The sequence below is a fragment of the Ovis aries genome, chromosome 7 (assembly GCF_016772045.2).
Source record: "Ovis aries strain OAR_USU_Benz2616 breed Rambouillet chromosome 7, ARS-UI_Ramb_v3.0, whole genome shotgun sequence".
In the NCBI taxonomy this organism is placed as follows: Eukaryota; Metazoa; Chordata; class Mammalia; order Artiodactyla; family Bovidae; genus Ovis; species Ovis aries.
The window spans coordinates 31,030,510-31,174,688 of record NC_056060.1 but is presented as its reverse complement, the minus strand read 5'-3'; the positions used below and the strand labels follow the sequence as shown (position 1 = coordinate 31,174,688).

General features: G+C 38.8%; 1 pseudogene; it reads left to right on the top strand.

Moving 5' to 3' along the window:
* The first annotated feature begins 120,474 nt into the window (after positions 1-120,474).
* On the top strand, positions 120,475-121,052 carry LOC105610621 (glycine cleavage system H protein, mitochondrial-like; annotated as a pseudogene).
* Positions 121,053-144,179: the final 23,127 nt, after the last annotated feature.

The following is a 144,179-nucleotide window of genomic DNA, read 5'->3' as shown; positions in this document are numbered from 1 at the left end:
GAAAATTTGAATAATGACTTCCTGCATTGTTGAAATTGTGAATTAAGGCAATGTTTCCCATTGTAAGAGTTGTATTGTCAAGAGTGGAGAAAATCTCTGAATCTGGAGCTGTTTGATTGACTTGGGAAGATTTCCTCTAACTCTTAACCATCACCACCAACCCGTCCTCACTTTGTCTTAACTTTACTCATACTCACTGGGTCCTGCCCTTCATTTATATAACAGAGGCTCAGTTTCATGGTTTCTGTCCCATTGTGCCCAAAATGTTTGTAATTATAGTTTTCAGAGTTTCAGTTATTGGGCACTCTTTCCCTCAAAATCTGCTTCCTACCTTACTTTTATTCCTTAGCTAAGTTCAACCTATTCACTTTGCATAGCAATTTAAATATATTATGGCTCAGCAGGTAAAGAATCCACATGCAATTCAGGAGACACAGGAGACTCAGATTCTATCCCTGGATTGGGGAGATCCCCTGGAGAAGGAAAATATCAACACACTCCAGTATCCTTGCATAAGAAACCCCATGGACAGAGAAGTTTGGCGGGCTACAATCCAAAGGGTCACAAAGAGTTGGACATGACTGAGTGATTAAGCACAAGCACGCACAACATATAAAGAAATAAAAAATGTTCATTAATGCTTATAAACTATGACCAATTTTTAGAGAGTGCACAATCATAAAACAGCCGTGAGGAAAGTGAAATACAAAGATTAAAGTACCCAAAGCAAAAGTGCACACACAGGCAAAGCCATGACACCCAGATCCAAAAATCTCCACCCACCAGAATTCCTCAGGCCTCTCCCAAATTTATTTTCCCATTAGGCCCTGGTTATTGGTAGATGCTCAGACAAGGTCTCAGTTCCTGAGTCTACTAGATACTTGCCACTGAAATGATTTCAACCACATCATTAATGGACTTGTTCCCTTTAGTCCAATTCCATTGCTTGGAATTCAAAATGGGATATTGCAATTAGGCCTCAATAAGATAGGTTCGTGTTCAATGGATTTAGTCTAAAGGATCTGGGGAGAGGGTCCATTATTCTGGGAACTGTGTTATTGGAAACGCTCAATAGATGTCTAAATCATAGAATATTAATAACTAATATGAAATATCAGGGGAATTCTGTGAAGCCAGCTGCACTTCTGGTAATTGATCATCCATCAGGACAACAACCCTAGAACCTCAGCCAGCTTTGGAAGTCCCAAAATTACAACCATCAAGTATTGTTTCTCAAAACGTTGTCTGGAAACTCTGAAAGACCCATGTATTATTTAAGGCTGTAGGAGCATGGGTTGGTCTCATAGCAATGATATTTATAGTATAATAATGCCTATAGTTATGGTACTATGAGAAGCAATCATTTCTATTATAAACTTATTTTTAAAGCCAACGTAGCCTTTTAAAATTAGAATTATTTTTCAGCAGTAGCAAATAGAGCGTATGAGTTAGGAGGTCCATATTCTGCAAGATTAATCTGTTTAAAAACTATTTCTCTGTCCTAAAGTAATGGAATCACAATTCAGATGTGCATTCAAATACAGAGAGAAAATGGGCTTCATCACTTCGTCTTTTTCAGAGATGATTAATTTTCCTCATGATTGCCCTCCTCCAACATAAGAAAAAAAAGTAGGCTTAGTAGAACACAGTATCTATGGACCTGTACAATAATTTAAACTATATTAAGGTAAAATACCCTGTGGTAGGCAGAATAATGATCCCTAAAGATGTTGATGCCCTAATTCCTGGAAACTGTGAATATTTTATATTACATGGCAAAAGGATCTTTCCATGGAATTAAGATTATAAACATTAAAATAGGGAGATTAAACTCTTTTATTCAGATGGGCCAAAGGTAATAACATGGGCCCTTAAAAGTAGGCTCACATAAGTAAGAAGAGGAAGACAGAAAATTTTGTCAGACAGATATGATGGAAGAAGAAGCAGGACAGATTTAAAATAGAAGATTTAACCTACAGTTGAAGCTTTGGGACTTCCCAGTGGCTCAGATGATAGAAGCATCTGCCTACAATGTGGGAGACCAGGGTTCGATTCCTGGGTCGGGAAGGTCCCCTAGAAGAGGAAATGGCAACCCACTCCAGTACTCCTGCCTGGAAAATCCCATGGAGAGAAGAGCCTGGTAGGCTGCAGTCCATGGGGTTGCAAAGAGTTGGACACGACTGAACGACTTCACTTTCTTTCTTGAAGCTTTGAAAGTGGAGAAATGGGGCCAAGGATTTCTGGCTGCACCTAGAAGTCCTGAATAACTTAGTTTTCAGACAGAAAGGGAATGGAGACGTCAGTCCTACAATTGCAAAGAACTGAATTCTGACTGCAACCTGAATGAGCAAGAAAGCAAATATTCCTCTAGAGCGTCCAGCAAGGAATACAGTGCTGCTGACGCTGATGTTAGCCTAGAGAGGCCCTGTCTGACATCTGGCCTCAGAACTGGATTAGATAATGTGTTACTTTAAGTTGCTAAACTTATGGTAATATGTTATGGAAGCAATAGAAAATGAATTCATACTCTGTCCTTTATTTTTTTCTCTTCCTCTCTCTTGTTTTTCAGTCTCTCAGTCATGTCTAACTCTTTTGTAACCCCGTGGATGGCAGCCCGCCAGCCTCCTCTGTCCATGGAATTCTCCAAGCAAGAATACAGGAGTGGGTTCCCATTTCCTTATCCAGGGGATCTTCCCAACCCAGGGATTGAACCCACATCCCATACATCTCCTGCATTCTCCTGCATTGACAGGCGGATTCTTTACCACTGAATCAGTTAGGAAACATCTTCCTCTCTCTAAAAGCCTCCAAAATGGTGGGGGCATATGGAAAGGAACATGGCTTTTCTGAACGCAAGGTGGTGCAGAGAAAAGCCTAGCAGCCTTCTGTCGGAGCTAAAGATGGGAGCTGGTGTAACTTATGACTTCATGGCCAGGCTGTCCTGTGCTCCTCATGCTCTTGACTTGTTGGACTTCAGAGGCTTCAGTAGGCCTGGGAGCCCCTCTGAACCTAGACTTCCACAGAGACCTCTGAGACAAGGAAGTGGAGACTAGGTTTATCTGCCTGTTGATGGAGAAAGCAGAAGAGCTTGCTCAGGGAGAAAAACAACATAAATGAGTATCTTTGTAAATCATCTTGCTACATAAGGCCTTCACTATACCAGTTCCCCAAATATCTAAACATAAGTAGTAAGTGTGGGGAGGAAGAAGACTCAATAGTGTAGGACCAAAATATGGGGTTCAAATCCAACCTCAGCCCCTTGGGAGGTATATAATCACAAACAAATAATATAATATCTCTGATTTGTTGGTAGCTTCCCAATCAGCAACATGTAGACTATAATACCTTGTAGATTAGTCTGTTGTGAAATGTAAATTAATAATGTAGGTTAAGCATTTTAAAAAAATCTAAGATCATGGCATCCTATCTCATCACTTCATGGCAAACAGAAGGAGGAAAAGTGGAAATTGAAGAGTTGATGCTTTCAAATTGTGGTGCTGGGGAAGACTCTCAAGAGTCCCTTGGACAGGAAGGAGACCAACCAGTCAATCCTAAAGGAAATCAATCCTGAATATTCATTGGAAGGACTGATGCTGAGGCTGAAGCTCCAATATTCTGGCTACCTGATGCGAAGAGCCAACTCATGGGAGAAGACCCTGTTGTCGGGAAAGATTGAAGGCAAAAGGAGAAAGGGGTGGCAGAGGATGAGATGGTCAGACAGCGTCACTGACTCAGTGGACATGAATTTGAGCAAACTTGGGGACATAGAGAAGGATAGAGGAGCCTGGTATGCTGCAGTCCATGGGGTTGCAAAGCGTGGAGCATGATTTAGAGATTGAACAACAACAAAAAAGCATTTAACGCTCTTGTTTGTTCCACTTAACAAAATCCTTTTAGGCCCAGATGTTCACATTTTTATCTGCCTCATTTCCTTCAGGCCTTCAGTAGAAAAAGAACTCTTCTCAGATACTTTCAAATTTGATTTCAGTTTATCTCTAAAATAATTTACTAATTCCCTACTCTACAGATTATGTTTATTTTATTGGACTACTGATTACTTGCTTGTATATATACCTCCTAGAATATTATTTATGAGGCTTCCCATACGGCTCAGTGGTAAAGAATACACCTGCAGTGCAGGAGATGAGAGTTCAATCTCTGGGTTGGAAAGATCCTCTGGAGAAGGAAATGGCAACCCATTCCAGTATTCTTGCCTGGGAAATCCCATGGACTGAGGAGCCTAGTGGGCTATAGCCCATGGGGTTGCAAAAGAGTTGGAGACAACTTAAACAACAGTAACAACTATATCGTTTATGAGAAAATAATTTAAATGTATTAGTCTAACATCTAAATTTACCTATGTAGTTATGTTAAATGAAAGAAAAGTGGATTCTGTGATAATTTTTTACTTTATTTTTTATTAGCTTTTTAATCATCGGAAATACCTGATCACTTTCTATTCTAAAAGAAAAATGAAGACACAACCTCCTTAGATTTATGTATTGAAAGCAAATTTTTAAATTACTGTGCAACAAACAGGTACATTCATAAGTCTTTTCAAAATGCACCTGCACAAATACAATGTCAATGATGTTTAGAAAAAAAATTAATGAAATTTTTTAAAGCTGTGAATGAGTTTTCACAAGAAATAGGAGGGAAAACCAACTATTACTCACCAGCAGACTTGTAAAATTAAGTAATCTTATGAAAATTGTCTATATAAAGTGAAAAACAATATACATAGGAAGATAGAGTTGGGTTCTCCTTTTTAATGTAATGTTTTTATAAGTATAAAATAATTCAATGACAAATAAATTTAACTGAAATATTATAAATCCTTTCAATTCAGTTCAGTTCAGTTGCTCAGTCGTGTCCAACTCTTTGCGACCCCATGAATCACAGCACGCCAGGCCTCCCTGTCCATCACCAACTCCCTGAGTTCACTCAGATTCACGTCCATCGAATCAGTGATGCCATCCAGCCATCTCATCCTTGGTCGTCCCCTTCTCCTCCTACCCCCAATCCCTCCCAGCATCAGAGTCTTTTCCAATGAGTCAACTCTTTTCATGAGGTGGCCAAAGTACTGGAGCTTCAGCTTTAGCATCATTCCTTCCAAAAGAAATCCTAGGGCTGATCTCCTTCAGAATGGACTGGTTGGATCTCCTTGCAGTCCAAGAGACTCTCAAGAGTCTTCTCCAACACCACAGTTCAAAAGCATCAATTCTTCGGTGCTCAGCCGTCTTCACAGTCCAACTCTCACATCCATACATGACTACTGGAAAAACCATATCCTTGACTAGATGGACCTTAGTTGGCAAAGTAATGTCTCTGCTTTTGAATATGCTATCTAGGTTGGTCATAACTTTTCTTCCAAGGAGTAAGCGTCTTTTAATTTCATGGCTGCAGTCACCATCTGCAGTGATTTTGGAGCCCCCAAAAATAAAGTCTGACACTGTTTCCCCTGTTTCCCCATCTATTTCCCATGAAGTGATGGGACCGGATGCCATGATATTCATGGTCACCCATAAATACACATAAATCATTTTTTTTATGATTCAAGGACAACACTGGCAGAAATTTTGATGAAAATTGAAGCAAGGTCCTCATGTCTTAGCCCTTGCTTTTGGAAATAGTCTTGATCCACTTTTCTCTGTGTTTCTTAGTTAATATAGAAGAAGTACTGTACTTATTTCTATCTGAGGTGATGCTATATTTTTTGGTCATGAGTCTTTAGTTTTCTTTCATAAAATTATTTGATAACAGAACTTCATAAACTATCAGGACTTGCCCAAGTAAAGCAGCACAAATAATTTATATCAGTATTTAAGTTATTCTCTTTTCTATTTTTTATTTTTGCTGAAATCTCTGTTGATGTCAAATTGCATGCTTGTTAGAATGAGAAAGAAATAAGTAGGTGAGGAGGAAGGGATAGCTTGGGTTAGTGCAAGTATGAGCAATGAAAGTTCAGTAGGCTGGCTACAGAGAAGTTCTGAAGTATAATCATTCTTGAAAGGTACTCCTAAAGCTGCTCTGGTCTAATCTCCAGCACTGCAACAAAATGGCAATTAATCAGCCCATGCTAATATCTTTCATAATCTGAGAAAGAGATTCTATTATACATTAAATAACTCATTCTGACATCTTGGATGTGTGCTCAGTCATTCAGTCATTTTGACTCTTTGTGACCCCATCACTGTAGCCTGCCAGGCTCCTCTGTCCATGGAGTTCTCCCAGCAAGAATACTGGAGTAGGTTGCCATTTCCTCCTCCAGGGGATCTTCCTGACCCATGGATCAAACCCACATCTCCCCCATCTCCTTGCACTGGCAGGTGGATTCTTTACTACTGAGCCACCTGAGAAACCCTCCAATAACTTAAGGTGCTGTTGAATCAAAAGTTTCCTCATCAGTCTCTTTTTGATGTGGTTGGTAGTTCTTCCCTGTTTTTCTTTTCTATTTTACCTGCATTTTAAAAATGCAGAATAACTACAGTCCACTCCTAAAATCATACTCCTTCAAATTTTTGAGAACAAAATTACAGCAACATTCTTGAAATTTGCATTGTTGCATAGAGAACTCTCTACTGCTTTGTAACTATCTCTTAGGAATCCATTGTGAAAGATAGTAAAAGGGCTGTATGATCAGTTTTAAAGAAAGTTTGATGTACATAGCCTTTGTTAGCATGAGTTAGATAAGTTTGATTATCTGATGGGCTCCTTTAAGAATAAGGTACATTTTGAGCCAGAGTTGAATTAAAGATACATGGGACATCCGTGTTAAGTTAGTCAGCAAAACAGCCAGTAACATGCTTATAGTTATTTTTTATGATCTATCAAATTGAATCACCAATCCATTAAATTTCAACTTCTAGCATGTAGCAAATCTGTAATTAAGCTAAACTAATTAACATTTTATCCTCATATGAAGAATGCATTTACTCTGTTTATATGGGATTATATTTATAAGATTTTTCTACAGACCATCTGCGTGGTATCTTCTAAAGCACCATCTATCTTGTAGCATATTCCCTTAGAAAAAAAAGTCTGTTGGTACAGGAAATTTATTCACCACTAAAAAAGCATTTTCCAATTTAGAAACAAAAAGAGGTACAGTATATTGTCAACTAACTCTGACTGCTTAGAGAAAGATTGATTGTGTTTGCAAACCATATGTTTGATATCTAAATCATGTTCAGAGTCTTTCATTCATGATTGCAGATTGATACAGTCCTCCTTGAAAAATGTATTTATCTTTTCCAGCACTCATCAAACACTAAATACCTACCTAGGTTGCAAGAAGAATCTTTAATTCCATCATTTTACTCTGGTAATTGCTTTTCCTTCCTTATGTTTAACCAGAGTAAATGAGCTATAATTTTAAATTTCTCTTGACACTTGCTATCAGATGCTGCATAAAACACGAGCAAGGTGAGGAATGATGAAAAAGGCAACAGAAATAAAAATCTTTGCTGCAGCAAAAAGGTGTTGCTTATGTGGGTCAGAATGATTACTAACAAAGACATTCAGATGACTTAAATCTTATTAATTCCAAATCAGGGTCCCCAACACCTGCAGGGATCATATGTAAACTGAAAGGCATGTACCCCCGCAGAAGGTGGAGCCCCCTCTGTGAGGCCACTGAGTTGTTGCCAGGTGGGGGTGCCAGCCTTGTGTGCCTCCTTTCTAATTTTTTCCAGAAAGACCAAAATTCTGATAACTTATATGAAAATCTCTTTACTTTAAAATGTTGGCCACCTCGCCTATTTGATGTCATTGTAATGCTGTCCAAGCCAAAAAAAAAAGTGTTCAGTTCAGTCGCTCAGTTGTGTCCAACTTTGTATGTGAGAAGAATTAGATCAACCTTGACCCCAGTTTACAATCTTGTCCTCAGATTTTGTTGCCAGGCAATAGCCTCAGCTGCAAACTAACATCACAGAATACTTTCTAACATTAAGGACTGAGATTTTTCTGCTGTCCATATATATGTATTTATGTGTATATAGATAGATAGATAGATAGATAGATATGATATATATATGTATTGATAGCATTGCCAAAATATTCAGTGAGGAACTAGGAAAACTTAGTTGCAGTTGCATTTCTGCCACTGTCTAGACTTTAGGCTTATAGTGATAGCAACAATCATAAGAACCCACATTTATTAAGTACTTGCCCTTCTGAGTTCACAGGCTGGCAGTCTCTACCTTGTAACATATTCACTTGCATTCTCTCATCTAATCCTCTTAAGAACCCTGTTAAGGGTTGTGATTATAATAATGGGCTTCCCTGGTGGCTCAGACAGTAAACAATCAGCCTGCAATGAGGAGACCCGGGTTCGATCCCTGTGTTGGAAAGATCCCCTGGAGAAGGGAATGGCTACCCACTCCAGGATTCTTACCTGGAGAATTCCATGGACAGTGGAGCCTGGTAAGCTACTAGTCCATGGAATCGCAAAGAGTCAGACACAACTGAGTGACTAACACACACACACACACACACACACACACACACAGATTTATAATAAAAAGCTTTCTTGAGCACCTAAAACATGATGGACAGCACATAATTCATTAATTATTATTAAACAGTGCATTAAGTATTAATATACTTCATATCTAGTCCCTGTAATCCTGGATTTATATATCCAGTGGATAAGATAGACAATAAACAACTGCACAAGGCAGATCATGATAAATGTCACGCGGGGTAGCTCCTCCTGGCCGCCACTGACCTCGGACGCAGGACGCAGGGTAGCTCCTCTCGGCCATTCCTGCGCCGTTGCAGCCTGGCACTCTAGGCCGCTGCCCCTGACCTCAGACCTGGGGTAGCTCTTCTCCGCCGCACTTAGTGCGCGGGCTTGCCGCCGCTGCCTGCGCTTAGTGGGGCAGGGATAGATCTGGTAAAAGATAAGGAAAAGAGAAAAATACTCTCACAGGGGACTGAAAACCCGCGTCGGAGGTCAGGGGTGGCGGCCAGGAGGAGACACCCCATGTCCGAGGTCAGGGGCGGCTGGGAGAAGCCACCTCCCACCCAAGGCCAAGGGTGGTGACCATGAGGAGCCACCCCAAGCCTGAGGCCAGGGGTGGCAGCTGGGAGGAGCCACCCACGCCCGAGGCCAGGGCCTGCAGCGGGGAGGAGCATCCCAAGGGTGGCTGCACAGGCGCAGGAGGGCCTAGAGGACCCACGTTGAAGGTCAGGAACAGCGGTGATAAGGAGATACCCCTCATCCAAGGTAAGGAGCAGTGGCTGTGCTTTGCTGGAGCAGCTGTGAAGAGATACCCCACGCCCAAGGTAAGAGAAACCCAAGTAAGATGGTAGGTGTTGCAAGAGGGCATCAGAGGGCAGACACACTGAAAGCATACTCACAGAAAACTAGTCAATCTAATCACGCTAGGACCACAGCCTTCTCTAACTCAATGAAACCAAGCCATGCCTGCGGGGCAACCCAAGATGGGTGGGTCATGGTGGAGAGGTCTGACAGAACATGGTCCACTGGAGAAGGGAATGGCAAACCACTTCAGTATTCTTGTCTTGAGAACCCCATGAACAGTATGAAAAGGCAAAATGATAGGATACCGAAAGAGGAACTCCCCAGGTCGGTAGGTGCCCAGTATACTACTGGAGATCAATGGAGAAATAACTCCAGAAAGAATGAAGGGATAGAGCCAAAGCAAAACCAACACCCAGTTGTGGATGTGACTGGTGATAGAAGCAAGATCCGATGCTGTAAAGAGCAATATTGCATAGGAACCTGGAATGTCAGGTCCATGAATTAAGGCAAATTGGAAGTGGTCAAACAAGAGATGGCAACGGTGAACGTCGACATTCTAGGAATCAGCGAACTAAAATGGACTGGAATGGGTGAATTTAACTCAGATGACCATTATATCTACTACTGCGGGCAGGAATCCCTCAGAAGAAATGGAGGGTCATGGTCAACAAAAGAGTCCGAAATGCAGTACTTGGATGCAATCTCAAAAATGACAGAATGATCTCTGTTCGTCTCCAAGGCAAACCATTCAGTATCACAGTTATCCAAGTCTATGCCCCAACCAGCAATGCTGAAGAATCTGAAGTTGAACAGTTTTATGAAGACCTACAAGACCTTTTAGAAGTAACACCCAAAAGAGATGTCCTTTTCATTACAGGGGACTGGAATGCAAAAGTAGGAAGTCAAGAAACACCTGGAGTAACAGGCAAATTTGGCCTTGGAATGTGGAATGAAGCAGGGCAAAGACTAATAGAGTTTTGCCAAGAAAATGCACTGGTCATAGCAAACACCCTCTTCCAACAACACAAGAGAAGACTCTACACATGGACATCACCAGATGGTCAACACCGAAATCAGATTGATTATATTCTTTGCAGCCAAAGATGGAGAAGCTCTATACAGTCAACAAAAACAAGACCAGGAGCTGACTGTGGCTCAGATCATGAACTCCTTATTACCAAATTCAGACTTAAATTGAAGATAGTAGGGAAAACCGCTAGACCATTCAGATATGACCTAAATCAAATCCCTTATGATTATACAGTGGAAGTGAGAAATAGATTTAAGGGCCTAGATCTGATAGATAGAGTGCCTGATGAACTATGGAATGAGGTTCGTGACATTGCACAGGAGGCAGGGATCAAGACCATCCCCATGGAAAAGAAATGCAAAAAAGCAAAATGGCTGTCTGGGGAGGCCCTACAAATAGCTGTGACAAGAAGAGAGGCGAAAAGCCAAGGAGAAAAGGAAAGATATAAGCATCTGAATGCAGAGTTCCAAAGAATAGCAAGAAGAGATAAGAAAGCCTTCTTCAGCGATCAATGCAAAGAAATCGAGGAAAACAACAGAATGGGAAAGACTAGAGATCTCTTCAAGAAAATTAGAGACACCAAGGGAACATTTCATGCAAAGATGGGCTCGATAAAGGATAGAAATGGTATGGACCTAACAGAAGCAGAAGATATTAAGAAGAGGTGGCAAGAATACACAGAAGAACTGTACAAAAAAGATCTTCACGACCCAGATAATCATGGCGGTGTCATCACTAGTCTAGAGCCAGACATCCTGGAATGTGAAGTCAAGTGGGCCTTGGAAAGCATCACTATGAACAAAGTTAGTGGAGGTGATGGAATTCCAGTTGAGCTGTTTCAAATCCTGAAAGATGATGCTGTGAAAGTGCTGCACTCAATATGCCAGCAAATTTGGGAAACTCAGCAGTGGCCACAGGACTGGAAAGGGTCAGTTTTCATTCCAATCCCAAAGAAAGGCAATGCCAAACAATGCTCAAACTACCACACAATTGCACTCATCTCACACACTAGCAAAGTCACACTCAAAATTCTCCAAGCCAGGCTTCAGCAATACGTGAACCGTGAACTCCCTGATGTTCAAGCTGGTTTCAGAAAAGGCAGAGGAACCAGAGATCAAATTGCCAACATCTGCTGGATCATGGAAAAAGCAAGAGAGTTCCAGAAAACATCTATTTCTGCTTTATTGACTATGCCAAAGCTTCTGACTGTGTGGATCACAATAAACTGTGGAAAATTCTGAAAGAGATGGGAATACAGACCACCTGACCTGCCTCTTGAGAAATCTGTATGCAGGTCAGGAAGCAACAGTTAGAACTGGACATGGAACAACAGACTGGTTCCAAATAGGAAAAGGAGTACATCAAGGCTGTATATTGTCACCCTGCTTATTTAACTTCTATGCAGAGTACATCATGAGAGACTCTGGACTGGAAGAAACACAAGCTGGAATCAAGATTGCCAGGAGAAATATCAATCACCTCAGATATGCAGATGACACCACCCTTCTGGCAGAAAGTGAAGAGGAGCTAAAAAACTTATTGATGAAAGTGAAAGAGGAGAGTGAAAAAGTTGGCCTAAAGCTCAACATTCAGAAAACGAAGATCATGGCATCTGGTCCCATCACTTCATGGGAAATAGATGGGGAAACAGTGGAAACAGTGTCAGACTTTATTTTGGGGGGGCTCCAAAATCACTGCAGATGGTGATTGCAGCCATGAAATTAAAAGATGCTTACTGCTTGGAAGAAAAGTTATGACCAACCTAGATAGCATATTCAAAAGCAGAGACATTACTTTGCCAACTAAGGTCCATCTAGTCAAGGCTATGGTTTTTCCCGTGGTCATGTATGGATGTGAGAGTTGGACTGTGAAGAAAGCTGAGCACCGAAGAATTGATGCTTTTGAAGTGTAGTGTTGGAGAAGACTCTTGAGAGGGCCTTGGACTGCAAGGAGGTCCAACCAGTCCATTCTGAAGGAGATCAACCCTGGGATTTCTTTGGAGGGAATGATGCTGAAGCTGAAACTCCAGTACTTTGGCCACCTCATGAAAAGAGTTGACTCATTGGAAAAGACTCTGATGCTGGGAGGGATTGGGGGCAGGAGGAGAAGGGGACGACCGAGGATGAGATGGCTGGATGGCATCACGGACTTGATGGACGTGAGTCTGAGTGAACTCCGGGAGATGGTGATGAACAGGGAGGCCTGGGGTGCTGTGATTCATGGGGTCGCAAAGAGTCAGACATGACTGAGTGACTGAACTCAACTGAACTGAACTGATAAATGTCACAGACCACTTGGAGTAAGTTGCCTAAGGGCACACAACTAATCATTTGTAGAACTAGAATTTAGAATAAGTAGACCTGTACATAAAGAAGGCTGAGAGCTGAAGAACCGATGTTTTTGAATTGTGGTATTGTAGAGGACTCTTGAGAGTCTCTTGGACTGCAAGAAGATCAAACCAATCAATCCTTAAGCAGATCAATCCTGAATATTCATTGGAAGGACTGATGCTGAAGCTGAAGCTCCAATACATTGGCCACTTGATGCAAAGAGCTGACTCATTGGAAAAGACCCTGATGCTGGGAAAGATTGAGGGCAAGAAGAGAAAGGGGTGGCAGGGGATGAGATGATTGGATGGCATCACCAACTCAATGGACATGAGTTTGAGCAAACTCCTGGAGATAATGAAGGACAGGGAAGCCTGCAGTCCATGGGATCACAAAGAGTCAACTATGACTTAGCAACTGAACACCAACAACATTCATTGCACACTTACTATATGCCAGGCACTGTGCTAAACAGATTACACACGTTAGCTCCTCTGAACCTCAGAACAGTTCTATGAGTTATGTGCTACTACTGTTCCCATTTTTCAGATGAGCCACCTGAGGCACAGAAAAGGTTAAGTAACATGTGGCAGATTATACAGATAGTAAGTGATAAAGCTGGAATTTGAATGCAGTTAGCCATTTGCCACAAATCATTGTCTTTGTTAAGCAAGTCACTTAGGCTTAGTCTCTGCAGGCTCACCTAGTTTACTGAAGTGTAAATTGTATTTGGATATATGGGTGGGGAAGCTCAATAGGAGAAAGGAAATATTGGACTCAATAATTTATGTTATCTTTCTGATCTATGATTTAAAATTTGAATATTTTGGTGAATTATGTTGACTAAGATTGTCTCTTTTGCATCGAGAAATTTTTTCAGTTGGTATTGGTATTCAAAACATTCTGGGAGTAAATTTACCAAGTAGACTTTTCTTGTAAAACCATTCTTAAACCAGATATGCCTCACATTAAATCGCAATAACATTTAGTTTTATATATTGTCAATGTCAAATCCAACTCACTGTTCTCAGATTACTAGCCAGAAGATCTCCTTATCAACAATTGTTGGTTATCTTTCAGGCTCTAGGTACCTAAGTAAGCCCTTATCTTTCCTTTCTCACAGTCTTCTGGAATACAAACTTATGATATCACTAAGCTCAAGCCCCTTAAGTCTTTAAAAAGTAGTTGTTTATATTTAGATTAAAAATATCACAAAGGATGCAAAATATACAAACATGGCCATTTCCCTATGCCCGAGCATCTGTACTCTTTCAGTGATAGAAATATCCAGAAGAGAGTATTATGAAAGTTTAGATACTGTGTGAGAAAGAGTTCTATAATGTGTATACTTTAAGAGTAGTATTAAAATATAGTTTTGAAATGAAATGATTCAGTCCTATGTAATATCAATTACATAGAATGGGCATTTGTCATTTGGCTACCGGGATTTTACTTTACCATAATCAACACTTTCCAAAATGCATTTTTTTGTGTCATAGCAAAATAGAATAATATCAAATATAGTCTTTGTCAACATCACTGTATCTTGTCCAGAATGAAAAACACTTCTAAATAAAATTATATATATTTAAGTTATATATATATAATTTATATTCAGTTCAGTTCAGTTACTCAGTCATATCCAACTCTTTGCAACCCCATGGACTACAGCATGCCAGGCCTCCCTGTCCATCACTAATTCCTGGAGGTTACTCAGATTCATGTCAATTGAATCGGTGATGCCATCCAACCATCTCAACCTCTGTCATTCCCTTCTCCTCCCACCTTCAATATTTCCCAGCATCAGGGTCTTTTCAAATGAGTCAGCTCTTTGAATCAGGCAGCCAAATTATTGGACTTTCAGCTGCAACATCAGTCCTTCCAATGAACATTCAGGACTGATTTCCTTTCGGATGAACTGGTTGGATCTCCTTGCAGTCCAAGGGACACTCAAGAGTCTTCTCCAACACCACAGTTCAGAAGCATCAATTCTTTGGTGCTCAGCTTTCTTTATAGTCCAACTCTCACATCCATACATGACTACTGGAAAAACCATACCCTTGACTAGATGGACCTTTGTTGACAAAGTAATGTCTCTGCTTTTGAATATGCTGTCTAACTTGGTCATAACTTTCCTTCAAAGGCGTTCAGTTCTGTTCAGTCTCTCAGTCATGTCTGACTCTTGGCAACCCCATGGACTGCAGCACGCCAGGCCTCCCTGTCCATCACCAACTCCCGGAGTTCACTCAAACTCATGTCCATTGAGACAGTGATGCCATCCAACCATCTCATCCTCTGTCATCCTCTTTTCCTCCTGCCTTCAATCTTTCCCAGCATCAGGGTCTTTTCAAATGACTCAGTTCTTCACATTAGGTGGCCAAAGTATTGGAGTTTCAGCTTCAACATCAGTCCTTCCAGTGAACACTCAGGACTGATCTCCTTTAGGATGAATTGGTTTGATCTCCTTGCAGTCCAAGGGACTCTCAATAGTCTCAAAAGCTTACTCCAAGGAGTAAATGACTTTTGATATCATGGCTGCAATCACCATCCACAGTGATTTTGGAGCCCCCTGCCAAAAAACAAATAAATTCTGCCACTGTTTCCACTCTTTCCCCATCTATTTGCCATGAAGTGATGGGACAGGATGCCATGATCTTAGTTTTCTGAATGTTGAGCTTTAAGCCAACTTTTTCACTCTCCTCTTTCACTTTCATCAAGAGGCTCTTTAGTTCTTCACTTTCTGCCATAAGGGTGGTGTCATCTGCATATCTGAGGTTATTGATATTTCTCCCGACAATCTTGATTCCAGCTTGTGCTTCTTCCAGCCCAGTGTTTCTCATGATATACTCTGCATAGAAGTTAAATAAGCAGGGTGACAATATACAGCCTTGACGTACTCCTTTTCCCATTTGGAACTAGTCTGTTGTTCCATGTCCAGTTCTAACTGTTGCTTCCTGACCTGCATACAGATTTCTCAAGAGGCAGGTCAGGTGGTCTGGTATTCCCATCTCTTTTATAATTTTCCATAGTTTATTGTGATCCACATAATCAAAGACTTTGGTGTAGTCAATAAAGCAGAAATAGATGTTTTTCTGGAACTCTTGCTTTCTCAATAATTCAGCAGATGCTGGCAATTTGACCTCTGGTTCCTCTGCCTTTTCTGAAACCAGCTTGAACATCTGAAAGTTCATGGTTCATGTATTGCTGAAGCCTGGCTTGGAGAATTTTGAGTGTGACTTTGCTAGTGTGAGATGAGTGCAATTGTGCGGTAGTTTGGGCATTCTTTGGCATTGCCTCTCTTTGGGATTGGAATGAAAACTGACCTTTTCCAGTCCTGTGGCCACTGCTGACTTTTCCAAATTTGCTGGCATATTGAGTGCAGCACTTTCACAGCATCATCTTTCAGGATTTGAAACAGCCCAACTGGAATTCCATTACCTCCACTAGCTTTGTTCTTAGTGATGCTTCTTCCTGAGCCCCACTTGACTTCACACTCCAGGATATCTGGCTCTAGGTGAGTGATCACATCATCATGATTATCTGGGTCATGAAGTTCTTTTTTGTACAGTTCTGTGTATTCTTGCCATCGCTTCTTAATATCTTCTGCTTCTGTTAGGACCATATAATTTCTGTCCTTTATCGAGCCCATTTTTGCATGAAATGCTCCCTTGGTATCTCTAATTTTCTTGAAGAGATCTCTAGTTTTTCCCATTCTATTGTTTTCTTCTATTTCTTTGCATTGATCACTGACGAAGGCTTTCTTATCTCTTCTTGCTATTCTTTGGCACTCTGCATTCAAATAGATATATTTTTCCTTTTTCTCCTTTGCTTTTCACTTCTTTTCTTTTCACAGTTATTTTTAAGGTCTCCTCGGATAGTCATTTTGCTTTTTTGCATTTCTTTTTCTTAGGAATGGCCTTGATCCCTGTCTCCTGTACAGTGTCTCGAAATTCTGTCCTTAGTTCATCAGGCACTCCGTCTATCAGATCTAGTCCCTTAAATCTATTTCTCACTTCCACTGTATAATCGTAAGGGATTTAATTTAGGTCATATCTGAATGGTCTAGTGGTTTTCCCTAATTTCATCAATTGAAATCTGAATTTGGCAATAAGGTGTTCATGATCTGAGCTACAGTTAGCTCCTGATCTTGTTTTTGCTGACTGTATAGAGCTTCTCCATCTTTGGCTGCAAAGAATATAATCAATCTGATTTCAGTGTTGACTATCTGGTGATGTCCATGTGTAGAGTTTTCTCTTATGTTGTTGGAAGAGAGTGTTTGCTATAACCAGTGAGTTCTCTTGGCAAAACTCTATTAGCCTTTGCCCTGCTTCATTCTGTACTCCATTCTGTAATTTATATTCAGTTCAGTTCAGTTCAGTTGTGTCCGACTCTTTGCGACCCCATGAATCGCAGCATGCCAGGCCTCCCTGTCCATCACCAACTCCCGGGGTTCACAAAAACTCATGTCCGTTGAGTCGATGATGCCATCCAGCCATCTCATCCTCTGTCGTCCCCTTCTCCTCCTGCCCCCAATCCCTCATTAATATAAATAATAAAAGTATTATTTTACATATGTGAATTGTCTTAGAATAAATTTCCTTATAAACAATAGCTACATAATTATCAAGGAATCAAATATGATATACCTTTATGGTGGAACAAGAGGTTTCCTAATTGTCATGTGACATTGCCATACATTTCCAAGTGACTTGTATTTGTCGTAGACTAGGGAGGAAATCCGAGGCATGACATTTTGTATTGATGGCTCTGTATCTTCCCCAGAGAATTTACAGTCAGGAGCACAGTCATACAGGATTCAAGTGCAAAAGCACAGGTGAAAAGGAGAACATCTGGTTCTTTACAGGGCCTCAGAGGAAGTGACCTGATATGATGGAAGTCATTATAATCACAAGGTCCTAATGCACTTTAGAAAAAAATTACATACTAACCTATGAACTACTGTAGCTAATTAAAATAGCCTCCAGAGAAAACTATTAAACTATCATAGATAAACATTCATTATTAACATTTGACGTTTTGTGTCTCCACAGCATAATCTGGTGAAATCTGTTATCCTTTAATCAAATCTCTTTTTAGGAAAATATGAATGTTTTAATACGCTGCAAACATTGGTCTCTGGATACCATAATTAAATTTTGGTGGAATGAAATTATTCACCTGTTAGTTATCTGCAGATTTTAAATAGCATCTTACATGTTATATCCCAGCCTGTTGTAGCTAGTAAACACCTAAGAATTCATTTAGCGTATTTTGAAAAAAATCCCACCCAACAACCTACTAATTCATTTCATAGCAGTCTCCATATTATTTTGATTATGGCAAGGAAGTATCTGTTTAATTCCAAATCTGTCATTCTGTGTTCTAACCCTCAGACCCCTCAGTGGGCCTGTGTCAATCTCTTCATTCCCTCCAAAGAGAATGTGGAACATTTGGAAGCTTTAAAGGATAGTGTCAACCACCATACATATTGAGGGTGACAGATAACATGTTAAAGGTTTATGAAACCTTCAGCAGAAAGTTAGGGGGAACACTGACTTATTTTCTATGTAATGATTTATACTCTGTTTTCAGTATTGTGGAGATTTCTTTTCCTGCTCTTTGATTGTGCTAAATGGAGGCCAAGGACCAGCCATCTACTAAAGATAGAAAAGCGTATGCAGGACTTAGAGCAACAAACACTGAACTTAGAACGTTAGATGACTCTCATGTTACATATAAGAACCAAATTTCTAATTAAGCCATTATTGTGAAACTAATCTAAAATCCTTATTTAGAGGATTTCACAAGATAAGATTGCTTCTTATCAGTCCCTGACATCATATAGGCCCTCAAAACATGGGCCCCTGCAGTCATGTTTAGAATCCTCACTTCCTGCCACTTGCCTGTGCATATTTCTCAATGTAGCTGTTAAATTTTTTGTGTCAGCTTGATAGGCCTAAGGGATGTTCAGATAACAGGTAAAATATCATTTCTGGGTGTATCTGTGAAGTTGTTTCTGGAAGAGATTGGCATTTGAATCAGTAGACTGAAGATCATCCCCCACCAATGCAAATAGGCATCATCCAATCCAGTGGGGGTTTGAATAGAAAAAAAAAAGGTGGAGAATGAGCAAACTTGATCTCTGCTTAAAGCTGGGAAATCCTTCTTTTGCTTTCAGACATCAAAATTCCTAGTTCTTGAGCCTTAGGACACAGATTTGTACCATTGATCCCCTGGTTCTCAGTCCTTCAGGTTTTGTGAGTCCTCACCTTGCAGATGTCAGATTGTAGGACTCTCTGCATCCATAATCATGTAAGTGGGTTCTTCCTAATGAATCTCCTTCTATATGTATATATATCTATAGATAAATACATTGGTAGATTGATAGATCCTGTTGGTCCTGTTTCCCTAGTGAACCCTAAGTAAAACCAGTAGCTCTGTAAATTTCCCAGCTCAGTTCAGTCACTCAGTCATGTCCAACTCTTTGCAACCCCATGGACTGCAGCTTGCCAGGCTTCCCTGTCCATCACCAAACTCCCAGAGCTTACTCAAACTCATGTCCATTGAGTCGGTGATGCCATCCAACCATCTCATCCTCAGTCATCCCCTTCTCCTGCCTTCAATCTTTCCCAGCATCAGGGTCTTTTCAAATGAGTCAGCTCTTCGCATCAGGTGGCCAAAGTATTGGAGTTTCAGCACCAGTATCAGTCCTTCCAATGAATAGTCAGGATTTATTTCCTTTTTGATGGACTGCCTTGATCTCCTTGCAGTCCAAGGGACTCTCAAGAGTCTTCTCCAACACCACAGTTCAAAAGCAGCAATTCTTCAGCACTCAGCTTTCTTTATAGTCCAGCTCTCACATCCATACATGACTACTGGAAAAGCCATAGCCTTGACAGAATGGACCTTTGTTGGCAAAGTAATGTCTCTGCTTTTTAATATGCTCTCTGGGTTTGTCATAGTCGTTTTTTCCAAGGAGCAAGCATTTTTTAATTTCATGCCTGCAGTCACTATCTGCAGTGATTTTGAAGCCTATAGAAAGTCTGCCATTGTTTTCATTGTTTCCCCATCTATTGGCCATGAAGTGATGGGACCAGATGCCATGATCTTAGTTTTCTGAATGTTGAGCTTTAAGCCAACTTTTTCGCTCTCCTCTTTCACTTTCATCAAGAGGCTCTTTAGTTCTTCACTTTCTGTCATAAGGGTGGTATCATCTGCATATCTGAGGTTATTGATATTTCTCCTGGCAATCTTGATTCCAGCTTATGCTTCATCCAGCCTAGAATTTCTCATGATGTACTCTGCATAGAAGTTAAATAAGCAGGGTGACAATATACAGCCTCGATGTACTCCTTTCCTGATTTGGAACCTGTCTGTTGTTCCATGTCCAGTTCTAACTGCTGCTTCTTGACCTGCATACAGATTTGTCAGGAGGCAGATCAGGTGGTCTGGTATTCCTATCTCTTGAAGAATTTCCCACAGTTTGTTGTGATCCACACAGTCAAAGGCTTTGGCATAGTCAATAAAGCAGAAATAGACGTTTTTCTTAACACTCTTGTATTTTGGTTCTCCAACAGATGTTAGTAATTTGATCTCTGGTTTCTCTGCCTTTTCTAAAAGCAGCTTGAATATCTGGAAGTTCACAGTTCATGTATTGTTGAAACCTGGCTTGGAGAATTTTGAGTATGACTTTGCTAGTGTCTGAGATGAGTGCAATTGTGTGGTAGTTTGAGCATTCTTTGGCATTGCCTTTCTTTGGGACTGAAATGAAAACTGACCTTTTCCAGTTCTGTGGCCACTGCTGAGTTTTCCAAATTTGCTGGCATATTGAGTGCAGCACTTTCACAGCATCATCTTTCAGGATTTGAAATAGCTCAACTGGAATTCCATCACCTCCACTAGCTTTGTTTATAGTGATGCTTCCTAAGGCCCACTTGACTTTGAATTCCAGGATGTCTGGCTCTAGATGAGTGATCATACCATCATGGTTATCTGGGTCATGAAGGATTTTTTTGGACAGCTCTTCTGTGTATTCTTGCCACCTCTTCTTAATATCTTCTGCTTCTGTTAGGTCCATATCATTTCTGTCCTTTATTGTGCCCATCTTTGCATGAAATTTCCCTTGGTATCTCTAAATTTCTTGAAGAGATGTCTAGTCTTTCCCATTCATTGTTTTCCTCTATTTCTTTGCATTGATCACTGAGGAAGACTTTCTTATCTCTCTAGCTATTATGCGAAATTTTTATGCCTCTGAGTTTTTCCGTAAACTTTAGCCTAGTTGCTCACTTTACCCATGAAAACTTCTGTTCATCTTTTAAGGTATAGACCAAATATGACCAACTTTCTTAGACTCTCTCTGACTCCAGATGGTTCCTTTTTCTTTTGTGCATAATTTCCTTACCTAATTGTATTCTATTAGAATCTAAGTAACATGTAATATGATATTATTATATAATATATTGACTTAAAATATAATAACTATTATAATAAATACAAAGCATGTCTTTTTTATGTATTTACTTCTTTGCCTTAATGTGATATATTTAAGAATAAAGTCCATTTTTTATTCTTTATCTTCAAAATCCTGACCATTAATGAAGTATTTAGCAGGTGGCAAGTGCTGAATAGCTATGGACTCTTTCATATGCCATTATTATTAGATGCTCATTAACAATTTGGGAATTGAATAATAAATGATCTAGAAAGATAATTTTGCATATTTGCATAAAACTGCATAAAGTTAATACTAAAATATTTTATTCACTTTTTATGATATTCAAATAACCCTATGTTACTACAAGCTGACAGTATATTCATTTTATAGATAGATCTATGAGAGGGAAATATAGATGTTAACTAGGTAATACTTAATATGTTACCAACTTGGAAAATCTATAAAGTGATAGCAGGGTTGATAAATATGGCAATTTATGTACTTATTTATCTCTATTTTCTCATGAAGTCATTAAAGTTATAATAAAATCATTTTAAAGTGAGTTTAAAATGAAGAAAAAGAGGAATTATGGTAGTAGAGAGAGGATATTGAAGACTGGATAGTAGTCCTGCTGGCTTGGAAAGAGAAATCTATAAGTCAGGGATTGGGATACAGAGGAGAACTAAAAAAAAAAAAATCAGTTCCCTCACTAAACCTTGGGAAATACTGGGGAATTTGAGCCTCAAGTACCTCTGAAAATTATGCATGGTGAGGCTGAAAACATGAAAATCTGAATGGAAGATTGTATAGAGAACATTCAGATTCCCCCAGATTGCCTTCCTGATCCTCTATGGACTCCAGCAGAAGACCAGAGATTCTAGAGCAAGAACTGAAATGGACTTGGTGATAGCAGGCTTGTCCAAGGCCTGAGTGGGGTACTGTTTTTAAAACAGGGAATTATAGGGAACTCCACATGCTGAAACTGGTCTCCTAAAAGAGAAGACTCTGGAAGTTAATTGAATAAGTAAACTGGAAGCAGAGAAAATGTAATCAGAGAAAACAACATACTTGAACTAATAATTTTAGAGTAAAAGGAGATATGGGTAATGCTAAGATCCAGGTGTGTCAATGGAAGTATTTTGCTAAGGTAGAGTGGAGATGAAGGTCCCTGGAGATCGTAGAGGTCAGGGGTCAGACAGTGTATTAGCTGCAGCTTCCATTTGGGCAAGAAGTCACCCAGAATAATCATGGGTCTAACATTTATGGCTCTTCAGCTGCAAGCAACAAGCTGGTAATTAACTGACTCAGTTGATGTGTGTGCTATGTCACTTCAGTCGTGTCTAATTTTTTTCAACCTCATGGACTGTAGCTCCTCTGTCCAAGGGTTTCTACAGGCAAGACTACTGGAATGGGTTGCCATCCCCTTCTCTAAGGGATCTTCCCAATCCAGGGATCAAACCTGTGTCTGTTACATCTCCTGCATTGGCAGGCGAGTTCTTTACCACTACTGCCACCTGGGGAGCCCCAACTGATACTGGCAACTTAAGTAAAAAGGAGGAATTTAATATAAGGATGTGTAGAATAGCTTATAGGTCCACAGCAAAAGCTGAAGATACTTTCTTCTGAAATAATAGAAACCAGAATGGCTCCAGAGTTCTAAGTAGCTGGAATTGAGAATCTTTTCTGAACACCAGTTTAGAAGGAACTCTGCCCCATTTTTCATCCTTTCTGAAAACTCAAAATCCTCAGAGAAGAGAGAATCAGTTTAGCTTACTTTCAGTCATGCACCTCTTGGCTAGTAAAGTGAGGAGACCTTGATTGACATTAAGAATGCACTCAGTGAGGAGGAAGGAGTTCCCCAAAGTAAATGAGGATACAACTACCAAAAAAAAAAAAAAGAGGAGATCATTGCTGGACAGACAGAATTAACAAATGTCTGCTATAGAATCCTGTTGTAGAGCATACATGATTTATTCTAACTTTGTATAGTAAATACTTAACTTTGTATATAGTTATCATATAGTAATGAGTAAACACCTTAACAGAAAGTTAATTTAAGTTATTCTTTAACTTCAGTTGATGAAAATAGTCTTAAATCTAGAATTATCATATTACAGTCTGAAAATGCAAGCCTTAGTCTTAAAAAGAAAATTTTGATTGTAAAAATAAGAATTCTATTTTATGAACTGCTTAGAATTAGAAGTCTAAAAATTCTCTGAAGATGCCCTTTCTGATAATTCACTTGATTTGTACTACATAATAAGGAAAGGAGGTGGGCTTTTCTGGTGGCTCAGATGGTAAACAATCTGACTCCAAGTTGAGAGACCTGGGTTTGAACTCTAGGTCAGGAAGATCCCCTGGAGAAGGAATTGGCACCCACTCTAGTATTCTTGACTGGAGAATTCCATGAAGAGAGGAGCTTGGCGGGCTACATGCCATGGGGTCGCAAAGAGTCAGACACAACTGAGCAACTAACATACACACATACAAGAAAAGGAGATATATTACCAAAAGTTAGTAGTAAAAAAATAAACCCAAACACCTTGATAACAAAATAGGTTTCAGAGTCCAGATTTCTTCATGAACTTTCAATTTATCCACACTATGCTGTCAAAAACAATAGACTTGGTTGTGCTTAAGTTTATGACTGGAGAATTCCGGTAAGATAGAACATGTGCCAAAACTTGAGACAGAATTAGAATAACACCTACCCATTTGTCTTGCTGGCCCATAGTGGCTAATTTAAATGATTGTTTGTATAAACTAAACTGGTAACAGGGACGAATCATTATGATTGGTTTATTTGTTGACACAAAAAACCTAAACCACCAGGAGGATGAGAGAGCTAAGAGTGAATTGATTGAAATGTCAACAGTCTCTTACGTTTTTGAATTTTCACTCAAGAATGAAGGTAATTTCTCAAATGGAACTGTGGATCCTTACTTTCCTTTTCTAACTATGGGTGCCTGCTAAGTCACGTCAGTCGTGTCTGGCTCTTTGTGAACCTGTGGACTGTAGCCCACCAGGCTCCTCTGTCCATGGGATTCTCCAGGCAAGAACACTAGCGTGGGTTGCATGTACCTTCCTCCAGGGGATCTTCCTGACCCAGGGATCGATTCCAGGTCTCCTGCATTGCAGGTGGATTCTTTACCATCTGAGCCACCAGGGAAGGTAAAGATGATCATCAGTTCAGTTCAGTTCAGATCAGTCGCTCAGTCGTGTCCGACTAATTGCGACCCCATGAATTGCAGCACGCCAGGCCTCCCTGTCCATCACCAACTCCCAGAGTTCATTCAGACTCACATCCATTGAGTCAGTGATGCCATTCAGCCATCCCATCCTCTATCGTTGCCTTCTCCTCCTGCCCCCAATTCCTCCCAGCATCAGAGTCTTTTCCAATGAGTCAACTCTTTGCATAAGGTGGCCAAAGTATTGGAGTTTCAGCTTTAGCATCATTCCTTCCAAAGAAATCCCAGGGTTGATCTCCTTCAGAATGGGCTGGTTGGATTTCCTTGCAGTCCAAGGGACTCTCAAGAGTCTTCTCCAACACCAAAGTTCAAAAGCATCAATTCTTCGGTGCTCAGCCTTCTTCACAGTCCAACTCTCACATCCATACATGACCACAGGAAAAACCATAGCCTTGACTAGACGGACCTTAGTCAGCAAAGTAATGTCTCTGCTTTAGAATATGCTATCTAGGTTGGTCATAACTTTTCTTCCAAGGTATGTGTCTTCTATTTCATGGCTGCAATCACCATCTGCAGTGATTTTGGAGCCCCCAAAAATAAAGTCTGACACTGTTTCTACTGTTTCTCCCTCTATTTCCCATGGAATGATGGGATCGGATGCCATGATCTTCGTTTTCTGAATGTTGAGCTTTAAGCCAACTTTTTCACTCTCCTCTTTTACTTTCATCAAGAGGCTTTTTAGTTCCTCTTCACTTTCTGCCATAAGAGTGGTGTCATCTGCATATCTGAGGTTATTGATATTTCTCCCACTATTCTTGATTCCAGCTTGTGTTTCTTCCAGTCCAGCATTTCTCATGATGTACTCTGCATATAAGTTAAATAAGCAGGGTGACAATATACAGCCTTGATGTACTCCTTTTCCTATTTGGAACCAGTCTGTTGTTCCATGGCCAGTTCTAACTGTTGTTTCCTGACCTGCATACAGATTTCTCAAGAGGCAGGTCAGGTGGTCTGGTATTCCCATCTCTTTCAGAATTTCCCACAGTTTATTGTGATCCACACAGTCAGAAGCTTTGGCATAGTCAATAAAGCAGAAATAGATGTTTTTCTGGAACTCTCTTGCTTTTTCCATGATCCAGCAGATGTTGGCAATTTGATCTCTGGTTCCTCTGCCTTTTCTCAAACCAGCTTGAACATCTGAAAGTTCATGGTTCACGTATTGCTGAAGCCTGGCTTGGAGAATTTTGAGCATTACTTTACTACCATGTGAGATGAGTGCAATTGTGCAGCAGTTTGAGCATTCTTTGGCATTGCCTTTCTTTGGGATTGGAATGAAAACTGACCTTTTCCAGTCCTGTGGCCACTGCTGCGTTTTCCAAATTTGCTGGCATATTGAGTGCAGCACTTTCACAGCATCATCTTTCAGGATTTGAAATAGCTCTACCAGAATTCCATCACGTCCACTAGCTTTGTTCATAGTGATGCTTTCTAAGGCCCACTTGACTTCACATTCCAGGATGTCTGGCTCTAGATGAGTGATCACACTATCGTGATTATCTGGGTCATGAAGATCTTTTCTGTACAGTTCTTCTGTGTATTCTTGCCACCTCTTCTTAATATCTTCTGCTTCTGTTAGGTCCAGACCATTTCTGTCCTTTATTGAGCCCATGTTTGCATGAAATGTTCCCTTGGTGTCTCTAAATTTCTTGAAGAGATCTCTAGTCTTTCCCATTCTATTGTTTTCCTCGATTTCTTTGCATTGATCACTGAAGAAGGCTTTCTTATCTCTTCTTGCTATTCTTTGGAACTCTGCATTCAGATGCTTATATCTTTCCTTTTCTCCTTTGCTTTTCACTTCTCTTCTTTTCACAGCTATTTGTAAGGCTTCCCCAGACAGCCATTTTGCTTTTTTGCATTTCTTTTCCATGGGCATGGCCTTGATCCCTGTCTCCTGTAGAATGTCATGAACCTCATTCCATAGCTCATCAGGCACTCTATCTATCAGATCTAGGCCCTTAAATCAATTTCTCACTTCCACTGCATAATCATAAGGGATTTGATTTAGGTCATACCTGAATGGCCTAGCGGTTTTCCCTACTTTCTTCAATTTAAGTCTGAATTTGGCAATAAGGAGTTCATGATCTGAGCCACAGTCAGCTCCTGGTTTTTGTTGACTGTATAGAGCTTCTCCATCTTTTGCTGCAGAGTATATAATCAATACCATCTATAAATAAAGATTTTTAGTTTATTTTTTCCTTCTCAGTCTGTAAGCATTTTATTTTCCTTTCCTTATACACTGGCTTGGAATTCCAGTAAACTGAATAAAATTGTGAGAGTAGACATCCTTTCTATGTTCCTTAATTTAGGGGAAAAGAACTTAGTAATTCACCATTAAAGATAGCAATATATTTTTCCAAGTTACCTTTAACTAGATTGAGAGTGTTCTCTCCTCTTCTAAATAGGCTTGAGAGTCTTTATTACAAATGGACTTTTAATCTTGTTGAATATTTATTCTGCATCTATGAAGATGCTCATATGAGTTCCTTTTTTCATCTATTAATACAGAGAATTACATTGACTCATTGTTGGACATTAAGCCAACTTTGCATTCCTGGGATAAACCCCACTTGGTCATTAAGGTGATTAATAATCACCTTTTAAAATATGTTTTATGCACTTGATTTGCTAACATTTTATCGAAGTGTCTTTCATCTATGTTCATGCAGAATTCTGATCTCTGGTTTTCTTATGTTTTTGTTTGGTAACAAGATAATACTAACCTTAGAAAAGGGTTTTTCTCCCTTTTGTTTTTTGGAGGAGTCTTTGTACAATTTCTTTTTAAAATGCTAGATAGACCCTGTCAGTAAAGCCATTTGGACCTAGGGTTTCCTTTGGGGGAAGATTTTTAACTTCAAATACAGTTTCTTTAAGAGATCTAGGATGGTTCAGGTAATTATGTTCTTGAATGAGCTTTGAAAGCTCTTATATTTTAAGACTTTGCCCATTGTACATAAGTTGTTCAATTTATTGACATGAAGTTGTTCATAATATATTTGTATTATACTTAGGCTTGAAGGATCCATAATAATGTCCCTTTTCCTCATTCCTGACATTGACAATTTGTATCTTTTCTCTTTTTTTCTGCTCAGTCCACTAGAAGTTTATCGATTTTATTGATGTTTTCAAAGAAACAGATTTTGTTTTCCTTGGCTTGTTTTTATTCTGTATTACTTTTCTGTTTTCTAGTTCATTGATTTTAGCTTCTATATTTATTTACTTAGTTAGTTAGTTGCTTAAAGTGAATGGTAAGTCATTAATTTAAGACCTCACTTCCTTCTTAATATGAACATTCAAGGCTTTAAATTTCCATAAACATTGATTTAGCTCCACCCCACAAATTTTGATATGCTATGATTTATTTTCATTAGGTTCAAAATATATTCTAATTTTCTTAATGATTTTGACTGAAATGGTGAGAAATTATAGGATAAATATATATATGTACATATATATTTTAAATAGAGATGAGTTGATAAGGAATGAGAAAATGAAAGCCAAGCTTGACCTTCTTCACAATTTTGTTAGGGGCAAGCAAGATGGGATTGTATTTCACATGATTTTGGCAGCATATATTGAGGTTGCTTTCAGTTTGAAGGGGTACATTATGGAGAATATGCATGGTCTAAGACCCCCAGAAAACATGCAAAAAATGTGCCTAGATATACTGAATAATGTATATAAACTACCATAACTAAGAATGAAAATATTCTGATAGCTTGATGGCTCTGACAAATGGTAATATACAGGGTTACCCTTTACAATATATGCTGTCACTGAACTGCTTGAACTAGCTTAAATCCCTTCTCAGCATTATTCCATCTGGTTTGATCAGAGCACTGAACTGTTTCATGGTATGTATAACTTGTCCCCAACTTACCTTTGCAGTATCTTCCCTATCATGTCCCCAGTGCAAAACTCCCACTGTGTTCCTTGCTATTCCCTGGTTACCCAGGTACTTTCCACATTTTCTCAATATTTCCCCTGCCTCCAAAGCTCTTTCCCTTTTACTCACAGACAAAATACTTTTTATTCTTTAAGAATTTTCTCAAAGGGCATTTGATCTGAGAAGCATTTCTAAATCCACCTTCTTCTGCTCATCTTCTCATCCCAGAGAGATTTTTTCACTCCCACTTCTCCATACAGGGAGCATCATGTGCTTGGTCACTTCTCCAGCACTATTGTCCCACTAAATGTGAGGCCTAGCATCCATGACATTGCTTGGCATATGGCATAAAATTCAGTCCTAATAGTAGTAGTCAACACTGAGTCTTTTACAATGCATCAGACACTATGCAATTCATTATGTAATTATTCCCTACAAGACCAGAGGTTCAGTTCAGTTCAGTTCAGCAGCTCAGTCATGTCCGACTCTTTGCGACCCCATGGACTGCAGCGTGCCAAGCTTTCCTGTCCATCACCAGCTCCTGGAGTTTCCTCAAACTCATGTCCATAGAGTCAGTGATGCCATCCAACCATCTCATCCTCTATTTTCATCCCCTTCTCCTCTTTCCTTCAGTCTTACCCAGCATTAGGGTCTTTTCCAATGAGTCAGTTCTTCACATCAGGTGGCCAAAGTATTGGAGTTTCAGCTTCAACATCAGTCCTTCCAATGAACAATCAGGACTGATCTCCTTTAGGGTAGACTGGTTGGATCTCCTTGCAGTCCAAGGGACTCTCAGAGTCTTCTCCAACATCACAGTTTGAAAGCATTAAATCATGGTTTTTCTTACATGAGAGAGCCATGGAGAAGTTGAGTGATTTTGCCACAGTTACAGCTGAAACAGGCAGATCTGAGATTCAGACCCAGGTTATGTGACTTTTCAATCAGCTCTCTAGTAAGTGCAGTGTCTCTCCCAAAGATTGCTAAGTTGAACTGGATAATGCTTTAGAATGTGTCAAGGCAATAATCAGGTCTCCAGAGATTTTTTTAAAAAATGGAATACTCTTTCACAATAAGGGCTGAAGCTTTCTACTTCATAACCTCACAAAAATACACAAGTATAACAAATTTTTTTTCTAGGGATTTACATGAAACATGTCAAAATTGACTATGGATCTCTGCATTTAATTTTTACACAGTGGCAACATATAACACAGCTCTTTCTAGAGGAATGCCTACCAATTTAGATTATAAGTAGATGCATATAAATACTTGAAATAAGTCTTAGAAATGTACGCATAGCATAGTGAGGAAGGTTACCAAGTTTTTCTGGTTAGTAACTTGGTGAAATAATCCCAGCAGAGGAATAAAGACACATTTAGGCATAAGAATAAGTTGGGTTGGTCCTCTTCCCTGTTTCTGGAAAATAAGTCTTCTGATGGAAGAGCACAGGTGGCCCCCATGTTGGATGCATAGCCGCAGTGTCTGTTATTGAGAGCTGCAGTCAGACCTCACTTGAAACTCAGAGATCCTAAACTGAGCCTGAATATTTTCAAGAAGAATACATTGGGTAGATAAGGAAGGTCTGTAAATTGTCAAAATGCAGATTTGTGGTCAAGCTTTAACTGCACTTCCAAGGCCAAGGTGAATAAGACCCTGGAAGAATAACGAACACTACAGAAATGTCTTGGAATTGGTAGATGGAAACAGGTATTTCACTGAAGCCATAAGAAAATATTTACAAAAAATATGGAAGAAAGAGCCAAGTCAAAATCTTCATCATATAGCTGTAGTAAAAGAAAAAATGACTAGTTGAAGAAAATGTTCTCAAATACAATTTGTTTTTCCATCTTCAGACTAAAAGCTCCCTTATGGGCAGCCTTCTCTCATCTTCCATGTTGTCTATTGCTGTACTTTCTCTGTATTTTCCCTGGGCAGCACTTATGATAATTTTATTTATATTGATGTGTTATTTGTATGATTGTTAACTGCGGCTCCCCAACTTGACTGTAGATTTCTCAGGAACAGACATCATGTCTCTTACTGCTGAGTCTCCTTTTTTCACACATGCACGAAGTGAGAGGTGTTTTCATAACACTAATATAGAAACAAGTACTAAAATCAAGAGAGAAAATTTCTAACTCTAGAAACTGTATTCACCTAGAACTATCAATATTGGATCTACTTCCAGTTTCTAATAAGATTTTTTTATTTATTTGAATCTGTGACAGCAACAGCGTAGAGGAAGTTCTAGTAAGAGTCTTCCAGTTTGGGGAGATGCAGATGCAGAGAGCAGTCTTGTGGACACAGCGGGCGTGGAAAGAGAGGGTGGGGCGAACTGAGAAAGTAGCATCGACATATATACACTATCATATGCAAAACAGATAACTGGTGAGAAGTTGCTAAGCAACACAGGAAGCCCAGCCTTGCACTCTGTGATGGCCTACTGGGGTGGGATGGAGAGAGGGGAGGGAGGCTCACAGGAGAGGGAATTTACATATAATATGGCTGATTCCCCACTCCAGTACTCTTGCCTGGAAAATGCCATGGATGGAGGAGCCTGGTGGGCTGTAGTCCATGGGGTCGCTGAGGGTCAGACACGACTGAGTGACTTCACTTTCACTTTTCACTTTCCTGCATTGGAGAAGGAAATGGCAACCCACTCCAGTGTTCTTGCCTGGAGAATCCCAGGGACGGCAGAGCCTGGTTGGCTGCCGTCTATGGGGTTGCACAGAGTCGGACACGACTGAAGCGACTTAGCAGCAGCCGCAGCAGCATGGCTGATTCATTGTGGTACCGCAGAAATCAACACAACATTATAAAGCAATTTTCCTCCAATTAAAAAAAAATTTTAAAAAGAAGACATCTAAAAAAATGAGGCTTCCAGTTTTGCTCAGAAATGTTACCAAGTTGAAGACATAAAAAAAAACACCCTTAGAATATTTAAAACATAATTTGAATTATTTAAACACAGAGTTCTCTTATTTTTTAAATTCCTGAATCCAGAATTGTTGTATCTTTATAAAAAATGAGTTAGGAAACTAAAGATATACCTAGGTATGCAAATAAGTTGCACTGTATATGTTGTTTGATAGGCTAAGCATGTTAAACATAAATGTTACAGCTAATAACACTCTGGGCATGCTATGAATTTATGGTGTCATATACACTGCAATTATTGATTTACATAAGTATTGTAATTTTTCTACCAGTATAACAGATTTCAGCTTGAAAGGACCATAAACTCAGAGACTCACTACAGTTTAAAGTTAGCAGCTGGTGAGGAGATGAATTCCAAGTCAGAAGAGGGAGTAGGCAGAAGGTTCCTGCTGTTTCCTGAGGAGAATGTCCCTGGGTGATACATCTGCTGCTGAAACATCAAAACACATTTCATTGTGGAATCCTCTGCACATACTTAATCCAGATTTCTTTAACTTTATATGGAAAATGAAATGAAAACATATACACACTTCCTAGTTTCAAAGGGGAAAATGCAAAACTGTTTTAATAAATATTTAACAAATTTATTTAATAAATGAATGATAAATCTATTTAATAAGTAGATACTTTAGTGGTGGGCAGAATATGCACTTTTCTAATTCCTAAAACGTGAATATGCTACCTTACATGGCAAAAGGGACTTTTCATATGTGAATGAGCTAAGGATCTTGAAATGGGACAATTATCCAGAATTATTTGGGTGAATCTAATGTAATCAAAGGGCTTCCCTGGTGGTTCTGTGGTAAAGAATATACCTGCCAGTGCTGGAGATGCAGGTTCAGTCTCTGGGTTGGGAAGATCCCCTGGAGAGGGAAATGGCAACCTACTCCAGTACTCTTACCTGGGAAACCCCATGAACAGAGGAGCCTGGTGGGCTACAGTCCATGGAGTTGCAAAAGAGTCAGACAGGACTTAGTGACTAGACAACAACAACTATATAATCAAAAGGGTCCTGATAAGAGGGAGAGGGGATGGTCAGAGTCAGAGAAGTACCTGTGACTATGGAAGCAGGGGTCAAGGAAATGCCGTTGCTGGAAAGAAGCCACCAGTCAAGCAGTTCAGGCAGCCTCTCCCAGCTGGAAAAGATGGAAGGTTTTCTCACAGAGACATAGAAGCCTGCTGCCACCTTGATTTTATTCCTGTAAGACCCATTTTCAGACTTCTGACCTACTATTCTGTAAAATAATTTGTCTTGCTTTGAAACACTGAGTATGTGATCATCTGTTACAGCAACTACAGGAAACTCTAACAATTTATATTTATGTTATTGACCCCTGTTATCTCTAGCAATGATTATTTTAAGTTTATTTTCTTTACTGTTCATTCTGTTCTAAATCTTAATTCAGGTGATTCATCTCATCCAGGTGATCAGTGGATCTGGTAAAGCAAGAGGTAGTAGTAAAGCCAGATGTGCTGGTCCACAGCTAAACTGCAAGTGGAGTACTAATTGAACATTTGCTATATTTATGTGCTACACTTGGAGAAGGCAACGGCACCCCACTCCAGTCCTCTTGCCTGGAAAATCCCATGGACGGAGGAGCCTGGTAGGCTGCAGTCCATGGGGTCGCTGGGAGTCAGACATGACTGAGCGACTTCACTTTCTCTTTTCACCTTCATGCACTGGAAAGGGAAATGGCACCCCACTCCAGTGTTCTTGCCTGGAGAATCCCAGGGACGGGGGAGCCTGGTGGGCTGCCATCTATGGGGTCACACAGAGTCGGACATGACTGAAGCGACTTAGCAGCATGTACTACACTACATAGTCAATGCTATTCTATTCTATATTCTATATATTATCCCTGATAGTTGCTATCAGGGAAGAGAAAATACGTCAAATTCTCTACTTCTCCAAAGCTTACAGTCTTGGAAGAACTGATAGATTCACATATGAAACAACTGATACAAGGACTAAACTTAGAGTCCTGTGTTTTTTGTAAAATATGACCAACGTGGTGCCAAGTAAAAGGAGCTATAGAATACTCACCCCAGAAAGGGAAGTGAGTACTCGCCTGGTTCATAAAACCATGGTAATTCTTTAACCATTTTCATCTCATTTTATAGATTACAAACAAAAGACGAAGCCATTGTGTCAGAAGACAATTATTTTGATTATAAGTACCCAAATCAAAAATGAAGTAATATATTTGGAATATGTATTAGTTAGGGTTCACCAAAGAAACAAAGCTATTAGGATATATATACACATATAGTAAGAAATGTATTAAAAGGCATTTATCCAAGTGATGATGGAGGTTGGCAGGTCCAAAATCTGCTGTGTGGGCTGACAGCCTAGAGACCCAGGAAAGCTGATGGTGCAGATCCAGTCTAAAGGCCAACAGCCCAGAAACTTGGACCCCTCCTGCTCCCTTCTTATTAGGACCTGTGTAATTACATTAGATTCATGTCATAATTCAGGCTAATGCTCCCATTTCAAGTTCCTTAGCTTTATCACTTCATGGCAAATAGATGGGGAAACAATGGAAACAGTGAAAGACTATTTTCTTGGGCTCCAAAATCACTGCAGATGGTGACTTGCAGCCATAAAATTAAAAGATACTTGCTCCTTGGAAGAAAAGCTATGACAAACCTAGAGAGCATATTAAAAAGCAGAGCTATTACTTTGCCAAAAAAGGTCTGTCTAGTCAAAGCTATGGCTTTTCCAGTAGTCATATATGGATGTGAGAGCTGGACCATAAAGAAGGTCGAACACCGAAGAACTGATGCTTTTAAACTGTGGTATTGGAGAAGACTCTTGAGAGTCCCTTGGACTGCAAGGAGATCAAAGCAGTCAATCCTAAAGGAAATCAACACTGAATATTCATTGGAAGGACTGATGCTGAAGCTGTAAGCTCCAATATTTTGGCCACCTGATGTGAAGAGCTGACTCATTGGAAGAAATGCTGATGCTGGGCAAGATTGGAGGCAGAAGGAGAAGGGGATGACAGAGGACAAGATAACCATTACTGACTCAATGGACATGAGTTTGATCAAGCTCTGGGAGATGGTGAAGGACAGGGGAGCCTGGCATGCGGCAGTCCATGGGTCATGAAGAGTTGGATGAGACTGAGTGACTGAATAACAACCTTAATCACATATGAAAAGTCTCTTTTGCTGTGTAAAGTAACTCATTCACCTCCCAATGGTATAGATGAAATCTGCAGGCAGTCTTCTGGAGAATTTCCTCCTGCTCAGAGAGGTCATTCTTTTTGCTCTATTCAGACCTTCAATTAATTGGATTAGGCCTGCCCATTTTATGGAGGGCAATCTGCTTCACTAGCAGTTCACCAATCTAAGTGTTAAACACATAACATTTAAACACCCTCTAAACCAACATACAATGTTAACCATCACAAGCCCACTCTTTATCAACTTGGCAACCATATAGATCTCCTTAAACCATACTTAATCTCCTAATAAAGAGAATAATAAGGTCTTATTTCTGCCTAATATAACACAACTATTCTGCACACAACTGAAAACATACTAACCTTTCCCCCAAAGAGGATACAAAGCATTTATTGATGTTTACTGTTCTTGATATACTGTAATTTAAGTTCTATGATGTAAGGTTAACAATACTTAAATACTATAATATAAAGTGAATACATCTTATGTTACACAATAAAGGGACAAGAGAGGAAAGAAAACAAAGATATTATACATACAAACATGAAAACAAATATATTCATAACAAAATAAGGGAGGAATATGACAATTACGCTCTTCATTTCCATCACTAGTCACATGGTCATAACTATCTTCTTCTAATACCCATTCATTCCATATTGCTTTTGCTTTAAACAAGAATGTCAACTTGTGGTTCTTTACCTACTAGGGTGAGTCAAATCTTCTTCCTGAAGGATCTCATTTGTACTCCTACTTGAATTGTGTTGTTACAGTTTTCCACTGACTGTCCATCACAGGGTATAGTAATACTAAGAGATGCCCTAAGTGGGATATCCTATTATATTGTAGACACATTCTTCCTTACCTCCACTGTGGATTTTCATTCCAATTTCCCATGAGTTTTCAGGATCCATCACCCCAGCCAATACCACAATTCCCTTCTTTGCCTATAGATTCAAAACCATGAGTCATCCAGAATAGCCAGACGGCTGTCTTAACATCCAATTCAGTGGAATCATTGTTGTGTCTTTCATGGAAGCATTTCTCCCTTTGGAACTAAGACCTCTAAACCAGCGGATTATAAGGTTGCAGGTATAGGAGGTAAAATTTCTGCTAGTGGATTACTAGGGATGAGAGTGAGTTATACTCTCATTTCATCCCCTTGATTCCTGGACCAGTGAATCCTGGCTATGAAAGAAATAGAACCATATGTTTGACACAGATTTAGAGCACATACATCCTTCTGAAGAACTTTGCCTCTGCCCTGCAAGGTATTGTCACCCAACTGGCACTCTAAGTCTTCAAATCATTCTTTCAATCCAGATACTTCAGGATGGTATGAAAACATGGTAAAATCAGTGAATTTCCTGAGCACGGGCTCATTGTCCCACCTCTTTTGCTGTGAAGTGAATTCCCTGATGTGAAGCAATGCTATATGGAACACCATGGTGGTAGATAAAGAATGATACCACAGATGGTAGTTTTGGCAAAAATACTGCCTGCTGGGAAGACAAATCTGCATCCAGAATAAGTATTTATTCCAGAAAGAACAAAATGCTGTCTCTTCTATGATGGAAGCAATCCAGTGTAATCAATCTCTCACCAGGTAGCTGACTGATCAGCCCCAGGGAATGGTGCCAAACTGGGATTCAGTGTTGGTCTCTGCTGCTGGCAGATTGAACGCTTGGCCATGGCTACAGCCAGGTTGGCCTTGGTGAGTGCAAGTCTATGTTACTGAGTCCCTGTGTGCCCTCATCCATGCCACTATAGCCACTTTGTTTGTATGTCTACTAAGTGATGATATCAGGGACTAGGAAGAGACGGACTAGTATCCACAAAATGGGTCAGTCTATCTACTTGATTATTCAGATGCTCACCCTTTGGTGAACATTCACCTAGGACACAAATATCTTCAGATTTTTTTTTTCCCAATTAAAGAAGTCTATACGTCTTTCCCAAGCTTCCTTGTCACCAATTTTCCAATCCTTCCAAGTCTCTGACCAGCCAGCCAGGCCACTGGCCACAGCTCATGTATTAGAATATAATTGCACATCTGGCCACTTTTTCTCCCAAGCAAATTGAAAAACCAGAGATGTTACCCAGAGTTCTGCCCTCTGGGAGGTTTGTCTTCACCATTGTTTTGCAGGGGTGGCCCAGAAAGTGGCTGTAATGCTGCAGCTGTCCACTTTCAGATGCTGCCTGGCTACCATACAGAACCATCTGGAAACCAAGGCCAAGTCTTCTCTTCCTTTGTCAGCCAATTGTAGGGAGCTCCACTTGAGGCCACAGGTGCAAATTGGGAGAAAGAACGTAGAATGGCTGGAGTGGGGACCATAGGTCTTTGGGCCATATTTTTAACTTCAGTTCAGTCGCTCAGTCGTGTCTGACTCTTTGCGACCCCATGAATCCCAGCATGCCAGGCCTCCCTGTCCATCACCAACTCCCGGAGTTCATTCAGACTCATGTCCATCGAGTCAGTGATGACATCCAGCCATCTCATCCTCGGTCATCGCCTTCTCCTCCTGCCCCCAATTCCTCCCAGCATCAGAGTCTTTTCCAGTGAGTCAACTCTTCGCATGAGGTGGCCAAAGTACTGGAGTTTCAGCTTCAGCATCATTCCTTCCAAAGAAATCCCAGGGCTGATCTTCAGAATGGACTGGTTGGATTTCCTTGCAGTCCAAGGCACTCTCAAGAGTCTTCTCCAACACCACAGTTCAAAAGCATCAATTCTTCGGTGCTCAGCCTTCTTCACAGTCCAACTCTCACATCCATACATGACCACAGGAAAAACCATAGCCTTGACTAGATGGACATTAGTTGGCAAAGTAATATCTCTGCTTTTGAATATGCTATCTAGTTTGGTCATAACTTTTCTTCCAAGGAGTAAGTGTCTTTTAATTTCATGGCTATAGTCCCCATTTGTAGTGATTTTGGAGCCCACAAAAATAAATTCTGACACTGTTTCCACTGTTTCCCCATCTATTTCCCATGAAGTGATGGGACCAGATGCCATTAGGTGTACCTTAAGTACCTGTTTGGGCCCAGTGTTGTCTCTACCACCTCCACTAATGCTGGAGTGCTGCTGTGTACACCCAGCCTTATGGCTTGGTGAATCAGATAACACCCAGTTCATTGCAGGCAACTCAAGTTGCCTCGTAAGTTGGTAGCCTGTGGCTAAACATTTTGTTTCTCAAGAGGAGAGTAGTGATTTGAAGAGGATTGCAGGGCTTTCAATATACTAAGGGCTTATACTATGATTCACCTCTAAGGGCCTGTCAAAGGCTCCAGACCGCATGCCTAACTGTCACTAACACAGCCAGCAACTCTGGATCTTCTGGATCTTAAGGCACAAGTAACACAGCAGCTTGCATAGTAGCATGGACCCATTGCAAAGCCTTCTTCTGCACTGGGCTCCACTCAGCACTAGGAGCTGCTTTTCATATCACCCAGTAAATGGGTCAGAGTTACACATCTAAATGAGGAATATGTTGCCTCCAAAATCAAAGAATTTCATTAGTCGTTGTGCCTCTTCTTCAGCTGAAGAAGCAAGACGCAATAATTCTCCTTCGTCTCATAAGAGATACCCAGCATGCTCGACACACTGAACCCTAGAAATATCACTCCAGAAATTCAGGTAGAACACCCCTAACTTTTTTTTTTGAGGCTTAATTGACAAATAAAATTTTAAGATTTTAAGTGTGCATTGTGGTAGTATCACTTACATTTAAATTTAGAAGCACCCTGAATTCTTGTCAGTTTATTTCTCACTCTTTGGCCCACAAATGTCTTAACAGTAAGTCTAGAGTAGTTGCTATTTCTTGTTCCTTAGGTCTTACCAGCATCATCTTATCAACATAATGGACTAGTGTGATATCTGGTGGAAAGGAAGAGTGATCAAAACCCCTAAAAGCTAAATTATGATATAGGGCTGGAGAGTTTCTATATCCTTGGAGTAGGACAGTGAAGCTGTATTCCTGGCCTTGCCAGCTGCAAGTTGGTAAGTGACCTTTACCAACAGGTATCAAGGAAAAATACACTTGCCAGATCCATAGATGCCTCCCAGGCACCATGGGATACATTATTTGCTCAAACAATGAAACTGCATTTCACGCAACAGCTGCAATTACTCCCAATGCATTTAGGATTCCCAGTTTAGTGGCCACAGTCCCCACTGTGGGACATGCCGAAGAAGAATGATCACAGAGCTCTTTAAGGATACTGGTCCTCCCCTCACAAATCTATTTCTCACAGTTGTAAAAGATGTGTCTTCTGGCTTCTCCCAGGGTGAGTAGTTAGTCTTAAATGATAGATCTGCTCTGCCATCCGAAGTCCCTAAGTCTTTGAATCCTTTCCTCTGTAAGAAACCAACTTAGGTCAGTATTTTCAAGTCACTCACTATGAACCACCTCATGGTCCATGTTTCAGCCAATCAACCAAGCAAACAGAACTCTTTCTAACTCCCAGAGCCACAACATTAAATACAGAATCTCTGCTGAGCAGGCCTATATCAGCACATTCAAGGAGGACCAGCATGTGCCATGTTTAGGAATGACTAGTGTTTTGGTGTAATCATAGCAATATTTGTTGTGAGTAAGAAGAAGGCAGAAGATAGAAGTTATAAAGTAGACTGATTCATATGTAAAGACTATGAAATCTTGGTACAAAATTTGTGAAGCTAATAAGGTAGCTATGCTAAAAATATCATCCACCAAGTTTCAAAAAGTCCTCAAGGTGACTTTGACTAAGTTTTTGGCCTTTAATCAGGACTTGTGAAATTGAATTAATGTATCCATTTCCTTTAGATGGTTTTTCATTAAGTCTTCCCTCACATCGGTTTGGTTCTTCTCCTTCCAATCTTTGTATTATCTCTCCTTATTTCTTTTGTCTTACCTTCTTTTTCATTTTTTGAAATAGCTATTTCTTAAAGAATTAAACATTTCTGTCTTTCTGATGCCTCACAGTTATAGATAATGCTTGTGAAATGCATTTTCATGAGGTGCTTTTGGGAGGGGGCAGTGGTTAAAAATCATTTGACTCAAAGCTCTTTCCCATTGTGTGCACTTCAATCCTGAGAATATAAATCCATTTTGTAATTACTCCAATATTCTCATTTTAGAAACTTTGCCTGACACACCATTCCATATGTTTATGATTCTCTGAATGAAAAAGTGTTCCCTGACAACCATTCAGATTTTTCCCTTTAATTTCCATTTATGCCTTATTGTCTTATAATGTTCAACTGAAAATATATGTTGCAATATTGTGTGACATTATCAGTATTACTTAAGATTTTATATACCCATATATCAGCCAAATATCAGATAAATCTCACTATTCTCCTTTCCGTACATCTTCCTTCCTGGAAGAGTACAGGTAATAGATTCAATTTCTCCTTCATGACAAGTTGACTTTAAGCATTTCTTACGAACTGAAGACAAGAATCAATTTGCATTTTGGTTTGAATTATTTTTAAAATGTGAACTGGAGATTGAATTTGGCTTAACGTTTGTGCAATTAAAGTGATAGTGCTAACTGCAATGCTTTTTAGAAGAAACTTATATCAGGGTTGATTTTAAGAATAGTGTAAAGCCAAGACACAAGACTAATTTGAAGGTCTTGCTAATAAATAACGTTGTTAGAGAAAAAGGGGGTATTCTGATGATTTGTAATCCTGCAATAATGGCTTCTAAATAGTTAAGATTAGTTTGAGAGATGAGCGCCTTTCCACCCTCTATGCCATATGCCAGCAGGGGACAAAAATCAATCTTGCGAGGGCTCTGATTACTTCTGCTCCAAGTTTCTTGTCAGCAGATTCAAAATGTGCAGGGCAATGAATCTTCCACAAGGTAGAGGCACTGCCCATCAGCTGGAAATCTTTTTTTCCCAACTTCTGGTAGAATATCTGCTTGTGATAAATTAGGAGGAGAGAGAAAAATAGAAGACTATTTGGTGCAACAATTTTAATCCTGTGTTATCAGTACAGAGAGAAAGTGACACCAGTTCCTGTAGCTTTGAAATGAAAAATGTACCCTTGGAGGGAAGAAGCCTGGAAGTTAAGGAACAAACAAAATAATGGTCTTTGTCATTGTAAAATACCATGCAGCTTAGCATATGATCAAGGGAGAACTGCACCAAACTTTGGTACCTGAATTAATAAATACTTAGTCTCAAGCAAGAAGTCTAGACTTGGATCCACATTAGAAGCCACAAGGAAATAGAAATTGAAGTTCGATTATAAATAGCACAAGAATATGAGCAATGAGAGGAAGATGGATAATGTGGTTGGCAGAACAATGGTTTCCAAAAATGTTGTCCACCTTCTATTCCTCACAAACTGGGGATGAGTTACCTTACCTGGCAAAAGGTACTTTGCAGATGTGATTGAGTTACACACCTTAAGCAGGAAAGAGTAGCCTAGGTTATCTGGGTGGGCCCAATGTAATCAAAATGATCCTTAAAATGGAAAAGGGAAACCATAGAGGTCAGAGTGATGCAGTGTAAGAAAAACTGAACTTGCCTTTGCAAGCTTTGAGGATGGAAAGGGCCATGAACCGAAGAATGCAGGTGGCCTCTAGAAGCTGGAAGAAGCTAGGAAACGGATCCTACTGAAAGCCTACAGAAAAGAACACCTCTGCTAGCACCTTGATTATAGACCAGGAAGACTCACATGAGACTTCTGACCTACAAAACTGTGAGATAATATCAATAAATATTTGCTGTTTAAAACCCTTCAAATTATTAATTATTTGATTAGTAATTAATAAATTAGTAATTATTTGATTAATAATTAATAAATTATTGATTATTTGATAAGTAATTAATTATTTGTAATTTGTTAGAGTAGCCATAAAAAGCTAATAGAAACAAGGTATGAAAAGATAAAGTAAGAAGTAAGTTTTAAAATTGGGTTTTACAGGGCTTCCCTAGTGGCCCAGTGGTTAGGACTGCAACTTTCACTGCAAGGGGCACGGTGCGAACCCTGGTGGGGGAACCAAGACTCTGCTTGCTGTGCAATGCAGCCAATTAAAAAAAAAAATTAGATGAGAGCTTGTTTAGATTGAACAAACACTCTTAACACGTTGAGTTGAAACCAGATTCAAAGTATTATATATGATGTGATTAAGAAAAATACACAAAAAAATATTTTTAGATATAAATTTTTGTTATAATAATCTATTCTTAAATGCTTAAAAAAAGCTATTTTTAGATGTAAATTTTTTGTGAAATTTTCTGTTTGTGTCACTTCTAACCGTCTGGTAGCAGAAATAGAAAATGTACAATTGTCTATATATTTAAGCTCTCCTCTATACAATATTGTAAAATCCAACTCATTCTGAAGATGGAAAGAATCCTGTCTCTACTAAAACCAAAACAATCCAAAGTGTATAGTGAATTGTGTGATTTTTTTTTTCCCTGGGCTCTGGTCACTCAAACTTGACATCAGTCATCAGGCAGTACCCTAAAAGGCCTGCAGATGAATGGAGCTATAAAATGATACAATCATTCCAGAAAACAATTTGGCAAAATATATCAAGAAATCTTTAAAAATTATGCCCTTTGAACCAGTAATGTCATTTCTCGGATTCCTAGGAATTTAAAGAAATAACAGGCAAAGATTATTACAAATAAGAATATTCACTGAAGGTTTATTCATGTCGAAGAAAACTAGGAAACAATCTTAACGACCAATAAGAGAGGAACTGGGCAGTAATTTAAAATACTGTTTTCAAAGAACATTTAATTACATGGGAAAATGTGTTCAGTATGTTCCTAAATGAATAAAAGCAGGCTGCAAAAATTGAATACACAATATGATTCCAATTTAGAAAATAAAAAGAAAAAATTATGCCACATGTTAAGAGCAGTTATCTCTGAGTAGTAGAACTGAGTTTTAGATTTTTTAACCATGTGCATATTTGTGTGTGTTGGGGGTTCAATTTATTCTACCATGGGCATATATTACTATTCAAATTAAGAAGACAGTGTTTGCCATTCAGAGTATCAGTACTGTGTGGAAGCAGCCCAGAGGCAGTTAGGCTATCCCCTAGAATTAAATTGGAATTGGGGTGTTCCCTATCCTGTCTGCCCATCTCCCTTGCCAGTTACTGAAATCTTTTTTTTTTTTTTTTTTTTTTGCCATGCGGCATGTGGGATCTTAGTTCTCCACCAGTGTTGAGACCTCTGCCCCCTGCAGTGGAAGCATGGAGTCTTAACCACTGGACTGCCAGGGAAGTCCCTGAAATTCGATTCTCCCAAAGTCTGGAATTAGTCTATGTAGGAAAACTGGTGAAGAACCATGGCCTTGTTCTAGAAGTGTGTCTTTCCTTCCAGACCGAATCTGTCATGTGACCCTGGCACTAATAGCATAAGTGTACCCTAATGCTGGGGAAGATTGATGTGGCTCAGATGGTAAAGCATCCGCCTGCAATGTGGGAGACGTGGGTTTGATCCCTGGGTGGGGAAGATCCTCTGGAGAAGGGAAAGGCTCCAGTATTCTGGCCTGGAGAATTCCATGGACTATATAGTCCGTGGGATTGCAAAGAGTTGGACACGACTGAGCAACTTTCACTTTTCACTTTCACTCTGATGCTGGGGAAGATTGAAGGCAAAAGGAGAGGGGGGTGGCAGAGGATGAGATGTTTAGATAGCATCACTGACTCAGTGGAAATGAATTTGATCAAACTGCAGGAGCTAGTGAAGGACAAAGGAGCCTGGTGTGCTGCAGTCCATGGGGTCGCAAGGAATCAGACATGACTTAGCTACTGAACAATAGAGATCACAGTGAGCACACACTTCTCAACAATGCATAGGTTGGTGCTGAGCCTTGTACTTACTCCCAGGAATAGCTCCACAAAGCAAGAGAACATTGCTACAAGCATTCCATCAAGCAAATAGGTACTTTTTTATTGTTTTATTGTTCGAGGTCATAATCAGCTCATGACTAAAGAAGTCACAACTTAGTTAAAAGGGAGTTGAGCATATTTTCTATTTCTTTGCTACTTGTATGTGTGTGGGTTTGTGTGTGTGTGGGTTTTAATGAATTGCTTATTTATATTCTTACCCATTTTTATATTGTGAAATCCATGCTTAGTTTTGTTTTATTGATTGTTTGCAAATAAATTAGTCCTTTTAAAAATAAGTAAATTAAATTAATTTGCCCTAGGTTCTGTCTCTCTTCTGTGGCCCATATGTGCCACCGACTCTATTACAAGCAGTGGGTGTGTGTGTGTGTACATGCATGCTCCATCGTGCCCAACTCTTTGCGACCCCATGGACTGTAACTCCCCAGGCTCTTCTGTCCCTGGAATTCTCCAGGCAAGAATACTGGTATGTGTGCTGTGCTTAGCTGCTCAGCTGCATCTAAAGAATACTGGAGTGAGTTGCCATTTCCTTCTCCAAGGGATCTTCCTGACTCAGGGATAGAACCTGTTTCTCCAGCATCTCCTGCTTTGGTAAGCTGATTCTTTACCACATAGGATGCAAATTTATATGTTCAGTGTCAGCCATTTTGAAAGGAAGGTGAAATTAAAAGGCTTGAGAATATATTTTCTCCTCACTGGTGCCCCTAAAAGGCAGGACCTGCCTCATTTCCATATACTCCTCCCAGCATCTAGCATAAACCCATGCACATAGGCAGTACTCAGTAAGTATTTTTAATTAAAGGGTTGATAAATGATACTTTTTCAAAAATTCCTTTTGGAGTTCATAATGACCACTTCGTGTGAGCATGTGTGTGTCTGTAGAGGAACCATCATTTCCCTTTTATTCTAATGTTCATGCAAGATGGGAAAAAAAGTAATAATGTCTTCCTTTTCTGAGGTTTTACTGGGCCTCAGATAAAAGGGAAGAAATAATTCCATCTCATTCTAAGCAAACTGCAGAGTCTTTCAGTTCAAGAGATCAAAGCTGCATTAACTCTTCCAGTTACTGCCACTTGCCATTTACTATCATTTAGCACTCTGGAAAAGGTAATCTACTAAATAGTACCCAAGTGGCCTGGCAATTTATTAAGTGAGCAATTTATTCTTTTCTCACTACTAAGATCAAACCATCACCATTCAAATTCTTCACATTCCTCAGAGATAACAAGGTGGGAAAATACCCTTGTCTTAGACGTAGGGACACTAAGGTTTAGTATTGAATCTGCTGAGAAGGGGAAATAGAAAAAAAGGATTTTCCACTGCTTACCTTAAGTTTCTAGTGTGTATTGTCCCTCTCTGACATTTAGAATTGAGTTATTTAAGCTTTTCAGAGTCCCAGGAAGACGCTGGAGCTTTCTTTCTTATCAAATCTATATAAAAGAAGAGCTGCTTTTTGGGCTCCAATAAGAGTGCTAGTCTGTGGCACTCCGAGAAATAGAACATGGGTAGAGATGGATAAGAAAATGGACTAATTCAGTCATTAAAGGGACAAACAAGAAATAGTATGTTATTAAGTCTCATGAGGCAAGGGGTAGTTGAAAATAAAGATACTTATTCTTTGCCAGCAGTTCTCAAAAGTAAATATTTGAACTGAGATCTTGCTGACACTAAAACCAATCCATTCTTAGAGTTTATCCATCTCTCCTGTTGTTCACATTAGGAGTGATTCCCACCCCACACCGCACACCCCTTTTCTGGGCAGACTGAGGTCATGTGGCCTCATAAAGTAGGACACCACTAACTGTCAATTTGAAGAAGTAGCTGGCATCCTCAGAACTGTGCCAATAACAAGCTCTTGGACTTTTACCATTCTGTCAAGGTCTCCCAGCTGCTCTCCTGCTTCAGGAAAACACCAGTGGCAACAATAAACAATAAACAACAATAAAAGGGCAAGCTTCATAACATATATTATCTCACTGATTATCATGAAAAAATCTGACAAAGATTTTGTGGGATTTCTCCTATAAAAGTAGGCATTCTCATCACTACAGTGTACATGAATGAGACACAAGAATTAAATAATGTGCCCAAATCCACACAGTGAGGAAATGATGGAATCTGGTTTTAAACCTGGTCTATAAAAATTCCAAAACACAGCTTCTTTCTTCTACATGGGATAGGGCCTCTTAATTTTGCTACACTGTGTGGATTCTTCTAGCGAAAAGTTGAACAAATGCCCCAGGACTTAAAGTCCATTTCACTCTTCAGAAAAGTAGGAAAACATAGTTTAGCAATTTCATGGACTTTTGTTGCCCAATCATAGGCCAGAATCCTCCAAAACTAAACAAATCTATATATTCATTATGGTATTTCCAAGTACTGACTTAGGCTCACAGCACAGGCAGCAAACTTGATATTTGCTGAATGCCAAAATTAGAAAATACATTATTATTTAACCTGTGTAAATTCAGGGAACTATACTCATAATCCAAAGGATTATTAGTGCACAAGCATACCCAATGAATACCAGGTTGAGTATACAAATTTTTAAAGAAAATACATAAAGCACAAAAAAATTATGAAGATGTTTACAGCCTATGATTATACTCGTTAAATAACTCGATTGCTGATATTTATTAAAGAAAACTTAACTTGATCCAGAAATTGTCACTAATATGCCAAAATTGTTAACTAGAGTTGAGCACGTCAGGGTGACTTGTAACCCATATGATTCACCTCCCATCACCAGCAGAATAAAGCATATTAATTGTAGACCCAGGAAAATTGCGTCTATTAGCTAGACCATGAAATACCCAGGTAACTGTGCAAAATATACTTTCAGAGGAATGTAAGTGAAAATATTAATAGTATTTAACATCCTTGGATGTTTTCTATTGTGAGTCATAATTATTGATTTTTCATCTCTTTATTTCTAGATATTAACAACAAACTTATGAGACTTTAATAATAAAAATTTTAATGTATAGCCTTCAAGGAAAAAATATCATTACAATTATATGGAAACACTTCTAATTAGTATCAGCTAGGACTTATTGTGTATATCCTCTATGCCAGACCCTGATTGTGTTTCATATTCAGTAACTTATTTAATGAATAACTCAGTGAGGAAGATAGTATTGTCCACATTTTACAAATGAGAAAGCCAAAGCATAGAATGATAGAATAACTTATGCAAGAGCAATACCATAATTCAAGAAGCCAGCAATGAAAAGGTGGTCTCACTCCAGAGTTTTCACTCTTCACCATTGCATCATTTTACCGCATACCAGAGTTACAGTATGTAGCAACTAATATAATATTGAATACAATTAAAACTGTGAAAAAATTACCCAAAAGTCAATGAATTAAGAAAAAACACTCCAATGAGAAATGGGAAAAGACATCAAAATATTAGTGGTGACTAATGGTGATTGCAGCCATGAAATTAAAAGACACTTACTCCTTGGAAGGAAAGTTATAACCAACCTAGACAGCCTATTAAAAAGCAGAGACATTACTTTGTCGACTAAGGTCCGTCTAGTCAAGGCTACGGTTTTTCCAGTGGTCATGTCTGGATGTGAGAGTTGAATTATAAAGAAAGCTGAGCACTGAAGAATTGATGCTTTTGAAGTGTGGTGTTGGAGAAGACTCTTGAGAGTCCCTTGGACTGCAAGGAGATCCAACCAGTCCAGCCTAAAGGAGATCAGTCCTGGATGTTCATTGGAAGGACTGATGCTGAAGCTGAAACTCCAATGCTTTGGCCATCTGATGTGAAAAGCTGACTCATTGGAAAAGACTCTGATGCTGGGAAAGATTGAGGGCAGGAGAAGGGGATGACAGAGGATGAGATGGTTGGATGGTATCACCGATTCGATGAACATGGGTTTGGGTGGACTCTAAGAATTGGTGATGGACAGGGAGGCCTGGCGTGCTGCGGTTCTTGGGGTCACAAACAGTCGGACATGACTAAGTGACTGAACTGAACTGAACTGAATCTGTGATATAATCCATTTATTTCTAGTTGTTCGTATTTTCCAATATTTATTTAACAATAACATATCTTTCAAAGCTTTTTATTCTTAGAAAGAGGTAATGGAATCAATAATTAAGAGCTATAATATGGCCGGGCTTTAGATTACACTCTCAAGTAAACATGCAAATATTAGAGACAAATCTTGGGAAGCACTTTCAATTTAAATTCCAGAAGTCCAGCATGCCCTTCAGAAAGCAACCTAGACTATAAACCTCTTGAAGTTGGGATCAAATCTCTTACTAAGTTTTATTGGTCTATGTCTTAATGATTACTTGTTTTTTTGTTGTGTGAGTCTCTCAGTCATGTCTGACTCTTTGGGACCTCATGGACCAAACAGGTTTCTCTGTCCATGGGATTCTCCAGGCAAGAATACTAGAGTGGGTTGCCATTTCCTTCTCTAGGGGATCTTTCCGATCCAGGGACTGAACCTGGGTCTCCTACATTGCAGGCAGGTTCTTTACCATCCGAGCCACCAGGGAAGCCCTAATGCTAACTACAAAGCCATAAATCATATGGCCATCCTATTGTAAAAACTGAACTGATATTCTGTGTTTTTGTGGGTAAGAAAAGGGAAGAGGTAACCTAGCAAAGTCAAACAGGTGCCCAGAGAAGAAACAAGCTATTATAGGTCTCTGAGTTAACAACTAATTTTTCTGGAGTCTGAGATATTAAATGGTGGAGAATCATATTCTTACAGAAAACACAACTGTTTAAAAATTTTATATATGTCTTTTGACAATGGAACTAATTGCAGAATGGAATCTAAATACGGAAGGGGACCTTCTTTCCCAACCCCTTCCCTTTGCTAATGGAAAATAGGTTCATTCATGCTTTCAGCATGTATTAAGTGCCATTCTTTGGAGAGCACTATTCTGAGCACAGTGAAGGAAACAGAAAGGATTAAGACATGGTCCAGATGATAATCCACCATTCAAGGAAAAGTGAAGAGGGCGCTCTTAGTTCAGATTGGGGGTATGGGGGAAAAGGTTACCAAGTGGAAGAGATTTCCATAGGCAAGGGAGTCCTGGAGGAGGAACTGAACAGACCCATGCAAGTGCAAAGTATTTGGTCTATTGGAGAAAGCCAGTCATTCAAAGAATCAGAATTCTAGGGTACTCAGAGGGATAGAAAGAGCGCTGGACTGAACTGGAAAGGAGATTGCAACTTGTCTTGAATATCAAGTTTGCTGAGTCTGTGCAAACCCCTGTAAACCATATTACCATCCCCATTAAAATGGGGACGATAAAAATGAGTTAACAATTTTGTTGTTGTTGTTCAGTCGCTAAGTCATATCTGACTCTTTGTCACCCCATGGACTGCAGCATGACAGGCTTCCCTGCCCTTCACTATCGCCCAGAGGTGCTCAAACTCATGTTCATTGAGTCAGTGATGCCATCCATCTCATCTTCTGTCATCCCCTTCTCATCCTGCCCTCAGTCTTTCCCAACATCAGAGTCTTTTCCAAATGAGTCAGCTCTTCGCATCAGATGGCCAAAGTATTTCAGCTTCAGCATCAGTCCTTCCAATGAATATTCAGGATTGATTTCCTTTAGGATGGACTGGTTGGATCTCCTCACTAGTTTTCTCCAGCACCACAATTCAAAAGAATAAATTCTTTGGCGCTCAGCTTTGTCTATGGTCCAACTCTCATATCCATACCTGACTACTGCAAAAAAAACATATGTTTGACTATATGGACCTTAGTTGGCAAAGTAATGTCTCTGCTTTTTAATATACTGTCTAGGTTTGTCATAGCTTTTCTTCCAAGGAGCAAGCATCTTTTAATTTTATGGCTGCAGTCACCACCCACAGTGATTTTGGAGCCCAAGAAAATAAAACCTGTCACTTTCAATTTTCCTCTTGTATTTGTCATGAAGTGGTGGGCCCAGATGCCCTGATCTTAGGTTTCTGCATGTTGAGTTTTCGCTCTCTTCTTTCACCCTCATCAAGAGGCTCTTTAGTTCCTCTCCACTTTCTGCCATTAGAGTGATATCATCTGCATATCTGAGGTTGTTGATATTTCTCCTTGGAATCTTGATTCCAGCTTCTGATTCATCCAACCCAGCATTTCACATGATGTATACTGCATATAAGTTAAATAAGCTAGGTGACAATATACATCCTTGACTTATTCCTTTCCTAATTTTAAATACATGCTACTTTCACTAATCACTCCTCAATTGTCTTTGCTGACCTCCCTTGTTAGCCAAATTTCTCATGATAGAGTTTCAGAGTTCTAGCCTAGGTTCTCTCAGCCTTAACTAGAGTCTCTTAGATGATCCCATCCAATTTCAAATACTATCTATGTGCTCAATCATGTCTGACTCTGTGTGGCCCCATAGACTGTAGCCCTTGAGGCTCCTCTGCCCATGGAATTCTCCACGCAAGAATACTGGAGTGGGTTGTCATTCCCTTCTCCAAGGAATCTTCCCAACCCATAGATTGAACCCAGGTCTCCTGCATTGCAGGCAGATTCTTTACCATCTGAGCCACAAGGAAAGCCCATCTATGTGCTAATGGAACTCAAATGATGGCACACGTCAAGAACTCTCCTGAGCTCCAAAGTCCTAGATCCAACTGCTTACTTCACCACTCACTTGGCTTTCCAATTGGCATCTCAAAAATCACAGAGGGCAAAGAGAACTATTCTTTTATCCCATATGTATGCTTTCTACTCTCCCATGTCTTTTCTATTGCAGTAAGTGGCATTACCATCTATCCATCTCTTCAGGCTCAAAACTGGAAAGTCAGTCTCGAATTCTTTCTCACCATGACCAAGCTTATACCCAATCCATCAGTAAGCCCTACAGTCCTACTTCTAAATTGCATCTCAAATTTTACTGATTTTCAACATGTCCATGATTACAACTGGTCCCAACTACCTTGCCTAGACTGCTGAAATGATCTGTTACTTTGCGCCTCTGCCACCACTCTTAATTCTGTATGGTCCAGCCACCATAAAGCAGGGAGTGAACTATACAAAGCATAACTCATGTCATATTACTCAGCTCCCATCATATATATATATGATATATGACAGACTTTATATATCACTGCAGGTACTGCAGCCATGAAATGGATGTGAGATTGGACCATAAAGAAAGCAAATGCCAACTCTGTGTTATTGCTCAGTCATCCAACCTGTCAATGGAAATCAGTCTGAATATACCTGATGAGAAGAACTGACTCATTGGTAAAGACATGAGTTTGAGCAAGGTCTGAGAGTTACTGATGGACAGGAAAGCCTGGCATGCTACAGTCCATGATGTGGCAAAGAGTCAGACATGACTAAGTGACTGAACTGAACTAAACATATATGGATGTGAGATCCTAAAGGAAATCAGTTCAGCTCAGTCATTCAGTCATGTCTGACTCTTTGCAACACCATGAACCACAAAATGCCAGGCCTGCCTGTCTATTTCCTACTCCCGGAGACTACCCAAACCAATGTCCATTGAGTCAGTGATGCCATCCAGCCATCTCATCCTCTGTCGTCCCCTTCTCCTCCTGCCTTCAATCTTTCCCAACATCAGGGTCTTTTCAAATGAGTCAGCTCTTCACATCAGATAGCCAAAATATTAGAGCTTCAGCTTCAACATCAGTCCTTCCAATGAACACCCAGGACTGATCTCCTTTAGGATGGACTGGTTGGATCTCCTTGCTGGCCAAGGGACTCTCAAGAGTCTTCTCCAACACCATGGTTCAAAAGCATTAATTCTTCAGTGCTTAGCTTTCTTTATACTCCAACTCTCACATCCATACATGACCACTGGAAAATCATAGCCTTGACTAGATGGACCTTTCTTGGCAAAGTAATGTCTCTGCTTTTTTTATATGCTGTCTAGGTTGGTCATAACTTTCCTTCCAAGGAGTAAGTATCTTTTAATTTCATGGCTGCAATCACCATCTGCAGTGATTTTGGAGCCCGGAAGAATAAAGTCAGCCACTGTTTCCACTGTTTCCCCATCTATTTGCCAAGAAATGATGGGACGGGATGCCATGATCTTAGTTTTCTCAATGTTGAGCTTTAAACCAACTTTTTCACTCTCCTCTTCCACTTTCATCAAGAGGCTCTTTAGTTCTTCTTCACTTTCTGCCGTGATGGTGGTGTCATCTGCATATCTGAGGTTATTGATATTTCTCCAGGCAGTCTTGATGCCAGCTTGTTCTTCCTCCAGCCCAGTATTTCTCATGATGTACTCTGCATATAAGTTAAATAAGCAGGGTGACAATATACAGCCTTGATGTACTCCTTTTCCTGTTTGGAACCAGTCTGTTGTTCCATGTCCAATTCTACCTGTTGCTTCTGACCTGCACACAGATTTCTCAAGAGGCTGGTGAGGTGGTCTGGTAGTCCCATCTCTTTCAGAATTTTCCACAGTTTATTGTGATCTGCACAATCAAAGGCTTTGACATAGACAATAAAGCAGAAATAGATGTTTTCTGGAACTCTCTTGCTTTTTTGATAATCCAGTGAATGTTGGCAATTTGATCTCTGGTTCCTCTGCCTTTTCTAAAACCAGCTTGAACATCTGGAATTTCATGGTTCATGTATTGCTGAAGCCTGGCTTGGAGAATTTTGAACATTACTTTACTAGTGTGTGAGATGAGTGCAATTGTGCAGTAGTTTGAGCATTTTTTGGCATTGCCTTTCTTTGGGTTTGGAATGAAAACTGACCTTTTCCAGTCCTGTGGCCCCTGCTGAATTTTCCAAATTTGCTGGAATATTGAGTGCAGCATGCTCACAGCATCATCTTTTAGGATTTGAAATAGCTCAACTTGAATTCCATCACCTCCACTAGCTTTGTTTGTAGTGACACTTCCTAAGGCCCACTTGACTTCACATTACAGGATGTCTGGCTCTAGGTGAGTGATCACACCATGATTATCTGGGTCGTGATTATCTGGGTCATGAAGATCTTTTTTGTATAGTTCTGTGTATCCTTGCCACCTCTTCTTAATATCTTCTGCTTCTGTTAAGTCCATACCATTTCTGTCCTTTATTGAGCCCATCTTTGCATGAAATGTTCCCTTGGTATCTCTAATTTTCTTGAAGAGATCTCTAATCTTTCCTATTCTATTGTTTTCCTCTATTTCTTTGCATTGCATACTGAGGAAGGCTTTCTTATCATCTCCTTGCTATTCTTTGGATCTATGCACTCAAATGGGTATATCTTTCCTTTTCTCCTTTGGTTTTCACTTCTCTTCTTTTCACAGCTATTTGTAAGGCCTCCTCAGACAGCCATTTTGGTTTTTTGCATTTCTTTTTCTTGGGGATGGTCTTGATCCCTGTCTCCTGTACAGTGTCAGGAACCTCCATCCATAGTTCTCAGGCACTCTGTCTGTCAGATTTAGTCCCTTAAATTGACTTCTCATTTCCACTGTATAATCATAAGGGATTTGATCTAGGTAAAGCCTTTGACTGTGTGGATCACAAGAAACTGTGGAAAATTCTGAAAGAGATGGGAATACCAGACCACCTGACCTACCTCTTGAGAAACCTATATGCAGGTCAGGAAGCAGCAGTTAGAACTGGACATGGAACAACAGCCTGGTTCCAAACAGGAAAAGGAGTACATCAAGGCTGTATATTGTCACCCTGCTTATTTGCCTTATATGCAGAGTACATCATGAGAAACGCTGGATTGGAAGAAACACAAGCTGGAATCAAGATTGCAGGAGAAATATCAATAACCTCAGATATGCAGATGACACCACCCTTATGACAGAAAGTGAAGAGGAACTAAAAAGCCTCTTGATGAAAGTGAAAGTTGAGAGTGAAAAAGTTGGCCTAAAGCTCAACATTCAGAAAAGAAATATCATAGCATCCGGTCCCATTACTTCATGGGAAATAGATGGGGAAACAGTGGCAGACTTTATTTTGGGGGGCTCCAAAATCACTGCAGATGGTGATTGCAGCCATGAAATTAAAAGACACTTACCCCTTGGAAGAAAAGTTATGACCAACCTAGATAGTATATTCAAAAGCAGAGATGTTACTTTGCCAACTAAGGTCCGTCTAGTCAAGGCTATGGTTTTTCCTGTGGTCATGTATGGATGTGAGAGTTGGACTGTGAAGAAGGCTGCGCACCGAAGAATTGATGCTTTTGAACTGTGGTGTTGGAGAAGACTCTTGAGAGTCCCTTGGACTGCAAGGAGATCCAACCAGTCCATTCTGAAGGAAATCAGTCCGGTGTTCTTTGGAAGGAATGATGCTAAAGCTGAAGCTCTAGTACTTTGGCCACCTCATGCGAAGAGTTGACTCATTGGAAAAGACTGTGATGCTGGGAAGGTTAGGGGCAGGAGGAGAAGGGGATGACAGAGGATGAGATGGCTGGATGGCATCACTGACTTGATGGACGTGAGTCTGAGTGAACTCCCAGAGTTGGTGATGGACAGGGAGGCCTGGCGTGCTGCAAATCATGGGGTTGCAAAGAGTCGGATAGGACTGAGTGACTGAACTGAACTGAACTGAATACCTGAATGTCTAGTGGTTTTCCCCCACTTTCTTCACTTTAAGTCTGAATTTGGCAATAAGAAGTTCATGATCTGAGCAACAGTCGGTTCCCAGTCTTGTTTTTGCTGACTGTATAGAGCTTCTCCATCTTTGACTACAAAGAATATAATCAATCTGATTTTGGTGTTGACCATCTGGTAATATTGTAGAGTCTTCTCTTGTGTTGTTGGAAGAGGGTGTTTTCTATGACCAGTGTGTTCTCTTGGCAAAACTGTATTAGCCTTTACCCTGCCCTGTTCTGTACTTCAAGGCGAAACTTGCCTGTTACTCCAGGTATTTCTTGACTTTACTTTTGTATGCCAGTCCCCTATATTGAAAAGGACATCTTTTTTGGTGTTAGTTCTAAAACATCTTGCCGGTCTTCATAGAACCATTCAACTTCAGCTTCTTCAGGGTTACTGGTCGGGGCATAGACTTGGATTACCGTAATACTGAATGGTTTGCCTTGGAAACAAACAGAAATCATTCTGTCATTTTTGAGATTGCATCCAAGTACTGCATCTAGTCAAGGCTATGGTTTTTCCAGTGGTCATGTATGGATGTGAGAGTTGGACTGTGAAGAAGGCTGAGTGCCAAAGAATTGATGCTTTTGAAATGTGGTGTTGGAGAAGACTCTTGAGAGTCCCTTGGACTGCAAGGAGATCCAACCAATCCATTCTGAAGGAGATCAACCCTGGGATTTCTTTGGAGGGAATGATGCTGAAGCTGAAACTCCAGTACTTTGGCCACCTCATGCAAAGAGTTGACTCATTGGAATAGACTCTGATGCTGGGAAGGATTGGGGGCAGGAGGAGAAGGGGACGACAGAGGATGAGATGGCTGGATGGCATCACTGACTCAATGGATGTGAGTCTGAGTGAACTCCGGGAGTTGGTGATGGACAGGGAGGCCTGGCGTGCTGCAATTCATGGGGTCGCAAAGAGTTGGACACGACTGAGCGTTGAACTGAACTGAACTGCATTTCGGACTCTTTTGTTGACTATGATGGCTACTCCATTTCTTCTAAGGAATTCCTGCCCACAGTAGTAGATATAATGGTCATCTGAGTTAGATTCACCCATTCCAGTCCATCTTAGTTCACTGATTCCTAGAATGTCAATGTTCACTCTTGCCATCTCCTGTTTGACCACTTCCAATTTGCCTTGATTCATGGACCTAACATTCCGGGTTCCTATGCAATATTGCTCTTTACAGTTTGGACCTTGCTTCTGTAACCAGTCACATCCACAACTGCGTGTTGTTTTTGCTTTGGCTCCATCCCTTCATTCTTTCTGGAGTTATTTCTCCACTGATCTCCAGTAGCATATTGGTACCTACCGACCTGGAGAGTTCATCTTTCAGTGTCCTATGTTTTTGCCTTTTCATACTATTCATGGGGTTCTCAAGGCAAGAAAACTGAAGTGGTTTGCCATTCCCTTCTCCAATGGACCACATTCTGTCAGACCTGAATATTCATTGGAAGGACTGATCCTGAAGCTGAAACTCAATACTTTGGCCACCTGATGTGAAGAACTGACTCATTGAAAAAGATCCTGATACTGGGAAAGACTGACGGCAGGAGGAGAAAGGGATGGCAGAAGATGAGATGGTTGGATGGCATCACCAACTCGACGGACATGAGTTTGAGCAAACTCCAAGAGCTGGTGATGAACAGGGAAGCCTGGCATGGTATAGTCATGACTGAGCTACTGAACTGAACTGAATTGTCCCCATCACTACCTGCTTTCTTCTACTTAAATCCTTTCTTTGCTTTCCACTGGGGCTTCCTAGGTGGCTCAGTGGTAGAGTCCGCCTGCCATGCAAGAGACATTTTTTCAATCCCTGGATTGGGGAAATCCCCTGGAAAAGGAAATTGTAAACCACTCCCGTATTCTTGCCTGAGCATGCCTTCTCATTATACTTAAATAAAATCAAAACTACTCACTGGCTCATGGGACTATTCATGATCTGGTCCCTGTCTGCCTCAATGTTATTTCCTCCCAGTCTTCCCATAGGTTGGTGATAGCATGTATGCATGCTAAGTTGCTTCAAGCGTGTCCAACTCTTCACGATACCATGGACTGTAGCCTGCTGGTCTCCTCTCTCTATGGGATTTTCCAGGCAAGAATACTGAAGTGGGTTGCTATGCCCTTCTCCAAGGGAGCTTCTTGACCCAGGGACTGAACCTGCATCTGTTACATCTCCTGCATTGGCAGGCATGTTCCTTACCACTAGCACCACATCAGTTCAGTTCAGTTCAGTCGCTCAGTCGTGTCCAACTCTTTGCGACCCCATGAATCGCAGCACGCCAGGCCTCCCTGTCCATAGGAAGCCCCTTTAGTGCTAGAGTGCCACAAACTATAATCTTTATAGATGCTGACATCTAGCTCATCATCACCTATCTCAGTGTCCTTATCTTTGCTCTTTCCTTTTCCTAGGAAATTCCATCAAATCCTTACAAGGCTGCTTCCTTATTGTCATTAGGAGTTAACTTAGATGTCACTTCCTCAGAGGAGTTAAAGTTGTTCGTACACACACACATACTAATCTAGAGATAGGGCTTATTTTATCTTCCTTATAGTGCTTGTCAGGGTTTGAAATTATCTTCTTTGTTTATATTTACTGTCTTTCTCCCAGACTAGAATATAAGTTTCTTGGAATCAGGAATGTTTTCCTTAGGCGTTGCTGTGTCCCCAGGCCCTAGAAAAACTCCTAGCATCTAGATGTCACAAAATAACAATTTTTGACTGATAACAGAGGGGAAAAAAATGTATGTCTACTTCAAAAAAAATTAGTCTATTTCAATAAGGTTGTAAGATTAAAAACTATGATGATAGTGGATGGTTAACCAAGACAAATCTGGAACAGAGATGGTTAAAGAAAAAAGATGACAGATTATGATCATTGTAGATGATTAGTCTTGTTTGAATGTGGTTGTAAAGAGGAAATATACTTTAGAGATACAACGAACCAAATAAAACAACATGCCTTACTATTGAACTTAACATCTGACAGAAGACTAGTGACTAAAGAAACATGTGCGCTGGAACATGGAGCATTTGAGAAATTCTATAGGTTAAAAAAGATTATTAGTAAAAAACTTATTCCAGTGATGATTAGAAAAAATTATAAGCATACAAGTATCAGTCATTTTTAAATATAGTCATATGAAAGAAATTATAATTTTGAGACATTAATAGGAATGTTACTTAGCTTGAAGTCATTCTCCAGTTTACTATTCATATGTCTTAAATCTCCAACTCTCTCCCTTCCTAAAATATAAGCAATGTGGAAGTCCTATGGGAGTCCCTGAAAAGGAGAAAGTTGACTTTAATATTTGAACTGCAAAGCATGATCAATTAGCTTATTAATAATCAGATAATTGAGCAGGGGGTTCCTGAATAAAATGAAAAGTAGAAATAACCAGCAGGACAATTTTAAGAACCATCTCTCAGCTTTATAAACTAATCCTCCTCTAATGGCCCTTTTTAATGTAATTTATAGTTTCATCATTACCCTTTTTGTATTAGTAATTATTTCTAAAATACCAAAGAACCATCTTTTTTTCAAGGTCCTTCCCTCAGCCTGATTTACAACCCAGCTCAAGTTGGACTCTGTCTTTCTGAGGTTTGACATTTCAAAATATTTATTGCTCTTTTACGTTAATGCCTTTCTCATGAATCTGAAGGTGACCGTTATTTCTTTCATCGTGTTGTAATTAAATGGATCAACTATTGCTTTATTATTTCCACTATTAGTCTGCACAGCACATTAAAACTTTCAGATTAGAAAGTGATATCGAGCAGTGTGTGAACTATAACAAACAAATATTTCCGAAAATATAGAGTCCTCTTGATGCATCGCTAAAGAAGCTGTTCCAAGCGAAAGCACAAAATCTTTAATATTTTATTGATCAGATCTAAACCTTCTGCCCAAAGTGGCAATTAAATTTCAATTAAACTGACTGAAAGCATCATATTAAATTTCAGCACTTTACGAGCTATCAGATAATGCTGCAGGACAAATCTTTAGTATGATCACACTCTTTTCAAATTATATTATCCTGTTCATTCACAATAAAAGTGACAGTTTTAGGTATACTTTCAATATTTCTTGAATATAAACCCTCTAATGAACACATTTTATTGCCTTTAAATCAATTATTATTGGATATTTTAATAAAGTGAATTGAGCACTTTGTTTTACACACTGCTTAGAAGTTATTATATTTTGCAGTCTGCACAGCAAAGAACTGAATCAGAGAGAGAGAAATGGCCAAATATCTGACAGTATAGGAGAAATAGAATCAGCTACTTATAAGGAGGTGGGCTTCCTGTCTCAGTCTATAACATTTAATGATACATGCTAATTAGCATCTGATTAATGTTCTTTTTTTCTTTTTTGAAATTTAGGCCCAAGTTCTAGAAATATCACTTATCACAAAAGGGAGAGGTTGGAAATTACAAAACCATGCATGAATATAATCTTTTGTGTATTTTATTTGGGAAATTAGGACCTTAAGGGTTTTTTTTAAATTTTCTGTCCCCCTTGCCCTTTGAATCTGTGATTTATACCACTATATCTGAGTATTTCAGAACAAAGTTCATATTAAACATTGACCAAGACTGTGCCCATCTGAATAATAGAAATGGAATCCTGAGGCATTTTGTTCTTCACTTTGGCCACCCATGTGAATAAGGCAGACTCCAGACCCTAGCATGCAATTGAAATGGTCAATATTGATTGCCAAGATGGTGAAAATGACTGTTTTGACTGTGCTGTCCAGATCACTTATCACATACTTGAGATATCACACCATATTCACCTCATGCAAAGTTCAATGTATTGATCCCATTTCATGCACATATGTACATCATTAACACGCTAACTAGACAAACAGCATAGAATCACATTTGGAAAGACAATAGGCAAGAGAATTCCATCTACTTTGAAAAAACCAGCCACATATAAGGATTTTGTTCTGCTTTGTGAATAGAGAGATGCCTTTGTTGCTGAAGTTGAAAGGATGCTATAAAAACCTCAGTATAATTCATTGGAATAGATTAAATTAAAAATTAGATGAAAATCCTGATTTCTTATTGAAATGATTCAATTAGATTATGGCCCCTGAATTTGAGTCTCAAGGCAACAGGGGGATTTTAGCAAGTCATTAAAACTATCCTTCTGTACAGAGCTGGATAAGGGACCAACAGTAAGCCTGTTCATGGACCTGAAATCAAATCTATAAGGAATGAAAGAACATCATTTCAATCAATGGGGCAGTAAATTCTAACTTCCATATGCAGCCCATATAGGATGTAAACTACAAATTGGCCAACTCCTGCTGAAATAGAGAACCTCCAAAGTTACAGTTGTGAGACTGTTCCTTACTAGCACTGTTCTTTCTGCGGAGCATGGGTCCCATCAGCGGCAGTGAGGCAGACATAGTCAACTGTCCACTGTTTACTCAGAATCAGTGAAATAGGATCTGCTTCCCAACAACAACAGCAAAAATTTAAAAATAAAAAGGTAATGCGAGCAATTTGTACAGTAGGAAGTGTGTTACCTATTTCAGAATATCAGCTATGCTTCAGGAATCGAAGTGAAGTAAGATACCAGTCTTTGTACAATTTTTATGAAGACAAAAGCCAGTTTCTCCTTCACTCATTTTGGAAAGGACCAAAAATAATGCTGTCCAAAGCAAGGCCCTTCCCTGTATCACTCTTCACAGGCCACAAACATAAGAGTGGGGACTATTAAAAGCACATTCTAATCTTGAATAATCCTCACTACCAGCAAATCCCTGAATACATAATTGCAGTCTATTTATTTGGGTTCTGTTTTTAGTTGAGCAGAGGCAGTTAACAGCAGACAATCCTGAAAATGTTCACAATGCTACCTGCTATCTAATTGACTTGGTGTTTTACACATCTGCAAAGTAGTGGTATGTGTGTGTGGTGGAGGTAGGCAGGTGACCTCTTTGGAAATTTTTTAAAAAAATAGGCATAGCAGAAAATATACTTTTCAGTAAGGGTTAAACACTTCAAAGTTGAAAACCTGGGAGCCTGTCCATCTGGACTTCCTCAGGTAAAGCTGACCAAGTAGAGGGAAGCCAGGGTTACCTCCCTAACCACTCTGCTGTCCTCTGGGATTCACTTTCTTTCCCAAATGTCTTCAGAGTGTTCAGGGTGAGCCACTGATGTAAGGAACACACTAGAAATTCTACTTATGTTTATTTTTAGATAAAAATAAGAAGGAAATTAATCTTTATTAAAATTCAATATTCAGTTTAAGACTGACAGCCTCATTCAGACACATGTCATATATATAGCACAAGAGGGAGTCTGAACAAAGTGGCAATGTCACAAGGGCAGGGAGGGGCCTCCTGACTTGGCCTTGTTTCAGCCCATCCAGGGCATACAGGGCACAATTGCTTACTTTCACCCAGTTAGGCCTCCATGTTATCTTGTTTTAACTAAGCTAACCTTCCCAAGATGACCTTATGGCTCTAGAAGATTCCTACAGAAAACTTGCAGCAATGCACACACATATAATCCTTCTCTTAATCCCAATCATGTGTTTCATCATTCATGTTACAGGTTAAAAAAATAATACTGGCCTAAACTGATCTAGCAAAAAGCTCAGGCCCAAAAAAATTTTTATTATCAAAAAGACTATTTGAAATATATATTTACATCTACAACTGTAAAGTAATAACCATATACCATATCTGTGTAATATGTTTTATATGAATTGGGTATGTATGTGTGTGTGTCCAGATGTGTTTTCCCTTTGTAACACCAAAGGGTGTCCTTGCCTCACTAATGCCTAGAGGAGGACCATACTCTGAGATTCCACAAGATTCCACCTTATTTATGATCTTCTCATGAAGAAGATGCTTAAGAGAGTAAATGTGACTATAAGGGAAATAGACCTCCCTATTTAAGTCTGATCACATTCCCCCCTGTTAGAATGATGTAGTTCTGAACTCTTCCCAGTTGTACCCATTACCTAATTGCTCAGACCGGGGGGTAGCAAAATGAGATGACAAAATAAAAATGTTTAGTGCATATATACTTGGACTGACTCGTGTAGTAATCAGGCTACAGGCTACATTCTTTCCACAGAATACTCTTGGGGTTTTTTTGTCATTTGTTTTAAAAGTGCAACACCAACTTTTGATGACTAGTTAGAGGAAACCCCTCACTTTGACCAAGAAAAAAAATCAAATCAATGAATATAAATATAGAAAGACGTGCTGTTTGTTCACAAGGACACGCTTTTGGCATTTAAGCAGACAGTCCACAATCTGAGCTATGTGTTTTGTTGATAAAATGCATGATATTTGAAAGAGCATTTTTTCCCATGATTCAGTATGTTTGGTTTACTCTTAGCTATAAACACCTTTTTCATACAAATCTGCCTTTCCTTCTAAAACATACATATGTAAGCAATCTTGACAAACTGATCAAGCCAAGCTGCTAATAAATTTATTTGATAGCTATTCTTTGCATATCCTGCAACTCCTAAATATATAAATTCCAAAACATAGCAAAAGACTAATTTTTATTGCATTTTAATGGAGTGATTTGGCAATTTTTTATGCTGTATTTTATTTAACTACAGTGAAGGCCTCTTTTGAAAAGACTTCATATAAGATATATAAGTAGATAGGGAAAGGAAGGAGACAGAGAAGATGGGAGGAAGATGGGCTTGCTGTGCTCAGAAGGTGCTTTGCATTTCATGGAGTCCTTACAATTCATTCCCAAGTACAGTAGCTCTGTTGTGTGAGCAAATCTCCTTGCCTAGACCATAATAATTGAACTTTTACATATTTCTCAAGTGCATCGAAACTGCTGCTAAATCAGAAAGGGTGAACTGAAGCCTGCTCCTCTACACCACACTTACTCATCTCCAATGCTATGCTGAATTTATTTTTGACACTAAGAAAAGAACCATGAATTTTTGTCAACTGCAGCATGGGAATTTACATTTGTTCTATAAAATGCACTGAAAGGACCAGCCTGCTCTTTGAGAATGGGAAATGTAATCTATCCAACTCTCAATAAACTTGAGAATATATATCTGGTTAAACCCATCTAAAATGAGATGCAGTCCTGGCAATATGGTGGGCTCAGAAAGGCTGGCAATAAAAGTAGATATACAGTATCTGACATCAGATTGTTTCAAGCTTAATTTCAGTAAAGTAATAATGTCAGGAAAAGAAACGCTCTGTGATGCACAGATTGATACCATTAGATAGAAACTGTGCAATGCCTTATGAACACGACCATTTTTGACTTGATATTATGAGTAAAGAATAGAGCAGTATTCAGTGTGCCAGCTCCAAATCTGCAGTTAAAGTTGACCAGAAGAGTGGTCAGGAAAAGGGATAAAAGACTGCAAATATACACGTCTGTAAATAAAACCAAATAGGATTATATTACTCTAAAATATGTTCTGTATAAATGCCCTTCACAATTTGCCTTGGGTAGCAAGTAATTGCCCACATTCGATCAGAAGGAGCCTTCAAACACAGAATATTAAACAAAGAATGCAAACGCATGTTAGTCACACATAACAAATGCAGCTTGGTGGTACTTCCAGTCTCAACTGCAGAGACGCATGAAATAGCTGGTGAAAGGCAATGGACAGCATGAGAAACCCAAGCAATGAAAGTCCAGTTCCAGTTATTTTTCCCTTAAATTGCTTTTTCTAGTCAATAAATAATCACACAATCACATCCTACTTCCAGGAGAACATACATGGTTCCCATCCTTCACGGGTTTCATTTGTGGGCTCACACCTCTATTCAGGATTCCAAGTGTCGGGTCTGCCTTTGGTTTTCATCTTAACAAATGTCAAGTGCATTTTGTCTTCAAAAACAATGGTGTTTCTGGTTTCACTTGTCCTGTATAAAAGATCACTTCCTGCTCTCCCTTCTTTCATAGAAGATATTATATCAAGTTCAGGTACTGATCAAGTCTGTAAAAAGTTGAAGTGGTACACATCTGTAAAGGTTAAAAAAAAAAAGAGAGAGAGAGAGAAATTCACACTCCCCCCTCCCGTAAACATACACACACATTTTCTACCCCGAAATGGCTAGATGCCTTAACAAAGAGCTTACTTAGGCATACACTCTTAAAAATAAGGAGACAGGTAAATAATCCATACAGAATTATCATTTATAATTTTGGAAAATATTTTGGCAAGCTCAAATCAATTTGTGATGCCACAATTTTTAAAAAAGTATTTCTAAATCCATTTTGTTAGCATATTAAGTAGCTCCTGATCATGCTGTGAAATGAATAAAGAGAGAAATTAAAATTTTGCTTCCACTTCCAAAATCGTGAAAAGATTACTGACAAATCATTATTGTTGCTAAAATAGTTTCATCCTTAAGCTATTTTGGGGGAAACATTATGCTTTCCTCTATTTGTATACCATGAGTCTGTCCTCTGTCATTCCTTTTCTCTTTAATCTTGTTTGAGTGTACAGCTCACTCGTTCTTATTTTATTGACTCAATCACAGGCACACTGTCACTTTTTATAAAATGGTCACTGCAGAATCACATCAAGCAAATTTTTGATTCTGCAGTCAGTAATTTAGTGCCTTTATGGAATTGCAATTTCAGGGCTCACTGCTTGTTTTTCTAAAATGTACTTTAGGAATTAGTTACTCCAGCCACAAATCAGTTGAATTTATGCACAGTTGTAATACAGTTTATGGCCTCATGGTACATTGCTTCAAAAACAGCAGATGTGAAATTATGATAAATATAATGAGTGTTTTTTTGCCTGATCTAGTGGAGTAGAGAAGGATCTGGAGCGTGTTTACCTATCCCATACAGTACATTTAATGTCTTAGTCAGGAGCCCTGACAATGGCTGATTAATGTCCTCATCTCCTTTATTAAAGATAAGAGTAGCACTGCAGTCAGGAGATAGAAAGCACACCATAAATCTTCGTAAAATGAGCAGTCAAATAATCACTCATCAGAAATAAAATCTACATACATTAACACTAACACTCAGCCTTCCGCGCACACTCCCATAAAAAGCAAGAAGAGATGGCGGTCCCCAAGTTTTAATTTGAACTAGTTCTTTAAGTTGAATATTACCAACCCTGTAACCTGGATGCAAAAGCTGGCATTTAAAAGCACATGTGAAAGGAGCAGATGCCTCATCATTACATTAAGAGCATGAAGCAGGCAACAATTAAGCGATTCACTGGAAAGACATAATGCTGATCTATGCTAGCAATTAATCACAGAATACATTAGACAATGATGGGTGACCTACAAATTTTTGACAAAATAATTTTTCATCATGTTGGCGATTTCTTAGCCTAATATGCCTGCAAGGCACAGAGTCAAAACCTGTCATTTATTCCATCGCTCCTTGACAGGCGGCAACCTGTCTTCCAGACAAAATGAACATTATCTGTGCTCACTAGACATTTAGTGCAGGGCTTAGCTTATGACTAATGATAATCGGCAGACAGAAATGTTAGAGTCTGAAATAATGTTCTCTTTGTTAAAGAAATTTCTTGAGGTAGAATTTTTTTTCCAAAAGATGTATAAAGATAAAAACTGTTTTTTTTAATCTAGGTTTTAATGCAACTCCAAGAACCAATATTTCCCTTCTACCAAAATAAACAGAAGGATGGAGCAATTTTTTAAATTAACATCTCATTTGAATACTGACTCTTGCCTGAAAATTTCTTATGTGGTTAGAAAAACTGAGATACAAAGGAAAGCTCAGGAGATAGAGCCTTAAACAAGAAAATATGGGCAAGCTGTTTTGTGTTCCAGGTTTTATTTTGAATCTCATGGAAATAAGTTTGAAACATCATGACTGCGTGTGCTGCAGAATATAAATAAATGAAGACCGTGTTGAGAAATGTACTCCCACCACTCCTATTTCTCTTAGTTTCCATCCATCACTAGGTTCTTCAAAGCCTAAGACAACCTAAAGCATATTTGAGGAAAGCAATTTTGAGCAAGGGAAATGCCTAAAATTGCAAATTTATTAAATTGATTTAAAATTCCACAGAGAGTACTCTATATTGTACTTATAATTAATATAATTGTTTTATGTGCTTTGGATAAAAAGAAATGGATTTGGGGGGTTATTTTTCTTTGTGTGTTACATATGCATAAAGCCATCTTAGAGGCAGATTTTTCTTTGGGTTCAGGCACCAAATTCCTATTAGCCTTAATGGGACTTACACATGCACATTGATAGGAGAATATACCCCTTAGGCTCGAAATTTAAAAGAACAAATGGCAAGGACATCAAAATAGTAAAGTCTAATTTAGATGATCCATAAGCCTGCACAGTTACTTTCCTGAGAAGGCAAACAAATGTTATGCCTTATGATGTTTCAAATTGTTTTGATAGCCCTGTAAATACATCCTCCAGACTCATTACTTAAGGGGAAAGCCTGTTTTTATCAAGCAATGCAATTTTTGACCACTCATGTTTGGTTTGAATTATATATATTTTTATTTTGCGTAATGCATTAGTGCGAGTTAGATGTAGTTCATTGTTTCAATCACAACATCCTGCTTTGAACCTCTTTGTACCTAAGATACAACTTATATGTCATTCTTTTCCCAAAGGTAAAAGGGAAGGTGAAAAGCCAAAAACTTTTGACCCCAAATTTTGGAGGTTTCAGTAGATTTGCTAACCAGATTCCTTCCAGAAAGAATCTGGTTGGTGCATAGTCCAGAGAAGTCTGTGTTATCCTGGTGAGATGGTTACTGAAGTTCCATAAATCTCATGTTTGTTTTATCAGCATACAAGGCCAGCTAAATAGTCATCTACCTGGCAAAAGTGGGGCTCATTTTGTCACTGTTCAAAACAATTCAGTTTTGAAGGATGCTGAGAAAATTACCCTTTGCTTTCTAAACATAACCAGGGTTTCCAGTTCAAGGATCTGGGTATATTGAGTATGAAAGCTAATATTTAAATGTCTGTCTAATCTCAGGATAACAAACAACTTTAGCCTTCAGTGATCACAAATCCCTCATTTTCTGGACTTTCATTTTATCTCTTACAAAACAAATATGAAAAAATTATCGCCCTTTTTCCCCATCACTGGGCCTCATTCTCTGTCATGTACGTATTGATTCATCAGCACCAAGAGGCTTCTAAATGAGGGCGATGAAAGCTGGAGTATTGTTACAAGTCTCCTCCAGGAGGTTACAACTAATACCAGTTACCATCCATGTCTGAATTGCTGCTTCCTTGCTAGTGCCAAGCTAGGTCTGTGTCTGCTTTTCCCACCTCAGTATGGAAACCTCCGGAAAATCCTTTGCAAAACCCTTTGCATTATTCAAAGCTGTGAAATTTTGCCTCGATGAAAATATGAGTGAGAGATGTGGGCCTGAGCAGTCAAGTGGCCATTTGATACAAGTCACCCATTAAATGTCATAAAAATGTAAATTAAATCTGAGAAAAATAAATTAGTATATTAAAATTTAGAAGGCAGCCAGCCTAGCTTGGAGCTAAGGAATGAGAGCTCCATGCGTGCAAATTCTGATTCCAGAAATAGCTTACTTTGTGAGCTGGACCTCACTTCTCCTTCTTCTCCTCCAGCTCATATTACATCTCTCTCTTTCCTTCCGCCTGCCCCTTTTCCCTCTATGTCAGCCAATGGACTCATTGTACTGTTTCTCCATATGTGAAATGGCCACATATATAACAAAAAGAATTAATGGCCATATTAAAAAAGTAAAAAGAAAAAAGGTAAAATTATATTATATTATATTATATAATAAGGAACAAACATTGGTTCAAACATCTGGCATCAGGATCATAACTACAGCAGAGCTGTTTAGCAGATAAAGTTGAAAACACATGGAAGAAAATAACTATTGGGTGAATCTTACCAGTGCAGAAATGACACTGAGCGTGGGGCTGTGACTTGGTTTATGTTTTAAAACCCACACTTTGTTGAATAATGAAGATTCATAAATGGTTTTAAAATCATGCCCTTGATTTGCTGTTTCCTGCTAAAGTTCACAGGATCGTAGTGAAAACACTAAGTGGGATGCCAAAGTCCTAACATCACTACATTTAAATTGAGGGTACTTAGAGACCACCCATCCTATGCGTGAATTCCTCTCTGCAACATCCATTGGGAGAAGCTGTGTTTGCCCACATTTTCCTCTGGTGGTGGGCTGCAGTCCATGGGGTCGCTGAGGGTTGGACACGACTGAGCGACTTCACTTTCACTTTTCACTTTCATGCACTGGAGAAGGAAATGGCAACCCACTCCAGTGTTCTTGCCTGGAGAATCTCAGGGACGGGGGAGCCTGGTAGGCTGCCGTCTCTGGGGTCGCACAGAGTTGGACACGACTGAAGCAACTTAGCAGCAGCATGTGATATTTACCTTAAGTAAAACTTTCCCTCCATGGGAATGTGAATGGTTAAATAATAATAGTGACCACTTATGTAGCATTCACTACATACCGGACATTGGGATAGGACCTTTAGAAGCACATTCTCATTTAAATCCACTTGAAGTGTTATAAACCATTCGAAGGATGAAGTGATGGGGACATGGTTTAGGAAACTTCCATGAGAACAAAGGTTAGTTCTGTCTGATTCTAAAGACTGTGCTACTAACCATTATTAAATACTACCTCCTTGAAATATATACACATTTGGTCTCAGTCTTGCAAAATAAACTGATTCCATGCAGATATCATTATCACTGCCTTGCTACCTGTTCTAGTTCTTCTCTTCCAAGAGACATTTTGAGTCCAGTTTAGCATTTCTAGTTGTCTGGGCTATTTCTCATGTGACTTTGATTTGGTTATCTTTAGTGTCCTTCTTACTTTCCCTTAGGGATTCTTTTAAAATGTGGCACCTATAGAAAAATGTGATTATTTTTATGAGGTCTGACTACTTTTTCTGAAAACTATAGTTTTATTTATATGGACTAAGACAAAATTAGCTGTGGTCTTAGGTCATATCTTGGAAGTGCTTAACTGTCACCCAGTTGACACATGAATTGTTGCTGTTGTTCAGGCACTAGGCTGTGTCGAAATTTTTTTAAAAAGTTAATTCAGATGACCATTATATCTACTACGGTGGGCAACCCTGATAGTCAACAGAAGAGTCTGAAATGCAGTACTTGGGTGCAACCTCAAAAAATGACAGAATGATCTTGGCTTGTTTCCAAGGCAAAGCATTGACTATCTCAGTAATCCAAGTCTGTGCCCCAACCACTGATGCTAATAAAGCTGAAGCTGACCAGTTCTATGAAGACATACAACACCTTCTAGAACTAACATCAAAAAAAGATGTCCTTTTCATCATAGGGGATTGGAATGCAAAAGTAGAAAGTCAAGAGATATCCAGAATAACAGGCAAATTTGGCCTTGGAGTACAAAACGAAGCAGGGCAAAGGCAAACAGAGTTTTGACACATGAATATCACTGTCCAATTAAAGTGCAAACTGCTTCTCTCTTGGACTTCCGTTTGTTCTCCTCACCAATTAGACATAGCACCCTCACTAGGCCTCAGTCTTTTCATTTATAAAAATAGCTGATTGAATGATTCCTCTCCAAGACCTATTCTAGCTAAAATATTGCTTGTGTCTTCAATGCATATGCCGGTAAATTCTCTTTTATCTATTTGCTTATTCCTCTCCAAGTTTACCAAATTGAAGATAGGGGTAAAAAGAGGGTTGTGAAGTTGTCAAAGAGCAGAAATTAAATGATGGAAAATTTAAAAGCTGACTTTAACAAGAGCCTTACTTACATTTAGGTCATATTTTATGAACAATGTAAGGCTTTGTTAAAAAAAAAAAAAGTAAAATTTTTAGAGTATGAGCTCCTAAGAGTCAAGTACTTTCTGTCAGAGAATCTTTGGCATGTTCCCAGATCCAATAGAAGGAGCAATAATCCTTAAAATGGTATTTACTGAAAAAAAAAAATCCATCATAAATCAGATTCACTAAGATCAAAGCCTTTGAACTTAAGCCACATGCAATAGTTCTTCTAGGTATCACCAGAGTGACGTATGAATGAAGCTGCATTTGTGGCAAATGCAGTAACTAGTTTATATTCACTTTATGCCTGTCCTGAGTATAAAGATTAACATGGAGACTTTCTGAGTCATTTTGATGTTTTCAGTACTGACAGTTTTTCATCAGTTTTGATGAGAAGATGGCCTAGCATAGAATAGGAAGATCGCAAGTAAAATTCTCTCCTCTTTTAGCTGCAGTGGTTCTTGCAGTCTTCCAGGAAACAACAGGCCCACGTGTCCTTCCTTTTTGCCTTAGAGATGCCCAACTTATTGCTGAGAGCCCTGGCAGTATATGCTTTTGAGAAGAGTGTTCTACCTAGTCTAAAAGGGAGAAGTCCTCAAATGTCAAGACACAGATTTCTGTTTTTGTGAGTGGAAACAGAAAAATCACAAATAATTTAAGCACTTTCTTTCTGGGTGCTTTGGACAAACCAATAATGATGAACGCCAATGGTTATTTTTCTGATCGTGTATTACCTTTTATCTCAATGGCATTTGTCCTAGTAACAATTTCAATCTTCTTAATTGTTTTCTGGCTTCCATGTTATCATTTTCCTAGTGTGACACTAATTCTCCTTTTCAGACGCCTTTGGTCTCTCTTTCTCCTCTTCTGTATATACACATGCTTTCTCCTCTTTGAACTCACTGTTACCTAGCTTTAAGTACCATCCATAAACAAGACTTTTAACATTTGACTATTTATCTGACAGCTCCACATGGGTATCTAATAATCATACCAAACACATCTCACAAAAACTAAAGTTTCCCCCAAGCCTGCTCTTCCTTCAGCCCCTCAACTTTTCTCAATTCAATAAGCAGTACTGTTGTCTCCTAGCAACTCAAGCCAAAATCCTAGGAGTCATCCTTGATTTCTACAGTTTGTTTACTCTCAGTACCGATATTTTTCATCTAATTTTGATGATTCTGATTCAAAAGCTATTTCACATGCAAACAATTCTATCATCTCCACTACTACCAGCATAGTCAAACTACCATCTCTGCCTCGGATGAATATGGTAACATCCTAAGCAATCACCCTTCTTCCATTCTTTTCTTCTTTAATCCATTCTCCACACAGCAGTCATCATATCCTTTCACTGCATAATCATATCATGTCAGTCTCGTGCCTAAGATCTTCCAATGGCTTCTTATCAGGAAAAAAATCAAAACGTCCTCTCCTGGCTTTTAAAGCTAACATGATCAGCCTCTGCCTGTCTCTCTCACCTCGTCTTCCTTCATGGCCCTATTTTCACTATGCTCAAGACACAGTGAGCATTTTTTTCCTGTTTGTCAATCAGTCATGACTTATTCATGCCTTACAACCTTTCACTAATTGGTACCTCTGCCTCGAATACTCTTCTCTCGATCTTTGCCGACTGACACCTTCCTGTCATTCACCTATCGGTTTCAGTATCATCTCCTCAGAGAAGTCTTTCCAAATCAACCATGTAAGCTACATAGAGAAAAGTCCTTTATTCTTCTTGCTCCTAGCTCCAACCCCAACATGGCTCCATCCCCCAACATCCCTTGAAACATGGCTAGCACACAGTGGCTACAAAATAAATATTTGTTGAATGAATGAATTAATGAGTTTTCTTTTTCTGTAAAGTGAACAAATTGTATTGGCTAACACCTAAGCCCTCTCTAGCTCAATCATATTAAGTACAGATAGGTCACCAGTAATTTAAACTTTAATATTGAATCCACTCAATTCTAATATTTCTCCACTTGAAAGGATGTTCTAACAATAAAATCTGTTAATAACTGATATGCTGGACATGATGATGCCATATCTTCTTGAGGTAATATTAATTATAATATTAATTAATTTTTATTAGCCATGAGTACAAGCACCCTTTATTTAGAGCTGTGTTGACATACATCTGCTCTTAATGTCTGGTTTTTTTCCATAGCAAAAAATTTACATGCCAGTGTAAACAAGGTTGAGAGAGGGATACATGGCATTTTATAGTTGAGCATTATATGAGATTCTATACTCTATTTTTAACAGAAAAGATAAAGAAACACTTCTATTATGAGTAGTACACAATAGAAATATATTTGTGACATTTTATTCTCTTACATAATTTTATTGTATTGCCTCTATGTGATCCATACATATTTCAGTGTGGTATGATTTACCTCATCTAATACATGCTCTTAAGAACTTCTTTCTGTCTGGTTTTATGATTATTATTGCCTATCATCTCTTACCATCTGGATGAATTTCTTGAAAACTAATGAAGGCAGTACATGTATCAGATTCTACTAGGTTTTAAAATGTCCGTATCACCTAAGGACTTTTTAAGAATCCCAAATAATGGGCTGTCTATGTATTTCAGTGATTTATATGGCTAGAGCTTTCTATTCTATATTTTTATCTAATTGCTTCACTTGCCAGTTTGATGCCTAGGTCTTCTTAAAAGAAATGACTATCTCGTATTCTCCTTTGCTGTTTAGAGAATGTATAGAAGATGAATATGCAAATGAAGAGTTAAATGTTAAAAACTAAGTGGCTTCTTTGATTTTATTAAAACACTTTCATTGGATATTCCAAACTAAAATTAATTTTGCATTTTATTTATAGACACAAAAGTACAGCTAGAGTGGTGCAGGAGCACATATTGCATCTCTATGATAATTTAACTTAACTGCAGCATACTAGGGTCGAGATTGTTCCTGTTAGCAGCCAGAGGTGACCACAAAGAGTGCCAGGGCCTAGATTGTTGTCAGCATAATTACTGGCTAAAAAGATGGCACATTATTAGTACTTCTTATAATTCATTATATTAAATGGTGGCTATAGTATAGACATATCCAAGTGTATTTTACAACTGCTTCCTTTTTTAATTTTTTAAATATTTTTTACATAGATGCCAGTCCATACTCCATAGTTAATGAAAAAGCTTGCATTTTTTTGGTCACCTTCCAATGGTTCATTTCTGGAACACTTTCCTGGAGTAAGAAGTGGTCAGTGCCAAGCACAAAGGGCCTGGGACCTCACCCAATAATGATTTAATGTTAACTGAAGGCAAATCTTACGTCAAAATATCCCATGGGCCTCTGTACAGAAAACATGGATACGTTGTCATTATCATTTGATTGCTGTTTATAGAGAAAAACAAATAAAACGTCTCTTTTGGGGAAAATATAATTTTTAATCCCTATTTCATTTACCTACATCAATATTTGTAGAAGTAAGGATCTTACAGTACCACCCACATAGTTATTTGTTGATCCATTCCTATAGTCTATCAATCTTCTTTCAATTCTGGGTTCACAGCTAGAGTGGTGTAGGAGCACATATTGCATCTCCATGATAATTTAACTTAACTGCAGCATACTAGGGTCTAGATTGTTCCTGTTAGCAGCCGGAGGTGACCACAAAGAGTGCCAGGGCCTAGATTGTTGTCAGCATAATTACTGGCTAAAAAGAGCTTCAGAAGAATATGACAGTCTACAGAAATATCCAGCAATGAGTCAGAGTATATAAGGAAACATATATGGGTATTTTAACAAAACCACAAATTTCTTTGTCAAAACAGTTCATAATTGATTAGCTGACAAAGTCTCTAAACTGCATTTGCATCTTTGTATAAGTCTATATGGTATCTGTTTGCTCCAGGCATGTATCCTTAATGGCTTTATATACACTGATAATCTGAAAATGAAATAAATAGTTGGACTAAATACGAGAGTACAAATGGAAAGAAGGAATAAGAAAAGTAATTTTGCTCATATATTTTCTCTTTTTTCTACTCATACAAAAGTAAATTCAAGTTTAAAAATCAAAGGAAAGAAAGAAATGGCTCTCCCCGCTTTAATCACTACATTTAGAAAGAGCTGTAAGTACACACACCATTTCAGCAAATGGCACTGTATCTGAGGGATGCCATATTAGGCTGAACTAAAATGCTTGTCTTAGAAAATGCTCTTTAGTCATGTATTGGCTTTCTTAGCCCTTATTTCTGTGAAATAGGAGTCAAAAGAAAACGATAGGAATCCCAACATCATGACTGCAATAGCATTCTTTTTCTTTTTTTTCTTGTTTAGGTTGGCACTGTCAGAAAATAGTTATTGTTGAAGAAAAAAAAAGGCAAGTATTTGGGTAAGTTAGTAAATATATAGGTGGTTACAGAAACAAATTTCTTTTCATATGCGTTTGCATTAGCTACAGAGTAGTGATCGAATGCTCCATCCTAGTGGTGCTGCTTGGGGATGGCACACTGAAAGCTGTGGGATTTCTGTAGCAATTTTGCTTTAATGATAAGAAATAGTGGAATGCTTACATGATCCATTTGAGAAGGGGAAGGACAAAATTAGTTCCAAGACTATTTTGAACATTAAGAAAAGATTATGTCTGAAAATCTTTAACTTAGTTTGAAAATTTTCTAACACCATGATTTCAAACAAAAGGAGAGGAAATCAGAAGTCTGTGTGATGGCCCTCTAGCACATCCTTCAGAAGCCCTAGGTTCTAATAACAGAAGCATAGTGTCAGACAAAAGACATTATCATGGTTTTCCCCCTTCCTGGAGCAGTATAAACCACCTAGCCCCCAATGTTATTGCCTTATAGTTACGAGAAACCTCATGGTTATAAGAGACTCCACCTTTTACCTTGTTAAGTTCTCAAACTCTTATTCCAGTGTAAATATGAGGAAATTCTTAAGATTTTTTTTTAATGTGGACCATTTTTAAAGCCTTTATTGAATTTGTTACAATTTTGCTTCTGTCTTATGTTTTGTTTTTTTGGCTACAAGGCATGTGAGAGCTTGCCAACCAGAGATCAAACCCACACCCCCTGCATTAGAAAATGAAGTCTTACACACTGGATCATCAAGGAAGTCCCAAGAAATTCTTTTTTTATGTCTATGGTCTTTTATTCCTTTGTCTAATCTATGAGAAGCTTTAATAGTGAGGGAGTTCTCAGAAGTCCCAGAAGAGCTTATTTCAAACCATTTATTCCTCACTTGAGGTATTTACTAACTTGGTCTGTACCAAAGGCAGTACATGTCACACACTAACTTGCATGTTTCCTACTGATTTCATGAATATATATTTCGTTTCCCCAGTTACATTGTAAATTCATTGATGATAAAGTCTATGTCTCATACATAAGCCATGTTATCCCAAGAAAACATTTGCAAATATGAGACTTTGGCACCTGGAAAGTGACCATAAATACTTGGGGCTTGATAATGTAACTGGGAGTATTTGTTATGTATAAGGGCAAAATACAGATCTCAGTAATGATAATTTTTATTTATTCATTTGTTTATACCACAAACTCTACAGAGAGAATCTTAGATTCCATCTACAGGCATAGACTGATTAAAGAAGGTATTGTCCTACTCTCAAATAGTTACAATGTCTTAGGATATATACTACCATCCAAGTTTGCATAAAGGTTCAGATAAAGGTTCAGATAAAGAAGTAACTCACAGAAGTAGAGACTTGATTTAAAAAAAAAGTTCAAAAGATAGGAGGTTATGGGAAGAATTTTCAAGGCAGAGGGAAAGGTAATAATTGGTGTAGCGGGAATAAATTGAGTGTTCAAAACGTAGGAGATGGAGTTGAAGAGGTAAGCGTTTGAAAATGTAACACAGTCTACCCCACAGACTGTTTCATTCTTCAGAAATTTTACCTCATCTCCATGGCAGACTTCTCCCTTCAGATTCAGTTCAAAAAGCTCTTCATCTACCCCTGAGCATGCTTTCATCTAGAACACAAACATTAGCTCCATTTGATTCTTTTACCCGGGATCATGGGACAGATTCTGAAGACCCTAGCTCATGCAAGAGCCCAAGCCTCCCCCTCATCCACTTACACAACAAGAGCTTAGATGGTGAACTTGGCCAGGGAAGTTTTTTATGCCTTGCTTAGAAGTGTACTTTATCCTCTAGTTTAGGCACTGGTGTTCCATTTTTATACTTTGTTCAAAAAAAGATGAACATTTAATAGGATGTAACTTGAATGGCATTAAATCTAGATCATAACCCTTGATTCCCATTATGGTCTTCTGAGAATAAATGGAATGATTAACTTAAATCATTAATCCAGGTAAACATCTGATCCATTGTTGTTTAGATTTTGGAAAGAGCATACGAATCAAGTCTTGGGAACCTTCCAATATTCTACTCTGCAGATTTTAGCATTACTCAGAGAACCATTTTTCTGATATCCATATGTCATTACACATGGATGATTTATTAATCATCAGATATATTTTAAAATACTGCACATACACAGATTATAATGTGCCCAATAATCATGTAGCACATGGTTGATGTTACTGATTTCTCTGTTTAACACTGGGGTTTTGTTTTTTCTGGAGGCAATCTCTTCAGAAAAGATAGCCTTCATACCTCTGCTGTTTTTCAGTGAATAAAGCAGTTTTACACTGTAATCCTAAGAAAGGGAGCAATCATTTCAGTCATTGGTGAAGCACTACCTCCTACTGAACTTCAAGTTCAGTTCCACTTTTCAACAATCATAGTCAATCCATAAAGACGGTGTTCTTTCAGGAAAGTATACAAGTATAATTAGAGCAACTGTATTTAAGTAAAGTTAATGATTCTTGGAGTCTCCTGCCTACAGTGGTATACCTTGTAGCCTAGCCAGCTCCAGGGAGAACTATTCATAGTCATCATAGATTTCTTTATTGTTTAGGATTGTTGTTCTGGAAGATAGGAAAATGTCTTGAGGAAAGACAGGCTTCCTCTGATGCACACAAATATGCCGAATAAACTAGCAGCACATAAGTGCAAGAGATGAAGTTTTACTGAATTTATAAATTAGTAGTATTTCTTCTTCATTCCCAAATCCATGCATACTATTTTATAGTATGGTTTAAGAAGGACACAAAACTGAAAGTGCTTGGACAGTTCGAAGGATGCTAGATGAACTTGAAATTGAAAGTAAGTTAAACAGCAGTAACACTCAAGAATTAGAATGGACAGACAAAAATATGAAATTAAACACAAGTTCAAAATAAAAAACATCGTTCTAGAAATATGATTAAAGGGTTAAGAACCACAATTAAAGGCCCAGCCCACTGATTATCACTAACTATATACCTTTACTAGCAAAACTGAACTTAGAATGGTCAGAAACCCAGATCCACACATCAGCGATTTAATTGAGGGTCCAGACTGTCCAAGTCTGTATATTGACTTGAGATCCATCCTCACCAGGAGAGATCATAAGTCTTTTAACCTTTGAGAATCACCAATTTTCCTCCATGTATAGTAGGGAAAACATCAACATGGAGCAAAACATCTTGGAAGTTGGGGCTACAATGAAGTTCTCTGGAGGAGTATTAAAACAATCATCTTGACAGAGTTAAAAGACCTCTATGGAAAGATTTCACTTTTTTATTCTTTCTCTTTATGTTTTTATTTATTTTTTAGAGTAAGTAAATGGGGAAAAAGAAAATTATATTGGCAGAGGGCTGACCTCTATTTCATATAATTTGCAGCTAAAGAGCTTACAAGCTAAAACATGTAAATATATGCAGATCTGAGATCAAGACCTTGGAAAGGAAAGAGCCAAGCAAGATTGAAGAGAATGTGGGCCATACACAGGACAACCACTGGGGCTGTTAGCAACCTGGAAACCTGAAGTGAATTATTATCTGGGTCCTATTGTGACCTACTTAGTATCCGGGCAGCATGATGGCATAAGGAGAAATTTGGGGCTGTAGGAACTGCTTATTTACTTGACCTTGGAGAGTACACGAGCCAATGGGATGACTGCTGATTCAGCCCAGTGAGCAGATACTGCCACAGTTACAGGCCAATCGCGTAATGGAAAGATGACTCACCCGTGTCATGGACAAAGGCAGCCTGGGCTTATGTCGCCTGCTGAGTTTCTCTTTCACTGAAATGGGCTGTACCTAAACTTTAACAATTTGTGGCAAAAGCAGTAGAAAAAAAAAATGAAATGTATGCCACCAATGTTCTTGTTTTTATAAAAAAATATTTTACAATGAGAAGAGAAACAGAGCATGAATTTTGGAGTTGCTTCGAATAAAAAACAATACATTTCTTTAAGAGGAAAGTATAGGTGAGGGAAGATAATTGTAGAAAGGTAGAGAAAATCAACATAGTACTCCCTCAGACCTCAAGAATTCTCACCAACAGATTCTGGCCACATCAAAGAGCAGAAGGATCCAAAGAGACCATTGATTTCAACTGTTAGGGTTTACAGATAAGAAGCACAAGGAACAAAATCATGATACTCAAAGAAGAATTTGTGATAGTCAAGTGCTCAGAACTTGCCAGGCTTTTGCTCCACACAGCTCCCTGCAGCAAGTGTCCTTTCAAAGCTTCCTTGAATGTAAATCTTTCTCACGGCACAATGGATCAGTGGAGTTCTGAGCCAGGAGAGCTGAGGTGAAGGTAACGTCTTTCCTCTTTTGAGGAAGAATCTGTTGAAGGGCCGAGTTATGCCCCACACTTCAGTTGAAGCAGACATGAGTCATAGTTGAAATTGAATCCTACACTTAATTTTACTTGTGTACCTCTAGCATATAATATATGTCTCATAAATGGGCTCTTTCAGGAGAGTCAAAACCTGAGATGCCATGATTGATGGAAAATTCCAGGTACCCAATTAACACGAATGAGGAAGTTATCAAATGTGAAAACTTCAGGTGAATTAACTGCTGTCCAGTACATTATGATGTGATGAATAATGGGCATCTGGAGTTTTATTAATGAGCATCTAATGGAAAAGATGGAACTGGTACCAATAAGCTTAATCCCCATTAATGTGAAAAACAAGTCTAAGCCAAAACCAGGAGATCTGCAGGCGCCAGACCCTATGACCTACAATAGGAAGCATCCTTAACTCATAGATGTGTTACCAGAAAGATACACACCAGCCAACTCACCGTGTTTTCATAAGAAAGGAACCTCAGCCTCAAACTACTCCAACCATTACTCTGATCTTGACTATCACAAGTGTATCTCATGATATGTACTGTCTAGAGAATCAACCAAGTTAATGGTAATCACCTAGGCTCAGCAAAATAAGCAAACAGTGGAAGGCAATTGTAGAGCTAAGTTTTGTAACATTACAGCAAATTCTTATACATGACACAGGTGTCACTACAGCGGGATATACGTTTTTCCTTCAGAAAAGCTATTACAAAGATTTCTTTTAAATGTAAAATTAGATGTATTTGTGGCCAAGATAAATGGCTGCCTAGGAAGAGCAAGTTGAAAGATCCCAAAACATTTTCAGAACAAAGGATTGCTGCCATCGCCTGAAATTCTGCCGTTAAAGGTTTGCTCCATTAGGCATTGCCCTCTTTTGCGATATGGTTTTTCCCCTGACAGCATATGCAGTATCCTATAAGTCAATGGCAAGTAACACACAAGGATGTTAGTGTCTTTCCAACAAGTGGCTACAGTGGAGAGAATTTTTGTGAAGAGGGAGAATAAAACAGAAAAGTTCTGATCCTAGTCCATTGCATAAAGGGAAACCCACATGACTTGGTGACTCTGAATAGCCATAGTATGGAGTTAGCAGATTCAGCAAAGAGTATAAAAGAACTCCAACTGCACCTTTGCACTTCCTCAAAAGTACTCTGTTCTTTTTTGCATTTGATCTTTGAGCATGTTGTTCCCTCCTGTGGAAGACTCTTTCATTCACTTCCTTTATTTTTCCAGAGCACATTTCAAGATTAGAGAAATGACCTTATTCTTTTACTCTTATTGCAATGAGTAGAATATTATATATGCTTAGTAATTTTGCAAATGAGAAGCAGGAGTTACGAAGATACCTGTGATCAATCTTCTTGTTGTTGTTCAGTCGCTCAGTCACGTCTGACTATTTGCTACCCCACAGACTGCAGCATGCCAGGCTTCCCTGTCCTTCGCCATCTCCCGGAGCTTGCTCAAACTCATGTCCCTTGAGTTGGTGATGCTGTCAAACCATCTCGGCCTCTCTTGCCCTCTTCTCCTCCTGCCTTCAATCTTTCCCAGCATCAGGGTCTTTTCCAATGAGTCAGTTCTTCACATCAAATGACGAAAGTATTGGAGCTTCAGCATCAGTCCTTCCAATGAATATTCAGGACCAATTTCCTTGGACTGGTTTGATCTACTTGCAGTCCAAGGGACTCTTAAAAATCTTCTCCAAACCACAGTTTGAAAGCATCAATTCTTTGGTGCTCAGCCTTCTTTATGGTCCAACTCTCACATTCGTTCATGACTACTGGAAAAGCCATAGCTTTGACTAGACAGAACTTGTTGGCAAAGTAATTCTGCTTTTTAATATGCTGTCTAGATTTGTCATAGTTTTTCTTCCAAGGAGCAAGCATCTTTTAATTTCATGGCTGCAGTCACCATCTACAGTGACTTTGGAGCCCAACAAAATAGTCTTTCACTGTTTCCATTGTTCCCCATATTTGTCATGAAGTGTTGGGGCCAAATGCCATGATCTTAGTTTTTTGAATGTTGAGTTTTAAGCCAGCTTTTTCACTCTCCTCTTTCACCTTCATCAAGAGGCTCTTTAGTTCCTCTTCCCTTTCTGCCATAAAAGTGGTGTCATCTGCATAGGATTAATCTTAGTTTACAATGTTGACTTGGACTACTTGGACACAACTGAGTGACTAACACACACTAATTAAATGAAACTTATTTTCCTAACGTTTCTATGCCATTAAGTTGAAAATACATTTGGCTAGAAAAAAAACATTTCCAATCAATATATCAATTGATTATATCAATGTTGCTGTGACTTTCTTGGAATATCATATTATTAAGATAAATTTCTTAAAGATAAGAACTTATCAGTTTGATAAGTTTTCTAGTTCATACTATGTAACCATTTTTCAGAGGAAATTTCTGAAGAATTTCCAATTTTTTATTAACCAAAGCCTCTGCTAATTCTAACTTTGCACTGCAGAAATTATTTTCGTCCAAATACGTTAGCTTGCTTTCAAATCTCTTAATTTCAGATTTTATATATACTTGTCAAGAAGAGGTAAAATACATACAATCATATCAGAGACTAAAAGCTTCTATGAAAGCCAAGCAATTATCCACCAAGATATGTTCTGCTTTCCTGATAATAAACTTCTAGTTAAAAAGACCGAATGAAAAGACCTTTGCCCATTTTGAATTGTGTTTGTTTTTTGTGATTGTTCAGTTTTAGTCATTCTTTATATATCCTGGATAGTAATGCATTATCAAATATGTGGCTTGAAAATATTTTCTCTCATTCTGTGGGTTGCCTTTTTACTGTATTGATAGTGGTTTATGCAAAGAATTTTAAATTTAAATAAAAAGACCTAATGAATTAAGAGAGAGGAAAAACTCTATGGATCATTTCCATTTTCAACTTACTAAGGATTAATGTGGCCTGCTTACAACTTTGGTAATCAAAAATTAGGCTTAGGAGTTTTATAGTATGTTCATTTCCTTTTAAAAGAAATGAAATAGCATCTAAAGTCTATATCCTGATTTCCCCTAAGAAAATATCTTAATGGACACTAACAGGAACAAGATGTCAGACACAGAAATTACACCATGGAGTACTAAAATTCTAGAGGTGAGTGATTTTCTTTCCTAGAGTAAATTAATGCACAGATGAGAAATTATTAAAAATCATCATTCAGTTATGCAAATCTCTGTTAAGTGAATGAGGGTTTTGCACTTAAAAATTAAGAGGTACTTTGCTCTTCATCTATTAATATCTAAAGGAATACAGGAGTAAAGTGAAAGAGAAGGGAGGATAGAAAAGGAAGAGAAGGCCTCAACAACTACAGAAGGACATTTGCATTTGTGGTTAGGAGTTGTGAGGCTTAAGAAGATGGAAGAATAGTTTCAGATACAAATTTATGGAAGGTGATTTTACAATGTGAACCAAAGCCTTCAAAATCTACATATATTTTGATTCAATAATTCCACTTCTAAGAACTTAGCTCCACAAAATCATCACACAAGTTTATTCAGATTTATGTATATGGATGTTCTTTGGTATTTTATTTATTATAGTAAAAAAATAATGTGTTTGGTAAAACAAATAATGATATTCCATAATTGTACAGATATATATTTATTGACTAGAAAAATATTTGGTACCTTTTGTTATATAAAAAAGCAATTATAAAGTGGTAGATATGGTACAATCCCACTTTCTAATATACCTGTGTATATTTTATATATTTTCTTGAGACTATTTCTCATATATATGTATGTATATGTATGTACATATAGATTTATACATACATATAACATTTATATGTAATATTAATATATGTCTAGGACCAAACCAGAGGAAAAATAGCTAAATACTAAAAGTGTTTATCAATAAAGTGTGAAATTCAGTGTTCATATTTGTATACTGTAGGTTTTAACAATAAAAATGATACAGACAATAAATTTGAGAAAAACAATAAGTGAAAGTTTAAAAAATCTATTATAGATATTAAACTCAGAGAAATATATAATGATGATGATTATATTTACTTTTAATGCTGACACTATTCTTACTACTTTGGTTTTTATTCAAAACTGGAACAAGTTAGTAATGATTTTGCCATGAAAGTTTTCCTCCAAGAACTTCTCTCAAACTTACTATTATTTATCACATCTCCTGGACATGACTATAAATCAGTTTCCAACTTGTAAATACACACCCCCCCAAACTAATATGTAAAATAGATTGTTCCTTCATTCCATGGCTAACAATTGGGAAGAATTATTGGTATTATAAATAATATTCTATTGAAAGTTTAGAACAGATATGGCTCTGCCTGAGTAGTTTATTGGAAAATCATTTGTTTCATATCAGTTTTGGCATCCAGTATTCAATATGAATTATGTAGTTATAGCCCAGTTTATTGTCGTTTCGTTTGTTCCACTGTGTATATACGTGTCTTAGGCTTTAAAAAGGTAATTTGTGCCCTCCAAATGTATTATATAACAAATTGTGATTCATGCAAATCACTTTGATTTGTTTTCCAAAAATGTAGCCAGCTTCAATTAATCAGTTGCTATTCATTTCGTATATTAAAATTGCACTCCCAACAAAAGCGCCGGTGGGTTATCACTTACATGGGGGGCTGGCCTCCAGAGGGTTTGAAAGACACAACAATCAGACATTAGGCCAAGCATACAATTACAGTATGTGTCCCCACCAACTCCAATAAATCACACATCACATTATGTCGGACTCCCCACTTTCTGAAGTTCTCTGCTATGCGAGCCACCTACCTGCTGTAATCACAGCATTCTGCTGTGCGTAGGTACATGGCTCTTAACCTGCTGAGACCTATTCCATGACTCCCGATGTGTGGCAGGAGTCAGCCAAGCAGATTGCTATATCCATGTTCTGCAGCCTGCCGGTCAGGACAAACGAGTAGCTCAAAGTGCTAACTCCTGTGCACCGACTTTGTTTAGGAAAGAAGAAAAGTGAAAGCGTCACAGCAATTGCATTCGTGCTTAGACATTCCTGGTTCGCAGTATCTCCCTGTAAATTTTACTACTTGAAATGTAAAAATAGACATAGCAAAAACTTGCAAGAGATGTTATAAATTAACTATAGAAAATGTTCTCTTTTATAAAGGTTTTAATTTAATTATGGGACATCTTCAAGTATAATTACCACTTATGCTTTTACTTACATGTCACATTGTCTCTGTCCTATCCCATAGGATGAACTAATAATAATGGACTGGAATTAGCATTTTATAAGAAGTATATTATTATTTATTTTCCTAGCAATAATAGGGTACTTAGTGTCATCTAAAATAGAGGGCATGATTAAACCTAAACCACTTTTCTGTGCCAGCTATTTATAAGCCACATATGAATAGTTCTAAAATATAGGGTATGAAATGACTAATTGTACTGAGTAGGTACTCATTAGGAGAAAAACTGCCCACAAAGAAAAGATTTGTATATGGAGTTCTGATGTTACTCCATCAGCCATTGCCAGGTTACTCTGGTGACAATGGTATAAGATCTTATTTGAGGATATTTCTTTGGGGGCCAATTACTATGGAAATAGTTAAAGGTCAGAAGAATGTAGTGTTAGACATATTTGCACCATGTGAGGGCCAAATCTGAACTGGGCTAGAGGAGACTTCAGGAGAATAGACAAAACAGGATGCCAATCTCATGGAATATAACTCTGATTTCTTTTAGGTGGAATTTTTCTTTTTTATTTTATAAAATTATAAAGTATGATAGCACATTTTCAGGACACATGGAAATATAGAACAAAGTTATATATAGTTCCACTATATATTACAATTATTTTTTAAGTAGACAAACTTTTTAGTTGGAGTTTCAATATCAAACTCTAAAAAATTAATAGAATGGACAGAAAAGTAGGATATAGTAGGCCTGAAAAGCACTATGAACCAATTCAATATAATTAAGATTTATACAATTTTCACACAATAGCAGGATACAAATTCTATTCAAGCTTCCATAGACTATAAACCAAGAGACACTGAAATATATCCAAGAACATAAAACAAGGGGCAAAAAGTTCATGGTCTAAAGGTCTTGAAATCATACAGAGTCTATTCTCTTATCACTGTGGAATTATGTTAGAAACCAATATCAAAAGATATTTGAAAATAACCCACGTATATTCAAGTGCAATGTGACATTTACCAAGAGGGATCTTTGACTTAACCATTGAGAGCCTCAATAAAGTTTAAAAAAAAACTGAAAAAATACAGAGGATCATTGCAAAGAAGAAAGCATTAAAATGAGAAATTAATATCAAAGATACTTTTTAAAACTCCATGTATTTGGAAATTAAATGCCCCTTTAAATGATGGGTATACCTCAGAAGCCAAAACAAGGAAGATTAGAAAATATTTGTAATAGGATAAAAGCGGAAAAAGAATTTATCAGAATTTGTTACACGCAGCTAAAGGTGCTCAATGCAATTATAATGTGGACTCTTGAATAAGGTATGCAAATAAGACACTAGCATAAGATTTTGTGAAATTCAAACAAAATCTGTACTTTAGTTAGTAATAAATACTGTATAACATGTTAATTTCCTTTATTAATAACAATATTTCTTTATAGTCTCAGAATTGGATTAGAAGTTTCAAGCCTCATTCAATTTTTTTTTAATAAGATAATAAGCTTTCTAGACTTTTAGTAGTAATACAAGATGCCAGAATGGAACTATATCAAAATTTTGAGTGAATATAAATTTCTAATCTAGCATTCTATTCATACTTAGTCAAACAAATGGAACCAAAATGTTGTAAATTTTTAGCTAAGCAAAAATCCATAAGTTTCCTAAAATACCTGTATCAAACATACTATATATATATATATATATATGGGGGAGGGCATGGCAATCCACTCCAGTATTCTTCTTGGAGAATCCAATGGACAGAGGAGCCTGACAGGCTGCAGTGCATAGGGTCACAGAGTCAGACACAACTGAAGTAATTTAACACACACACATGTGTATATATGTGTGTATATATATATATACACACAAAAGCTTTTCTTCTATACTTCATAAAGGCTTAAAGAAGAACAATTTTAAAAAAAGAGAGAGATGAGGAGATTAGAAAACATAAACTAAAGGAAATGGAAACACTGAATATGAAATCGAAAAAGTAAGACAATCTAGATAAAAGAAAAAGATCATATAGTCCAGTTGTTTTTAAAAATGGCTGCTCATTAGAATCACATCTGGAGCTTTGGAGAAAAAAAAAAACAACAACAACAAAAAAAGAAAACGAATACCTGGCATTTGGATTTTACAAAAAATTCCAAGATAATTCTAATGTGCATCTGGATTTTAAAAAGTCATTAAAGGTTTTTCTATTAAATGGTAGCTTTAGTGATATAGAATTCTATTATTTTCTGTTGCCAATCATGATACAATGGTATTAAAATAAATAAAAAGTTACACAATCACAATAGTAAAAGATGTTTATCAGTTTTCATAGTCAATAACCAGACCAAAAAAATAAATAAATAAAAGATAATTACAGATTGCTGCTGCTGCTGCTGCTGCTAAGTCACTTCAGTCGTGTCCAACTCTATGCGACCCCATAGGCGGCCGCCCACCAGGCCCCCCCATCCCTGGGATTCTCCAGGCAAGAACACTGGAGTGGGTTGCCATTTCCTTCTCCAATGCAGGAAAGTGAAAAGTGAAAGTGAAGTCGCTCAGTCATGTCCGACTCTTAGCGACCCCAAGGACTGCAGCCCACCAGGCTCCTCCGTCCATGGGATTTTCCGGGCAAGAGTACTGGAGTGGGTTGCCATTGCATTCTCCAATTGTAATCGCAAGCCATAATAAAAACATGCTTAACCTAACAATCAAAAATAATTATATCCAATTTAGGGGGTTAGTAGAGTGATGTGGGAAATGACGTACATACACGTACACATTTCCATCCACCCAGCCAGTCTTTGTCTTTTGGTTGGTGCATTTAATTCATTTACATTTAAGGAAATTATCAATGTGTATAATCCTATTACTATTTTCTTAATTGTTTGGGGTTATTTTTTGTAGATATTTTCCTTCTCTTGTGTTTCTTGCCTAGAGAAGTTCCTTTAACACTTGTTGTAAAGCTGGAATGGTGGTGCTAAATTTTCTTAACTTTTGCTTGTCTGTAAAGCTTTTGATTTCTACGTCAAATCTGAATGAGAGTCTTGCTGGGTATTCTTGGTTGTAGTTTCCTTGCTTTTATCACTTAAAATATATCATGCCATTCCCTTCTGGCTTGTAGAGTTTCTGTTGAGAAATCAGCCGATAATAACTCTGATCTTTTACACCGTTAGCTATCAGTAAGACACACCTCAATTCTACCAAGGTAAAGGTCAGAAATAATGGCTGGTAAGTATTTCAAAGGGAAACTCTCAACTTGAACATTGTTGCCATTGCCTATTTGCAGTTCTAGTCTCCTGTCTTCATTTTTCTAGTTTGATACGTTAAAGAAAGAAAGAGAAAAAGAAAGTGAATGAACATTTTATTTGTTGAATTCCTAATCGGAACCATACCTATGGCATTGAACACCAAAATCACAACAAATTTGTGCAAGATAGCAATTCCCATTTGAGCTAACAGAGGTCAAAGAAGATAAATAACAATACAAGTCTGTAGCCAAGCCTTAGTACTCTAGGTTTCCTTCTTTGATTTACTATGGAAAAGAAGAAACACTTAGCTGTAATCCATGATGAAATTTTTTTTTTGCACTACCTATGAAATTTTTTGTGTGTGAAAGGAATAAAATGTATGATTTGAAATGATGTCCTTATCTCCTTATCTCTGTAAGGAGAAAGTTGCGATAGAACACGGTGGTGAGTAAATAATGGCCCCCCCAAAGATGCCCATGTCCTAATCTCTGAAACCTGTGAATAAATTACCATATATGGCAAAGAGACATTGCATATGTGATTTAGTTAAGGATGTTGGATTATCCCAGTGGGCCCAATGTCATCATAAAGATCCCTAGAAGGGATCTAGGAAGCTAGAAGGAAGGAGTGAAAATTGTTGTTGTTCAGTTGTTAAGTCATGTCCAACTCTTTGCGACCCCATGGACTGCAGCACACCAAGCTTCCCTGTCCTTCACTATTTTCTGGAGTAAGAATAGGAGTTGTGACACAGAAGCAGGAGTTGGAATGATGCTCTTTGAAGATCACTTCAAAAGAAGGAGTCAAGAGCCAAGGAAAGCAGGTGGCCCCTGAAGGCTGGAAGAGACAAGGAAATAAATTTTCCCCTAGAACCTCCAGAAGGCATGCAGCCTTATTGTGACCTTGATTTTATCTCTGTAATACTCATTTCAAACTTCTGACCTACAAAACTGTAAAATAATAAATTTAGTTGAAGACACTAAATTTGCAGCAATTTTTACAGTAATGATAAGAAACCAATACAACCATCATCCCCACCTTAAAAAGTACAAAATTAGAGATTTTCAGAGTATCAGAGAGCTAATGATTTGTTTGTTTGTTTTTTTAACTGGAAAATATTTGCTTTACAATGTGCTGGATTCTGCCATACAACAATGTGCATAAGTCATAATCATATATATATATATATATATGTATATGTATATGTATATGTATATGTATATCCCCTCCCTTTTGAGTCTCCCTCCCTACTCCCATCCCACCCCTCCAGGTCATCACAAGATGCCAGGCTGAGCTCTCTGTGTTATATAGCCGCTTCCCACTAGTTATCTATTTTATACACAATAGAATATACATGTCAATACTACTTTTTCAATTTGTCCTACCCTCTCCTTCCCCTGTGTTCACGTCTGTTTCTGTTCATCTGTATAGAGAGCTAATGAGTTAAAAAACAAACAAAAACCCTAAGGGCATTAAATTTTAAAATGGACAAATCTTGGAGAATTCCCTGGTGGTCCAATGGTTAGAAGTACATGCTTCTACTGCTGAGGGCTGGGTTTGATCCCTGGTGAGGGAACTAAGATCCCACAAGCCATGACGTGTGGCCAAAAAATAAAAATAATGTTTTTAAACAAAAAATAAAATGGGCAAGTCTTTCCTAAGAGAGACTCATATGACTGTGTTTACTGATAGAAGAACAGTAGTAGAAGTAGGAGAAACTGTTCTTCCATATGAAAGTAAAGAGAAACAAACTCAATTTTTAACAAACTATAAATAGCTTCTGTACATTAGTGTGACAGATGACAGAACCAAGGAGCCTTAGTCACAGATGTCTGACTCTGTGACCCCATCGACTGTAGCCCACCAGGCTCCTCTGTCCGTGGAATTCTCTGAATACTAAGAATACTGGGGTGGATCGCCATTCCCTTCTCCAGGGGATCTTCCCAACCCAGGGATGAACCCAGATCTCCTGCATTGCAGACAGATTCTTTACCATCTGAGCCAGCAGGGAAGGGCCAATATGCTAAAGGCTAGTGGCACCCCACTCCAGTACTCTTGCCTGGAAAATCCCATGGACCAAGGAGCCTGGTAGGCTGCGGTCCATGGGGTCGCGAAGAGTCGGATACGACTGAGCGACTTCACTTTCCTTTTTCACTTTCCTGCATTGGAGAAGGAAATGGCAACCCACTCCATTGTTCTTGCCTGGAGAAACCCAGGGACGGGGGAGAGCCTGATGGGCTGCCGTCTATGGGGTCGCACAGAGTCAGACACGACTGAAGCGACTTAGCAGCAGCAGCAGCAGCAGGGGCAAGAAGAGAACTGAACTTGTCTGGCACAGAAGGCCTCCACCAGAGCACAAGGCAGAGGATGCTAATGGTTGCAGGCTGGGGGATAGGAAGAAAGTTGCACTGGATTTTAACTGGGTGTTTCACAGGTTTCAAGGACACAGCCCACTGAAGGATGGGAGCAGGGTAGAAAAACAGAGGTCCCCTGAGGTATACTAACGAGTTAAGGATGCAGGATCAACAGAGCTGTCCTGACATACAGAAAACCAGGGCAGGTTAGAGAGCAAAAACAACTTCCAGTAATTCAGAAAGCTGGGACTGAGTTTTAAAGCACTGAAGTATCTCTAGAGAATTACTGATGCTCATATTTCAAGCCCTGCTGAGAAAAAAAATAAATAAAACACCCTGATCGTGTCCTCAAAGTGTTTGAAGCCACTGACAAACTGAATCTAACTAAATCTACCACAGAACCTATTCTCAGCACAGCGACAGATGAGGCTGACTCAGCACCCAGGCTGACAGTCTGACAGAGGAAGGGGGAAGCCCTTTACTGGCAGTTTCTACTGTTCTTGACACAGGATGACTGCCATAGAATAAAAATTACAAAACGTGTGAGGAAGTCGAAAAAGTGACCAATAAGGAAAAGACAGATACAGGCTGGCAGATGACCCAGATATTTTATTTAGCTAATGAGAACTTTAACTCTGATAAATGTCACAGAATCTAGCAAAACTGGAAGCAAAAGAGATTGAAAACTTCAATATATATAAAACTATACAAAAGAGCTAAGTAGAAATGCTAAAATAATATAAGAAATGTAAAATTCACTTACTGGGCATAAGGGCATACTGGACACAGCAGAAGAAAAGATCAGTGAACTGGAAAACAGCAGTACAAATCATCTAAACAGAATTGCAAAGAGAGAAAAATATTTAGGCTGAATGGGGAAGCCAAGACTTGGTGAATGACATCAAATCATCTAACATATGTATAACTGGAGTTCCGGAAAAAGAACAGAGAAAGAATGGGGCAGACATTTATTTTGAAGAGATGATGAGAATTTTCTAAAATGAATGAACTATATAAACCCACAGATTCTAGGCAAAATATCAAGCCACAAGAAACAAAAGATAAAGAGCAAATCTTAAGAACAGCCAGGCACAATACATGCAAGAAAAAGAAAATAAGAATGATGGCTGACCTCATTTTAAAAAAAGACAATGGAAGAAGATCTTTAAGTACTGAAAGCAAAAATAGAGTGCTGTATATAGCAAATATACCTCTCAAAAATAAAAGCAAATTAGACATTTCAAATAGACAAAATCAAGGGAATTCATCTCAACAAACCCTATTCTAAGAAATCCAAAGAGGAAAAAAATATATATATACTGGTACTAATGAGCAAATGGAACATATTTGTAAGATAAAGGTTTGAGATACAAAAATTAGTTTTATTAATGTTTATACCAAGCAAAAAGGGGAAATTTTTAATAGCTTTAATAAAAAGCCTCCAAAAATTGAATACTTAGGAATAAATTTGTCAATGTGTAATGTGTCTTGAAAACTATAAATCATTGCTAAGAAATTTAAAGATCTAAACAAGTGGAGAGAAGGGGCATGTTCTTAACTGGAAGAGTTTATATTGCTAATTAGTCATTCTCCTCAAATTGATTTATAGATCCCTCATAAGTAACAAAGTATCAGCAACATTTTTTTTAAGAAATCGACACAGTGATTCAAAAATTTATACGGAAATGCAAACTATAGCTGAACAATCTTGAAAAGACAAAGTTGAAGAACTTTTCACCTTCAAAACAGTTAATTATTAGAATAAAGAGAAGGAAATAGATTTACATGTAAACAAAGCAATTGATTTTCAACAAAGGCAAAGTGTTTTTAGCAAACGATGCTGAGAAGACTGTACAATTGTCTGAAAGAAAATAAGACTCTTGACCTCGACTTCATACCTCAAAATCAATTCAAACATAAACATAAAAGCTAGAACTATAAAGCTTCCAAGAAAAAGATATTAGGAGAAGACTTTGCAGTGTTACAGCAGGTAAAATTTTAAGTTCCAGGAGAATGTCTTAGAGCATGCGCTGTGGTTTTGATCCAAGAGAAATGAAGGCATATACCCATAAAAAGAATGTGTACTCTATTGTATAATTGAAATCTGCTAAGAGGGTAGGACATGTGTTCTCACCAGAAGAAAAAATAAATAAATATGTGAGGGGATGGGTCTGTTAAGTAACTCAATGGTAGAAGTCACAATGTATCTCAAATCACAGTATACTTTATATTACAGCTGAGAAAAAGAATGCTTAGAGAAGCTATATTTATTGTAGCCAAGAACTGGACACAATCCAGATATCCTCAACAGAACTGATAAACAACTTTAGGTATAACCGTAGAATGGACTGCTCCTTACTAATAAAAAGCTAAGAACTAGTGATTTATGCAACAAAATGAGTGAATCTCAAATATGTTTCATTGAGACAAAGACGCCTTTTACATCAAATTCAAAAACTGTAAAGCTAATCTGTGGTGAATGAAATCAGAAAGTGGTTGCTTCTGGAAGGGAAGATTGACTGGTTAGGAGCATAGCGGAGCTTTCTGTATTGGTAAAAATGTGCTGTATCTTATTTTACAGGTTGTGGGGAAATGGGTATAAAATTGTCAAGACATATCAGGCTGAGTACTTGAGATCGGTATATTTTATTGTATGTAAAATATACCTTGGGCTTCTCTGGTGGCTCAATTGGTAAAGAATCCAGTAAAGAATGCAATACAGAAGATGTGGGTTTGATCCCTGGGTTGAGAAGATCCCCTGGAGAACGAAATGGCAATCCACTCCAGTCATTCTTGCCTGGAGAATCCCATGGAGAGAGGAGCCTGGCAGGCTACAGTCCATGGGGTTGCAAGACTTGACACGACTTAGCAACTAAACCACATGTGCCACCACACAAGATATACCTTATTTATATTGCATGTAAAAATTATGGACTCACTTATTGGAGACACTAATTGTATAACATAATCAGTTTTCTTAAGCATTTCTAATAAAGCAAGAGAGTTCCAGAAAACATCTATTTCTGCCTTATTGACTATGCCAAAGCCTTTGACTGTGTGGATCACAAGAAACTGTGGAAAATTCTGAAAGAGATGGGAATACCAGACCACCTGACCTGCCTCTTGAGAAGCCTGTATGCAGGTCAGGAAGCAACAGTTAGAACTGGGCATGGAACAACAGACTGGTTCCAAATAGGAAAAGGGGTACATCAAGGCTGTATATTGTCACCCTGCTTATTTAACTTCTATGCAGAGTACATCATGAGAAACGCTGGACTGGAAGAAACACAAGCTGGAATCAAGATTGCCAGGAGAACTATCAATAACCTCAGATATGCAGATGACACCACGCTTATGGCAGAAAGTGAAGAGGAACTAAAAAGCCTCTTGATGAAAGTGAAAGAGGAGAGTGAAAAAGTTGGCTTAAAGCTCAACATTCAGAAAACAAAGATCATGGCCTCCGGTCCCATCACTTCATGGGAAATAGATGGGGAAACAGTGGAAACAATGTCAGACTTTATTTGAGGGGGGGCTCCAAAATCACTGCAGATGGTGATTGCAGCCATGAAATTAAAAGATACTTACTCCTTGGAAGAAAAGTTATGACCAACCTAGATAGCATATTCAAAAGCAGAGACATTACTTTGCCAACAAAGATCCATCTAGTCAAGGCTATAGTTTTTCCAGTAGTCATGTGTGGATGTGAGGGTTGGACTGTGAAGAAAGCTGAACACCAAAGAATGGATGCTTTTGAACTGTGGTGTTGGAGAAGACTCTTGAGAGTCCCTTGGACTGCAAGGAGATCCAACCAGTCCATTCTGAAGATCAGCCCTGGGATTTCTTTGGAAGGAATTATGCTGAAGCTGAAACTCCAGTACTTTGGCCACCTCATGTGAAGAGTCGACTCATTGGAAAAGACTAGGAGGGACTGGGGGCAGGAGGAGAAGGGGACAACAGAGGATGAGATGGCTGGATGGCATCACTGACTCGATGAATGTGAGTCTGAGTGAACTCTGGGAGTTGGTGATGGACAGGGAGGCCTGGCGTGCTGCGATTCATGGGGTCGCAAAGAGTCGGATACGACTGAGCGACTAAACTGAACTGAACTGAAGAAATTTTAAAATGAGTCATCTTATCCTGAATATAATTAGCCACTCAGTTGTGCCCAACTCTTTGCCACCTCATGGACTCTAGCCTGCCAAGCTCCTCTGTCCATGGAATTCTCCACGCAAGAATCCCTTCTCCAGGAGATCTTCCCAACCCAGGGACTGAACCTGGGTGTCCCACATTGCAGATTCTTTACCATCTGGGACACCAGGGAAGTCCCATAATTAAATATAATCAAATATTACTACCCTTTATGAAAAGTAGAAGATAAAGAAACAGATTATTTAATATGATGAAGAAATCGTAAAATTCACAATAAGGACTATGCCACAGGACAAATAAACTTATTTCTTCCAAATAAACACCATTAACAAGGGAGGAATATCTGTTTTAGATTAAAAGAGACTTAAAAGGCATATCAACCAAATAAAGTGCACTTGCCTGGACCTCCTTTGAATCTATTACTAAACAAACCAACTATGTAAAACACATTTTTTAAAAAACAAATGAAGGAATTTGAGTATGGACTATGTATTAGAAAATAATAAAAAGTTATTAATTTGTTAGATGTGATAATGGTATTGTGAGCACTCAAAAAATATCTCTCATCTGTTAGTAATATGTAGTAAACTATTTAGAGTGAAATAACATTATGTCTAAAATTTATTTTTAAAGATCCTAGCAAAAATTAAAATGTAAGAGGGAAGATAAATGGAATATCATTGGCAATAAGGTTGACAATAATTGACTCTGGATGATGGGAGCATGTGAATTCATCACACTATTTGACTTATGTTGCATATGCTGGTAATATACAATAATAAAAATTTTAATGAATTATTATCTGTGAACCATTCTGAGTTACCTTTATCTTCCAGTGAAAGATAAAGCTAACACTCACGTTCTTATTGTTCATAAAGTTCCAAATTATGTTTAAATCATTCATTATTTTTAAACTTTTATGTTGCACTAATCTTTTGAGTCATTAAACAAGTAATACTAATGAGTCAATTAAAGCAAATGTCATAATTTATGAAAGTAGCCTATATGATAATGGTTTATATATAATGTTATTGTTGTTGTTGTTCAGTTGATAAGTCATGTTTGACTTTTACTACCCCATGAAATGCAGTGCTCCAGGCTCCTCTGTCCTCCACCATCTTCCAGAGTTTGTTCAAATTCATATCTATTGAGTCAGGGACGCTATGAAACCATCTCATCCTCTGCTGCTGCGTTCTCCTTTTGCCTTCAATCTTTCCCAATATGAGGGTCTTTTCCAATGAGGCAGCTCTTTGCATCAGGTGGCCAAAGTATTCGAGCTTCAGCTTCATCATCAGTCCTCCCAATTAATGTTCAGGGTCAATTTCTATTAGAATTGACTGGTTTGATCTCCTTGTACTCTAAGGAATTCAAAAGAGTCTTCTCCAGCACCGCACTTCGAAAGCATCAATTCTTCAGTGCTCAGCCTCCTTTATGGTCCCACTCTCACATCTGACATGACTGCTGGAAAAACCATAGCTTTGATTCTACACACCTTTGTCAGTGAAGTGATGTCTCTCTTTTTTAATATGCTGTCTATGTTTGTCATCAGGTTTCCCTGAGAGCTCAGCTGGTAAAGAATCCACCTGCAATGCAGGAGACCCCAGTTCGATTGCTGGGTCAGGAAGATCCCCTGGAGAAGGGATAGGCTACCCACTCCAGTATTCTTGGGTTTCCCTTGTGGCTCAGCTGGTAAAGAATTTGCCTGCAACTCGGGAGACCTGGGTTCAATCGCTGGGTTGGGAAGATCCCCTGGAGAAGGGAAAGGCTACCCACTCCAGTATTCTGGCCTGAAGAATTCCATGGACCGTACAGTCCATGGGGTCACAAAGAGTCAGACACGACTGAGCAACTTTCACTTTCACGCTCGTCATAGCTTCTCCTCTAAGGAGCAATCATCTTTTAGTTTCATAGCTGCAGTCACCATCCACAGTGATTTTGGGAGCCCAAGAAAATAAAATCTGTCACTGCTTCCACTTTTTCCCCTTCTATTTGCCATGTACTGGTGGGACTATATGCCATGATTTTAGTGGGTTTTTTTTTTCTTTTTAATATTGAGTTTCAAGCCAGCTTTTTCACTCTCCTCTTTCACTCTCATCAAGAGGCTCTTTAGTTCTCTTCACTTTCTGCCATTGTAGTAATATCATCTGCATATCTGAGGTTATTGATATGTCTCCTGGCAATGTTGATTCCAGCTTGTGATTCATCCAGCCCATTTTGCATGGTGTACTCTGCATATAAGTTAAATAAGCAAGGTGACAATATACAACCTTGTCGTACTCATTTCCCAATTTTGAACCAATCAGTTGTTCCATATCCAGCCCTAACCATTGCTTCTTGACCAGCATACAGGTTTCTCAGATGACAGGTAATGTGGTCTGGTACTCCAATCTCTATAAGAATTTTCCACAGTTTGCTGTGATCCACACAGTCAAAGATTTCAGCATAGTCAATGAAGCAAAAGTAGATGTGTTTCTGGAATTCCCTTGCTTTCTCCATAATCTAACAAATGTTGGCAATTTGATCTCTGATTCCACTGCATTTTCTAGAGCTAGCTTGTACATCTGGAAAGTTCTCAGTTCACGTGCTGCTGAAGCCTAGCTTGAAGGATTTTTGAGCATAACCTTGCTAGCATGTTAAATGAGTACAACTGTACAGTAGCTGGAATATTATTTGGCTTTGCCTTTCTGTGAGATTTAGATGAAAACTGACCTTTTCCAGTCCTTTGGCCACTGCTGAGTTTTCCAAATTTGCTGACATACTGAGTGAAGCACTTTAACAGCATCATCTTTTAGGATTTTAAATAGGTCAGCTGGAATTCCATCCCCTAAACTAGCTTTGGTCATAGTAATTCTTCCTAAGGCCTAGTAGGGTAATATAATAACTAGCTTATACTATAATAATTAACTTGCTCCTTTTTATAGCATATAATTAAAAGAATTTTTATATACTACATTTTGTTTTATTATTATATATCTTATATATGTCTTATACTGTTAACATCCCTTTTCTTCCCTAAAAACCAAAATTATAAATATAATTTCTATGAAGTCTCATGAGCTTATATAAAAAGGGTCTTTTTCCAAAAAATTAAAAAATTTTTTCAAACACACAAGGTGAATGAAATTGATTTTTTTCTAACACCAAATTCTAAACTTCAGTGTGCATTTTTAAACTTTTTATTGAACACGTACGGAGCTAAAAGTGGAAATAGACTGTCTTTTCACATTACAATGACAATCTAAACTTGACACATTGACAATATCTTAACCTTTTATTCTCCAAGGTAAAAACTCTCACTCTTCAGATCTTTCCTTATTACCTCTAAGGAATGCTTTCCAAAGTCTTTTTTTTTTAACTTTGCTACAACATTCTGAATTGTTTTTCATATATCGAAAAATCTGACAGCTAATAGTGTATTTGGCAATATCAGTCACACTCTGATTATGTGCTTCCACTTTTAAGGAAGGTTAATTATGGTCAAGTGATTTCCCTAATACTAGAAATCAGTCACCAGGTGTAGCCCCAAATAATTGGGCACAAGACTCTGAATCAGCTTTTTTGACTACAATGAGCTATGTTTGAATAGGTTGTGATGAAACATAAAAGCCAATTAAATTTGTATCAGTATGAACATGTCCTGGTCCTGGCTCTGCTTCTTATAAGCTGTGGGGTCTTTGACAAATCATTTATCTCAATGGACATCAGCTATCTAAGAGCTCAGGTAAGACTCAGATAAAGTTGCTACAAATATACTCAAAAAGAAGCCCAGCTTTCTCAAGGCTGGAAGCTTGGTTTCTTGGTGCCTTACACATACACACACACACACACACACACACACACACACACACACCCCTTCCCTTATTTCTCTCTCTTAATACCCTACCGTCATTTATGCCTTGGTTTAATTGCTACCTACTCCATCAAACCATCCCGCATCCCACATTCCCCACCTTACTATATCTGTATTTCTGGGGTTTGACCTGCATTATTTTTGGGATACTTGTTATCGTCCATCTACATTTCTGCCTTTGGGGACATTGTGTGAGTTATTGTGCAAAATTTCTCTATCCTTTTGGAGCCAGAAAGTTTCAATCTAGGCCAAAGACTCAAAGTCTCTGGACCTATTTCCTTATCTGCTAGAATGAAAGCAATTAACCTACCCTGTACTGTTTATTCTGAGAGTTAAATGAGATTCTCTGTGATCTTAGTACAGTGACCAGTTCATAGTAAGATCATCCATGTAAGTAAAAAGGTGAAAGTGAAGTCACTCAGTTGTGTCCAACTCTTTGCAACCCCGTGGACTGTAGCCCACAAGGCTCCTCCGTCCATGGGATTCTCCAGGCAAGAATACTGAAGTGGGTTGCCATTTCCTTCTCCAGGGGATCTTCCCCACACAGGGATCAAACCCAGGTCTCCCGCATTGCAGACAGACTCTTTAACCTCTGAGCCACCAGAGAAGCAAGATCATCAATAAGTGTTAACAATTTGCATTGTTGTATACTCCAGCACTCTTGCCTGGAAAATCCCATGGACAGAGGAGCCTGGTGGGCCGCAGTCCATGGGGTCGCTAAGAGTCGGACACGACTGAGTGACTTCACTTTCACTTTTCACTTTCATGCAGTGAAGAAGGAAATGGCAACCCACTCCAGTGTTCTTGCGTGGAGAATCCCAGGGATTGGGGAAGCCTGGTGGGCTGCCGTCTATGGGGTCGCACAGAGTCGGACACGACTGAAACGACTTAGCAGCAGCAGCAGCAGCAGCAGCATAGCTGCTTTCACTCACCTGTTTCCCACACTCCCTTGTAAGTTCCTCCAGGTAAAGATTGTGTCTATTTAGTTCTTTGCATGTAGTCAGGTCTTAAAAATAGTTCAGGAAAGGATGCTTGGAAAAACAAAAAGGGAAAAAATGGCATTATAATTATAAGTAGATATGAAACATTAAGTCATGTTTCAAGTAAAATATGTTCATTTGGACATCCCTGGTGGTACAGTGGATAAGAATCCGCCTGCCAATACAAGGGACACAGGTTTGATCCCTACTCTGGGGAGACTCCATATGCCACAGAGCAATTAAGCCCATTCACCATGAATACTGAGCCCACAAGCCGCAACTACGGAGCCCATGCACCACCATTACTAGAGTTCACGCACCTAGAGCTTGTGCTTCACAGCTAGAGAGGCCACCTGGATGAGAAACCCAAGTATCGCAACAAAGAGTAGCTCCCATTCACTGCAACTAGAGAAACCCTGTACGCAGCAATGAAGACCCAGCATAGCAAAAAACAAAATTATTTTAAAAATGTGTTCGCTTGACACAGAAACATATCATGCTGGATGATGAGATTCTCTTCACAGAGAATCCCACACAGTGTGAGATTCCAGAAGGACATATGTTAGGGCTGATTTTAAATAAATGAGTTGTGTTTATTAGAAAAGGTAGGAGTAGTTTCTTCTGGTTTTACTACATTTTACTTATCAAACAATATCCAGTAAATAATTTTATATCGAACAGAGTAAAATCCCAACTGTTAGCCTGAATATGTCACTCTTCAGTAGCCATAATTGTTGGGGCTGCTTAAGCCAAAGAAATCGAGAATGAAAATGAAAGGGCAAATAGGGGAGCACAAATAGAGAGATTTGGAGGAGATGACAGGCCAGCAGTCTGAGTGACTTTGAAGGATAAAAGGACTAAATCTACATGAATGGCAGTGAAACAATCCTTGTTTCAGTTTCACCTAAAAAACCGGTATCTAATTCTGCATTTAAAACAGCATTTGCCTGGCTGACCAATCATAGTTATGCCTACAAGTAAGAAATAATGAAACAAATCAGATTTCAATAGAAAAACACTAGGGTTTGATTCCTTTCCAGAGCTCCTGGATACCATCATATGGATGAGAAATTTTCAGGTACCCTGAGCAAGAGAACTATCAGAAATGTCCAAAGCTACAGTTCCAAACATGTAAAGGTAGATATGGTCTGCTTGGTTCCCTGGCCCAGATGGATTCAATTTTCTAAATATAGTTTACATCCAACAACACAAACAATCATTGCCACATAAAATAAATGTGGAGAAAGATCCAGACTGCTAAAGAGTGATTATACATTCAATAAGACAAAGGAAAGATAGAAAACAAGTTAAGACATAGTCCTATCAAAGTGGTCCAAATTGGCATATTGCAACCTTGTAGTTACCTAATTTATTCACCTTTTAACTTGACACAAAAATAAAACTTTTTATATTCTAAGTAACGGTCTTACAAATATTTAATTTTCAAATTTCCCCTAAAAGAAATCATGTTTCCTGTTATTCATTATAAATAGGCCTTTCTCAGTGAATCTGAAAGAAACTTTGTAGCCTGCCTTTATAGAGTAGAAATGTACATTTATGACCTAAATCTTGACGGGTGTGTGCATGCGAAGTCACTTCAGTCGACAGGTGGATGCCAAATAATAAAGCCATCTCTAAAAACTTCAACCTTCTAAGGCAATAGATGCCAATAGGTTATAGGACCTCAGGTGCCATTGATTGAAACTTCAGTTTATAACAATCTAGCTTTACTCAGCTTATTTATGCAAGCTGCACCAGTTGTAGAGCAAAATTATAATGAAATACATTTGCATTTATAACCTAAGGCTACTGCAGTTAGCCTAGAATTTCTGGAGCACATCCAATTCAATATAATTTTATTCTTTTTAACAAATTAAATGTCACTTAATTTGTATACCTTTGAAAACTTTTCATATAATAAATTTACAATTCAAAAAGAAAATTACGTACAAGGATAAGAGTCCCTGCTTTTCCTTTAGAAAAATGCTATTACCGTGCCTAAGACATATTTTAAATCCAAATCTTAAGCTGCTTAAGCTGCAGTCCCAAGAAGAATGTCCAGAAGACAATGCATTGAGACCACCATCAGTCTTGGTCAGGCATAATCAAGGGCTAGCGTGGAATAGGTCACATCAGTGACCATTTACTAACTGTCTCTTGCCTGTTATTGTACACTGCTTGATTCTCAGAATGACTTAAAGACTTCCTGGTTAGTCCTTCAGGCTTCAAGAGGGCAATTTTGTGTCAAATTCTCCACTTCCTGGACTTAGAGCTTCACTGACTTCCCTTCAATTGATATTGGCAATATTCCTTAAATAAAAGTGCCCTAAGGATGGCATCACCTACTCAATGGACATAAGTTTGAGCAAACTCCAGGAGACAGTGAAGGACAAGGGAAGCCTGGCGTGGTTCAGTCCATGGGTTGCAAAGAGTCGGACACAACTGAGTCACTAAACAACAAGGAATCCGAGAAGATGCAACTCTTTGCTGGGCTCCCCTGGATAACAGTAGAAACAAATTAAGGAAAGCTTTCGATTTAGGGGAATTTTTTTTTAATGACTTAATTGATGGTTTTCTCCTTTCCATTTGGTCTTCACTTTTTGGAACTCCTAAAGAGGTTAAATTTCTTATCTTTTCAATCATTTTGTCTTTCTCTCTGCACTTTGAGTCTCTTTTCTTGGAGATTTCCTGATCGTACCTAATAATTATTTTTCTAATCCTGTTCTAGCTTTTTTCCTCCCTTTTCATTAACTTTTTTTGCCTCTCATATTCCTTTTTCGAGAAACCCATTCTTATTCACTTTAAGAATGAAGTGTTTTATTTTGTAAGGATATTAATGATTATTTTTTGACGTTTTCATCAAAAAGTTCTTTTTTGAAGCCTACTTCTTTTTTCCTGTGTGTGTGTGCTCAGTTGTGGCCAACATTTTGTGACGCCGTAGACTTTAGCCCACCAGGCTCCTCTGCCCATGGAATTTTCCAGGCAAGAATACTGGAGTGAGTTGCCATTTCCTCCTCCAGGGGATCTTTTGAGCCAGGGGTTGAACCCATGTCTCTTGCATCTCTTCCATTGGTAGGTGGATTCTTTACCACTGCACCACCTGAAGTCGCATTTTTTTAGTTTTAGTCTCCAATTTATATATTGAAGTTTTTCTCAACTGTGTAGTGGATTTCCTACTTGCAGCTAAGCACAGTATCTATAGATTGATTACAAAGCTGAGCTCCAAAATAGGGTTTATAAAAAGGAAACCAGAGTTTCACTGTATGGTGAGCTGGCTGAGTTGTTTTATCAGGTAAAGTGAAAGTGTTAGTCGCTCAGTGGTCTGACTCTGCGATCTCAAAGAGGTCAATAATGCATTTTTTCTCCAGGGGATCTTCCCAACCCAGGGATCAAACTCGGTCTCCTGCACTGCGGGTGGATTCTTTACCATCTGAGCCACCCTGAGGTTATTACCTTTAGTTCCTCTAGGCTTTTGTGAGTCCCAGAGAAGAATGCTACAAGCTCTAGACCAGCAGGTTCAGTACAGGCTGCCAGGATACTGGAAACCAAATAGCTTTCATTCAGGCGGAAATATTCACTTTTTTTTTCAGTCAGTACCTCCGGACTCAACTTGAAACAGACTTCAATACCCCAGTGCTTTAACCTACCTTCACCTCCATTGTTGGAGATATATATGATCACAAATCTTGAGCCTTTTTGAGTTTCTGTGGTATAAATCAGGTTATTTGCCAGTTTTCCTGACTGCTGGCTTAGGGTCAGCTTCCTAAGCTCTGCTTGTTCCACTGGCACATCTGCTTTCCAAGTTCAAAACTGTGAGGCTGTTGTCCCTTGCCAGTTCTTTGGCCTTGTGACCTTAAGCCTATGGATCTCAATGGAGTGGTACTGCTCCCAGGGGTATATTGGAAATTGGAAGTAATGTTTTGTTGTTGTTGTTTGACTGATTTTTGTTATCACAATGATTGGGCTTTCTTGGTGGCTCAGCAGTAAAGAATCTGCCTGCAACACAGGAGATTCAGGTTCAGTCTCTGTGTTGGGAAGATCGCCTGGAGAAGGGAATGACCACTCGCTCCAGTATTTTGCCTGGGAAATCCCATGGACAAAGGAGCCTGGGCAATTGTCCATGGGGTCACGGGAGAGTCAGATACTACCTAGCAACTAAACAACAGCAACAGTGATTTGGGGGCATACCTCTGGCACTTAATAAGTAATTTCATTTTAGTCATTCTATAAATATTTTGCTTGTGGAATTATATCACAGTCTACTCCCAGATTAAGAATTTCGACATTAGATACATTACTAAGATATTGACTTAGTTTGCAAAAACACTCTAGTTGAACATGGTTCATTTTATACTTATAAAGGAAATTTTGCTTTCTTGTTTCACTTTGTTCTGAACACAAAGAAAATTTTCCCTTTTCCATTGTCTATTTATCCATTCATAAATTCAAATTAGTTATGTTGGTTTTATTAACAGCACTTTGAAAAATTAAGCAAGCTGAGTCTGCAGAAGTACTAACTGTTGTTTTTGTTTCATTTCACATTTTTAATTGCATCCTTCATGAGAATGCTAATTAGGCCTTGAGTTTAATTTATGATAAATACAACTAATTCAAATATTTAAAAACAACTAATGACAGCCTCAAAAAGAGCAAAATTAATGAAACCAACAAAACAGTTCAACAAATTTCAATTTGTTGTCTTACTTGGCTTGACCAGCTCCAAAACATGAGTCTTCACTAGTGTACTCAAGAACTGAGAAAGAGAAGAAAAAAGGGAGAAAGATACACTTTTTAGAAATGACAATAATGTACTGAGAGTTCAATGGCTGTTCCTTAAAGAGACTCGGTGGACTGTTAAAGAATCCTTCCCTTACTATGCTATCCTCATGAAGCTTAAAAGCCACAAAATGGAGAAATGAGGAGTTAAAATAATATCATACTTAATGCATCATCTTCAAAACTTCACATGAGAATCAGAGGCACTGTCAAAGCTAATTAATCCATTGCTTTTCTGCAGAGATAGGATAAGTGTACACTAGTCATAATACACTAATAATCTACCAGATAATCTTATTTAATAATATACAAAATATTCTGTTGGCCTACCATAGTTGAAATAATACTGATACTTCTTGTAGAACTTAGAAGAAATTGATAACATTTTAGAGAAAATTGTTTTTCCAAGTACATCAACATCAGTGGACAATAAATTTAAACTGTTGAGAGCAATCTCACTTATTAGAGTTAATATATAACATATTTACCATGGCCACTTTCTGAAAGTCAATCATTTATGATAATAATTTTATTTTTGAACTATTTGAGTAGGATCTACCTTACTGGAGTCATCGGTAAATATCTTTGTTTTTAAGGCTCACTTAAATGTGCGTATTTAAGCAGTGTAGCACTGCTATTTCATTCCCAATGACACAATGTATATTCTATTTTGAAATATAATTTCAACACTCAGACTTTGCGGGTAAAAAAAACTAGTGTGCCCAGAAGTTTATTTTTCTGTGCCTATAATTTATGCTTTTGGTAATTTCCCAGATGCTTCAGCTTGACACAGATAGTTGAACACAAGCTAGTAAAAGTCTCCTCATTCCCCAAATCCCAAATTATCCATACAATATTTCTTATAGAATACCATGGACCTCTTTTCCCAAAAGGGCTTCAGAGAAGCTTGGGAAATAGGACCAGGGTGCCATGCATACCAAATTCTCTTATCTCTGAGTAAAAAGGAAAATACATCAGGTATGTCCCAAACACAAAAGATTTTGTTAATACTTTAAAGACATCTGTATCTGTATACTATCATGTGAATTGAATCGCCAGTCTATGTCTGTCGCAGGATGCAGCATGCTTGGGGCTGGTGCATGGGGATGACCCAGAAAGATGTTCTGGGGAGGGAGGTGGGAGGGGGTTCATGTTTGGGAATGCATGTCAGAATTAAAGATTTTAAAATTTAAAAATAAAAAAATTAAAAAAAAAAATAAAAAAAAAAAAATAAAGACATCTGTATCTATGTGTGCATACTAAGTTGCTTCAGTTGTGTCTGACTGTCTGCAACCCCATGGACTATAGCCCACCAGGCTTCTCTGTCTATGGGGATTCTCCAGGCAAGAATACTGGAGTGGGTTGCCATGCCCTCCTCTAGGGGATCTTCCTGACTCAGGGATCAAACCTGAGGTTTCTGCTGCTCCTGCATTGCAGGCAGTTTCTTTATCTCTGAGCTACAGCGGAAGTTCACTATAGGAGTGTATTCAAAATGAAATAAGACTCTTACTCTAACAATAATTCTTTAGCTTTTTATTTTACATTGAAGTATAGTTGATTAACAATGTTGTGTTAGCTCAGATGTACAGCAAAGTGATTCAGTTATGCATATACCTGTGTCTCTTCTTTTTCAAATTCTTTTCCCATTTAGGTTATTACATAATATTGAGCAGAGTTCCCTGTGCTGTGCAATATAGATCCTTGTAGGTTATCTATTTTAAATATAGCAGAGTGTACATGTCAACCTCAAACTCCCTAACAATAATATTTTAAAGCTATAGAAACCTAAAGATAGTTACTTTTCTTGGGTTTATTCAACAACTAACACTGCAAAGCAATCAAGTAGCCTGAAATCTAAGGAAAGACAAGCCCATCCGAAGAGAAAGAAAGTGAGTACTGGTTCAATCATAGTAGAATATGTGGGGAAGAAATGCTGCACACCACTAAGTGAGTGAGATCTCAGCTAAAATGGTTAACAAACTTCTAAGGGCTCAGTGTGAACTGGCATGAAAGTATAAAGTCCCCAAGGCCTGCTGACTCAGGGGAGTCTACCTGCAGCTTCTTTTCACTGACATCCACTGAACACTAAGGAGAAAGAGTGTGGGCGCAGCAAGAGACCAGAGAAATCCTCTCAGTTGTACAGACCTGGGGAGCAACCACTGCTATGGGAAAACTTCAGAGCCCTACCAAATTTTCTCCTCTATGGAATAAGACTCTTAACCCAATGGGTAAAGGGCAGAAAACATATTACTCCCAGGGCACACGAAGACCTGCTGAGTCTGAAGAAAGAGTAAAATAACAGTGCTTATCTATATTCTTAGGGAAAAAATAAAAAATTGTCCTGGGTGCTAGGACAGTTAGTGGTCTCCTACTTCTAGAGGCTTGAGCTTCCTGGTGACTCAGCTATAAAAATTCCAGCTGCAATGCAGGTGATGCGGGTTCGATCCCTGGGTCAGGATGATCATCTGGAGAAGGGCATGACAACCCACTCCAGAATTCTTGCCTGGGAAATTCCCATGGCATCACAAAAGAGTCAGATATGACTTAGCATCTTAACAACTGCTGGAAAAGTGACTAGAAACCCACTCACACAAAAGACCCCCCCAAAGCAAAATTCCCCAGCTGCCACATGGAGGAGAAGCAGGATCACTGAGACCCCTGGATAGGTGGCAGATCTAAAACTGAGGCTTGGGATAGAACACAGAGAATTACCTTTGCCTCCACCTCTAAGTTAGAAAGCGTTGAGGAGTTTTCCATTATAAGAAGGCAAGAGCATGAAGACAAAACCCCCCTCTTAAGCACAGGTTCAAGGAGGACAAAAGCAGAAGATGGAGAAAGAACATTTTAAAAACCCTCCAGCCCATACTATGCACAAAACGCAGGGCTAGAGGGGTTTGCAGTTTGGGTTCTGCACAGAGTATAATCATAGCAACAACAACCAAAGACAAGCAGAGCTCAACTACTGAGTACATGGATGCAAATTCCAACAGTAATGACCTAGCAGAAGAGCCTCGCCCATTCTTTAGGCATAAATACAGTTTACTTAGATCCTCACTGTTCTACACATAATATCAGCATCGAGAAAAAAAAAAATCTCTTGTCAATAAGCTAAGGGATCAACATAACCAGACCCAGAGATAAAAAGATATTGAATGTATTAGAAAAAAATTAAAAGTGAGTACCCTTAACATGCTAATGGCTCAAGTTTAAAAGATAGGCAAATGTGTTAAGAGACAGGGAATTTCAGCCAACAGATGGAAAACCTAATGAAAATACTGGAAGTAAAAATCATGGTAAAAGGATCAAGAATGTCTTTGACAGGCTCATAAACACAATCAACACAACTAAGAAAATAATCAATGAATTTTAAGATAGGACAACAGAAATTTAACAAAACAAAGTACAAAAACCAAAAGGAATAAAATCAATAACAGAACAGAAAAGAGAATCCAAGAGCTACCAAGCAGTCTAAAATATGTATAACTGTAATCCCAAGGAGAAGAGAGAACGAGGCAGAAGGTATTGAACTCATAGTGGCCAAGAACTTTCTCCAAAATGATGAAATACATCAATTCAAAAATCTGAGGAACTCAGAAAACACAAAGAGTAATCATATTAATAATGATAATAACAATAATGATAATTTTAAAATCTAGTCATGGTATATTCAAACTGCTGAAAATGAAAGAGAAAATCCTGAAGGAGCAGCCAGAGGGGGGAAAAAAGACATTATATTTAAAGTGATAAAGATGAGAATTACAGCAGGCTTCTTAAAGTATGAAAGCCAGAATGAAAACAATATAGTACCATTAAAGTGTTGAATGGACAAAAGCCAGGCAAGAATACTACACCCACTGAAAATAAACATTTCTCAAACAAAAGTTGAGGCAATTAATTTCCCGAAAACTTGCATTATAAGAAATATTAAAGAAAATTTTTCAAGCAAGAGGAAATGTGGTACCGGACAAACTGAGTGCTACACAAAGAAAGGAATGTCCCTGGAAACTTAAAATGAAGCTAAAAGTCTTCTGAAACTTTATTTTCTAAGTTTTAGTCATCCTAAAGTATAATTTACTGCCTGAAGCTTCCCAAGTGGCACAGTGGTAAAGAATCCTCCTGCTTATAGAGAAGATGCAGGAGACATTGGTTCCATTCCTGGGTCGGAAATGGACCCTGAATCCCCTGAAGGAGGAAATGATAATCCACTATAGTATTCTTACTGGAAAAATCCCACGGACAGAGGAGCCTGGCAGGCTACAGTCCATGGGGTCGCAAAGAGTCGGACACAACCAAGAGATTCAGCACACCTGTCTAAAGTAAACAGTGGCAATACTGTGTCATAAAACATATATAAAGTTAGTATTTTTGAAAAGATAGCACATAAGATAGGAAAGAGGACTTTGGTGCATCCAGTTGTAAGTTGCTTACACTACACAGGAAGTAATATAATATTATTTGATGGTAGATTGTTATTAATTAAACGTATGTATTTTAAACACACTCAGTTCAGTTCAGTCACTCAGTCGTGTCGGACTCTTTGCGACCCTATGAACCGCAGCACACCAGGCCTCCCTGTCCATCACCAACTCCCGGACTCCACCCAAACCCATGTCCATTGAGTCAGTGATGCTATCCAACCATCTTATCCTCTGTCGTCCCCTTCTCCTCCTGCCCTCAATCTTTCCCAGCATCAGGGTCTGTTCAAATGAGTCAGCTCTTCATATCACAGTATGAAATTTTAAAAAGTATACATAAAATACAATTGATTTTTAAATAAAAATAACAACACTGTATTGTGACGTTTATAAACTGTCATACATGTAAAATGAATGGTAATACCTAAAGTCAAGGAAGGGAAGAAACAGTTTTATAAGCTCATCTACTCTATAGAGAACAAAACCACTTGAAGATAGACTGTGGTAAGTTAAACCTGTATGTTATAACTAAAGCAACCTCTTAAATAACAGAACAAAGATTTCTCTAGTTTTATTTATGTGGCTGAAATATGTATTATTTTTTAAATTTTTATTTTATATTGGACTGTTCAGTTCAGTTCAGTTCAGTCGCTCAGTCGTGTCCGACTCTTTGCAACCCCATGAATCGCAGCACGCCAGGCCTCCCTGTCCATCAACATCTCCTGGAGCTCACTCAGACTCACGTCCATCGAGTCCGTGATGCCATCCAGCCAGCTCATCCTGTGTCGTCCCCTTCTCCTCCTTCCCCCAATCCCTCCCAGCATCAGAGTCTTTTCTAATGAGTCAACTCTTCACATGAGGTGGCCAAAGTACTGGAGCTTCAGCTTTAGCATCATTCCTTCCAAAGAAATCCCAGGGTTGATCTCCTTCAGAATGGACTGGTTGGATCTCCTTGCAGTCCAAGGGACTCTCAAGAGTCTTCAACACCACAGTTCAAACGCATCAATTCTTCTTTGGTGCTGAGCCTTCTTCACAGTCCAACTCTCACATCCATACATGACCACAGGAGAAACCATAGCCTTGACTAGACAGACCTTAGTCGGCAAAGTAATGTCTCTGCTTTTGAATATACTATCTAGGTTGGTCATAACTTTTCTTCCAAGGAGTAAGTGTCTTTAAATTTCATGGCTGCAGTCACCATCTGCAGTGATTTTGGAGCCCAAAAAAATAAAGTCTGACACTGTTTCCACTGTTTCCCCATCTATTTCCCATAAAGTGATGGGACCAGATGCCATGATCTTACTTTTCTGAATGCTGAGCTTTAAGCCAACTTTTTCACTCTCCTCTTTCACTTTCATCAAGAGGCTTTTTAGTTCCTCTTCACTTTCTGCCATAAGAGTGGTGTCATCTGCATATCTGAGGTTATTGATATTTCTCCCGGCAATCTTGATTCCAGCGTGTGCTTCCTCCAGCCCAGCATTTCTCATGATGTACTCTGCATATAAGTTAAATAAGCAGGGTGACAATATACAGCCTTGACGTACTCCTTTTCCTATTTGGAACCAGTCTGTTGTTCCATGTCCAGTTCTAACTGTTGCTTCCTGGCCTGCATACAGATTTCTCAAGAGGCAGGTTAGGTGGTCTGGTATTCCCATCTCTTTCAAAATTTTCCAGTTTATTGTGATCCCCACAGTCAAAGGCTTTGGCATAGTCAATAAAGCAGAAATAGATGTTTTTCTGGAACTCTCTTGCTTTTTCCATGATCCAGCGGATGTTGGCAATTTGATCTCTGGTTCCTCTGCCTTTTCTAAAACCAGCTTGAACATCAGGGAGTTCATGGTTCATGTATTGCTGAAGTCTGGCTTGGAGAATTTTGAGCATTACTTTACTAGCGTGTGAGATGAGTGCAATTGTATTGGACTGTAGTTGATTTATAATGTGTTAGTTTCAGGTGAACAGCAAAGTGATTCAGTTATATATTCAGTTCAGTTCAGTTCAGTTGCTCAGTCGTGTCCAACTCATTGCGATCTCATGAACCGCAGCACACCAGGCTTCCCTGTCCATCACCAACTCCCAGAGTTTACCCAAACTCATGTCCATCAAGTTGGTGATGCCATCCAGCCATCTCATCCTCTGTCGTCCCCTTCTCCTCCCACCTTCAATCTTTCCCAGCATCAGGGTCTTTTCCAATGAGTCAGCTCTTCGCATCAGGGGGCCTAAGTATTGGAGTTTCAGCTTCAACATCAGTCCTTCCAATGAACATCCAGGACTAATCTCCTTTAGGATTGACTGGTTGGATCTCCTTGCAGTCCAAGGGACTCTCAAGAGTCTTCTCTACCACCACAGTTCAAAAGCATCAGTTCTTTGGTGCTCAGCTTTCTTTATGGTCCAATTCTCACATCCATACATAACCACAGGAGAAACCATAGCCTTGACTAGATGGACATGTTTTGGCAAAGTAATGTCTCTGCTTTTGAATATGCTGTCTAGGTTGGTCATAACTTTACTTCCAAGGAGTAAGCGTCTTTTAATTTCATGGCTGCAGTCATCATCTGCAGTGATTTTCGGGCCCCCAAAAAGAAAGTCAGCCACTGTTTCCACAGTTTCCCCATCTATTTCCCATGAAGTGATGGGACCAGATTCCATGATCTTACTTTTCTGAATGTTGAGCTTTAAGCCAACTTTTTCGCTCTCCTCTTTCGCTTTCATCAAGAGACTCTAGTTCTTCTTCACTTTCTGCCGTAAGGGTGGTGTCATCTGCATATCTGAGGTTATGGATATTTCTCCCGGCAATCTTGATTCCAGCTTGTGCTTCCTCCAGCCCAGCATTTCTCATGATGTACTCTGCATATAAGTTAAATAAGCAGGGTGACAATATACAGCCTTGGCGTATTCCTTTTCCTGTTTGGAACCAGTCTGTTGTTCCATGTCCAGTTCTAACTGTTGCTTCCTGACCTGCATACAGGTTTCTCAAGAGGCAGGTCAGGTGGTCTGGTATTCCTATCTCTTTCAGAATTTTCCACAGTTTATTGTGATCCACACAGTCAAAGGCTTTGGCATAGTCAATAAAGCAGAAAGAGATGTTTTTCTGGAACTCTCTTGCTTTTTCGATAATCCAGCAAATGTTGGCAATTTGATCTCTGGTTCCTCTGCCTTTTCTAAAACCAGCTTGAACATCTGGAAGTTTACTGTCATGTATTGCTGAAGCATGGCTTGGAGAATTTTGAGCGTTACTTCACTAGCGTGTGAGATGAGTGCAATTGTGCAGTAGTTTGAGCATTGTTTGGCATTGCCTTTCTTTGGGATTGGAATGAAAACTGACCTTTTCCAGTCCTGTGGCCCCTGCTGAGTTTTCCAAATTTGCCGGCATATTGAGTGCAGCACTTTCACAGCATCATCTTTTAGGATTTGAAATAGCTCAACTCGAATTCCATCACCTTCACTAGCTTTGTTTGTAGTGATAGTTCCTAAGGCCCACTTGACTTCACATTCCAGGATGTCTGGCTCTAGGTGAGTGATCACACCATCATGATTATCTGGGTCATGAAGATATTTTTTGTACAGTTCTTCTGTGTATTGTTGCCCCCTCTTCTTAATATCTTCTGCTTCTGTTAGGTCCATACCATTTCTGTCCTTTATTGAGCCCATCTTTGCATGAAATGTTCCCTTGGTATCTCTAATTTTCTTGAAGAGATCTCTAGTCTTTCCCATCCCATTGTTTTCCTCTATTTCTTTGCACTGATCATTGAGGAAGGCTTTCTTATCTCTCCTTGCTATTCTTTGGTACTCTGCATTCAAATGGGTATATCTTTCCTTTTCTCCTTTGGTTTTCACTTCTCTTCTTTTCACAGCTATTTGTAAGGCCTCCTCAGAGAGCCACTTGGCTTTTTTGCATTTCTTTTTCTTGGGAATGGTCTTGATCCCTGTCTTCTATACAATGTCATGAACTACCGTCCATAGTTCATCAGACACTCTATCTATCAGATCTAATCCCTTAAATGTATTTCCCACTTCCACTGTATAATTGTGTGTGTGTGTGTATATATATATATATATATATACATATTTTTTTTTCAAGTTCTTTTCCCATTTAGGTTACTAGAGAATATTGAGCAGAGTTCAGTATTCCTTGTGCTGTACAGTAAGTCCTGTGACTCTCTATTTTAAATAGAGCAGTGTCTCTAGTTCTAAAAGGCATATCAAGAAGTGCTTGGGGAAGCCTGTGGTTACATAGAGGGGCCATGGAGTGTAGGTAATGAAGCATGGAATACTGGAGTGATGGCTAGGCTCACTATTTTTATTTTGGTGGTAGCATCATGTGTATTTATATCTCAAAACTTCCCAATTGTACCTTTAAAGAGGTGCAGTTACTTACATCCTTTATACCTCAATAAAACTGATTTTTAAACCCTAACAAGCAGTCATTGTTTTTAATGAACAAAACATTTGAACAGACACTTTCCCAATGAAAACATGCAAGTGATCAAAAAAGAGGCTCATGAGAAGATGCTCAACATCATTAGTCACTGGAGAAATGCAAGTTAAAACTACATGGAGTTACCTCTTCAGATCGTCAAGGTGTCTGACAACACCAAGTGCTGATGAAGATGCAGAACAACCGGAACTCTGAGACATTCTGACTAGAAATACAAAGTAATGCCACCATTTTGGAGAACAGTTTGCTGTGCCTCATAAAGTTAAACTGATTCAGAAATCTTGTTTCTGAGGTATTTGCCCAAGAGAAATGGAAACTTGTATTCATACAAAACCCGTATACATGAATGTTTCTAGAAACAATCTAAATGTCCTTCAACTAGTGAACAGATAAATTCTGAACCACTCACACAATGGAACACTACTTAGATTTAGAATAGAACAAATTGATACAATAATACAAATGAATCTAAAAAATATTTCACTAAGCAAAAGAAGGAAGTACAATGGAACATTTATTATTATTCTATTTGTAGAAAACTCTAGAACGGACAAAGCTAGTATACAGAGTCAGAAAGTAGACTGATGGTTGTCTGACTCTGGGAAGAGAATACCTGGGAGGCTGCACCAGAGTCCTTTTTGGAGTGATGGAGTTGTTCTGTGTCTTGATGGCGGTTGTGATGACATGAGTGTAGAAATAAGCCAAAATTCACCAGCCTGTATAGTAGGTGCATTTTATTTTATGTAAATATACCTTGATATTTCAAATTAAAAAGAAAATTTAAGGCCATGGAGGAGGTCAGTAAGGGGAAAAAAATCATCTCAATGTCTATTGTCTACACACACACAAAAAAACTGAATCTACCTCATTAACTAAAATTTTGGAAGTGGGTTCTTACACAAATTCAAATATTCAGCAAGAAAAAAAAAAAATCTTACCTCCTCACAGTGCAATCTCCTTTTCAAGGTCTGATAAAAATAGAGATGCATGCTATAAAGGTTTTAAACTGCTTTTACCAAGACTTACCACTGAAAGCAAAAGCTGTTTCCTGGGATGAGCATTCTACTTAATAGAAGTATCTATTTATTTTAATCCTCTTAACCTTCCAAGGGTGAAAGGCTTGATAACTTCAACATTTCTAAAAAATGCCCCCAGAAGGCTTCATCTGTTGTGTTAAGAATTGGTATAATGTTAGCTTTCAAAAGCAGGATTCAATTTAATATGGACATTAACAACTATGTCGAATAGCAAATAAAACATGCATAGAAAATAATTTGGAAAAATACAGAGCACAATGTTAACTAAGCTGTGGAACTATGGGTGACTACATTCTCTTCTACTTACTGGTATTTTCCTGTTTCTATAGTGATAATGTACTACTTTGTGATAAGAATGAGAAAAAGTATTTCTAATTATTTAAACACAAATGAAAAGATACATACAATTCTCATTGCCCTGCACACCTCTTTATCTGAAAATTTTATGCATCTGACCCTGATGATGTTTTAAGATGAATAGAACATGCTTTAGCTAACTTTAAAATTTTGTTTTCATAAAGCAGACTAATGGGATATGAATATATTTCCCCCTTAATTTGCTATTTTCTAGCAGAAAAAAAAACCACTTATGACTGAGCAGCAGCTGAATAAACACATATTGGAAATTCATATATTAGCAATATAAAGTTAAGTGGATGCAGGGAGCAGATCCTACATGCATCTGGTCTTAGATCCTCATCCCCGAGGATCCTGACCTCTGGACAGTGTTGACAGGGCAGGTCATTCATCTGTCCTAGGACGAACCCACTACTAGCATTTCCCTTTACTTCATAAAAGAGTAGGGTGGCCAGTTCCACCCTCTTAACCTTGTAAGATGCTTCCAGGTCACTCATTATCACAATTGGACTTGGGAAAGATTCTCCTTAATTTTGTATTCAAATGTCTACACATCTCTTATACTATCAACAAACCCCAAAGTATTCTGCTTTGTAAGGTGAGAGGCTAGAATTCCAGTGCTCGATTAGCAGGTGACTAATGTACATCTTGTGACATTATTTAAAACCTCCAGTCTCTAACATGAACTTAGACTGTTACACTGGGTAATTACAAACTGCTTCCCCAGTGACTCACTAGTGAAGAATCCACCTGCAATGCAGGAGACATGGGTTCAATCCCTGGGTTGGGAAGATTCCCTGGAGGAGAGAATGGCAACCCACTCCAGTATTCTTGCCACGAAAAGCCCATGGACAGAGGAACCTGGCAGGCTACAGTCTATAGGGCAGCAAAAAGTTGGACGCAACTGAGTACACACACACACAAGAATTGAAAGGAAAATTACTGGTGATGGTGAGGTGCAGGGGGGGGGTGAATAACACTGGTGAAGAACCAAAAGAGAAGAGCTTAATTTCAACAGTTGTTTTTTTTTTTGAAGTCAACTTATGACTTGGATTTTTGTGAATATAAAAGAGGATGTTGCAAGCTCACATGGAGGTCTGTTTGAGTGCTTCAAAGTAATTCCAGGCCTTCAAGGAAACCCCATGTCCTTGACATGTTAATATTGCTATGGGATTCCAAAGCAAACTCTGAAGCATGCCATTGTGAATTGTGTCTTCATTATTCTCTTAGTCCTCTCTGACATTCTTTGTCTTAATAAAGTTCCTGTGTCCCTCTTCATCCCTGTTTTTCACACTGACATTCCTGGCTCCTTGGTGGTTGTTTCTGTAACTAACCAAGAGATAACTTATGTAAAAATTCAGTAAGTGATTATTATTGTTTTCACTAGTAACATAATCTACCTATTTTCTTCCCTTTCCAGTCCTACATAACTCTTTCCCAACATATCAAACTTGAAATCTCCTTGTTAAGTATTCTGGAACTTTGCTCTTTCTTCTAAGTGCATCTATAGACCAGCAGTATTAGCATCACTTGGGAGCTTGTCAGAAATGTAGTATCTCAGGCCCAAAGCAAGCCTGCTGAATCACAGTCTAACTTATAACAAGACAATTGATGGACACAGTCTGCTAGAAAGGCTCTTAAAGGCTAGACCACTCACAGATGGCATCATTTTGCTTGTTCCAGATCTCCTCTAATCCTGACATATGCCTTCTGATACCAGCAAGCTAATCTCAGTAGTTTCTACTATTTTGTACTTTTCCCATAGACTGTATGACTTTGTTTAATAAAATAAGTATTCCTGTCCCTTTTCTATGACTGTCCAGATTTTACTAGTTATTTGAGGCCCATCTTCAGGTCAACTTTTTCTTTGAATGAAAGTTTCAAAAAATGAGATAACTGGACAGCTACATGTAAAAGAATGAAATTAGAACATTCTCTGTCTACAAAAACAAGTTCAAAATGGATTTAAAACCTAAATATAAGACCGGATACTATAAAAGTCCTAGAAGAAAATGTAGGCAGAACATTTTTGGACATAAATCATCTCAATAAATTTTTTGGATCAGTCTCTTAAAGCAAAGGAAATAAAAGCAAAAATAAATAAATGGGAACTAGTTAAACATGAAAGCTTTTCATAGCAAAGGAAATGATTGATAAAAATGAAAAGACAACCAACTGAATTGGAGAAAATATTTGCAAATGCTATGACCCATCAGAATCAAACAATCCAGTTAAAAAATATGTCAGAGACCTGAATAGGCATTTCTCCAAAGAAGGTATATAGATAACCAACAGGCACACAAAAAAATTTTCAGCATAGCTAATCATCAGGAAAATGCAAATCAAAACCACAGTGAGCTATCACCTCACACTTTTAAGAATGGCTATCATCAAAAAGAACAAAAATAACAAATGTTGGCCAAGATGGAAAGAAAAGGAAACTTTTGTACTTTGTTGAGGAGATTGTAAATTGGTGCAGCCACTATGGAAAATAGTATGGAGGCTTCTCAAAACACTAAAAATAGAGCTACCCTATGTCCCAGCAATCCTACTCCTGGGTATATATCTGAAAAGGGACAAAAGCACTAATTTGAAAAACTGCATGCACCCCAATGCTCATAGCAACATTATGCACAATTGCCAAGATATGATAGCAACTTAAGTCCATCAACAGATGAATGGATAAAGAAGATGTGTATATACATATACAATGGAATACTACTCAACAATAAAATAGAATGGAATTTGCCATTTGCAGCAACAAGGGGGCTTCCCTGATAGCTCAGCTGGTTAAGAATCAGGATGCAATGCGGGAAACCTGGGTTTGATCCCTGTGTTGGGAGGATCCCCTGGAGAAGGAAAAGGCTACCCACTCCAATATTCTGACCTAGAGAATTCCATGGACTGTGTAGTCCATGGGGTCGCAAGAGTCGGACATGACTAAGCGAACATGGATGAACCTAGAGAGTATTATGCTAAATAAGTCAGACAGAAAGACAAATACTTATATGTGGAATCTAAAAAATACAACAAACGGGAATATAATGAAAGAGAAACAGACTCAAATACAGATAACAAACTAGTCCAAATATCATGAGCACTTTAAGAGCCTTTTTTAAAAAATCCTTATAGCCTTCTGATGGCATCACAGACTCGATGGACATGAGTCTGAGTGAACTCCGGGAATTGGTGATAGACAGGGAGGCCTGGCGTGCTGCAATTCATGGGGTTGCAAAGAGTCAGACACGACTGAGCGACTGAACTGAAGTCTCATGGACATGAGGTTTTCAAAGCTATATGTTTTGGGGTTCACCTCCAGGTACAGGGCTCAAAAATTGGGAGTGCCTTTGTGGGGTTCAAACACTTTGCTAGTCAGTGAGAAGCTCCAGGTTTTGAATTCCATCCCTACTATGGGTCACCATGCCCAGGATGGGGTTTCTGGTGAGATTCTGTCCCAACCTCTCCTACCTACTTCCATATGGGCTTTCTCTCCTTTGCCTCATGCCAGTTTTTCATTTTCTTTTTTCAGATGAGGTTGTTTTGTATGTAGCTGGAGCTTCAATGGTTCTTAGAAGGAGGTGAATTCAGGATCCTCTTAGGTTGCCATCCTAAACTAGAAGCTTGAGCATGGGGATGCGCAGATACAGTGGAACTATAGTATTTAAATTATTTGTGTTGAACAAAGAAAGTATCTAATTTTATGTTAATTCAATATCTATTGAGTATTACCACAAACAAGGCAAATTTCTTGAAATGTAGCATAGACTAGTGTACAGACATAATGAAATACTTGTCCCTGTGGATCCCACATTCTAACTCTACATTTAACAGAAATACTGTTCTAAAGTAGTTGTTCACATTCAGTTGTTAGTATCACCAGGGACCTATTACTATTGCGTATTTTTCTTAGACTGTAAGATTTAAAAGTAAAATAGAAGGCATTATAAATTATTTATGTATTATCTTAGTTTTATGCCTAATATAACTTTTACATGAAGAAAAAAATAATCTTCAAATTTTAGTTGGTACAAACTGAAAAAAAAAATTGCTTAGGCAGAAAGCATGTAAACTGATTTTATCCCTCAAAATATGTTTGTTTTGTTTGAATTCCTTTGAGCAATACATGTGGGTATGTGTGTCAGTGTGAGCACTAGTGTGCACACTCACCTCCCCAATACTCCCAGTTAGTTAATAGACCCACTCTTCCTTTTTTGTAGATAGTTTTTCAAAATATAACATATATTAAAATGCACAAATCTTGTCAGTGCTTACCTAAAGGTAACCAGTAATCTTTCTTTCTCCAAAATCAGCTTGCCTATTGTTGCAATTTATAAAACATAAAATATGGTATATACTGTTTTGCATCTGGGTCCTCTTGCTCAAAACTACACCTGTGAGATCCATGCATGTTAATATGCTTTACAGTGGTTTCTTCTTTTTCATTGCTTTATAGTATTTTTTTAAGAAATATATCACAATTTATATATCTAGTCTGCTGTTGATTAATATTTGCATTGTTCCCGTATTGGGGATATTACAAATAATACTGGAAAAACTATAGCCTTGACTAGATGGACCTTTGTTGGCAAAGTAATGTCTCTGCTTTTGAATATGCTATCTAGGTTGGTCATAACTTTTCTTCCAAGGAGTAAGCATCTTTTAATTTCATGGCTGCAGTCACCATCTGCAGTGATTTTGGAGCCCAAAAAAATAAAGTCTAACACTGTTTCCACTGTTTCCCCATCTATTTCCCATGAAGTGATGGGACCAGATGCCATGATCTTCGTTTTCTGACTGTTGAGCTTTAAGCCAACTTTTTCACTCTCCTCTTTCACTTTCAGCAAGAGGCTCTTTAGTTCCTCTTCACTTTCTGCCATCAGGGTGGTGTCATCTGCATATCTGAGGTTATTTATATTTTTCCCGGCAAGCACCGAAGAATTGATGCTTTTGAACTGTGGTTTTGGAGAAGACTCTTGAGAGTCCCTTGGACTGCAAGGAGATCCAAGCAGCCCATCCTAAAGATCAGTCCTGGATGTTCATTGGAAGGACTGATGCTGAAGCTAAAACTGCAATACTTTGGCCACCTCATGCGAAGAGTTGACTCATTGGAAAAGACTCTGATGCTGGGAGGGATTGGGGGCAGGAGGAGAAGGGGATGACAGAGGATGAGATGCCTGGATGGCATCACTGACTCAATGGACATGAGTCTGGGTAAACTCCAGGAGTTGATGTTGAACAGGGAGGCCTGGCATGCTGCGATTCATGGGGTCGCAAAGAGTCGGACATGACTGAGCAACTGAACTGAATTGAACTGACAAATAATACTTCTTTCAGTAATTCTTACAAATGCCTTTTTTAACACATTTATATTTGTTTCTATTGGGTATATTTCCAAGAGTTGACAGTTGGGTAATAGAATTATGCATATATTCATGTAGATACTACCAAATTGTTTTTGAAATGTTTATTCCAATTTAAACCACAACCACTATCATATGTTAGAGTTGTTATACATCCCTGTCAACACTTAATTTTATCAAAGCTTTTTTTCGTTCATTTTAGCCATTCTTGTGGACATGTAGTGACATATATTTTTAATTTTAATTTCCACTTAAGTTGTATTTTGAGCAACTTGTTATATGCTTATTGGCTGTTTTGGATATCTTCCTTACACATTTCTAATTGTGTTGTTTTTATTTTTCTCACTGATTTGCACAATATTTTTTCTAGATCTGTATCCTTTCTGTATTTGTTAGTCTGCTTTCATGAGATTATATCATTTAATAAACAACCTCAGAATCTTATTGTCTTAGAATAACAAATATATATTTTATATTTACTTTACATATTGGTTGCAGATCTGTTTCAACTCTTTGGGACTCTGCTAGGTTAAGTAGGACTCAGCTTTTCCTGGCTGGGTTTGGCCTCACAAGTGTTCTTATTCTAGAAAACAAGCTGTAGATGGACTCACTGTCTGAGATATCCTGTTCTCATGGTTCAAAGTTAGAGCAGGAGATGGAGCAAACAGATACTAACAATGCCTCTAAAAGCATCTGTTCAGTCATGGAAAATGTCAGTTCCATTTACATACCACTGGCCAAAACAAGTCACAAAACCAAGCCCAAAGTCTCTAGGTCAGGAAAGTAGACTCTCCCTAGAGATTAAGGAAGGGAGGATTAGGAGTGGAGGCTTAAAGAGGCAGAGGGAAAGACAGGAGGATTAAGGAGGCAAAAGAAAGCAGGGATAAAATAACAATGACTAAATAATACACTGAACCACAGTTAGAAACAAAGTACAAAAACTTTCTACCACTCTGTCTTAATAATGTCATAATTAAAAGAGATTTGTGATGATAATAAAGTATAATTTAACAATCTTTTTATTTATGATTTGTATTTTTGCATTCAATTAAGAAGTCATTACCTCCTACAAGGACATGACAATATTCTTCTCTGTCAAGGACTGACACTTTTTCTATAAAGAACGAAATAGTAAAATTTTTGCTTTGCAAGCCCTACACTTTCTGTCATAACCACTCAGTTCTGTTATCATAGAACAAAAGCAGTCAGAGGCAATATATAAATAAGAGGATGTGACTGTATTCCAATAAAACTTTATTTACAAAAATAGGTGGCAGGATGAATTTTTCCTTTGGACCATATTTTACTGACATCTCTTCTTGTTATCCTCTACAAGCTGTATTGTTTAACCTTTTAAAATTTTACACCCACAATCAGTCTGTCTATAATTGATCTTTGTGTTTGGTAGGAAATAGGGTAATTGTCATTTATTTATATATATATATATATATATATATATATATATATATACACACACACATACATACAATTGATCTATGATTATTAATTAAAAAGATTCTCATTCTCTGCTGTATTGCAGTAGTACCTTAGCCATATGTGTGGGTAAGTTCAACTACTTTTATATTCTTTGTCAGATTTTATTTGCTGACCTTGGCCCTTTGGATTTCTATACAAATTTTAGGATTAGCTTTTTCATTTTCAAATTCACACAAACACATACAGACACACATTGGAAAGGATTGATATCTTTTCAGTACTAATTTTTCCAACCCATAAACACAATATCTCTATTTGTATCTTTTTATTTCACTCAGTAACAAATTGATACTTTTCTCTGTGGTTCAGTTCACTTCAGTCACTGAGTCATGCCTGACTCTTTGCGACTTCATGGACTGCAGCATCCAGGCCTCCCTGTCCATCACCAGCTCCCAGAGCTGCCTCAAACTCATGTCCATCAAGTCGGTGATGCATTCCAACCATCTCATCCTCTGTCATTCCCTTCTCCTCCTGCTTTCAATCATGCCCAGCATCGTGGTCTTTTCCAATGAGTCAGTTCTTTGCGTCAGGTGGCCAAAGTTTTGGAGTTTCAGCTTCAGCATCAGTCCTTCCAATGAACACCCAAGACTGATCTTTAGGATGGGCTGCTTGGGTCTCCTTGCAGTCCAAGGGACTCTCAAGAGTCTTCTCCAACACCACAGTTCAAAAGCATCAATTCTTCGGTGCTCAACTTTCTTTATAGTCCAACTCTCACATCCATACATGACTACTGGAAAAACCATAGCTTTGATTAGACAGACCATTGTCGGCAAAGTAATGTCTCTGGCTTTTGAATATGCTATCTAGGTTGGTCATAGCTTTTCTTCCAAGGAGCAAGCGTCTTTTAATTTCATGACTGCAGTCACCCTCTGCAATGATTTTGGAGCCCCCTCCCTCCTAAAGAAAATTCTCTCACTGTTTCCATTGTTTCCCCTTCTATTTGACATGAAGTGATGGGACTGGTCAGAATCCAAAATGCAATGCTTGGATGTAATCTCAAAAATGACAGAATGATCTCTGTTCCTCTCCAAGGCAAACCATTCAATATCATGGTAATCCAAGTCTATGCCCCAATCAGTAACCCTGAAGAAACTGAAGTTGAAGGATTCTATGAAGACCTACAAGACCTTTTAGAACTAACACTCAAAAAAGATGTCCTTTTCATTATAGGGGACTGGAATGCAAAAGTAGGAAGTCAAGAAATACCTGGAGTAACAGGCAAATTTGGCCTTGGAGTACTGAATGAAGCAGGGCAAAGGCTAATAGAGTTTTGCCAAGAGAACACACTGGTCATAGCAAACACCCTCTTCCAACAACACAAGAGAAGACTCTACACATGGACATCACCAGATTGTCAACACCGAAATCAGATTGATTATATTCTTTGCAGCCAGTGATGGAGAAGCTCTATACAGTCAGCAAAAACAAGACCAAGAGCTGACTGTGGCTCAGATCATGAACTCCTTATTGCCAAATTCGGACTTAAATTGAAGAAAGTGAGGAAAACAACTAGACCATTCAGGTATGACCTAAATCAAATCCCTTATGATTATACAGTGGAAGTGAGAAATAGACTTAAGGGACTAGATCTGATAGAGTGCCTGATGAACTATTAACGGAGGTTCATGACATTGTACAGGAGACAGGGATCGAGACCATTCCCAAGGGAGACCCTCTGCACCCGTGCGAACATGGCGCTGCGGGCGGTGCGGAGCCTGCCGGCCGCGGTCGGCAGCCTGAGCGCCATCTCGGCACCCAGCGCGCCCTGCTCGCTGCGGCCCTAGGGACTGCGAGCGGGTGCCGTCTGGGCGCTGCGCACCGGCCCTGCTCTGCTGTCGGTGCGGAAATTCACAGAAAAACACGAATGGGTAACAACAGAAAATGGTGTTGGAACAGTGGGAATCAGCAATTTTGCACAGGAAGCTTTGGGAGATGTTGTTTACTGTAGTCTGCCTGAAGTTGGGACAAAGTTGAACAAACAAGAGGAGTTTGGTGCTTTGGAAAGTGTGAAAGCTGCTAGTGAACTCTATTCTCCTCTATCAGGAGAAGTAACTGAAATTAATAAAGCTCTAGCAGAAAACCCAGGACTTGTCAACAAGTCGTGTTATGAAGATGGTTGGCTGATCAAGATGACATTCAGTAACCCTTCAGAACTAGAACTAATGAGTGAAGAAGCATATGAGAAATACATAAAATCTATTGAGGAGTGAAAATGGAACCCCTAAATAAACTACTTTGAAACAACTTAATCTAGCATAGTTGTCTTAAATTAGTGGTGGATAGATATTTAAAAAGCAACTTTTAGCAAAAGAAACTACTTATAACAATGTTTCCTGAAGAAAATACCACTTAACTTTCTAATGACTTCAGATAAACATGGTGCATCTTTTCCACAGCATCCTGTGATTTTTAGGCTAGGCTCCAGTTATAATATTCAGAATTCCTGAAATTATCTCTGGTAAAACTAATTACAAAAATTATGTAATTCAAGGATAACATGGTTATCTTACACCTTATATGACACTGTAACTTGCTTACAGCTATCCTTGGATTTGGGTCAAAATTATCTTCCCACTAGAAATAACTGCCAGTGGAGAAAAGTTTGTTAGTTGTATAGTGTCCAGTGAAGAATATTGCTATCTTAATTTTGCAATATACTGTGTTTGCTGGTGCTATTTTTATACAGTGAAGTAACAGCCTTGCAGGAGAATAAACAATTTAATAATAAAATATTCAACTTCTTAAAAAAAAAAAAAAAAAGACCATTCCCAAGAAAAAGAAATGCAAAAAAGCGAAATGGCTGAGGAGGCCTTACAAATAGCTGTGAAAAGAAGAGAAGTGAAAACCAAAGGAGGAAAGGAAAGATATACCCATTTGAATGCAGAGTTCCAAAGAATAGCAAGGAGAGATAAGAAAGTCTTCCTCAGTGACCAATGCAAAGAAATAGAGGAAAACAATAGAATAGGAAAGACTAGAGATCTCTTCAGGAAAATTAGAGACACCAAGGGAACATTTCATGCAAAGATGGGCTCAATAAAGGGCAGAAATCGTATGGACCTAACAGAAGCAGAAGATATTAAGAAGAGGTGGCAAGAATACACAGGAGAACTGTACAAAAAAGATCTTCATGACCCATATAATCACGATGGTGTGATCACTCACCTAGAGCCAGACATCCTGGGATGTGAAGTCAAGTGGGCCTTAGGAAGTATCACTATGAACAAAGCTAGTGCTGTGAAGGTGTTGCTCTCAATATGCCAGCAAATTTGGAAAATTCAGCTGAAGCCTGGCTTGGAGAATTTTGAGCATTACTTTGTTAGCGTGTGAGATGAGTACAATTGTGCAGTAGTCTGAGCATTCTTTGGCATTGCCTTTCTTTGGGATTGGAATGAAAACTGACCTTTTCCAGTCCTGTGGCCACTGCTGAGTTTTCCAAATTTGATGGCATATTGAGTGCAGCACTTTCACAGCATCATCTTTTAGGATTTGAAATAGCTCAACTGGAATTCCATCACCTCCACTAGCTTTGTTTGTAGCGGAAAATTCTTCAAGAGTTGGGAATACCAGACTACCTGACCTGCCTCTTGAGAAACCTGTATGCAGGTCAGGAAGCAACAGTTAGAACTGGACATGGAACAACAGACTGGTTCCAAATAGGAAAAGGAGTATGTCAAGGCTGTATATTGTCACCCTGCTTATTTAACTTATATACAGAGTACATCATGAGGAAAGCTGGGCTAGAGAAAGCACAAGCTGGAACAAGATTGCTGGGAGAAATATCCATAACCTCAGATATGCAGATGACACCACTCTTACGGCAGAAAGTGAGTAACTAAAGAGCCTCTTCATGAAAGAGGGGAGTGAAAAATTTGGCTTAAAGCTCAACATTCAGAAAACTGAGATCATGGCATCTGGTCCCACCACTTCATGGCAAATAGATGGGGAAACTGTGGAAACAGTGGCTGACTTTATTTTGGGGGCTCCAAAGTCACTGCAGATGGTGACTGCAGTCATGAAATTAAAAGACGCTTACTCCTTGGAAGGAAAGTTATTACCAACCTAGGCAGCATATTAAAAAGCAGAGACATTACTTTGCCAAAAAAGGTCCATCTAGTCAAGGTTATGGTTTTTCCAGTGGTCATGTATGGATGTGAGAGTTGGACCATAAAGAAAGCTGAGCACCAAAGAATTGATGCTTTTGAACTGTGGTGTTGGAGAAGACGCTTGAGAGACCTTTAGACTTCAAGGAGATCCAACCAGTCCATCCTAAGGGAAATCGATCTGGGTGTTCACTGGAAGGACTGATGTTAAAGCTGGAACTCTAATATTTTGGCCACCTGATGCGAAGAGCTGACTCATTTGAAAAGACCATGATATTGGGAAAGATTGAAGGCAGGAGGAGAAGGGGACAACAGAAGATGAGATAGTTAGATGGCATCACTGACTCAATGGACATGAGTTTGGGTAAACTCCGGGAGTTGGTGATGGACATGGAGGCCTGGCGTGCTGCAGTTCATGGGGTCAGAAATAGTCTGACACCGCTGAGCAACTGAACTGAACTGATCTCAACTGATGGTACTGGGGTTATCAAGGCAAGATTACTGAAGTGGTTTGCCATTCCCTTCTCCAACCTAGGGAGCAAATTAAAGAGCAGAGACTTTCCTTTGCTAACAAAGGTCTGTCTAGTCAAAGCTATGGTTTTTCCAGTAGTCATGTATGGATATGAGCATTGGACTATAAAGAAAGATGAGCAACAAAGAATTGGTGCTTTTGAACTGTGGCGTTGGAAAAGACTCTTGAGAGTCCCTTGGACTGTAAGGGCATCAAACAAGTTAATCCTAAAGAGAATCAGTCCTGAATATTCATTGGAAGGATTGATGCTCAAGCTGAAACTCTGATACTTTGGCCACCTGATGCAAAGAACTGATTCGTTGGAACAGACCCTGATGCTGGGAAATACTGAAAGCGGGAGGAGAAGGGGACGACAGAGGATGAGATGGTTGGATGGCATCACCAACTTGACGGACATGAGTTTGAGCAAGTTTCTGGAGTCGGTGATGGACAGGGAAGCATGACGTACTGCAGTCCACGGGGTCACAAAGAATCGAACACAACTGAGCAACTGAACTGAACTGAACTGATGGGACTGGATGTCATGATCTTAGTTTTTTGAATGTTGAGTTTTAAGCCAGCTTTTTCACTCTCCTCTTTCACTTTCATTAAGAGGCTCTTTAGTTCTTTGCTTTCTGCCATAAGGGTGTTGTCATCTGTGTATCTGAGGTTATTGATATTTCTCCCGGCAATCTGGACTCCAGCTTGTGCTTCATGCAGCCTGGCATGTTGCATGATGTACTCTACAGATAAGTTAAATAAGCAGGGTGACAATATACAGCCTTGACGTACTCCTTTCCCAGTTTGGAACCCGTCTGTTGTCCTATGTCTGGTTCTAACTGTTGTGTGCTGACCTGCATACAGATTTCTCAGGAGGCAGGTCAGGTGGTCTGGTATTCCCATCTCTTTAAGAGTTTTCCACAGTTCATTGTGATCCATATAGTCAAAGACTTTGGCATAGCCAGTAAGGCAGAAATAGATGTTTTTCTGGAATTCTCTTGCTTTTTCTATGATCCAACTGGTGTTGGCACTTAGATCCCTGGTTCCTCTGCCTATTTTAAATCCAGCTTGAACATCTGAAAGTTCATGGTTCACGTACTGTTGAAACCTGGCTTGGAGAATTTTGAGCATTACTTTGCTAGCACTCATATTCACTGGAAAAGAGGAAAATTTTCTAACTGTGAAATGATCTGTTTAATTGGAATATCCCTAAATTTATATGCAACTAAGAGTACAGTTTCAAAATACAAAGTACAAAAAAAATTTTTTTTAATATTCCACCAAAAAGAGACATAAAAGATCCATAATTACAACTGGGTATTTTAAAAAATTTATCTGTAAAGAAAAATAAGAATTGAATAACAAAATTATCAAACATAGACATATACGCATTAAACATATACTGGACCATAAAGCAAGTGTCAAGAAATTTCAAAGGGTTGAAATCATATACCGTATGTCTTCTGACCAGAGTGCAATAAATCTAGAAATTAATAACAGAAATTTAAATATGTCTACTGTATCTGATATCAGTAGAACTATGCCAACCTTGTTTTGGTTAGTGTTAGTATGGTAAATCCCTTTTCACCCTTTCGCTTCACTGTTTTATTACGTTTCATCCTTTGTAGTAGGATATAGTTAATTTTTATTTGTTTGCTAATCCAATCTGGCAATTACAGTTTTTTAAAGCTAGTATAGTCCAATTAAAAGTACATAGTCCATTTTTTTATGTAATTACTGATATATTTGGATTTAAATCATCAACCTATTTGTTTTATCTCATTCTTCTTTTCTTTCTTTCTTACTCTGTTTTGGATTATTTGAGTATTTTTATTGTTCTAAATTAACACTGTAACTGTATTCACCGCCTGCTCTTTTATGCTATTGTGATTATATATTATAATTCTACCTAATGAAGACTGTTTTAAAGACCTCATTATTATTGCTTTCGAAAGTCAATAAACATACAGCTACTCATTCATCTTTTCTGATGCTCCTCATTTCTTCTGCATTAACATTCATCTCTCTGTTACCCTTTTCACTCTGCCAAAAAGTCTCCTTTTTGGCATGTCTATTATGTTTGGACCTTCTGACAATGAACTCTTTACATTCTTATTAGCCTGCATATATCTTTATTTTGCCTTCATTTTTGAAGAATATTTTCTCTGGATAGAATGTGAGCTAGTATTTATTATTTTCCTTCAGCACTTTGACTGTATAACCTTTTCTTCTGGTCAACTTCTTTTTTGACAGTCTTGCTGGAGAGGAGCCCGATTTTAAAATTTATATTTTTGTCTCTAATTTTCGACATCTTTACCAGCATATACTTAGGTATACCTTTAGAAAGAAAAACTTGCGATTTGTAGAACTTCTTGAATCTACAGCGAAATAGATCCAGCATTTCTGGAAAATTTGAGCCAATATGTTTTCAAATATCTTGCTCACTATTTTATCTCATCTCATTTTGAGACCCCAGTTACATACATATCATGGCTTTCTTCACTATTTCATTTGTCTTTTTTTCCTATTATTACATCCTTGTTGCAATTCGTGCTTCAACCTGGGTATTTTCTACTATTTTATTTTTGCTTTTCATCCCTCTGGTCTACTTTTAAACCCACCAATTGAGTTTTTAATGTTAGTTGTTATATTTTTTAATTCTAGAATTTTCTGTTAATTCTTCTTTTTAAAAGACTCCTGTTTGCTGGTAAATTATTCATCTTTTCATTTATTTTCTTGAACAGTGTAATCATGGTTACTTTAATGCCCATCTCATAACTGCAATTTCTTGATGTTCTATTGTTCTGATTCTGTTGCCTGTTTTCATTTTTGCTCATTTGGTTCTATTTCCTAGGATGCCTGCTGATTTCGATTGACTGTCAAACATTGTGTAAGAAAAGTTGTAAAGGATCTGGATGATCTCTTTCATGAAAAATTTAATTTTCTTCTGGCAAATAGAGTATGTGAAGGTAACTCTGAGTCACTCAAGGCTGTATATTTCTGTTTGCTCTTACTCCCAGGGCATAGACCTTCAGGAGGTCTCAAGTGAAGCTCTAGGGGTTTCATAGCCCCTCCTTTGTGGCTGGCCCAGAACTTCAGATTATGTCTTTCCAGAATGTTGAGGCTGCCATATCCTTGCTTGGCCTTTTGGCTCTTAGCATATGCTTTTTACTTAAGTGTCCCGTTTTTTGTTGTTCTTGTTGTTGTTGTTTTGGTTTCATTCAAGTACAATTTAGGGTTACACATGTCTTGGGGGAAATTCCATGTAGTTTGTTGAGCTTACTTCTTTGCAGTTCCCATTCCTCCCTTCAGTTCAGTTCAGTCACTCAGTCACTCTTTGCGACCCTATGAATCGCAGCACGCCAGGCCTCCCTGTCCATCACCATCTCCCGGAGTTCACTCAGACTCACGTCCATCGAGTCCGTGATGCCATCCAGCCATCTCATCCTGGGTCATCCCCTTCTCCTCCTGCCCCAATCCCTCCCAGCATCAGAGTCTTTTCCAGTGAGTCAACTCTTCGCATGAGGTGGCCAAAGTACTGGAGCTTCAACTTCAGCATCATTCCTTCCAAAGAAATCCCAGGGCTGAGCTCCTTCAGAATGGACTGGATGGATCTCCTTGCAGTCCAAGGGACTCTCAAGAGTCTTCTCCAACACCACAGTTCAAAAGCATCAATTCTTCAGCGCTCAGCCTTCTTCACAGTCCAACTCTCACATCCATACATGACCACTGGAAAAACCATAGCCTTGACTAGATAGACCTTAGTCGGCAAAGTAACATCTCTGCTTTTGAATATACTATCTAGATTGGTCATAACTTTTCTTCCAAGGAGTAAGCGTCTTTTAATTTCATGGCTGCAGTCACCATCTGCAGTGATTTTGGAGCCCCCCAAAATAAAGTCTGCCACTGTTTCTACTACACTGTTTCTACAACCTATTTTCCATGCAGTGATGGGACCAGATGCCATGATCTTTGTTTTCTGAATGTTGAGCTTTAAGCCAACTTTTTCGCTCTTCTCTTTCACTTTCATCAAGAGGCTTTTAGATCCTCTTCACTTTCTGCCATAAGGGTGGTGTCATCTGCATATCTGAGGTTATTGATATTTCTCCCAGCATTCTTGATCCCAGCTTGTGTTTCTTCCAGTCCAGCATTTCTCATCATGTACTCAGCATATAAGTTAAATAAGGAGGGTGACAATATACAGCCTTGATGTACTCCTTTTTCTATTTGGAACCAGTCTGTTATTCCATGTCCAGTTCTAACTGTGGCTTCCTGACCTGCATACAGGCTTCTCAAGAGGCAGGTCAGGTGGTCTGTATTCCCATCTCTTTCAGAATTCTCCACAGTTTCTTGTGATCCACACAGTCAAAGGCTTTGGCATAGTCAATAAAGCAGAAATAGATGTTTTTCTGGAACTCTCTTGCTTTTTCCATGATCCAGCAGATGTTGGCAATTTGATCTCTGGTTCCTCTGCCTTTTTTAAAACCAGCGTGAACATCAGGAAGGTCACAGTTCACGTATTGCTGAAGCATGGTTTGGAGAATTTTGAGCATTACTTTACTAGCATGTGAGATGAGTGCAGTTGTGTGGTAGTTTGAGCATTTTTTGGCATTGCCTTTCTTTGGGATTGGAATGAAAACTGACCCTTTCCAGTCCTGTGGCCACTGCTGAGTTTTCCAAATTTGCTGGCATATTGAGTGCAGCACTTTCACAGCATCATCTTTCAGGATATGAAACAGCTCAACTGGAATTCCATCACCTCCACTAGCTTTGTTCTTAGTGATGCTTTCTAAGGCCCACTTGACTTCACATTCCAGGATGTCTGGCTCTAGATGAATGATCACATCATCATGATTATCTTGGTCGTGAAGATCTTTTTTGTACAGTTTTTCTGTGTATTCTTGCCACCTCTTCTTAATATCTTCTGCTTCTGTTAGGTCCAGACCATTTCTATCCTTTATCAAGCCCATTTTTGCATGAAATGTTCCCTTGGTATCTCTAATTTTCTTGAAGAGATCTCTAGTCTTTCCCATTCTGTTGTTTTCCTCTATTTCTTTGCATTGATCGCTGAAGAAGGCTTTCTTATCTCTTCTTGCTATTCTTGCTATTGTTTGGAACTCTGCATTCAGATGCTTATATCTTTCCTTTTCTCCTTGGCTTTTCGCCTCTCTTCTTGTCACAGCTATTTGTAAGGCCTCCCCAGACAGCCATTTTGCTTTTTTGCATTTCTTTTCCATGGGAATGGTCTTGATCCCTGTCTCCTGTACAATGTCACGAACCTCATTCCATTGTTCATCAGGCACTCTATCTATCAGATCTAGACCCTTAAATCTATATCCCACGTCCACTGTATAATCATAAGGGATTTGATTTAGGTCATACCTGAATGGTCTAGCGGTTTCCCTACTTTCTTCAATTTAAGTCTGAATTTGGCAATAAGGAGTTCATGATCTGAGCCACAGTCAGCTCCTGGTCTTGTTTTTGTTGACTGTATAGAGCTTCTCCATCTTTGGCTGCAAAGAATATAATCAATCTGATTTCGGTGTTGACCATCTGGTGATGTCCATGTGTAGAGTCTTCTCTTGTGTTGTTGGAAGAGGGTGTTTGCTATGACCAGTGCATTTTCTTGGCAAAACTCTATTAGTCTTTGCCCTGCTTCATTCCGCATTCCAAGGCCAAATGTGCCTGTTACTCCAGGTGTTTCTTGACTTCCTACTTTTGCATTCCAGTCCCCTATAATGAAAAGGACATCTTTTTTGGGTGTTACTTCTAAAAGGTCTTGTCGGTCTTCATAAAACCGTTCAACTTCAGTTTCTTCAGCATTATTGGTTGGGGCATAGACTTGGATTACCATGATATTGAATGGTTTGCCTTGGAGATGAACAGAGGTCATTCTGTCGTTTTTGAGATTGCATCCAAGTACTGCATTTCAGACTCTTTTGTTGACCATGATGGCTACTCCATTTCTTCTGAGGGATTCCTGCCAGCAGTAGTAGATATAATGGTCATCTGAGTTAAATTCACCCATTCCAGTCCATTTTAGTTCGCTGATTCCTAGAATGTCGACGTTCACCCTTGCCATCTCTTGTTTGACCACTTCCAATTTGCCTTGATTCATGGACCTGACATTCCAGGTTCCTATGCAATATTGCTCTTTACAGCATCCTGGCTATCCTAGTAACCTTAAACTTTAACTTTTGTCGCCAAGCCCACTGAAACTGATACAAACTCTAAACTAATGCTTTCCCTTCAGTCTCTATGCACCATGCTTGGAATCAGCAGACTCTAACACTAGCCCTAAGGAATAGAATAAGAGCAGACAACATCTGGCTCATCTGAAGATGTTGCCCTTTTTGCTAGATTCTTTGGTTGCTCTAATGCCTTCAAAGAGTTTTTTTCTGGTTTCTTTCATGTATGTGTGGCTTTTTTTTTTTAATTTACCTTTTATATTTCTTCTGTAGGAGGACTAGTTTATCATGGATAAAATGAAAATCCCTGCTGGTCCCTTTTATTTCATGCCTGGCCAAATGTATGCATTTATGCATTATCCCTATACCCTAAAGGCACATAGATTGCTGATCCCTGGTCTTTTCGCACCTTACAATGAACAATTGGCCTAGTTGAAACTGTTGCTGCAGCTGCTAAGTCGCTTCAGTAGTGTCCAACTCTGTGCGACCCCATAGATGGCAGCCCACCACGCTCCCCCGTCCCCGGTATTCTCCAGGCAAGAACAATGTAGTGGGTTGCCATCTCCTTCTCCAATGCATGAAAGCGAAAAGTGAAAGTGAAGTCACTCAGTCGTGTCTGACTCCCAGCGACCCCATGGACTGCGGCCCACCATGCTCCTCCGTCCATGGGACTTCCCAGGCAAGAGTGCTGGAGTGGGGTGCCGTCTACTCACAAACATAACAGCTATGGAAAGTCACTAATTAAAAACTAGGTAAAGAGTTGAAACTGCATGTCTCCATAAAAACGTGTCAAACACTCTGCCCTTCAGACTCTTAACATTTCTCAATATAATTTTCACACCCGTCAAAAAGAGGATCCTGAAATCTGTCAAAGTACCTTTTCTAGAACCCTTTTTAAATTTTGTTTCTATTAATTCAAATGCCCTAGCTACTGTAATGAAAATTTGAGTCCAATTAAGAAATTTCTTAAAACTGTTATAGCCTGAAACTCAGGGGAAAAAACCCAAAAAACAAAAGGATATCGGTTATTGCTTACAGACAGAACCAAACACTTACATATCTGGCGTGTGTGTTATTTATCGATCTTGCCCTTTGCATGTCTAGTTAAGATTTATCTTTATCCCTTAATCAGTCTGACCCAATTCCTCATCACCCTCCTATCTTTCCCAAGCTGCAATGGCAGGCTCTCTCCGTCCCTTGTCGACTTAATGTGTGTGAGGGCTGTAAAAAGAAGCTAAGTTGTTCTGGCACAGTAAAGAAGTGTGGAGGCCGTGCTGAACAGCCAGAGGACACAAGAGCTCTGCCATGTTAGACTGTTTGTCACTCAGATGTGAACAACGGCCATAAGGTTATTAAACAGATTGTCCCGGGTTTTTCCTCTCATTATTTTAGCAGTCTCTTCCCCGTGCCATTGTCCCAGGTTTCTTTCCGTTGTAACCTCTTAATTATAATGCAGGCTTGAGGAGAAAGATGCACCCACTGGAAACCATGCAGTGATTCTGTTGTTCAAAGCCACTTGGGTATTCGTTTGTTTATTTGGTCCTAGGTTTGCAATTCAGCTGTGTTAACTCATGGAAACTGCTCTGGGACAGATTTAAATCAAAACAGACAGTTTCCATTTTTGCTCTGAAAATCAAATGGGAAGATTTGTTTTAAATGGGTAGTTAGTGGCTCACCCCAACACACTCGGAATGTGTGTTTACTTTTTAGATATAGGATAATGTATTTTTCTCCAAGTCCAACTGCCTCTGACAAAATAGGCAAAAAACCCTTACTGTGTTGAATGGACTCTAGTAGGTATCCACAGAACAATGCCTTTTTGCTGACAAATGTAAGTTTCTAGATGGATGATTAAAGTTCCTTTGAATATTTATGATAAATAAAACTTCTTATAGGGGAACTTCTGTCTTAAAAAAATAACAACAACAACAAAACTGCCTTGTTCTTTAAGAAGGTCACTCTACTCACTGGTATCAATATTTCAATATGTAGAAATAATTTCAGTTTAAAATTCTACTTGGGACTTTAGTTTTAACTCTATATACTAAGTATTTCTCAGTGATGCTCAAACTCCTGGCATTCCTTCATTAAAGATTTACTGAGTAGTCATAATATGTCAGACACTATCTGCCAGCCATGATATGCTAGGCACTGATGAGACAGAAATGAATAATAAAAAACACAAGGGCCTCGTGGTTTATCAGGGAAAATTCCTCTTTAAAAAATACCTAATATCCCTTTGGTTTTTAATTCACTTTTATAAACAGTTAATATATCTCACTATTCAAATGGTTTGGAATAGGCAGTTGTAATAATTACAGTACAAGGTTTAAGTATATCCTTTGGTTGTGAACTATTTCTTCTTATTGACAAATATTTAAAAATATTTACACATGTATATCACTTTTTTAAAGTTTTTTCACCTGTATAGTTTAATTTAGTTTTTACAATACCTCGTGCAGCAAGCAGAACAGATATTATTACCTGCGTGTTATAGCTAAAAAAATCCTGAGGCTCCCAGAGGCAAGTGATTTGCCCAAATCACACAGTTAGATTGAATCCCAAGACCAATTCTCCTCCCATTCTCCCAGGATGCTCCTCAAAATTTTCTATCACCATTTATTCAAGCTTTCTGCATACTTTAAGGAGAATAATTGAATGTCTTAGGAGTCAAAAAAATACACCAGAAAAGTAAGCATTAGCTTATTTTTCAGTAAAGTGATTATTTCTGATTATGTTCCCAAAGGAGAGAACTGGTAGCCTGTGACTTTGCAAGGCACCAGATATTTCACATGAACCCACCTGGAAATTCCTATGAATTATTGGCTGAATCTTACCTTTCCATAGCCCACAGGCTCCTCTGTACTTGGGGATTCTCTAGGCAAAAATGTTGGAGTGGGTTACCATGCCCTCCTCCAGAGGATCTTCCCGACCCAGGAACTGAACATGCATCTCTTATGTCTCCTGCTTTGGCAAGTGGGTTCTTTACCACTAACGCCACCTGGGAAGCCTTAAAAAAGCATACCAGAAAGAAAAAAAAAAAAAAAAACTTTTACAAGAGTATGTTTTACCAACTTATCTTTATTAATGAAATTAAAGCAATTTAGAACTGTGCAAGGCTTCCCAGGTGGTGTTAGTGGTAAAGAACCCACCTTCCAATGTAGGAGACGTAAGAGACACGGGTTCAATCCCTGGGTCAGGAAGATCCCCTGGAGAAGGAAATGGCAGTCCATATAAATAGTCTTGCCTAGAGAATCCCATGGACAGAGGAGCCTGGCAGTCTACAGCCCATAGGGTTGCCAAGAGTTTGACACGACTTAACCAACCTAGCACACGTGCACAAACAAAATTTATGGCACAGTTTTCAGCCTCAACAGCTTATAAATTTACACAGGCTTTGCCTGCGTTGAAAACCAAGGATCTGGTCTCAGTCATACATGGATTTCTCTCCTTGCTTTTGTCTGTGTAATTCCACCTTTTCCAGGGAGATTTTTTTCATCAAGTCAGAAATGATGCCGCATAAAGAATTAGTACAAGTCAGGTCTCCAGTTCAATACCCATTAGCTTCCCTTCCTGGAAATCTAGAGTCATTTAAGCAGATACCACTTTGCTTCCACAGTTGCCTTTCAGAATCAGACCATTCCATAAAGTGGTTGAAGTTTGCAGCCCATGGATACAAACGGGGTTGGTGCAACTTGATTAAATATAGCAGTTTAAATGTAGATGCCAAAATCATTATTTGAACTATGACTGTGTGTCTGGTTATCAGCAGTATACTTTTAAAAGTCCGAGGGGCTTTCCTAGTGGTTCAGGGGTAAAGAATCCACCTGCCTATACAGGGACACAGTTTCCATCCGTGGTCTGAGACGATCCCTCATGCCGCAGAGCAAAAAAGCACGTGCACCACAACTGTTGAGCCTGGGAACCACAACTACTGAGCCCATTTGTCACAACTACCGAAGCCTGCACACTCTAGAGCCTGTGCTCCTCAACAAGAAAAGCCACCGCCATGAGAAGCCCACACATGCAACTAGAGAATGCTCCCAGTCACCACAAATAGAGAAAAGCTTGTGCAGCAATGAAGATACAGTTCAGTTCAGTTCAGCTGCTTAGTCCTGTCCAACTCTGTGACTCCACAGACTGCAGCATGCCAGGCTTCCCTGTCCATCACCAGCTCGTGGAGCTTCCTCAAACTCATGTCCATCAAGTCGGTGATGCCATCCAACCATCTCATCCTCTGTCGTGCCCCTCTCCTCCTGCCTTCAATCTTTCCCAGCACCAAGGTCTTTTCCAAAGAGTCAATTCTTCGCATCAGGTGGCCAAAGTATTGGAGTTTCAGCTTCAGCATCAGTCCTTCCAATGAATATTCAGGACTGATTTTCTTTAGGATTGACTGGTTTAATCTCCTTGCAGTCCACAGGACTCTCCAAGAGTCTTCTGTAACACCATAGTTCAAAAGCATGAGTTCTTTGGTGCTGAGCTTTCTTTATAGTCCAACTCTCACATCCATACATGACTACTGGAAAAACCACAGCTTTGACTAGATGGACCTTTGATGGCAAAGTAATGTCTCAAAGTAATGAAGACTCAGCACAGCCAAAAATAAAATAAATCAATAAAATTATTTTTAAAAAAAGAAAGAAGTTAAAAAAAAAGAAAGTCTGAATGTTTCTTTTTCACCCTGCTCTTGAACCCAAACTAATCTTTGCTATACTCCAATAGGCTGTTGGAATTAGGCTGCAAGCCTTGGCCCACATGGCCACTCTACAGAAGGAGGCTCCTTGGAAACAGGACTCACACCCAACCTGTGTAGCTGCTGTTAATGTGTTTCAACCCGCTGAAGGATACGCTCTCCTTCCTCTGGACCTACAAAATGCCATCCATCTTCCTGAGGGCTTGTGGGATGACAGCCCTCCTCTTCTTCTCCAGAATCTGTCCATAGTGTTAAAACAGGCTTCTGATCAGGAACCCCCCACTTTTTTTCTTTTTTTGAGGATGCTTAAGTCCTCTCCATACCATGCGCTGCTGTGTCTATCCATCTAGAGAAAAAGGGAGAGAGGGAGAACCAACTATAACTCTACTCTGGAACTGAAAAATTAGATTTTAATCAGACTAAAAGCAAAGGTAAACAAGACAAAAACTATTACATTTCCTCAAGGAATATATTAATTCTGCAGTGCCTGCAACTCAACTTCCTTACAACATGATTCTAAGGAAACTAGTTTTATTGGAGAATTCCAGACTTAGACCAACAGATAAAAAATTGAGGTTTTGAATGGTCATGAGCCTTTCCAGTATCATGACTATCATACTGCAGAGAGTAGTAATCTATATACCTCTGAATAAAGCCTCTTTTTCATCACACAGCACTGTAAAAAAAAAAAAATCTAGTGTGAAAATCAGTATCAATCTAAGAGGTATGACCCATGTTCATTAGTAAGAATCCACAACAGATGCCATGCCATAATTTTATTTTCTCTTAACATTGTTCTTTGTCTTTCATGTTTGTTTGTTTTAAAGCTAGTTTTAGTTTCCTTTCAGGAATCCTTTAGTTCACAGACCACATTTGGAGTCATTCTTTTTATAAAGCTGTGTTTCAGTTCTTAGGCAATTTCTCCAAAATTCCATGGCCATCCAAGCTCTTCACCCTTAAGCAGAAGCACCTGATGGCCACTTGTCACTCAGCTGCATCATCCAAATGCCAGAGGTATGGCTTATTGTTGTTTAGTCAATAAGTCGTGTCTAACTCTTTTGAGACTCCATGAACTATAGCCCATCAGGCTCCTCTGTCCATGAGATTTCCCAGGCAAGAAAACTGGAGTGGGTTGCCATTTCCTTCTGCAGTTGATCTTCCCTACCCAGGGATCGAACCCACATCTCTTGTGTCTCCTGCATTGGCAGGCAGATTCTTTATCCATGAGCCACCAGGGAAGGGTATTGCTACCTCTTGATAAATGCTAGGTATTTTTCATCCTTTCTCCAACCTCTTTCTCTCTGCATTAACTGTGCTTTTTATGTTCTTTACAGATGTTTATGCAACATTCTTTATTGTATTTGTTCCACTGGAGTGGGTAGCCTTTTCCTTCTCCAGGTGATCTTCCCAACCCAGGGATTGAACCCAGGTCTCCCGCATTGCAGGTGGATTCTTTACCAACTGAGCCACAAGGGAAGCCATATTTTTTTTCCTAGTAAGTATTTAGATCAAATGCTTATATTTCCTAAACTGAAACCCTTTGCTTACAAATGGGTTTCCCTGGTGGCTCAGATGGTAAAGAATCCTCCTGCAATGAGGGAGACCTGGGTTCAATCCCCGGGATGGGAAGATCCTTTGGAGAAGGGAATGGCACTACCCTTCCTATATTCTTGCCTGGAGAATTCCATGGACAGAGGAGTCTGGCAGGCTACAGTCCATTGGGTTGCAAAGAGTCAGACATGACTGAGCAACTTTCACTTTTCACATTTACTTATAAATGGGGGACTCTCCTAAATGATTAGAAGAAAAAATTTCATCAGTAATGTTAACACTAGCTAATTCTGAGCAAAACAAACAAAAAAACCTCTTTAATTCCTTAGATGTAAAATTCCTGGAATTTCATTCCTTTTAGCCCTCCATTCTAATGCTCTGCAATAAGATTGCAAACGAAGAGCTCGAGACCACTAAATTTTACTTTATACAAATGGACTTTAAATTAGCAAAGTGATCATAAATTTGTTTAAAACTTTTAAAAATTAATGAAATGAGGCAAAAATATGTATTAGCATTTTCTTGATGTGGAGAGAAATGTTCTGGAACTGGTGATAATCAGAACCAGCTTCATGGGCATGTGACTTGTGCATCACACAGATCCCCCGCACCCAAAAAGACCCCATGCTTGGTTTAATTCCCTGGGATCACCATTTTGAAATTCTTAGTACTTTTCTAACAAAGGACCTCATGCTTTCATTTCATAATTGGCTCCACAAACTATGTAATCGCCCATGATGATAATTCCCCTTATGCCTTACAAAGAGAGTGAAAATATGCCCCTCATTTAAGCATGGCTCATTCCTGTTGTCTGTAGTTGTTATTTCATAGCATCCTCCCTTCACTTCCAGAAATGTTCTAGTTTGGATAATAATAATGATGTTGATAATAATAAATATCTATGTACTTGCTGAACAAAACCTAAAAGCTGGCTGTGATTAGAAGTCTGTGAGTGTACTGTTGTCGCTGTTTAGTCACTAAGTCATGTCTGACTCTGCAGTTCCACGTGTAGCCCACCAGGCTCCTCTGTCCATGTGATTTCCCAGGCAAGAATGCCAGAGTGGGTGGCCTTTTCCTCCTCCAGGCGAATCTTCCTGCCCCAGGAATCAAACCCGGGTCGCCTACATTGCAGGAATATTCTTTACTGTCTGAGACACCAAGAAAGCCCTTGTGAGTATTTACAGGTGCACCCAAAAGTTGACCAATTATTCGGTTTTACATAGAATTTTACCAGTGTAATTCCTTATTAAAAATGGTTGCAGGGTATCTATCCCATATGAGACGGTGTATGCTACACCAAGATCATCCCAGTAGAATCTGAAAGTTCCATACTTACCACGTTCCAATATTTTACTGTTTAAATGTTAGAGTTGTCAAAGCAATATGAAATGTAAATCAAATATACATAAACACAACAATCTACAAAAAACACACCTAAGGTAGAATAAACCACTGGATTGTTTGGAGATTGGTAGTTCAAATGGAGTTTGTAATTGAGGATGACCTTGTAAATACCTTTCTGTAGATGTAAAAGCATGTGTAGTTATTTGCAAGATTACGCTGGTCCCTTGTTACAGACTCCACAAAAGACAAAGTCTTCAGGTCTACAAATTAGCAGGCTATTTTGCAGGGGAAGTGAAAGAAAAAAGGAACTAACATTTGTGTAATGCAAACCAAAGAAATACAGTAAATTATATATTCTTGCTCATAACAGAAGAAATTTATTTTATTCTTTTTAAGAGATTATATTTCAATTTGCAGTGCAAAGCATTGTCTTCTCAAACTAGTATAAAATATATGTAGTATAAGGCATAAAATCTGAGATATATTTCTGCTGATAAAGGTAAAATGGAAATGGAAACAGGGTATTGAAGTGATATTTGTACTCCCACGCTTATTGCAGCATTATTCACAATAGCTAAGATATGGAAACAACCTAAGTGTCAATTAACCAATGAGTAGATGTGGTATTTATATACAAAGGAATATTATTCAGTTATGAGAAATAAGGAAACCCTGGTATTTACAGTAAGGTGGATGGACTTTGAGGACTTAATGGTAAGTGAAATATGTCAGATGGAGAAAGACAAATATAGTGTAATGTCATATGTGGAATCTTAAAAAGCCAAACATAAAAACTGAGAGTGGAATGATGATCACCAGGGGCTAGGGGAGTCGGGGGATTTTGAGAAATGCTATTTAAGTATACAAACCTGCATCAGATAGATAAATAAGTCCTGGAGATAGCGGTACTAGCTAAAACTATGGTGTTAATCACATTGTAATTTATAAATGTATCAAACTAACATACTGTACACCTTAAACTTAATCAGTATTATATGCCAATTATATCTCAATTTCAAAAAGAAAAATTTTTCAGGTAAAATTTGGGGAGTATTTTCCTGCTATTTATTTCAGAAAACATTTCGATCAATAATAATAAAGCAAGATTCATATATGTTTTATTCTTCAAACTTTCTGCTCCACCATATAAAATGAAATGAATATTCTCATATATAGGAAAGATATATGAAACAACACTTGTCAAAATCCTAAACACTACAGTGCCCACACCTTTAACTCAGTTGTTTACTGAAATCTTCAAATATAATCCAAAATGTGGGGAATGTTTTGCACAAAAGTGTTCATCAGAGTAGTATTTTAATTAGTGAATAATTCTCCAGTGCATTCTTACAGTATGGAAATAGATAGGTAATTAACAGTATATAATGTATGTATAATATATACAACTTTTCATCTTCTTTGTGTTTTTAGTTAATATTATAAGACAGTTGGGGAGTTCCCTTGTGGCCTAGTGGTTAGGATTCTGGGTTTTCACTGCCTGGCCCAATTCAATCTCTAGTTGGGGAACTGAGATCCTGCAAACCATATAGCATGACAAAAATATACACATGTATATAATATAACACAGTATAATATATATTATAACACATATTTTCAACATAAATCAAAGATCATACAATGCATGTAATAGCTCATTATATTTTCCTAATTATCTACAGCATGGACATATGCTAAAAAAAGATAAACTATCCTGTAAATAACTTTCTATTCAGATATAAAGCTGGAATTACTCTAAGATGTAAGAATGATGAACACTTACTTTTTGTAGTTACTCAAGGAGAAGGCAATGGCACCCCACTCCAGTACTCTTGCCTGGAAAATCCCATGGGCAGAGGAGCCTGGTAGGCTGCAGTCCATGGGGTCGCTAAGAGTCGGACACGACTGAACGACTTCACTTTCAATTTTCACTTTCATGCGTTGGAGAAGGAAATGGCAACCCACTCCAGTGTTCTTGCCTGGAGAATCCCAGGGATGGGGGAGCCTGGTAGGCTGCCGTTTATGGGGTCACACAGAGTCGGACACGACTGAAGTGACTTAGCAGCAGCAGTAAGGATATTTTGGTTCCAACCATAGGGACCATTAAAATATCTTTAGAAATGTTAGGAGTAATCACTTCATGTTGTTCTTCACTAAAGAAATTAGAATGTTACAGAGCCAGTTCTCTGCCTTAAGTCATTTCTAGGTTAACTGAATCTGAGTGATAATTTTCTGTATACATAAAGAATTTGGTATACTCTGTATGATATTTAAGAACTATGTAAAAAACATGCAGATACAACTCAGTTGTTTCCTGGCAGAAAGTGATGTCCTTATGATGCTTTTAATCCACTTGGTTTCTTTCGGGCTCTGCCTACATCTAGATTTTCATGTGAAAATATACTCAAATGTGAAGCCCAAGGAATAAAGGCTGACATATTTGCACTGGAGAAAATCCATGAACTCCGTTCTATGGTCCTATAGCAAAGCATATATGAACTTCAGTGGGAATTCTGCCAAGAGCAAGATGGTGAAGCAGGGCCAGTGATGTCAAGTCAGATTAGTTCTCTCTGCCTTTGCCTAGCTGAGTGTTACACAGGATGGCACTCTTGCCTTGCGTTTAACCGCTTGCAGTTCAATATATTTTTATCTTTGAGGACAGCTAGATATATACAAGATGTGGTGCAATTGCCTTTTATGAAGGTGGTAAATTTAATTTACAGCATATACATAATATGCATGTTTGTAGAAAACATATTGATCAAACCAGCTTCCTTTACTTACACTTAGTATGCAGAGAGAATGCAACATTTCTTAGCATTAACATATGTTGTCTCACTCAAAATGAAAGGAAAACATTTAATAACATTCTGAGTTTTTAAATGGTTCTTAAAATAGCTTCAGTAACTTATGATGATATTCCCATAAAGGAAATTAGGCCCAGTATGTCCTGGCAGATCAGTAGCCAGTCAAATCCACAAACAGAGGCCAATGGTTGGGCAATTAATTCGTTTTAGTAAACAATTGAGTTCATTCTATCAAAATTTTTCACTCTAGGAATCCCATATTTTCGGGGGTCACATACCCCAGAAGTAGACCTAAGACAGAGGTTTGAATGCAAGTGGTTTATTGGGAATTGCTCTCCAGTACAATAGGGGAAGTGGAGGAGGCAGAGAGAGATTTGAAGTGTGATTAGATTGCAACAGCAATCCTATTAGTACCGTGAATCTGGGATAGTCCTCCAGAGATGCCCCAGACTGAGTGGAAAGGACCAGACCTTTGTAACCCTTGTATGGATCAGTCACTGGTGGGAGCTGTTACCCCGGGCAAGGTGGTTGTCTTTGGTGGAGCACAAGCCCTAGATTGAACTTAGCTGAGAGCCATCAGGCGGCAGCACGCCTTGCAGCTGGGGAATGAGCATCTCGGTCCTAGAGGGGGAATCTGGGCAGCACACCCCAGTATCCACTACAGTCGACCTCTTTTTCCACTCACATTCGCTTGTTTCAAATAATAAGTTCACCACCTCCGGAAGCAGCTCTTCCAGATTCTCAGTAACCTTTTTCTCCTGAAGAAACTAAGAAGCAGCTTAGCAAGAAAAACTACAGCCTACTGCCTCAGCTAATCTCATGGCCACAATCAATACTCATCCTGTCCCTCCTGCATTACCCATTCTAGACTCCCTCAGCCACAGCTACTATCCCTACAGGTTGCTGACTGACCAGTGAGGACGGTGGAGAGAGTGACCTGCATCAAATCCTCATCTTTGGGGTATGGGGGCAGGGGCAGGAAAAGTTGCAAGTAGAATTTATTGGAATTCTGTCTATAAATCCATTCCTTCTCATCGTTGTCATTTGTGGAAATATCTGTTATCATATGAATGTCAACATAATTTTTTTAGTTTTATTGAGATACAATTAATATACATCACAGTATGAGTTTTAAGTGTATAGCATAAAAGTTTGAGTTAGATATATTGTGAAATGATTATCACAATAAGTTTAATTAATATCCATCATCTCATATAGATACAACTCTAAAAAAGGAAATACAAGGTTTTCTCTTTGTAATGAGAACTCGGGATTTATTCTCTTAACTTTCCTATGTACCCTGCAACAGTATTACCTGTAGTCATGGTGTACTAATAAATACATCCCCCTAGTATTTATTATCTTATTGCTGGAAGTTTGTACCTTTTGACCACTTTCCTCCAACTTTTCCTCCCCTTATCCACCCCCACTTCTGGTAGCCACAAATCTGATCTCTTTTTCTATACGGTTTTTTATTTAGAATCCACTTAAAAGTGATATCATACTTACATAATACATCATACTTATATAATATGATATACTTAAGCATATTTATTTATATGTCTGATTTATTTCACTTAACATAATACCCTCAAGTTCCATGTTGTTGCAAATGGTAGGATTTTCTCATTTTTTATGGCTGAATAATTTCTTATATATTTAATATGACTTCTTTATCCATCTATCTGTTGATGGACATTTAGATTATTTCCATGTCTTAGTTAGTTAAGTTGCTCAGTCATGTCAGACTCTTTGCAACCCCATGAATCGCAGCATGCCAGGCCTCCCTGTCCATCACCAACTCCCAGAGTTCACTCAGACTCACGTCCATCGAGTCAGTGATGCCATCCAGCCATCTCATCCTCTGTCGTCCCCTTCTCCTCCTGCCCCCAATCCCTCCCAGCATCAGAGTCTTTTCCAATGAGTCAACTCTTCGCATGAGGTGGCCAAGGTACTGGAGCTTCAGCTTTAGCATCATTCCTTCCAAAGAAATCCCAGGGCTGATCTCCTTCAGAATGGACTGGTTGGATTTCCTTGCAGTCCAAGGGACTCTCAAAAGCCTTCTCCAACACCACAGTTCAAAAGCATCAATTCTTCAGCACTCAGCCTTCTTCACAGTCCAACTCTCACATCCATACATGACCACAGGAAAAACCATAGCCTTGACTAGACGAACCTTAGTCGGCAAAGTAATGTCTCTGCTTTTGAATATGCTATCTAGGTTGGTCATAACTTTTCTTCCATGTCTTGGCTGTTGTTAAAAGAAAAAAAAAAGAAAGAAATGCTGCTATGAACATGAGGTGGCGACATCTTTTCAAGTCACTGTTTTGTTTCCCCTGGAAATCCCCATCTTTGAAGCCCTTCTCACTATATCCTTCTCAGAAGGCGGCTGGTACACTCGTCCATTTATCATGAATGTTGGGCAGGAGGGGCTTCCCTGGTGGCTCAGGCAGTAAAGAATCTGCCTGCAATGCAGGAGACCTGGGTTCAGTCCCTGGTTTGAGAAGATCCGCTGGAGAAGGAAATGGCAACCCACCCCAGTATTCTTACCTGAAAAATTCCATGGACAGAGGAGCCTGGCAGGCTACAGTCCAAGGGGTTACACAGAGCTGGACATGACTGAGCAACATTCACTTTCACTGCATTTTCACTTTGAACAGGAGAGTATCAAAAGGGGAGTTAAATGTAGTTTTCCTGTCCCTCTTGTATAATAGCAGCCCCAACCCCCTTCTCATGATCAGAGTCAGTTGGCCCTGCCAGGATACTGACTGCTGTTTTGTCTGTTGTTCTCCTGGCACAGGGGGTGTGAGTGATTGTGAAGTGACCAGGGGGTGGTTATAGCTTAAAGTTTAGTGGTACTCTTACTGTGTAACCTGGTGAACGGTTTCTCTTTTGCGAACTAGCACCTCAAGACTTACAGAGTTGTGGGGATGGATTCCTGTGGATCACTGGGACTGATGTTTCAAAAAGTCTGTTCCTGCTTCTACCTTTTCTTTCCAGGCCTATATATTCCATCTTTTTGGTACATAGCATCATAAAATTTTCATCGATTAGGTTATATACTGAATCATGGAAGATGGAAATCCATACCATCTGAATATCATCTCCAAGCTGATGTCTTAGACATATCTTCAAAGAGCTGTTTCATTGCTTTACTGGCCAGCAGATTCTGAGTAGTGTGTATGTGTGATAGCACCAGTAAACCCCATGACTTTGTGTCCACTGCATACAAGCACAGTCTGATGCAGTGTGGTGTGAAATCCTATGTCAGAATATTGGATATCCTCTAGGCTTTCAGATAGTGGCACTGACTGTAAATAAGGGCTGGATGAAGCACAAGCTGGAATCAAGATTGCCAGGAGAAATATCAGTAACCTCAGATATGCAGATGATATCACCCTTATGGGCAGAAAGTAAAGAGGAACTGAGGAGCCTCTTGATTTAAGTGAAGGAGGAGAGTGAAAAAGCTGGCTTAAAACTCAGCATTCAAAAAACTAAGATGATGGCATCCGGTCCAATCACTTCATGGCCAATAGATGGGGAAACAATGGAAACAGTGAGAGACTTTATTTTGGGGGGCTCTAAAATCACTGCAGATGGTGACTGCAGCCATGAAACTAAAAGACACCTGCTCCTTGGAAGAAAAGCTATGATCACCCTAGACAGCTTATTAAAAAGCAGACATTACTTTGCTGAGAAACGTCCTTCTAGTCAAAGCTATGGTTTTTCCAGTAGTTATGTATGGATGTGAGAGCTGGACTGCAAAGAAAGCTGAGTGCTGAAAAATTGATGCTTTTGAATTGTGATGTTGGAGAATTGAGAGTCCCTTGGACTGCAAGGGGATCAAACCAGTCAATCCTAAAGAAAATCAGTCCTGAATATTCTTTGAAAGGACTGATGCTAAAGCTGAAACTCCAATACTTTGCCCACCTGATGCAAAGAACTGACTCATTGGAAAAGACCCTGATGCTGAGCAAGACTGAAGGCAGGAGGAGAAGGGGACAACAGAGGATGAGAAGGTTGGATAGCATCACTGACTTTATGGACATGAGTTTGAGGAAGCTCCGGGAGCTGGTAATGAACAAGGAAGCCTGGAGTGCTGCAGTCCATGGGGTCACAAAGAGTCAGACATGACTGAGTGACCGAACTGAGTCAAGCCACTAATAAGATCAGAGCCCTG